General features: G+C 38.3%; 5 protein-coding genes and 1 non-coding gene across 10 annotated transcripts; 3 read left to right on the forward strand and 3 right to left on the reverse strand.

Moving 5' to 3' along the window:
* The first annotated feature begins 6302 nt into the window (after window positions 1–6302).
* SNRPF (small nuclear ribonucleoprotein polypeptide F) lies at window positions 6303–11887 on the forward strand. The gene is made up of 4 exons (XM_026698430.2): window positions 6303–6439; window positions 8345–8470; window positions 9150–9214; window positions 10870–11887. Exons 1-4 carry the CDS (start codon window positions 6437–6439, stop codon window positions 10934–10936), a joined length of 261 nt encoding a protein of 86 aa, XP_026554215.1. The 5' UTR covers window positions 6303–6436; the 3' UTR covers window positions 10937–11887.
* On the reverse strand, window positions 10745–45243 carry CCDC38 (coiled-coil domain containing 38). 3 transcript variants are annotated; one of them, XM_087934615.1, is made up of 16 exons: window positions 45222–45243; window positions 37129–37198; window positions 34461–34546; window positions 33122–33290; window positions 31464–31531; window positions 30002–30165; window positions 28084–28164; window positions 27230–27441; window positions 24718–24831; window positions 22552–22636; window positions 22270–22345; window positions 20767–20918; window positions 19285–19420; window positions 17348–17562; window positions 16133–16226; window positions 10745–11331 (listed from the first exon to the last, which is right to left on the reverse strand). In XM_087934615.1, exons 2-16 carry the CDS (start codon window positions 37172–37174, stop codon window positions 11224–11226), a joined length of 1806 nt encoding a protein of 601 aa, XP_087790741.1. In that variant the 5' UTR covers window positions 37175–37198; window positions 45222–45243; the 3' UTR covers window positions 10745–11223. The 3 variants fall into 3 exon arrangements, with proteins under 3 accessions (XP_087790741.1, XP_026554198.2, XP_087790740.1); XM_026698413.2 differs by lacking the exon at window positions 45222–45243 and adding an exon at window positions 39028–39418; XM_087934614.1 differs by lacking the exon at window positions 45222–45243 and adding an exon at window positions 38981–39379.
* On the forward strand, window positions 41202–52211 carry AMDHD1 (amidohydrolase domain containing 1). Its single transcript, XM_026698406.2, has 9 exons — window positions 41202–41359; window positions 43200–43306; window positions 44970–45034; window positions 46318–46595; window positions 47270–47495; window positions 48745–48869; window positions 50312–50405; window positions 51366–51526; window positions 51815–52211. Exons 1-9 carry the CDS (start codon window positions 41217–41219, stop codon window positions 51918–51920), a joined length of 1305 nt encoding a protein of 434 aa, XP_026554191.1. The 5' UTR covers window positions 41202–41216; the 3' UTR covers window positions 51921–52211.
* Window positions 52212–52625: 414 nt separating this feature from the next.
* On the reverse strand, window positions 52626–77770 carry HAL (histidine ammonia-lyase). Of its 3 annotated transcripts, none has more exons than XM_026698396.2 (20): window positions 76848–77770; window positions 75783–75843; window positions 75579–75615; window positions 75032–75106; window positions 74878–74950; window positions 73619–73685; window positions 73380–73417; window positions 73165–73290; window positions 72078–72217; window positions 71086–71133; window positions 69634–69781; window positions 68671–68766; window positions 66191–66249; window positions 64686–64766; window positions 64010–64075; window positions 63739–63904; window positions 62501–62635; window positions 56676–56784; window positions 56495–56564; window positions 52626–54077 (listed from the first exon to the last, which is right to left on the reverse strand). In XM_026698396.2, the coding sequence occupies exons 1-20, from the start codon at window positions 77092–77094 to the stop codon at window positions 53919–53921; spliced, it is 2001 nt and encodes a 666-aa protein (XP_026554181.1). In that variant the 5' UTR covers window positions 77095–77770; the 3' UTR covers window positions 52626–53918. The 3 variants fall into 3 exon arrangements, 2 of the variants coding, with proteins under 2 accessions (XP_026554181.1, XP_087790738.1); XM_087934612.1 differs by having other exon boundaries at window positions 77537–77708; XR_015743846.1 differs by lacking the exon at window positions 56676–56784 and having other exon boundaries at window positions 76848–77418.
* A 2255-nt stretch (window positions 77771–80025) lies between these two features.
* Window positions 80026–101901, reverse strand: LTA4H (leukotriene A4 hydrolase). Its single transcript, XM_026698384.2, has 19 exons — window positions 101539–101901; window positions 100231–100361; window positions 98265–98385; window positions 96964–97032; window positions 93709–93813; window positions 93513–93565; window positions 92923–92995; window positions 92676–92816; window positions 91946–91969; window positions 91477–91547; window positions 91281–91392; window positions 87498–87642; window positions 87170–87273; window positions 85579–85649; window positions 85047–85101; window positions 84351–84446; window positions 82690–82772; window positions 81344–81448; window positions 80026–80562 (listed from the first exon to the last, which is right to left on the reverse strand). Exons 1-19 carry the CDS (start codon window positions 101788–101790, stop codon window positions 80433–80435), a joined length of 1941 nt encoding a protein of 646 aa, XP_026554169.2. The 5' UTR covers window positions 101791–101901; the 3' UTR covers window positions 80026–80432.
* Window positions 101902–102002: 101 nt separating this feature from the next.
* Window positions 102003–102074, forward strand: TRNAD-GUC (transfer RNA aspartic acid (anticodon GUC)). The gene has a single exon. It is a non-coding gene; the product is annotated as a tRNA-Asp (tRNA).
* Window positions 102075–144179: the final 42105 nt, after the last annotated feature.

The following is a 144179-nucleotide window of genomic DNA, read 5'->3' on the forward strand; positions in this document are numbered from 1 at the left end:
GTAAAAATAGCACCTTGAGGTCAACTAGTAACCAATGCAATTCTCAAAACAAGGGATTATGAGTACATAACCATTACGACTTTGAATCATTTATTGTCAGCTACCCATAGTTTCTCAATATTTATTGAGGGAGGTCGATGAAGAGTGCACTGCAATAATCCAACCTTCAAGTCTATAGCTATAATAAGCATTATTATCTCTATGTAGACATAGTGATAACCATTATATCTGTATCTCTTATACTGTGTATATAATGGTCTCTAACTAGACAAACAGTATGAGTACATAGCATCTGTGGAAAATATTATAATAAAAGAAGAGCTAAAGAAGGGTAGTGATCTACTTTTTCTTGCTTATTGGAATTATATGAAAATGATTAAAATATGTATAAAAAATCCATTAAATTTCTTGTTAAAGCATTGCTCATATAGAGCTTTAAAAATAAGTTAATGAAAGATACACAGATCTTTGGGTTATCACCAATTTGTGATTTTTTTATTTTTTGCTTTTAGCAACAAGAATTAAATGTTGTGACATTCCACTTTGAGTTACACTTTTTACTAAACCTTTAAAGAAGTTAGTGGCAAGGATGACATGCTGAACCAGAAAATGAGCTGGTGACAATTATATGAAAAAATCTTCCATTAGAATCACTATCTTAACTAAAAGTTGAAGATTGGCAAAGGAATTGTTTGGTTATACTTTGAATACTCCTCTGAGAAATAGTAGTGTCAAAATGATGAAAAATACCTGAAAAGATTAAAGTGAGAAGTGGCGTATAGGACTAATGCTTCAATTGTTTCTTTTGAGACAGAGAGTAACATATCCTTTTGTCAGCACATGTTCAATTCTTTTCTCGGTGTGTGTCTGTGTGTGTGTGTGTGTGTGTGTGATTTTATTATATATCTGTGTATGTATATGTATTTGCACACCAGTATGAGCCTAAATCACATGAGAGAAATGTCAAAAATAAATCATTTTCTGTTTGAAACTACCAACTCAGTTTTAAATGATCGTCAGAATGCTTTTTGGTTTCCAGAAACCCATTTGAAAGATTATTCAAATACTCAGAAGCCCACAATGGTCTTTATACAATATTGATTTCAGTAGGACCATGATGTATTTATGTAGCATTGCTTTTTTTCCTTAAAAGGAAAAAAAACAGCATTTGAAACAATATAAGTTTGAAGTTTATGAGACCGTGTTTTGTTTTGCTTTGCTTTGTTTTCATCTTTTGACATAGTGGCTGTGGACGCTTTAGTGTAACAAGCAAATTAAAGTTCACAGTACTTATGCAAGGAAACTGACAGCTTCACACTAACTGCTTGCAATATCATTAGAATTAAGTTTCTTTGATGGATTTTCAAGCTTCGAAGGAACAGGAATGTCCCATTGATATAATTATATCAGGCCAGGCAGAGGCCTTGCTTGTGTAATCCATCTGAGCACAAATAGCACATTATGGTGTTTGCATTATTTCCATGTGAAAGTGGCTACATTTGGCTAAGCCTACGAAGTTATCCTGATTGACACATTTATAAATGGGTCACTTGGAATGTGCATTATAGATTCAAAGAAGAGAGCAATCCACCTGGTATTTAAGAAGGGAGGTCCTGGGAATCTGCCCATCAAAGGAGCCCTTTCCACCTCTATTACCCTTGCCTCCATAGAAACAAAGACAGAAGGTTTTAGAGGAAACACACTGTACTTTACAGATTCTTGTCAGCTGCCTTCATCCTTTCTGTCATATTATACTTTTGTCTGGACAAGCTCAAGTTCCCTCTTTTCAGTCTTATGAAGCAGGGAAGGATCTGTAGATCTATTATTATTCTACTGCTTTGCAGTCAATGCTGTAGAACATGTGACTATCCCTCTTCTTTCAAGACTGTATGCATAACTGCAGATATATATTTAGTTACAACATTTTGGATTGCAGTCTACATTTCTGGATGAATACCTCTTTTTGCAGCTCCTGGGTCAAAAAGGATACTAATAACATTTTGTTGGTATTCCACATTTCACTTAGTGGGATTACAAATTGTGCAAACTTGCTTGGGATGGCACCATTGTCAGTCATGCCACAAGACTGCATTGGAACATGTAATATGCCAGACTACATTCTCTCTTCATATTGATCACCCAGCAAAATACTTAATTCCTTGTATATTTTGTATCCCAGAAATTTCTGAGAGCATCTCTTTTTAAATTATCCCACTAATGTAGGTAATCTACTGTACTTAATATATGCTAATATTATCATCTATAGTCAGAGTCCAATACATCAATTTTGAACTTTTCTTTTTTTAAATGTAGGATTGCTCTACATTTTCACCAGTGCGGTCAATTTTTTTGTGCTTTAAAATCAAGCACGGAATATTAGTCTTAGTTTTGAGGAAAAAATGAATTCTACCACTGACCTATATAGAATAGAATAGAATACTTTATTGGTGCCAAGTGTGATTTGACACACAAGGAATTTGTCTTGGTGTAAATACTCTCAGTATACATAAAGAAAAGATACATTCATTAAGAATCAAGAATCATAACGTACAACACTTAATGTCATAGGGTACAATCAAATTATACTAGGAAACAATCAATATAAATTGTAGGGATACAAGCAACAAAGTTACAGTCATACAATCACAAATGGGAGGGGATAGATGATAAGGAATGATGAGAAGATTAACAGTAATAGTAGTGCACACTTTGTAAGTAGTTGAACAGTGTTGAGGGAATTATTTGTTTTGCAGAGTGATGGCTTTCGGGAAAAACCTGTTCTTGTGTCTAGTTGTTCTGATGTGCAGTGCTCTATAGCGTCGTTTTGAGGAAAGGAGTTGAAACAGTTTAGGTCTGGGATGTGAGGGGTCTGTAAATATTTTCACAGCCCTCTTTTTGACTCGTGCAGTAGGCTGGTGGGTAGTAATTGTTTTTTTCTGCAGTCCTAATTATCCTCTGAAGTCTGTGTCCTGTTGGGTTGCAGAACCAAACCCAACAGTTATAGAGGTGCAGATGATAGACTCAATAATTCCTCTGTAGAACTGTATCAGCAGCTCCTTGGGCAGCTTATCTGTGCAATATCTTTAGTTTATACATTAATACAAAGTGTATTTTGCTATAGCTATTTTTAATATAATCAGAACTTGACTATTTGCAAAATTATAGAGTTTCAGACTTCAATGAACAAATCAAATGTCTTTTTTCATTTGTCTCTGATAGTGTGCTAAACAGTTAACAATTAGAAAGCCCATAATATCATATATATTATACATATTGCTGAAATTGGTTTTATGTTAAAGTTAATGAATATTTTTCTCTAATTTTGATAATAAAGTTTCACCTAGCCAAAAAAGGTGCTACTAAACCTCTTCTGATTATTTGCTTGTTAAAATATCTTAACACTTTTTGAATATCAAAGTGGCTCTGTTACATTTCCATGAATGTTATTGTAGTGTCTTCATACTTTGAATGATACCCATGCCTCAGTTCTTGTTATTTTGCATCCTTATCAGTCATAGTGTATCTGGGGTTTCTACAATATATATGCATGCACTTGTAAGAAGCCCCCCCCCGAATTTAAAATATTATTTTTTCTTAATATCAAAAGAGGCACAATAGAATATTTCTCCAAAGGAGCAATGGAGAAACATGTTCTTAAAGGCAGAAAGCAGCCCCAGTCTTCCTGCATGGGAAAACAGTCTCAAGCAGAAAAGACTGTTCTTTTGGAATGGAGATTTTGTATCCATTCAGGAAGACTGGGCCAATAACACACACAGAAGGCTGGAGCTAATGGGATTAAAATCGACATTCTCCTACCCAAATTCTAAGGACAGGGCATGATCTTTAGGACACAATAGGATTAACCACTACCAGAATAGCAAAAGACACAAGGCTCACTAAATTGCACAACCCTGGAGCATCTCCATCAAGAGATCCATCCACTCATCAATCATTTGGTAAGCCATCCTAAAAACATTGCTGCTGTTACTGAAGATTCTGGAAACCAAATAAACATTATTTCCTTGCAGTCAGCTTCCATTTTATTTCCAGTACCTAACTCCTGGTTTGGAAGCGGACCAACACTTCCTACACATATCAACATTCCGTATAAAATCTATGTAACCTTGGGAATTTGCTTTTGGTTCTACTTGATGGAAGAGATCAGTGATTCACTGTAACCTATAATCTTTAGACACATATTTAGACACATTCCATACACAACCACAAAAAAATCTAGTTTTTCAAAACCCAAATTGCTGCAAATTAATAATGATGCACCATATATTGCTTACATCTTGGGCTAACCAAGTGAGCTAAATTTAGTTTCAGTTGCATCCTGTGATGAAGGAGTTGATATGAGTCTTCTGGAATATTTAAGGGACAAATATTTTCTAGTTTTATTTTTTTTAACCAATGGAAATAAATATCTCATAGAAATTCCATTGAACCTTGATATAGTATCATCATATCCAACCACCCCCAAAGAAGGAATCGGCTATGCAAATGTCTGTTCTTTCTTGCAAGCGTAGTCAAATGGCTTTGGAACATAATGGGATACCACTGAAATTCAGAGTAGTCCCACAGAAGACTTGCTGAGAGAACTGGAGCTGAGCAGAATGTCAACCTTGCCCATTTCACCCCAAAGGTCTTCCTTAGTGCATCTGTTGAAAGTTAGAACCCACCCCTCTCCTAGTAGAATGAAATATTTCAGGAAATGTTAAAAAGGCAGATTATTATACTTCCCTGGATGAGAAAAAGAGAAACATGCTCTTGGAAAGCAGCCCCCACCTTTGTTAATAGGCTCCAGAAATACTGGGCCATCCTGTCTACAAAACAAAAGACCTTCAGCCTTAGGGTGATGGGATTAGTCCTCAATCAAGATCCAAACCAGGACAAAGCTATTAAGCCACAAGAGGAATTGCCCAACACCTTTCAGAATACAAGGTTCTTCATTACATCATCACTCTCCAGGCTCCAACCAAACTTGATTCAGACAAACATTACCCCACATGGCCCCATGGGAGTCTGGCTACAGCCAATAAAATACATTTCTTGCACAGGAACAGGAAGCTCAAAGGCAAGGCCCAAGAGAAGGTATAAATAACCCTTACTCTCCACTCCATGTGGTCAGCTGCCCAGGACCTCAAACCTATGTGTTCCATGTCCATCAATAAACCGTCTTTCCAATCAGCTTCCATGATTCCAGTTTCTTTCTCCCTGCTTCGAACTGAACCAGATGGATATTTCTTCCAACACACCCTAGATTGAACTTTTGAGTAATGATCATCTGGTTACATGGTGATTATATCTAAGGGCTTATTCAAATAGTCACTATGCTGTGCTTCTTTTCTTTTTTGAGCCAGAAGGAAATTGCCGGTATCTTATAAACTGTGCTATCTTTTGGGTTTCTATGCAGCAAGTATGAATACACAATTATATCTTATTATATGAAAACAAAAAAGCTTTTTCTATTATCTCATTTTTTCCTTAATCATCAAAATCACAATTCATCAATTCATATTTTTTCTGTTTCATGCAAAAAGTCCTTAAGGGGTTTCCAGTCTTTATAAATATTGTATAAATACTTTATAAATATTGTCTTTCCTCTAATCAAGGAAGTGAGTCTAACAATCTCTGCAACTTCCATCATCTTTACCAACTACTTCTCTATTGTGGATGATGTTGAACCTTTTCACTTTTGAACCTACATACTATATAAAAACAACATTTATGATATTTTTCAAACTATTCATTAGTCCCGATGCTCGTTTTTGCAGCGGATGACAAAAACTGGAAAACCCTTCCTGCATCTTGTAAGAAATCAAAGCCAATGGCACTCATTAAAGCAGGGGTCTCCAACCTTGGCAACTTTAAGCCTGGAGGACTTCAACTTCCAGAATTCCCCAGCCAGTTCTGGAAGTTGGAGTCCTCCAGGCTTAAAGTTGCCAAGGTTGGAGACCCTGCATTAAAGGCATTCGTATTGCGGCTCTGTTGATACGCTAAACCCAATGGGGTTCGTGTATGCTAATAGTTTGAAACCGCCCAAACAATTGATTTCCATTATGAAGCGTACCGCCTAAGAGGCACTGCGCCCGTTCAACCACCCCGCCGCTCTTTACTATCTCTCCAGTCCCAATCAAACTCAGCTTCTCTAGCCCCGCCCATCTGCCTTGTCTCTGAAAAGCTGCCTATAGGAGAGCGTCTTTGCATCTCGCCTCCTCCTGAATCATAGAGATAGGAAAATGTGTAAGTCTATCAACAGGACGGGGAGTATTATTCCGTTCAGGTGAAAGGTCAACAGGAAAGCTTTGCTCGAGGAAAGAGACTGCGTGTGACGTCACTTCCAGGCCTTTTCTTTTGCAAGTTTGGCGGGCGCACGTGTTGCCCCCCGAATAATTTTTGCAGTCTCAGCCGCCCTTCGCCTGGCCGGGTTGCTATGGTGAGTAAGGGAGGGGAGACAGCGCGATAGGAAGGTCCCGGGTTCCAGGTGATGCATCTGGGAGCGCGGTTTCGAAAGAGACTCTTGGCTGCAGCATTGGCTGGGTGCTGCGGTTAATGTCCCCCCCGTCCCCGTCCCCACGACTTCTCAGGTTAATAGGCGTTTACAGATGCGTTGGGGTAGAGTTCTTATCACTCCCAGCTGAATAGATTCATCAGGCTGGGAAAGACTATTGTTTATTTTATTATTTTATTTTATTTGGTTTGCCAATTGCTTACAAGATAATAGGTATAAGTAAAAACATAGTTATGAATATATGGATACATATAAGAAAAATAAAAGAAACAATAGGACAGGGACGGTAGGCACGGTTATGCCCGCCCCCTACAGACTCTTAGGAAAGGAGTGAGGTCAATAGTAGAAAGTCTAAGGTTAAAGTTCTGGGGGTTTGGGGAAGAAACCAGAGTCAGGTAGAGTATTCCAGACATTGACCACTCTGTTGCTGAAGTCGTATTTCCTGCAATCAAGTTTGGTGTGATTAACCTTGAGTTTGTATCTATTGTGTGCTCTTGTGTTGTTATGGTTGAAGCTGAAGTGTTCATTGACAGGTAGGACATTGCAATGTGTGATTTTATATACCATACTTAGATCACACCGAAGATGGCATAATTCAAGGTTTTCTAGGTCTAGAATTTCAAGTCTGGTGGCATAAGGTATTCTGCAATGAGTAGAGGAGTGGAGAACTCTTCTTGTGAAATATTTCTGGATGCCAATGGACTATATTCTCTTCACAGATTCCTAGTTTTCTGTGGGGTGTGTGAGTGTCTGCGCATCTAGTGGGGGGAAGAATGGGATCTATCCATGGACATTGCTTGCAACTTTTATTTACACTATGTGGGAACATGCATACATACATTTTATTTATTTATTTAGCATATTTATATAGCGACCTGTCTCATGGAAACGTGATTCTGGGCAGTGCACAAACAGTAACAATCTCAAAACAATAGAGCATATAATTAGAATAAAAAAGCAAAACGAAGATTTTTAGGAGGACAACGGTCACTGGACTCATACACTTACCTTGCCTGAAATCCTTGAAGCTGATGAAGAAACTATGCCTGGACTAATGTCATTTGTGTGGAGTGGAGGGTGGGTGGAATTATGTTCCCAAGGCCACAGCAGAAAAGACACGTTGCCTGGATTCCATCAGATGGAACTCCTTTGAAGATGAGACGCACAACATATCCCTCCTGGGTGGTTAAAGATAACATTCCTAGTGTTAGGATGCCTTCTGACATCTATATGGCTTGAATGCTGTGTATGGTTCTTGTCATGGTGTTTGGGGCTTGTTTAGTTATTGTTTAGATAAAGCTTAAAAACCAGTGGACCAGTAGAATAAGGCCAGTTAATGGTGTACCAACTTCGTCATGGTCTGTATGATATATGGTGCTGGAACTGAAGTATGAAGTGAAAGACTTAAGGTAGAGAAAACAACACTTCTTTGTAAAAAAAATTGGCTCTGGGATTCACTAAGATAATGCAACATGTAATTATGCTCATGAGTTTTGTACAACTTTAAATGAGAATTATATATTTTTAAAATGCCCATCACCAATTTGGCTGTTTTCAGAATGATTGCACTGTAATTTTCACAATCCTTAGCACATCTCTGGAAAATGTCCCAAATAATGAGATCATTATTATTAGGTTATAGTGTCATAAGAATAAAAGCTGGCATTTATAGAATTAAAGGTGTATTTTGTCAACAGTTGTTTGAAATGCTATAATCTTTATCTTAAAATTGTAATTGTTAAATCTTAGCAATCAAACTTTAATCAGGATAAGAATCTAACTGTGTGTGTGTGTGTGTGTGTGTGCGTTTTTATTTTATTGTCTATGCAGAGTTTGCCTCTCAATCCAAAGCCATTTCTAAATGGGCTAACTGGGAAGCCAGTAATGGTGAAATTGAAGTGGGGAATGGAATACAAGGGCTATCTTGTATCGGTTGATGGCTACATGAATATGCAGGTAAGTCAAGATGGAAGAAAATATCCATATTATCCAATTGGTGAAAATATAGGGAGATGATACTTCTGTGCTGTACCTGAGCACAGTAAGAGATTAGTTTTGAACAAATAAATTGAGGCATAATCTGTACAAATATAGCATCAAATTATATGAATGCAGAAAAAAAAACAAAATCTAAAGCCCAATTGCTAAGTATAGCAATTTATATTTTATTGAACAGTATTGAATAAAGGATTCATGCTTTGTTGTCTATAATTTTATAGTGCTCATACTGTAAAATGTTATTAAAGTAAATAGATAACATATATTGTATATAGGGAAGGAGAGAAATGTCAGCACTGATCAGGAGGAGCTTTCTGAAATCGGCTGATGTGTTTCCTTTCACTCCATTGACGAAGTCAACCTTTTTTTTTCTCTCCTTGCCACCTGATACCACTGGAGTATCTTGATAACCAAAAGTGCCAGCTGTGTAATGGTTTCTTTTTTAAAAAAAATACCTATGCATATAATAGACTCCTTGTATGATCTCAGAACTCAGTTCATACTTGGGAACCACCAATTTAGAGTATTAAATATTTGAACTTCTATTAAATTTTAAGTATAGAATGTAGAAAATGTTCTAATTAAAAGGAATACATGTAACTCTCCTATTCAGTAATACTCGTTCCTGTTTGTACAGCTTGCCAATACCGAAGAATATATTGATGGTGCATTGTCGGGACATCTTGGTGAAGTTCTGATAAGGTAACTTCTTCATGTAACTGAGTAGGTTAAAATGAAGTATTGTAAAAGTGATTGAAGTGCTGGATGAAGATAGACAAGTTAAAATTCACAGCAGGAAATTTGTTAGAAATTATTGGGCCAATTGATGCATTGCCAGATGTACATTTCACCTATCTTGCCAAATCATTGTGAAAAATCAAACGAGAGGAGCCCTACATGTGATATGCCTTAAACTCTTGGAGTTATAAATCTAACAAATAACCTTTATCAACTAAAGGTCAGGTTATGACCACTGATTCAGCAATTGTTTGCAACCTTCCCTGCTGGCTCCCAACAAGCAAAGTCAATGAGAAAGCTGGCAGGAGGTTGCCAGTCACTCCTATTCTTGCTGCTTTTTCATCTGTGCTCCATAGCACTTTCCGCACCCACCTACATACTTGCCTACACCCACCTGCCTGCACTCTAGCATCTGCCTGCCCAAAGCTTTCACCTGCAACTTTCACCCATTGGCATTTTGCCTGGGACTTACATCTCTTCCCACATTGCAATCAGGTGAGGTCCTCACTTAATCTACACTAGGGCTGTCAAATTCCCAGCCCACGAGTTGGATGCATGGTTTAATGAAGGGAAAAAATATCCTGATATATCCTGTGACGCCATTGTGACCATGTGAGTTTGACACCCCTGATCTAGACGATCCTGAAATTGACAATGGCAACCAGAAGCGTTGGAAATATTTGTAAGCGATGCGATCATGTGATGGTATGCTTTACAACCACATCGCTTAGTGACAGAAATTCCAGTCCCTGTTGCCTCATAACCTGAGGACTACCTGTGTAGTACAAGAAGTCCTTGACTTACAACCATTTATTTAGGGAATATTCAAGGTTACAATGGCACTGAAAAAAAGTGACTTAAAACCATTTTTCACACTTGCAACTGTTGAGCATCCCCACTTGTCACATACACAAAATTCAGATGATTGCAGTATCCCAGGGTCATGTGATTGCCTTTTGCAGCCTTATTTTGAGTAAAGTCAACGGGGAAACCAGATTCACTTAAGAATTGTGTTATAACTTAACTGAAGTCACTCACTTAACTCTGGTAGGAAAGGTTGTAAAATAGGGCAAATCTCACTTAACACATGTCCTGGTTAGCAATGGAAATTTTGGGCTCAATTGTGGTCATCAGTTGACAACTACTTATATCGGAAAAAGTGCATTAATCAAATACCTTAGTGCTTTAATAAAGTTTTGATTTCAAATCGTCTGTTAAGTTGATAAATGCAAGTTAGTTGCATGATTCTCCTTGAACAATCAAAAGAAACTCTCTTCCTCTCCTGAATTTCCTTTGCATCTCCACAATGTGCTCCATCCCCCAAGATTTTAATGACAAATAAAAATGGAAAGCATAAGTTTGGGAAAGCAAAATAGTAGAAAGATCTGTTGCAAAGCCAAAGTTTGCTTATTTCACAATTTCATTCTTTATAAAGCACTGTTTCTTTAATGTATTTGACAATTATAGACAAATGCACTTAAATAATGACACAAATTCAATAAAAACAGTTTTAATATTAAACATAACACCAAATACAGAATTAAATTTGTTTTATAGAAAACAGTCTTTTTAAAATGCATGTGAATTACAGCAAAAATAACTTATCTCTTTATTGCCAGGTGCAACAATGTCCTATACATAAGGGGTGTAGAAGAAGAAGAAGAAGATGGAGAAATGAGAGAATAATGTTGGAAAATCTTGTGTTTTTTAATGTGTAAAATATATATATTCAGTTGTTGCTTTTGAAAAAAATTCATGTTTTTTAACTCTACATTTTGGGGTGCAGAAAAATACATATAGCTGAAAGAAACAGTCAATATGAAGGATGAACCACAAATTAAAAACTGGGATTATTTAGCCTTAATACAAATATTTTAAAGCAAATGGGATCAGATGTATTCCATCACCATTTACTTTATATGACTAGGTGCAAGATATAAAACTAGTACAAAAATACACTTTACAAAAAAACCTCAAGTAAAGTAGTAGTCATCTTCACTTCGTGTAGTTGCATCTGTAGCTTGTTCTGCTTCGTGCTTAGTCATTGGAGGCTGTGAGCGGTACACCAATTTTCTTCCCATCTAAAACAAAGACGAAAAAATAAAGTCCGTATATGCATGGACTTTTAAAATCAGCCTTAGTTTTCCTGTTAAACTTCCCATACATAGTCTTTCACTTATATTTTATACAAATGTGGAAACACTTGAAATGGATGCCTGTAGGTAGATCTAGTTAGAACAAAACACACATTTCAAAGTTGCTTAGCTTGGAGGGGGGATGGGGGGAAGTGAAGGCTTTTTTGTCAGAGAATCCAGTAGTCACATCACTGGACATCTTCCACCACTCTCTTTGAATTTGTCACACCTGACCCTTAATGTACATTTAAATACTTTTGCAGGAGAGTGTTTTGGCAATGTTTGTATAAATACTTTCATTTTTGTGACATTACTGAAAACATTAATTGAAGATAGTCGTGACTAACGTGGCCCCATTAATATGGATATATATCTTAAGGCTAGATGTTGTTAAATATCCTACTTTGATCAAAATTATGGCTGGGATTGCTCTAGAAACTAGGTGTCTGCACATTTTGTTACAGACTTTATGATGAAGAAACTATTAAAAAGTTTTGTTAGACAGTTGTCTATATTTTTATTTTATAATTCCTAATCCTTCAGAATTGAAATCAGAAAAATAATTTAGCTCTGATTTAAATGTGATTTTAATGGATTTTTAAAAAGACAAAAGTCATTAAATCTGTTGTTGAATTCAAAATGCCACCCCAAAATTAGCAGCTGTGATCATTTCTGTGTGAGCAGAGAAAGATGTATAATCTGCCTAATGACCATGTGTTCAGATGGAAGTTCTGAAATTGAATTGAACATGGAATGGCTACAACTGTCAACATGATCCAGGATCTTCCTTTGTCAGGTCTTGGATCACACAGAGACCTGAACTGAAAGTGAGCATATAAGATATAAGACTTAAGGGGGATGCATACAGTATGTGTTGCCCAATTATTTGAATCACCTTTCATACAAAAAACTACAAAACCTCTAAAGATTTGTTCTAAAGTCACAGTTGGTTATGGAAGCTGAATTTCAGGATCTGAAAAGAAGTGTCTTTTTAAGATGGGGCTCACTGCCCTCTAATGGATATGTTTGCAGTTTGCAGTGTGGATTGGTGCTACTTAAGCCCTGCAGCATCTAGACAAGGTCACCCTGTATTGACTTTGGCAATGCATAGTGTATCTCTTCTGGGACAGGTACCTCGTGACACGCAAAACAGTAACGTCCAAGGCTGTATTTTCTTTCATGTTGGGCCACTGGCCATGTTGCATGGTGATGAGAGGATTATAATCCAAAAGTGTGGGTGGAAAAGCTGATCTTTACTGAGAATATTTGCCATGGCTGAATCAAATAGTAATACCCAGATTATTAGGTGCAAAGGGGAGGGGCAAAATAATAAGCTTTCTAAGTAGAAAACTTAAGGCAAATTCCCCCCATTGCAGGCCCTGTTAACTATTGCCTAAGATAATGCTAAAGTTATAGCAAAGTATTAAAGAGGTGCTTCAAAATGCACAATAGTGTGTGCAAATCAGCTGCTTTCAAATTTAAAACTGACATTTTCAGATTTGTACAGCTACTTCAGAAGTTGCTGTTATCTCCATGTACATCTATAGCTGTTTGGCTAAAGTTACTTGCTTGTGGAGACAGCTGGGAGCAGCTTCTGTAATAGTCAAGCAAGCTTTGCAAATAAATGTCTTTGTGCTTTCTGTGGTCTTGTGCATTACGAAGCATCTCCTTTGAATAATTGTTATAACTTTATTAGGCATCGTTCCAAAAATACTAACATGTGGGTGGACAATGTTGCTACATTTGGTAATCCTGTTCTTATAGTGCAGGGGTGTTAAACTGGATTTTTTTGAGGGCTAGATCAGTTGTAGTTCTCTGCGGGCTGGGAAGGGGAAGACGGGGTGGACGCCCCATGCAGCGGTTTGCTGGCCAAAACAGGATGGGGGGGCGCTGCCCCTGTGGCCCCTTTTTGGCCTGGACAGCCTCCTACATTACTTTGCTGGCTAAAACAGGGGCACAACGTTTTATTTTGATTGCTGGGCGCACTGTGGGCCGGTCCTTTGCTATTTCCAGGTTGGCCCGTGGGGCAGATTTAAGCACTTCGCGGGCTGGATCTAGCCCGCAGGCCTTGAATTTGACATCGCTGAAATAGTGCCTCTGTTTAAGCCAATCTTTGTCCAAATCTTATTAAAAAATGTTTTAATAAAATTTTATTTGAGTTTTCACAAAACAAAAGAACAATAGAACATCTTTTTTTTAGCATGGTCCCAGGTTTTCACATCTCCATACAAATATAATCTCAGTTACATATTCATCTTTCATATTCAATTTCATATCTTATCACTACTTTATATATTCTCTTGATTTTTTCTCAAATACTTTCCTCAGGCTTATTTTATAGCTTTCTCATTCGTTTCTAAGTATTTCCTTTTTAAAATTTTCATATCTTCATAATAATTATACTTGTACTTTTATCTGTCCTGTTTACAATGTCATTGCATATTCTTATTTCATCATTTCCCAAAAAATTCCTCATTTCAAACATTACAAAACAAGGTTTCCCCTATAGTTGCCAATTAGAATGTGTCACCTTCATATCTTATAATTAGTTCCCTTTCAAATCCCATTAAACATTCAACTTTTAGATTGTCCCCTTAAAACAGTTATAACATTCAACTCCTAATAACTATATTATAACATATATCCCTTTTCAGTCAGATTCCGCATGGTACTTTCCCCTTAAGTTACCCCCAATACACTTTAAATTTCAAAAAAAGAAAAGACAATAATCTATCTAAATTCATTCTAGAAACTGATCTTGATCTCATTACAATCATTCCCATAATTCATTTCAATTATATTTTATAGGTCATTAAATATAATTAATATACATATTTTCATACCTCTCTTTTCACCTTATAATCTTACAATAATCCTCATGATTCATTTCAATTAGATTCCATATATTAACTAATATATTTCTCATATTTTCCCTTCTTTCACCTTTATTCTGTTTATCTCTATATTTGATTCAATGGTTAGCAAACATTCCATTAATTAACAATATCAGTTTCATCTTCCACTTTAATAATGTATATTTTCCTATTTTCTACATAGTTTATTATTTCTAATATATTTATATTATCCCTTATCACCTTGTAGAATCCTCTCTCTTAATTTTTGTTTTTAACCATTGTGTCTTTTAAACAAACTATTTTCTTATTCTTGTTCATTCCCCATGTTTCTTTATTTCCTGATTATGTTTCTTGTAATTTCTTTTCCCCTTTATTTACCCCCTCTTTTTCTCACTCCAGTTTTTGTCCCCCACCCACTTTAAGGCTTCCTTCTGTAATCCTCCCTTCTGCTTATATTTTGTTTATTTTTTGAACTGTTCTCTTTTCTAATTACCTCTAATCTCCAATTTTTAATTCCCTTCCCCCCCCCTCTTTTCTCTTCAACCCCGATTGCCCCATTTGTTTGTTAAAGATGGCCTCTTCTTTATTCAGCTCTTCTCCCTCTGGAACTCCTTGTTGTTCTTCATATTCTAAAACTGCCATTTCTAGAAATTGTAGAGCAAAGCCAAACAATTCCCCTTTCTCTTGCAGCTTTTCTTTCATATTTTTAAATTCCATTTTCAGATCCAGAAAAAGTTCTGCCATCTTTAAACACTTCTAACCAATACTTTAAAGCAACCAAAGTCTAAAAATTACTTCCCACAGTTAATTTCAATTAGATCCTCTGCCAGTCCAGTGTCCAAAATTTCCAAAATCACCAAATAATCCCAGAACAGTTTCTTCTTACTTCTTTCTTTGTTCCAAAGTTCAATGCTCTACTTTCACTTTCTGGGAGCTCTATTGTAGCAAGATTTCACACTTTGTATTCTTTAAAAATCCTTTGAAAATTCACAATTAATTCCTTTTGCCACCAGGTGGCAATCTATGCTATGTCCAAGTTCTCCCCCCTTTTTTTCCTCAGCTTTTTTCTCTTTAATGGCTTTTACGTTTTAAAAATTCCTTATTTTCCCCTTGACACTTTCAAGTTCAGCTTTAAGTTTGCCTATTTAGTGTCAAGATTGTTTTACGCAAATATCTTCTTCAAGCTTCTCTTTCAAAATTCAAAGCCACTGTCAGCTGTCAGATCTTTTTTCCCCTCTTCTCTGCCGCCACTTTAAAAATCTTTCTTAAAAAAGTTCTTAATAATTTTAATTCCAGGGTACCTTTTATTTAGATGTTACTTCTGCTTAGCCCGGTCACTCAAGCTGTCTGCTTCTTCCCTGCTCCTGCACACTCTTGTCCAGTCTGATCTTCGTCTTCAGGGTGACCATTTTGACCACTGCTACTGCTGTCTTCGGAGATGACAAGCCAAGCCAAGGAGGGGAGATGCGGCTCCCCTCGACCCAGCTGGCGGTCTCCCCTTCATCACCTCTATGGGGTGGCTTTAGCCCCAAATCAAATAGATCGGTGCCCTTTGATGGAGAGCATGAACCGAAACCACAGACAATCACGGATTTCAGTCCGTCACCAAGGAAGTCTAACCAGAAGTATCTTATTAAAAAAAATTGTGACCACGACTAAACTATATTGTGGGATGACTCTGTATATAGGAACATGTGTCTGGCCTTAAAAGGGTAGAAGACATAATTCACAAGCCGTGAATAGGCATAATTAGTTAGATATAGCATAAGATGTTAGTAAAAGTTTTAACTACAAATAGCTAGTTTAGGCTTTGACAAAGTAGCTAGGCAAGCATTTATTCTGCTGTCATCCACCACAATCCAAAAACACATCTCTAAAGCATGACTACCAACCCTTTTCTTTGGTTCTGCAATCGCTCTCTCAAGAGCAAGCTTCAGCCGTTCTTCCTGAATTCTTCTGAGTTCTTTCAATTTGTCTTCATGTATCCTTCAAGAATGGAAAAAGGGAAGACTTTGAAAATGAAAAGGTTATTGTTGGAAGAAAGCTTCCTTTTTTTAATGCTCCCTGATTTTATTTTATTATGTTTAAATCTGAAGAACTCAGCATTATTTCAGTGAAGAAAAAAAACATGTTAGACCTGAGAATGAGAGAGGGTCATAGTGACTTATTGGAAACCTGCGATTGACGCATCCTATCTGTGTAAGAGACTGCACTTCAACCTCTTCTTTCTTGCTCCAGTTAAAAGGAAATCTCAAAGCCTTTTCTTCATGCCTTCTGGATACAGCTCCCATTGGTACCACAAGGTTTCTTTCTAATGAAAAGGGCTTAGCATCTCCTCTTTATACTGTATAATTAGATCAATTATACATCTATTTTGCCCCTAAGAAAGTACTATATTTTTTTCATTTTAGAAGACAAAGCTGAGTATCCTAATGGACAAGAATAATATTTTATAAGAGAAGCCCCCACAAATATTGTCCTACTAAATGGGAAATCATATGCATTATAATGGTGAGAAAGAACTTCCTAATGCCTGCTCTTCTCTTCCCTTTTTTATTACTTCACATAATTTTCCCCCACAGAGTTCCAATGCTATAGGCTGAACATTCTGCATTTTTTAATCCCAGACTATTTTTGCTAATTTGGGAGATATTTTTGGTTTGCATACTCATGTGCTTTTTTATTTCTAAATCATAGTCTAAATACTCTCTGACCTTTAATGCAAGCTCCATATTTGTATTATCACTTATTGTAATGCAACAAATATAATATTCATTGTCACCAATCATGTGCTGAGGTTCTTGGGAACAATATTTCTATCTGTTTATATTCTCCATCACTTGTATAGTACAGCTATTCTCTGTAGTCTAACTGATCTTTTCAGACATATCCATAATTCTGTAGCTGTTCACCCCAATTTTGCTCTTACAATTTTTGTTTTACTGTAAAGGGGCCTTAGGGCATCCAGCAAACAAAAAACATTGATTCTTTCTGAAACTGTCTACCTTTTAAGTCAAAAATTGAACACATGGCTGATCTCAATAAAATGGTGTTGGAATTCAGAGTTAAAATTACGTTAATCGATGAGATATTTTGCAAACTCTTACCTTTGTCGTCTTTCTTTTGCTCTGAGCTTTTCAGTGACTTCAATAATCTCAAGATACTCTTTTGGAAGTATTTCAAACATCTCACAGAGTTCTGAAACTCGCATTTCTATTTTTTTTAGCATTTGGAATGAGGTCATACTGGATACTTCCTGTGTCCCACAGCAAACACTGTATACTTCTGCTACCTTTTTAGTAAGTGAATCCAATATTTTATTCTTATGATGTAAATAAGAAAATTAATATCATTAATAACCCTTAGTCTTGGGAATGGAATATATTTTAATAAATAAGTACATAAACAAATGAGGCAAATTCTGAGGTTACATTAGAAAACATGAATCAAAGCTTATAGTAAAATCTAAAACTAAATACTAGAGGTAAGCAATCCCCAAATTTAGGCTAAGAATTATATAATTCTGAACATTGCTAAAATGGAAGTAAATAATGTATAAGCAAAATGGTATTTGCTTGGTGTGCAAAACCTAACAATACAAAAGTGGTGATGTACACTGTGAAAATTCAAATGGATAAATGTTAACCAATAAATGAAGTTTGGTGGTCAAAGAGGCATAAAACCAATGTGGATGCAAACACAAATGGAAGAACCTAATACACATTGGAAGAAGTTCTGGATGACTTTGGGCCAGTCACTCTCTCTCAGCCCTAGGAATATGAAGGGCAACTGCTTTGGAAAATATTGTAAAGAAAACTGCAGAGACTTATCTATTCAATCATCAGGGCCAAGAATGACTTGAAGGCCCTAAAACAAAAATAAAAAGTTTACTCAGCAGCAGCAAGACTGCATTTCAAGTGGTCCACAAATATAGTAGGGAGATATATTTACTTTTCAGGAATCTGAAAGGTTGCCAATTGGAAAAAGATTAAAGACCTATTCTGTCTCTCCAGAATGTAGGACATGGAATAGACTTATGGAACAGGAAGATAATGCCAGTTGAATGTGTGGGGGTGGGTGGGGGGATAACTGTAAGAGGAATTTGACAGAGTAACAAATTAGGCAAAAAAAGATAGTCTCTTATTTGCTGCATATGTTCAAGTTAGAACATGCTCAAGCTGGATTTTTACACTGAGCAGCATCTACATGTATTCAGATATAGAATCATAGAATGTAAGAGTTGGAAGGGACCTTTGAGATTATCTAGGTCAATTGTAGCTTCTGGCTCTATAGTTCCCTTACTTTAGTTACCTTGTTGTTGGAAAAGGTGCTAATGGTAGAAAAGGTGCAACAAGGAAGGAAAAATGGATAACCAGCAGCAGGGCAGATAGATTCAGTTACAGTGGCAATGAATGCGTGATTGGAAAATCTGAAGAGCCAAATTCGGGACAGATTGTCATGGAGAAAATCTGTGTGGTCATTAAGAATTTACCTTATTCAATGGGATACAATAAATCAATAAACCAAGCATTTAATTGCCACCATTAGATATTATAGTGGTAAAGCCATTATTTCATAATCCATATCAATAAGAAGTTGCTGATGGTCATTTTGGATGCTCTGCAATGTTACTCAGTAACATAAATGTTGCCCACTGGTATACTGACAGGATTGGTTTCCTTTGTCAATGAATCATGAGCCTGATTCAGCCCATCCCCCATTTGAGACAGTGGATACGGTATTCAGAAGTTGGCATCAGAATGCAAGCTCTTTACCATTGCTGCCTTCTGGGAAGTTTTTTTTTTTTTTAATTTTCCAGTCTAACCTAAAACCTTGATATTTCTCCCGTTCAAGAACAAATCAAGCCTGACCCTGCTTAGCTTCTGGGCTTAGGTAAAAGTGACGGGATGTTGGACCTTAGACTCTCAGGGTATTACATACGGATAAGAGATACAAAAATGCATCAGTACAAACTGTTAATTATCTTTTTTAAGGATTGGACAATCTGTATTATGATGAAGATGGTCGATGCATTCAAACTTACCATGGATGCTGGATTATATTCTCCTAAAGAAAACATTTTAGCTTTTAATGCCAGTTCAGCACTTTTTCCATCTTCTTTGAGGCAAGCAGCTATCAGAGCTTCTTTTTTGTCTCTAAGGTGTTTTACCTTTTGTTCCCTATTAAAAGAGAGTATAAAACTTAATAGCTAGACTTTAAATTAGCTTGTCTGTTTTAAATAGCTGAAGTACTCGTCAAGCTTTTAGATTCCAGCATTTTTCAGCAGAGGAAACAACACATTTTTGCTAACACCAAATCGATTTAATCTGAATTTCCTGACTCAGGGATTCCTGGAGATTGTCATAGTGTGATTTGTGGCAGACATGGTCTTGAGTTTGTAGCAGTGTCTTTATAAACTGGCCAATGCTGCAAAATAATTATCCAAATGATTTGCTACTAAGAGCTAAAATCTCTTAATTAGAAAGGACATCTTTTGCTTTAATTAAAAACATCTTTTTGAAAAGATGGTGAAAAAGTATAAAAGAATACATTTGGTAGAATAGCAAATAATGGAATGATCATCAATTGTACTGAAGGGGAGTGGGGAGCTATCCTGTATTGGACAGAGGAAGGCAGCCTCTATAGGAGGCAGGTGTTAGAGGGGCATCTGTGGAAGCTCTGTAGCTTCCTTCCCTGAACCCCATCTTAATTTTTGTCTTATGTGCCATAAAGCCTGCCCTGCGTAGTCTGCTATTCTTAGGAAGGGTAGAAGGTATTGTGTGATTCCCAACACTGCATTAAGATTCAATTGCCAGTCCAACCAACTTCAGCGCATAGGATTGTGATTTGCCTGTTGAGCTAGTTCTGTATTGGCGCGCCACAATCCCAAGATTTAAAGCAACGCATGCCACTTACTTGCAGTTTCACAAGAACTGGCTCATTTGAAAATATGGTTTATTCATCTAAGAATATAATTTCTTAATTATATTTCTTAATTACATTTCCTAATTATATTATTTCCAGATGCAATAATCTTAATTTCATTGGGCAATGTTGTATTCCTAGGTTATTTTTTTGAAGTGAAAAGACTTTTTGTGGAGAGTAGCTTCCATGTAATACAAACATTTTAAAAAGTGATGAGGGAAGCAGTGTGTTCTCTCCCTAAGATTCTCTAACCGAAGTCTAGAATGTTTAGGATAATTCAGTATTCTAATTCTTCATTTTAAAGCCAAAACATGTTTCATTTTTGAGGTATGTCATATCTCTTAGCTTCTCAATTCTTACATTGAATCCTTTTCCCTGTGTTAACTGTTAAAGAGCTGAAACCATCCTATACTTACACCCTGCTTAAAATTAAGCTAATCAGCTTTGCCTGAAATACAACACCATATTGAATTTATCTTCTTTCCCTGGCTAAAATCAGGAGATCTCAATAGGCTTGTTTGGAGCACAAATTGCTATCAGCATGTATGCATGTTCACACTTTGAAAATATATTTTAAAACCCTATTAAATTAATAACTTACATATGCTGCTTGACTATTTTCTCTCTCTGCTGGCTTTCCTCCAATGTGCCACTAATATCTTGAATGTTTTGGAATAATGAAAGATTTTGCTCTTCAAGATATCTGAACATCTGAAGCAACTCTTCTGTGTCTTTAAAATATATTTCTGGCTCCTAATGAAGGAGAGACAGTAGTGCATAATTTCTGGAATGGCACATCTGTTTGCAAATATTTTTTTGAAAAAAATGGAAATAGGGTAAAAGAGGGCATTTGAGGATTATACTCAACTGGCAATAAATTATTAAATATATAATGAGCCTTGGTGGCAGGGTTAGAGTACAGTACTGCAGGCTACTTCTGCTAACTGCCAGCTGCCTGCAATTTGGCAGTTCAAATCTCACCAGGCTCAGGGTTGACTCAGCCTTCCATCCTTCCAAGATGGGTAAAATGAGGACCCAAGTTGTTGGGGGCAATATGCTTACCCCAATATGTAAACCGCTTAGAGAGGGCTGTAAAGCACTGTAAAGTGGTATATAAGTCTAAGTGCTATTGCTGAGTGCTATAAATTAGCAAAAAACAATTAATTTCATTTGTCAATTTATATATTGTGCAGACTGTATGGTTTGCCATGCCACTAATTTTCTGTAAATGTGCTTAAATATGATGGGAACAGGTGACTGATATGCACTGAAATGCTGCATAATGTCCTTCACTGACATAAGGTTTTGTATATTTAGATACCATCATTTGCTGTAGAGAACACAGCAAAATAAGTTCAAGGATTATTTGTCAGGTCCACATGTGAAGTTCCAATTAAATTGATTTATTATTACTCATGCCTATGCATAGAAAGACTCTCAAATATTTGAGAATCTTCCTGCTAGTTGTAAGATCAGGGTCAATGGAATTCAAGAGAGGTTGGACTTAATCCACTTGTGACCATTTAGAGATTCTAAGCTGATTCCTCTTTTAACTCTGCCCTCAGGTTTTGCCATTCCTTCCCTACATTACTGGATTGAATCCACTAAAGACCTATTGGATAAAATATATAAAACAAAATACTTATTTCCTTGTAATCTAAATACTTTGTTAATTATAGAATCAATCAAGCAATCAATCAATTCTTTATTTCATTTATTAAGTAATGTTTTCTGCTTCTTTGATTCCTATAGCACTGAAAATATGTGCAGTGATTCAGATTATGTAGGTGATATCTGAAAGATTGTGGGTATTAAATAGTATCTAGAAGCACACTTCTTTTTCAAAAATAGTTTTATATTATTTTCACAAATGAGTTATTTGTAAAAACATATCCAACACACCTTCCTCCTCCTATTTTCACCACAACAATAAGCCTATGAGATGAATTGAACAGAGAGACAGTGACTGGCCCAAGGTCACCCAGCTGTCAGAATAGGACAATTCTTGGGTAATGAAACAACTGCAAGCAAACAACCAAATTCAGCACCAAGAACCCCACAGTTTCACTCTGATATATGTATATTTTAAAGATAAATGTCTTACTTTCTCACAATTCTGGATATCATCCAAGTTAAAAGTGTCCTCTGAAGATAGAGAGAAGCTGTTTTCACTTAAACCACTGTTATTAAAAGAAAAATTAACTTAGATATAATCTGTGTGTATACCTTGAAGCTTGCCAAGTAAGTGTTTAATGCCAAGCAGGAAGATCATGCTTGGTAAAGTAAAGATCCCACCTGAGGGAAGAGGAGGGGAGGGGAGGGGAGGAAAGTTGGTATGCACAGATGAGCTTGATTTGGTTTTTTCCCCAATTCAGATTGCTATCACCTTTCTGATGATATATATTTATCATCTGTTACTGATTTTGGGTCCACTACTCCTTGTGATGACTTTCTAAAGAACCTGTAGTCTCCTGCAAAAAAGAGAGGAAACATATAATATCATTCTTATTTAGCAACAGGAGTTTATTAGAATTATATCATACATGATGGATACATGAATCTACTATGAAAGGATTGCCCTAAGCAGGAATAGGCAACTGTGGGAGCACATAACTCCCAATTCCACTTTTTAAATTTTTGGTGGCCTCTAGAATACTTGCAGATTGTTGTGCTGTAATAAGGGGCAAACCAGATACATTAAACTCCTGCAAGGATTAAAACTTCTATTTTTACCCCTTAAACTCTCCAGGTGTCTCAATGCAAACTGAGTTCTTGGCCCTTAAACAAAAATGGAAGCATTCTATGTAATAAGTACTCATTGTTCAACTATTATCTTATGCATTTTCATAAAATGAACACAGAAAAAGCAAACATACGTGAGAAAAAAAGTTGAAGAAAAAAGTATATGGAAGCAGCTTTTCATATTCTTCATAGCAGTTTTAAGCACAAGTGTATTTTCTTTCTAAAGTTACATCATATTATGCTTCTTTCTATAATCTATCCCATTTAATCATCAAAACCATGAGTCACAAATTCATTTTTTCATTTTTATGCAAAAAGTCCATAAAAGGTATTCAGTCAGCAATAAATAGAAACATGATTTTACTCTAATCAAAGAAGTTATTTATCCATTTCAGTAAAATCTGTCGACTTCAACCATCCCTCCATAATGAGCAGTGCCAACTCTTTTCATCTCTGTGCATACAGCAATCTCGCTGCTATGATCATATACTGAAATAATTTTTAATGGCTTCTTTCTAATTATTTATCCATTAATCTTAAAAGAAAAAGTTCTGGCTTCAATTGAACGTTGATCTTTAAAATAATCTGTATCAAAGTAGGTATTGGATCCAATTTTTTTTTAGCTTTTTTACATGTTCACCAAGCATGACAAAACATTCTTTCTTCATATTTCCAACATACATTTGAAATGACTTTCTACATTCTAAATAATTTCTCTGGCATTATGTATCAATGATACATCATTTTATAAAAAATATCTTTGAGATCATAACACAATGTAAATTTCAAATCTTTTAAAATACCCCTGCATCTTTCTTCCAGTTTAGCAGCTTTTTTTGTAGTTGCCATGGCGAGAAAGTAAAAGTATGTCAGTTACTATAATGGGAATAAAAGGCACTCTTCTTCTTCTTCTTCTTCTTCTTCTTCTTCTTCTTCTTCTTCTTCTTCTTCTTCTTCTTCTTCTTCTTCTTCTTCTTCTTCTTCTTCTTCTTCTTCTTCTTCTTCTTCTTCTTCTTCTTCTTCTTCTTCTTCTTCTTCTTCTTCTTCTTCTTCTGTCTCAATTGGCTCAGGCTAGTCATAGTCAAATAATCTAGCTGATATTACTCTTGTCTCTTGTTTTGTAAAATTCACCAATTAGTACTGTCCACATACATAAACAATCAATCTTCCCACAGTGGTCCTGTCTGTTAGTCTAACTAGCTTTATTATTTTCAAAGATACTATCATCAAAGAAAAAAATATATTATTTCTTCTATTTTTTAAAATCACTGTCCTCCTTTTCTGTTTGAAACATCCTAATACTGCAATCTTGATCAGCTTTAAATTAAAATCCTTTAAGATAGGTTTTTTTTAATCTTTTTAATTTAAAAAAGAAGACACTGAAATTCTTCAATCTTCCTTACTGTTTGGAATATCTTTCTTAGATGTGAAGTACTTTAATTGTGAAGTGATTTAATTGTGAGGTGAACTTTTTGTCATTCAAATGTCCATAAAATGGCTGTACAGCAATTCAGGGCAAATTGTAAACTCCTTACTTCTCAAGTGGACTCACAATTGACCACAACAAACTAAACTGCATTTTGTTTTGTTTTGTTTGCAAGGAGAATCTCTTCCAGAACACAAGTGGGCAATCTCCTGATTTCTCCTGCTTCTAGAGAAGTTTTTTGTCACCAGAACCAAATCTTGGTTGGCAATTGAACCATTGTGTTGTCTCTGCCTGCAAAGCTGCTTATAGAGATGTCTAATCAGCCATAACATCTCACCCCAAAGCCCAGACTTCTTTCTTTCAAAGGTCTTCCTTATTCCTTACCTTGGTCATTTGAAACTTGTGCCTTTTCCTCAGGGTTGCCTAAGATGACTGAGACTGATTTGTCTACTGTCACTTTCTTGGCTGGCTGCGGCCCTTTATGATGTGCCATTTTGTCTAAGAGTAGTAGCCAAATAACACAAGAGTCATGTATTTTAAAAAGAACAAAACATGAACAAGTCATCAGCTCTATTAATCCTTGCTAAATCCAAACAAGGCTGCCACTGACAGGAAATAGATTCAATCTGCAAACGGTATTAAAGTGTTGTCAAAGTAAATAGTCAAACCATGGGACTGGAGACTGAATTATAATGCAGGAAACCTAGGGAAATCAGTCACACTAAGACTAAGGATGCAGCAAAAGAGAATGCTGATACATTATTTTGTTCATACATCAGGAGAACAATTATGCTCTTAGATTTTTCTTTAACTTAACATAATGCCATTACAAATTATTTCTTTAAATTGTAAAGTTAGCTGTTCAAACATTACTCCAAAGGCATACAATTGGTTAAAACTTCATTTTAAAACACTGAAGCAAATAGACTAAAATCAGCAACCTGGAGAAATACACAAATATTCTAAATATTTAAACAGGATCTTCTGGCTCAGAGCCTGTTTAAAAAAATAGTTATAAATGCTTTCCAAAAGGGCGGAAGGGTAAGAGTCAAAGAGAGGGCAATTATTCTTGATACAGGAGTGACAATTTCACTATATAAATGTTTCACTATAGTTATTTCACCATATAAACATCATTAAGACCTTTAAAAAAGTATATAGTTCATAATGTTCCTGGTGAACTAGTTTTTTTGTTTTTTGTTTTGCATCTTCAATAATTCGGGATATGACAAAATGTATTTATACCAACTAAGTTTTTTCTTTTAGGACATTGTTTCCTCCCTCCATTCCATATCTTGGCATACGTAGATAAAATTTCTATTTAAAAAAAGGCCTCCAAAAGCAATCATGAAGAAACCAATATAATACAGGAGTAATCTGAGAGTGCTGCTTTACTATTCAATAAGAGAATACACAATTTTACTAGACATGGGAATGGCATCCATTAGAATTGTAACTCTCTTGTTGAATTAAGATTTTTCATGAGTGCTCTTTGAATACAATTTTTGTGTCACATTGTACACATTTAATTGTTATACAATCTAACCTAACCTTTACAATAAATTTAGTCTTCTAGGATTTGGTCTTGACAAATTTTGATTCATATAATATTTCCATGATTTCCTCCTCTGGAACCTGCTCAGATAGTGATGCCAGACTGACTAATCCAATAATTTCCTGACTCTTGTAAAGAAGACAGTACTTTTCTTTCTTCAGTTTTTTTTAATACTTCACTTTATTGTGGACCCAGGGTGCTCTCTGAGCATAGTTGTTTTCACACAGTTGTTTTATCACTCAATTAAGTAATATCTACAGTGCCAGGAAGGGGCGGGGGGGGGGTTGCCCTGTTATATACTGTAGCTTATCCTGTCAGTTGATGGGGTTTTCGTTTTTTTTCCTTGGTAGTTCCTTGAAACAAGTGTGATGCTTGTTTATTTGTCTGGGTTGCTAGTTCCTTGATTAGGATATAGTTATTGCTTGATTGTCTGGTGTTAATCCTGTTGTTGATCCTTGCTTATCTGGGAATTGATTGCTGCTGAGGAGGTGTTCTGGAAAAAGGTTTGCTTCTTTTTTACTTTTTTAACCTTTTTTTTACAGCCAGATAAGCAGAGATCCAACACCAAGATTAACACTAGACAAACCATCAATCAATAAACACAAGCTAGCCAAGTATTTATCAAGGAGAAGATCACATCTTCACCAACTGACAGGGCAAGTACTGAGAGGGCAACACTATATGCATTTTTCTTTAGTGACCTGTCTGGGTTCCCTCACTTATGTACCGTACGTTTTTAGTTTTTCTATTTGGTAAATTGATGGTTTGTTTCCAATTGTGGTTTTGGTATCCTGATGAGTCCCCATTCATCTTAATCTCCTTTTGTTAACATGAACACTTCTGGTACATTAAACAAATTGACCAGAACGAATAAAGGGTGGTGATTGGAACTGGATATCCCAGTGCTTTCAGGTACAACAAATGCCCCATGGATCATAATTATTACAAATGAACTAGTCAATATGACGCATGGCTAAATTACATATTTGTTTGTTCCTATTTGCCACCTTCCCTGCAAACCTAAAGCAGGAGATGGGAATATATTAAAAGTATCATAGAGGAAGTATCCTAAATTCCTCCAGTTATTCAAAAACTTTATTCACAGGCAATCTCATATTAATGGAAGTTCAATGCTTCCCTTTCTTTTTTTTTTTTACATACATTAAAACTTCCTGCCTTTATATATTGTCCTTTATATATTTTCAGTTTAGTTTGTTTCAGATGTGTTAACCTTGTATCACTCAAGATTCCTAGTTGGTGTGCTTGCTAGAAGGATTACAGCAGTATTCCCCCACACTGTAATTTAAATGGTCAATGAACCACTGAAAACTGTGTACTTACTCGCTTTATTTTGCAGTATAATGGAGGGTGAGATTAGTTTGGCTTTATCAGCAGCTGGTGGGAAAGAAATAAGGGATTTTGAAGGGCTTTTTTTCCGTTCTTTCTTCCTCTTTGCCATCTGCTGCTCTTGCCACGCTTTGGGAGAAATACTAAACAAAAAGGCTTCATAGGATAAATACAGCTTCAAAAGGTCTTCAGTGTTTGCAATTTCACTGCATATGTCAAAAGAAAACAAGGGACACAAGGCATACAAGATGTTACAGATGTACAGCACCAAGCAGACATTTAAAATATAATTGAAAAAGCTGAGTAGAACATTTCCCCTGAATTACAGTATATGGTTTTATAATCGTTCTTATTAGTACTGGAGCTACTTGTACTATGTCTGGGCAGCAATGTTTTTCAAAATTACTTGAATTTGGGGAAGATTATTTCACCAAGAAACTTTCTGTCCTTTATTATAAACATCTATGAACTTGTTCAGAAATTTAAAAAAGAACACTTGAATATGCTTTATAAAAAGAATAGAAAGTATTAACTTGGGCTTAATAAGAACATCTACTCAATTTTCCATTTATTTTATAGTTCTAAAGCTTTGGGGGTTTTTTGTATCTCAGCTGCCACTTCTCAGTTGTCTATGATATAAATAGTGTACATTTTAAAGATTTTGAGCTGGATCATTTCGTGCCTTTCTGTATGACAGATGTATAAAGACCCTTGTGTAGGTATCTGGTACTTGAAATGCAACTTCATAGAGCAAGAAGATGCTGCATTGTGGAAAAATATACTAAGAATCACATCATCAAGAATCCTTCCCATAAATCTCTCTCATAAAGCAACGAGAAAGAGTTCACCTTTTAAGGGAGAACAGTTCATTCATGGCTATCCTCAGTTCTGTTGTTACTTCCATTTTGTATTTTGCCTCTTGAGTTGCCCTAGAAAAAGGCTGCATGTTATTTTAATACAGAGATGTTCATATTGAAATACAGAGTCAATCTGATGTACTAGCTAAGCCACCAGACTAGAAATTAGGAGACTGTGAGTTCTAGTATCTTAGGTATGAAGCCAGCTGGGTGACCTTGGCCAGTTGCCTCTCTTTGCCTTGGGATGCAAGCATTAGCAAAAACAACCCTCCAAAATCTTGCCAAGAAAAGTGCAGGGACTCAGGCAGTTGCCAGGATCAATAACTTGAAAGTACCCCTTTTCCAAATATTGAAATAGTTATACAGATGTGGTTTATATCTCTTAAATCAAGAAAGAAGGGGTATTTTTGTCTCTTCAAAAGAGATGATAGTTGTATAAACTTTTGGTAATCCAGAAACTTAATGAGAAAATAACTTGAGGATAATTTTAAAGAAAACTTAAAAAAACAAAACAAGCAATGTAATTTTTCATCAGAGTAGGGAGAAAATCCTATGTGACATTCAGCAATTATTGTTATTACTTGAAAATACTGAAAATGAAAAACACAATAAAATTTCCCTTGACGTAAACCCTTTTGTCTAAAGGAAATTGTATGTAGCTGATTCCTAATATCAGCTTCTTCTTATAATAAGAAATTCTTCAGGAATCTTTGGAAACTCCCCATTCCTTTTGGGTGTGATAAGGTAGACAGTGAAATCTCATCTACAGAAACAGTTCCTTCACTTTATTTGTAATAGAATTCTGTTTCTAAAACTCAATTAGTTTATTGTTAGGTCCTTTTAAGTTCTTACCCCTTTAGCTGCTCACAATGAGCAATTATGAAGTATTACATCTGAGATCAAATGGCATAAATTAGAAAGATCCCAAATCTAGTAGGTGGTAGTCACCTAATGGAAGAAATTATTATTATTTTCAAATGTACACGTATGCTGTCACATTACTCTGCAGTTCTTCTAAATACATTAATTTCTTATTCAAACAAGGACTTGAACAAAATTGGTTTAATCATGACACAAGGGCAGCAGAGTCTCTTTTGGGATAACTCAGTGGGTATATGAGTGTGCAAGCCCACTGCAGTTCTGAATTGTAACTAATAGTGGAAATGATTAATGTGGGGGCATCATAAATCCCAGAGTTATCATTGCAGACATGATGATGCTTGGGGTAAAGACAGGTTTGAGATATCTTGGCAGGGTGGTCTGGAATTAATCTAGAGGTGAACAGAAGCTTATTTAAGGAACTGGATTAGGGAAAAGTAAAGACTCCTTATTACAGTTGCCCACGGCATAGAGTACATAGATGCAGTTCAGAAAACAGCTATCTATGGGCCTTTATGTATGTTTTTATTCATATTCTGTAACAGGAAAGTACAGTTGCTGAATGCCTCATGTTTGGCTCCATAAACTCCTGCAAAAGCTGCTGAATTACAATGTTTATGATGTGACATGGGGACATTATTAATGTCCTGAAGGGTAATCATAGAGACATTATTTAATAATATTTATTTTTATTTAATGTAATATAAGCTAAATCAAATCAAACTTGTGCCTGGCCTAACACACTGTTTTTTCTTGGGCATCAATATTTTAGAATGTGACTCCTATGACACCATTCAAAAGCCAAGGATGACCAATTACTTAAAAAACTTCTAAAACCTAAGAAACACATCTAGCAGAGAGAAAAGGAAAGTATTTGGGGGGGAAAGAGAATCCATTTCCTGCAATTTCTCTTTGAGGGCTTTTTACTTGGGAAAACAGAAGAGGGAACCAGACAATGAACTTTTGAAGTCATACTCCAAATGTGGCCACTACAGTCTGCTGTAGAGTTAAAAATAGAATTGTAACTAACAATTTAAGGGCTTCTACAGAACTCCTATCATTTTGTCTGAGAAACTCCTCGAATGAAAGGGTATCGTCTTCTAATTTTGTTTCAGCAATTCTGGCCCTCCTCTCTTCCTTTGCTGCCATCTTCTCCAGCCTTGCCATGGTGCGTTGTTTTACTTTAACAGAGTACTGGCGAAAGAAAACAATAGCAAAATGTTATGTACAAAACATCTTAACGTACAGTAACTTGTCATACCCAAAGCATTCCCATGCACTTCTCTGGCACTGAGCATTTTGAAAAGATCTTGATTAAATATTGCTGTTTTTTTAAAAAAAGACTCAGATATTGATTTAAAATATTGACTTGGATTTCATGTGTATATGTGTGAGAGAGACAAGCCTATATGTTCCTGTCAAGCAAGCCATTGATCACTTTCCCCAAATTACTTTCCTGAATCATTTCTCACGTGTGTCATCTTTCTCCATTTTGAAAATTATGAATACCATTTACTGCTACATGATAGATTCAGAAATGTGAGCTAGCATACAACTCTGTGTGTGTGTTCTATTTTTTAAGTCTATAAAATCTTGAAATTGCATTATTAACTAGCAGCCCATCATATCCTTTTCTTGATTCTGTAACTAATAAAGAGGAATCATTCATTCACAAACCATTTAATGAAATCTTCCTAAAAGTGTCAGGATTCTTTTTCTATTGTCTTTGTATCAGCTGCAATTACATACCAGTAGCTTATTCAAACTACTATAGCTATTCTTAAAGAGCCCCATGATTATTTTTCTGTTTCAGTTCTCCAAATTGGATATTTTCACCACATTTTTTTGGGTAGTCTAGCAAAGTCCACTTTTCCTCATCAGCTGTGACCCACTTCTCCCTCAGCCTAGTGATTATGCCATAGTACAAGAGTTGTGTAAGTCTGTGCACATTTAAGTCTGTGCATGATAAATCTGGTTTCAGGAAGCTTATGCTATAACTGAAACAGGCTGTTTGCTCTGTTTGAGCAAAAAAAATCTCTCACTAGATAAAATAGATTTGTTTAAGGACTGCTCTGTTGCTTAACATCTGGAGCATCTGCTTAACGACTACCACAAAACAGGTTGTAAAATCGGGCCTGATCATTTAAGGACTTTCATGACTTATGACCATAATTCAGAGTTCATTTATGGTCCTAAGTAAAGGACTACCTGTATGAGAAATGCTATACAGATATATATTTCATTTAATTGATTCATGTTAGACACTACCCAAGTCTAACCTAGTTTGATAGTGAAAAATAAAGCCAAATACATTAAAGCAGAATGCAAGAATGATAAAAAAAAGATCCAACTATCTTCAGCCACACACAATTCAACCAACCAACCTAGCCTGAGACCTAGGAGAATAGCTAAATCTTGAAGGTTTTCTAGAATGCCTGCAGAAACATAAACACATATGATACTATTTTTATAAAGTTTATAAAAACAGTTACCTCCAATAGAAATAGCTCCTTCTCTTCACTGATGTAATCTGCTATAGACTGTTTGTCACTTTGACAACCTTTAAAAAAAAATTTTGTGTGATTTTTTTTCTCCTGATCTTCTGCAGCCTATGTTTTAAAATAAAGCTATATTATCAATGACTTAACACAATTAAACTGAAATTTTAAATATTGAAATATTAAGTGTCTGACCACATGTTAAACAAGTTGTATAATGTCAAACCAAAAGAAACTATGCTAAAAATAGAGCCAAAACTAAGAATTCATTTAATTAGTGAGCCAACAGGAGTTTGGCAGAGTAGTTCAAGCAAACTATTCTGTAAAATACCCATTTAGCAGATGACTATGTAGAATATTCCACAAAAGCAAGATTTCTTTTCCTCTTTTGAGATGTGCCATCATATTTCATTGTTCCTTGAAGATAAGAAGAAAACAAATCTACCAGTCAAGACCTGTTTTTTTTTCTTTTTATCTTCAGAATAGATTTCAGAGTGTCCCTGTTGATGTTCCAGTACAGCTGGATGAGGTTTGGGAAATGTGTATGGAACAGAGGTGATATTCAGCAAGTTCTGACCAGTTCTGGAGAACTGGTAGTGGAAATCTTGAGTAGTTTGGAGAAACTGCATATACCACCTCTGACTGAAGATTTTACAGTATCCTTCCCCTGCCACGCCCACCAAGCCACACCCACAGAACCAGTAGTAAAAAAAATTGAATCCCACCACTGGTTTGGAAGATAACTTACACACATTATACAGATAATTTTAAAACAACTTCTTCTCACCCATATGGAATGAGTGAGGGGTGAGAAAAAAAACTCCAGAAAATAGTGACCTCACTCTACTGAGAATAACATGCAGGATCTGAAGGCACCAATCTATGGTAGTAATAAGTTGGAAGGAACTCCCTGTGTTATATGATTCAGGGTTTCCAAAGTCTTTAGATAATTAGAGGCTAGAAAGAACAAACAGGAAAAACTAAAAGTCTTAATGGCATTATAGCTAATCCTCAATTTATGACCATTAATTTAATGTTTATCACAGTGATTCTGCAGTCACATGATCAAAACTGGCAATCGGCATGTATTTTTGAGGATTGCAGTGTCCAGGTGTCATATGATTATCATTCATAATCTTCCAAAGGACCCTGACAAGCAAAGCCAAAGTGGAAAGCTGGAATCCCTGAATGACCTTGGCAAAAAAAAACATTGCAAAATAGGGTGTGACTCACTTAATGACTGCCTAGCTTAATGATGGAACTTGTGGTCATGAGGCAACAAGCAAGGACTACCTGTACTAAATACCTGGTGGAATAAAACTCATGTGTGGAATGCAAGGATTAAAGGGTACCACTTACTCCAAAGAGTAAGCCAGATTAAGTGGGGGGTGGGGTAAGGGTGGCAGTAAATGTAAAAGACGTTCACACGTTTTTTTAGATCCAGATACTGAGGCACAGAAATCCAGTTGAGAGCATTTGGGCAAAAATACCAGAAAGGGAAAACAACAATGATATTATTGTGTATTAAAAACCACTAAACTGATTAGAAAATCCTGACCCAATCAGAGACATCTATGAAAATATCAACTTAATCAAAACCGCAAAAATCACAAAATTCATCAGTGTTCCTGCAGTCTAAAATGTTTACTCACACTTTGCAAAAGCAAGAGCCCAATTCAGAGCAGGAACATCTTTTCCCATTGTTTCTGTTGTTTCTTGTTCAGTGACTTCCTCTAGTTTTCTCAAAGCTTTTCGACACCGGGCTCTTGATGAAATGGTGCTCCTTTCATATGCCTTAACAGTCTGCTTAGTTTTTCTAATCTAAAATTGAAATCCATGTTTATTGTCGAGTTTTTCAAAATGTACAATGCATTTCCTAACCACCTTCCAAAGTCATAATCTTCTCAAGGCTTATGCTGGTCTATGATCATAGTAAAGATTTTATTTTATTTCCAAGGTGGCTTAAAAATTAAACACAATGTTAAAAATAATAAAAACACATCCAAATATAACTCTACCAGTCTTTTTCAAAAAGTCCACGTATTTTGTTATCCCCAACTCTACATGCATGGGAATGGAGAATGATATATCAGGAAATGAGTTTTTAAAGAAAATCTACTTAGGCAAATTTTATTGCTTCTGCAGCAGAGGTGGTATTCAGCAGGTTCTGACCAGTTCTGGAGAACCGGTAGTGGAAATTTTGAGTAGTTCAGAGAACTGGCAAATACCACCTCTGACTGGAGATTTTACAGTATCCTTCCCCTGCCACACCCACCAAGCCACGCCCACAGAACCAGTAGTAAAAAAAAATTGAATCCCACCACTGTTCTGCAGGTTGTTCTCTATTTTTTGAATGTATATTATAGTTCTACGAAATTTGAAAGTAAATTATTGGAATTCCAATTAAATGAGAAACTAAATGGTAGCCAAGAGAATTTCTCTGTGATTCATTTAATGTGTTTTCTTCATGTTCTCAAACTACCGTTGAATCTTCATATTGTTGTTTCCAATTGTTATTTCCAATAATTAACTGAAGAAGAAGAAGGAGCAGAGAAAGAGCAAGATAATAAGAAATTGAGAAGGAGGAGGGGGAGGAAGAGGCAAGAAACTTGATTTAAGGAGCTCTGTTAGCCATAATATATGATACTTTCTTTATTTGGCTCCAGAGAAAGAAGCAGACCTTTCTCTTTTGGTTGTCCAAAATGAATGTTTAAAACATACAGAAAGTTCTGGTTTCTATTTATAATTATTTGTATTATCGTTATTGCTGTCTTATTTTAAATTGTTGATTTTTCATTGTCTAAAATATAACTGCAATTAGTTATTCCACATTAGTAAGAAGCCCTGATGACTTTGGTTTGTCTATGAAACTGCCCTTACCTTTTTTGGAGGTAAAGCAAACTATGATTCAATGGGATATGTGAAACTGATCCAAACAAAGAGGCCAAGAAGGCATTATAGTCAGCAATAGCTGACCAGTCGAATACTTACAATTTCTTTCTCTGTGCATTCAATATCTCTGTAAAGGTAGATTTCAGTGTTCATCCTTTCAAAAGGTGATTTTTGCCTGTATTCTTCTGATGGACAATATTAAAGAAAAATATTTTAGTACACTTGAAAATGTCAGCACTAACAACAGGCAACAGCAGTTTTGTATTACTAGGTTAGAATCTGCAGCAGGTAAACAAACATGTGCTTTTCAAGGACACATCAACCAAGTTATTCCCAACAAGCCATCCATGTTAGTCTGTTGCAGCAAAAACAGCAGAGGGTCTATTTTTCAGCATCTTAAACACCAACAGCTTATACTTATCTGTTGATGTCAACATATTATATTACATATAATATAATATATAATTATATTTTTTATAATAAATAAAAAGTTATCTCATAATATAACAGCACACTTCTTCAGATACCCGCATGTTCTCCGCTCTAGCAGAACTATGAATTTCATACTGTAGAGCAGAAATTACATAACAGTTAATTGTGTTATAGGTCATTTAAAGGTTATGTTACTTGGCATTTAGGGTATAAAGGATGAAGTAGAGTATTAGTTCAGAGCTGTAAGTAGAAAACCTGGGGACCACCTCTGTCTGTTCCCACCTGGGAATTCTCCAGAACCCACCCCAAGACAGTTCCTCTTATTCTGGAGCATAGATATTTTGGAATCCTGTGAAATAGGATTATCATAAAATAAACTTTATGTATTTGCACCTCTCTTAAGTATATAGTTATGTTACTTAAAGAACTACAATTTCCTTAAGAAAGGGAATCAGGAATCATTAGTCCCCCACCCCCCAGATATTGTTGAACAATCATTCTAGGCATCTCTCATCACTGACTACACTGGCCAAGAAAGTTTAGCAGCATCTCCAAGAGAGATCCCCTGGCAGAATGAGATGAGAGGAGTTGTACAATGGCCTCAGTGTTAAAGGGTTTTTGTTCTTGTTTGCCAGCACAATGCATAAGATCATGCAAACAGTGAGAAGTTTTCTCCCTAATTGAAAAAGCTGAGATCAGTCATGTCTGTCTTTTAGTGAAAATACTGAAGGGAACAGATTTCTTAGGTTGTGGAGTATGTTGTTGGTGGATGTTGGACATTGCTGGAGGTGGTATTTGTGCTATGGTGACTGGATATTCTGGGTCAATCAAGGATCTGCAGCTGAGGGACAGAAGGACCTGAAAGGGAGAACGGAAGAGTGGATTGCTGGTGGCAAAGACTTGTGCATTTGGAAAGGCCAGATCAGGTATCAGTGAAGACAGTTTGATAAAAGGGCTGTATACCAAAAAGTTTTTTTTTAAGTTATATTTTCCCTCTTTCTCTTTCCTAACTGTGACTCCATCTAAGAGTATATCAAAATGATGATATGGAATATTTGTGGAATCAGAAAACAAGTGGGACAATTAAGAAGCAATAAAAATCTCTAAAGAGAAATATATGTATATTTCAAAAAGCTGAGGCCTCTATATATACAGGTAAACCTTGAATTACAGTCATGCTGATCATTAAAGGGGTCATCGTGCAACCACAGCTGAATTTTTGACTTTACTGAAGCAGTTGCTAAGTGAATGTGGGGAACATAAAGTCACAGTCATTAAGGGAATCTACTATTTGCAAAAGGGCATTTTTTGCTGAAACTGGAAGTAAATGTTAATTTCTGGCAAAAAAACAAAATGTAGTAAATTGTGGTCATGTGACTGCAGGAAGATGCACAGACCAGTTGTCAAGCACCCAAAATGCAATCATATGATTGGTGGGGAGGAATGTCCCCAGACATTGGAATTTTGAATCCAGATCACAATGAGCCATAGGGGAGAGGTCTGTTGTAACTTCAGACTATCATAAGTCAAGGACTATCTGGGTTAGAAATAAATAGAAACTCTTTTACTTAAAAGCAATAAACATAATTTAGAGAAGAAATTTAGTGCTTTAGTTTTCAAGTGGGCATGGATGCTTGAGATCATAAAGCCTACTTAGGTCTCCAAGACCCCACTGAAGCACCAGGTTTAGAGAACCACAGACTCCTTTCCAGGAATGGGATGCTACCAGTTCAGCCCGGTTCTATAGAACTGGTAGCTCTGAAGAGCAGCAGACACGGAACCAGTTCTCTGTGACGCCCTTTTGGTCGCCTGTTTGGCTCACCTGGGCTCTTGGCTGTACTTTATTTCCTGCTTTTTCAACCTCAATTGCTTTGCACGGCACAGCTGAGGCTGAAAAAGCAGGAAAGAAGAGGATTTTCAAACACTGTGCACCCGTGTGCAGCACTTGTCAGCTGTCCAGGTGGCACAGCTGATGGTTTTTTGCAAATGCTGTACACACACATGCAAAACGCACTCTCACCGAACCGGTAGTAACACCAGTTGAATCCCACCCCTGCTCCTTTCTTTTGCCATAGATGCACCAAGGAGAGATCCATAGAGTATGCAGCTTCTTAACCTACTAATTCAATTCACTCCTGCCATGCAGTTAATTATTTCACTATGCTTTATTTTAGTCTCTATACATAATATATGAAGAGCCTACCAACAATGCATCATTCTTCCCAGATTCCTTCCTTACTATATCTCTTGATATGCATTTTCCAGAATTAAATAGCTTCCCTAATTAGAATTTTATAATTACTAAGATTACATAATTTTAAAATGTTATTATTACCATCTAGTTCCACGAAAGGACTAGGCGTAACACTTGTTGATGCCATTTTCACACAAAATTCTTCTTAGAACTAGCAAAACAGAGAAACACAATAGCAAGAAGGACTTGAATCACATTTTATTCAATCTGCAAGTAAATAATTCAATGCTCTGTAATGATACATTTGGCATCCTGAAAATTAAATGTGTGCTACACGTGTGTGTATGTGTGTCTCACAATCATATTTACAAGAAGAAATGTTGCACCAAAATTAATTTTTGTTTTCCTTTTTTCTGATGGTTGAATGCTTACTGGTGACTTATTAATAGTGTATGTCAAGCTAAAATAGATGGTGGTGACAGTGGAGACAGATTTGACAAAGAAATATAAAAGTATGTGGTTCTACCTGTCTTATTATAGGGAACAAGCTTCAAGCTTGAATAGACTCTATTCTTGTCAACCAGAATTTGGAAGCTAACACTGGTTATTCCTAAATTTTGAAATATATTAGCTCCAATTTTAGAATACATTTTCTCTACAACTGTGACTGGCCTTTAGAAGAGGTATTGCCATGATTTTAGTGAACATATTCTTTTAAATTATCATCACTGTTCTTTTGTTTTGTGCTTTAATGTGTCCAATTTCCATTCTTCTGTTAAATCATGTCCAATTATCTGAGATTGCCTGGAAATGTCTCTGCAGTTTTGTTGCAAAGCCAGTTTGGTGTAGTGATTAAGTTAAGGCATCAGGCTAGAAACTAGGAGATCTTGGGCCACTTACTTACTCTTATCCCTAGGAAGGAGGCAATGGCATACTACTTCTTGCCAGAAAACTACAGAGATTAATTTAAGCAGTTTCCAGGAATTGAATTTAATGGAAGGAGAAAAAAACCATATTTACTATGAGTCTAGTTTTAGAGGTAGTCTTGTCATTCATTCAGTGACCAACCAAAATTAGGATAATATTGCACAAAGAGACATGCTCAAAGCTGCAGCCATTGCAGCATCCACATGGCCACACAATTGTGATTTGGACACTGGGCTTATAATTGTACTTACAATGGTTGCAGTATCCTGTTTGATTGCCATGTCCAACCTTCACTTTCTGCTTCCAAAAACAAAGCCAAGGGGAAACCAGTAGGAATTTGCAAATTGTGATTACATGGCATCACACCAACTGACCACAGGGGTTTTGCCTAATCCATCAGAACTGGAACCGCTGTCACAAATCAGTGAGGTCATGATATATTGTGCTTTATGACTGTTTTGTTAAGCAACAGAGTTCTCAGTCCTAATTACTTACCTCCATTTACTGACGACTATCTGTACTTTAAATTTATTCAATCCTTTTAAGTGGCTAAGCAAAGTGGAAGGTGTAAGACTTGAGGAAGTTCTAGGATTTAATAAAAAGACTAAAAATTGCTTCATCCACAAATCCTCCAAACACAGAATGTCTTTCTCCAAAACTTATTTGACCTATTCCAGCATTTATTTATTTATTTATTTATTTAGGAGCCTCTGTAGTGCAGTGGTTAGAGTTGCAATCCTGCAAGCTACTTCTGCAGCCACCTGCCTACAATTTGGCAGTTCAAATCCCACCAGGCTGAAGGTTGACTCTCAGCCTTCCATCCTTCCCAGGTGGGTAAAATGAGGACCCAAATTGTTGGGGGCAATACGCTGACTCTGTAAACCGTTTCGAGAGGGCGGTAAAGAGGTATATAAGTCTAAGTGCTATTGCTATTTCTGAAGGAAGTTTTTATATTGGGTAAGCAAATACATCGGCCAGACAAGTTAACGTCTGCCCGCCGTCCTAACCCCGAAAAGGCAGGTGGGCACAGCGGAGGGGTGCGACGGCTGCAGCCGCTCCATCTTACCGGCACCTTTGCAGAGCTCGAAAGAGGCCGAAGAGACCCCGGCTCACCTTCCCCAGCGGAGCTTCCTCGGGCGATGACACCCAGCAGCCCCACGCGAGCTACTCAGCCGAGGCACTTGGGCTCGTCGCGATCAGACTGGACTTCCCGCGAGGAGACGGTTGAGCCCGGCTGCTGGGCACGAGGCGAGCATTCCCACGGAACTCTGGCTCGGATGACGGCCGTTCTCAGGCAGCCGCCAGCCACGGGCCCGCCGGGCAGCGGAAGCTGGAGGTCCTTCCCCGGCAGAGAAGCCCTTCGGCGCCCTGGGAGGTCGGGATTCGCCTTGCTTCGCCCATAGACTGGGAGGGCGTCGGATCTCTCCCTCCCTCTCCCTCCCCCTCTCTCCCCTCTCCCATCCCCGCATTCTACTTGGCTCTTGTGGGCGCTTTAATCGGCTCTGGCGGTCTGGACTGCGGGCCCGGGAGCTGACCTATACAGCTCGGCCCTTTCCGCCCGATCTCGACTCCAGCGGACGAAACTGGGCGGAACTCCGCAGTTCAGCTGCCCACTCTTGGCGGCTTCGCCCCCAATTCTTACCGCGTCTGAACTGGGAAAAGAGCTCGTGGCTTGTGTTCAACAAGTCCTTCAATTTCTTAAGTGCAAGGACGTTGCCAGGAAGAAACGGATATTTGTATGTGCCTTTATGAGTAATCGTAGAGTTTGAGATTCCTTCCTTCTTGTGGGGCACTTACTATATGAATGATGATAAAATAGGAGAAGTATTCTATCTATAAAATTCTATTGTATTTTATATGCGACTAGATCCCTTTCTTTCTGTTGCTCTGGCGGGCTTGTGTTCAGATCAGGAAGAATAAAGGTGACTGTCATTAAGTTTCCACAAAATTCGGGCTTTGGGTTTAAAACTGCTACCTTTCAGTATTTGTTCTCGTGGGACGCACACCTCCCCAGAAGTAAACTCAGTTCATCGGAGCCTAAAGAGGGACCAGGGAGTACCTCGGTTCCATTGAACTCTGTGGCAGTTGCTTCCATTGATGCATAAGACTGAACTAATGTTGCTCAAGCACATAGTTTTGAGCGTGCCTTCTAGAGAACAAGGGAGATCGACAATTGAAGTAAAATCGATTTGGAAATAATGGGCATTGCTTTGAGAAAACAATAAAGACGGTGCAATTCTGCAATTCTACCATACTGATTATAGTGCAAGCATTGAGGTCTGAAGTTTATGCCACACATTCCTAAATTACTGGAGTTAATCTTAAAACAAACGGTTAAAACTTTGTGCTAAGAGTTTACCCTCAGATATTTTGGAATTATGAGCAACCACTTAAAATAAAATCCCACAAGTAAAATTCATCACAAGAGAGAAATTGTGATTTTAGTGCTCCAGCTGATGCCACAGAGGTCCTAGTCAGTTATGGCTTGCCATCCAGGCTAACTCGTCAGATTTATCACAGCCCCCTATTTTCTCTTTCTATATGGGAAAAGTGTGTGCCTGTGTGTGCCTGTGAATTCATTTATTAAGCTTCTTTTCCAGAAGTTGTCCCAGGTGGCACCAAAGAGGCACCATTTGCCATTTCAAAACCTCTCCATAGAAGGGGATTCACAGGTTTCCTCCTTGGTTGAGAAGACATCTTTTGTATCCAGAAAAGTTATGTTACTTCTGCGCCTGAGTTGGGTTGGCTTCTCTGTGGCTGGTTTATACAGTTGGGGCATTTATTTCATGTTTCAACCATTTCTCATGGCTCCCCCGCTCCAATTCTAAACAATTCCACTGAGCAGATTCAGTCCATTATGGCCCCTAAATCACAGTTCGTGGTGGCGCTAAGCCGATCGCGACTTGCTTTGCACCTATTCATCAAGTTTTCAGGCAGCCCAGCTTCAAAATGACTCTAGGATAGCTTCACAAAATTTTGTAAAAAAAAAAAAAGCACGAAGACATCCAAAGTGAAATCCTTGTTATCTTTATGTCAACCCAAAAGTTTTGTCACCGCCCTTAATCAGAGGGTGGCAAGAGCCAAGTTTGAGGCAGGCAGAAGCAAGCTGACTGATAGCGCAGGGTCGAGAATAAATCAAGGGCAACGAAGTGCTACGCATTAAGCCGGGCTGCGCCTCGTCGTGCTGAATGCCGCCAGCAAATAAACTCGGCCCTTCCCGAGAGATCCACCCTGACCGAGCAAACTTGCTCTTCGCCCCCTGCGGCCGCTATCCTGCTTTTGGCTCTGCGGAGGACTAGGCGATGGCCGGCGGCGGGGAGTACAAACTGATGCTCGAAGGAGCTCAGCAACTGGTGCTTGTTTGCACCCAAGGCGAGCGGTATCTCTTGGAGGCCGGCATGCAGCAGGTGGCCCTGCGGGAAAACGCCAGCGTGGTGGTCGGCAAGTAAGTGCATCTTCGCCAGAGGCGATGGGTCGTGGCTCTGGGCAGAGCGGCATTCCGAATGGCCGTGGCCAGCTGCCCTGGCCTTTCAGATGGCAGGCGGAGGTGAGAAACGGTTGCCTGAAGCCTAAAACCCCGTGGAGTCTCCCACCTCACTCGCAATAAATCCAACTATTAACAATGTTTGGTTATTGCTTTACTTTATTAACTTTCTTGGAATTAAAGTTTAGGATAGAATAAATTCATTCCAGAAAAGAGAATGGGTAGCTCAGGATTGAGCTGTGGAGTCCTTGGGGGCTCTCTGAGCTTTTATTTTTTATTCATTTATTTATTTGTCAAGCGATTATAAGATAACAGGTATAAGTATAACATAGTTATGAATACGTGAAATGGATACATATAAGAAAAATAAAATAAAAAGAAACAATAGACAGGGACAGTAGGCCCGTTGGTGCGCTTATGCACGCCCCCTACAGACCTCTTAGGAAAGGGGTGAGGTCAATAGTAGACAGTCTAAGGTTAAAGTTTTTGGGGTTTGGGGAAGAAACCACAGAGTCAGATTATTCCAGACATTGGTCGTTTGCTGACAGACGTTTCATTAACACACCTTCAAGCAAACGACCATGCTCAGAAGACCCAGAGCACCCATAGGCATGAATGCCATGGCCTGCATTAACCGTGGAGGTTTGCCATAAAGCATGTTTTATGAAGCCCAACCAGCAGGCTAATCCAGAAGCAAGAAACCCACATAACATTGTGTGTCTATGCAGTCCTACTGTTTCTACTATAAATGAATTTATGAGTGAATTAAGATGTGGCCACATGTGGAGGACTCATTAAAAAGAATGCAACTTACTTCAATCAGTTACCCCATTGATATTGGTAGCTTACTCTCTCCTAATGTGAGAATATATTAATTCTGCTGAAATAGATTGATTGACCAGGGCTACCAGCAAAGAATTTGAGCATCTCTTACTTTTCCTGAAAAAACAAAACAAAAGGGAAAACAAAAGAATAGAATATTTTATTGGCCAAGTGTGATTGGACACACAAAGAATTTGTCTTGGTGTAAATACTCTCAGTATACATAAAAGAAAAAATACATTTGTCAGGAGTCAAGAATCATAAGATACGACACTTAATGATAGTCATAGGGTACAATAAGCAATCAATCATACTAGGAAACAGTCAATATAAATCATAAGGATACTAGGAAGAAGATATGATGGGAGCAGGGGTGGGTTTCTATTGGTTCTGTCCACCTCTGTAGAACCGGTAGCTCTGAAGAGCAGCAGACATAGAACCAACTCTATCTCTGCTGATGTTTTTGCCCACCCGCCCACCTGGGCTCTTACTTGACCTTTATTTCCTGATTTTTTTCAACTTCAGCTGCCATGCGAGGCACAGCTGCAGTTTAAAAAGCAGGAAAAGGGGGCTCCTTGAAAGGCTGCTTCTCTGCACGCAACATGCTGATGACGATTTACAGGCGCACGCGAGCAGCGTGCAGGGAAGCACTTCGTAAATCACCGAACCTTGTAAATGACCAAACTGGTAGTTAAGCCTGTCGGATCCCACCCCTGGATGGGAGGATACAGAGGAGTGAGCAGGAGAACATTTTTTGAGACCTTTTGCAAAAATGAGAAAAAGTAATCTCTCCAGATAAGACTCATTTGTAAGCGAGCCCTGATCTAGGCCCCAGTTTATTCTTCTTTCCATACTGGTGGATCAAAAAAAGGTGCTTAAACCACTCGATGAAAGAAGAGATCTTCAGCACAGAAGAAAGGCATTAAGAAGAAACAGGTAATTCCATGACATATAATCTCAAGTTGTGGTTTGTTTTCAGAGATGGGTGTATAAAGGCAGTTGGTGATACAAGGGCCATTCGTGAGAAATTCTCTGGAGCAACTTTTGACAAAATAATTGATTGTTCGGGAAAGTGCATTTTACCAGGTTGGTATGGATTTAAAGATTTATTGCACCAAGCAGAAATTTATTTGGGGGTGGGGGCAAGCTATATCTCTATCCTTTCCTTTCCCTTGAAATGAAAAGGCCTGGATAAAGGACACGGAACATTCTGAAAGAAAGAGGGTTGTGTCAAATTGGATGTATCTGTTAAGCATGCCAGGACTTTAAATCTACAATATGTAAAATCAGAACCAGAAGCTTCAGTTGGTGCAGAATATGGCAGCAAATGTCAGGTCTTCTATGTCATTCTTGACATAGAAGAATGACACAGATTCTAGAATCTTGAATCCAACCCAAATCCAATTTTTTATTTGCTTACATGATATAGACAGAATCTTGCCAGACTAAACCTATACTATTGGAACCCTAATGGAAATATTCTGGGAGAGTCTAGTGAGTAGTTATCCTAAATCTCTTCCTCTGTTTCCAATCTTGCCCCACTTCTTGGAATATGCTACCTCCTTCCAAGGAAATTGCCTCTTAACTGTAGTCCATCACACCATCTCCCCTTTTATAGACACAACAATCCATCGCATTAGTGATGTTGGTTTTAGGACATGAGATGCCACTGCTTCAGGAGCTATAGTGGTTTGTAGTCTGTTTCCAGGTGCATTTTAAGCATTCATGTCTTGGGACTGGGCTGCTCTTCTCAATTTTTTCCTATTACATTCTATTATTAAAGTTGTTATAATTGCAGCCTTCTCTATCTGGTGTTCCCCAGAGATCTTCAGAGACTGCATTTCTCACAATCCCTCAGCAAGCACCACAAAATCTTTCAGACAGCACACTACAAAACTGTCTGAAAGATCTTAGGCCAGGCTTTTCCCCCCAACTTGACAGAACTGACAGAACTGTTGTCAAGACTGTATGCGGCCCTGAGAGCTCCTTTGTGTTCCTGTAGGTTTACTGGTCAAAGAATGAGTAGCACAAAATCAACCTTCAACTGTATATGTTAAGCAGGCAGCATAAACTTAGATCAAGAAGCTTCAGAACTGAAATAATAGCAAATGAATACATTAAAAATGCCCTGAAAAATATAAAGATTTAATATGGTTTAATATTTCCATCCATAGTTGGATGCCTATTTACAAGGCTAATGCTATAGAAAATTTTGAAACAAAAAAGAAATTATAAACAAACAAACAAATATCCCCAGGCAGGACATAATGGATCCATTGTCCCACAATCCCACTTCTCAGCAGCTACAATTCCGATAAAAGTGATACAGTATTTGGGATAGTTACTATGTCTTAGCCCAGTCTATCTCAAAGTGTTGTGAAGATAAAATTGGAGTGGGAAATTCTCTATATATACCACCCTGAGCCCCTATAGAAAGTTGGGATCTAAATCTAAATGAATAAATAAAATTACAATTACATTCTTCATTAGACAGTAGAAGTTGCATGAATATTCTCAAGAACAAGGGACGATTAATCTCTTTCTAGTCGATTTTCTGCAAAATTACATGCAAACAACAGTTTCTCTTCTTTCTGTTTCATATTCTCAATTTCTAAACATGCAATGTAAGGCATTTGCTAACTGCATGATTCATTATTAAAGTTTGGTAATTCTCTCTTCTGTACTAAGGGCTAACTTCGAAAACTCCAGGATTCATATTTATTTTTATGTTTAATTTATTTCTAATTAGGTCTAGTAGATGCCCACACACATCCTGTATGGGCTGGTGACAGGGTTCATGAATTTGCAATGAAGGTAAGTTACAACATTTAGAGAAGATTTGGTTTTCTTTCTATTATACTCTATGTGTCTGAAGTGCTTTTCTGTTTGCTTTGGAAATGCAGAAGTATTATAACGTTGGGTACAGTCATTGAAATGGGACTACACTGACTTCAAGTCCCTGAGATATGGCAACAACAGAATAATAAATGACTTAACTTACTGATTTTATATGTTTGATAAAAAATATGGTTCTTGCCTCTGAAAGTTCATTATTGTAAGTTCATCAGCATTTTCTAATGTTGCACTTGCAAAGGCTGTTTTAACCCACAAATAAAAATGGTTAAAATTTAAAGACATGTTATGCAATAGTTAGTTTTGCTGCCAAAAGTAAATAAACATCAACTCTATGTTTTTAAGATAAGTTTTGGATCACATGAATAGATATAATAAGTCGAGCTCTGTGGGGCATTTAACATTTTGTTTTGAAATTAGCTATTTTTTATCCCCCAAAAGAATAATCTTTTTACACATCTGCCACAGATGGCATTATTGATTTTAGTTTTAGTTTTTGAAAAAAACTTTCAACTATAAGAGTATATAATTTTTTAAAATTGTCAGGCTCTGATATATCTGTAGAAGTCCATAGTAAGATCTTCTGATTTAAGATGACACCATGCCAAATACCTCTGCAGATCCCTTAAGTTTTTCCTTACTCTCTTTGGCTGCAGAGCTGGGGTTCAACGATGTAAATGTCATATTATCCATGAGGATGCTTAATAAATATAATTTATCTCCAGATTTAATTCTTTGAATTTGATTGTTAGTGCACAGTGCAATTGCTAAGGCTTCTAAAAATAAATTAAATGAGAGAACTGATTTGGCATCCTTGTTTAGTACCTCACAAAATTACAATAAAGTATGATAATTGCTAAGTCTTATTTGCATAGTTATACAAATATAAATCTGATCAATTGAATTAGCAAAATAGGGCCTGAATTTATACATTTTAAGTCTCTGGAAAATTGAATGCCTTAAAAAAGCCAGTGAACATATAGCTGACTCATATTAATCATATAATATCTGATGTTTTCTAAGATACAATATGTTTCTTTTGTGATTGCTGATATTTTGTATTTAATTTATACAAATTAATCTAAATTAAGAAGTAAAATTGGTCTATAGGAGATTATCTTCTACGGATCTGTTCCCAATTTAGGAATTAAAGTTATTTTAGAATCTTTCCAGGAGAGCTTTCCTGATGGAATACTCTGAATTTTGTCCCAGGTACATGTTTCATGGATGATTCTGTTTTTAAGTTGGCAGGTGCTTCCTATATGGATGTTCATCAAGCTGGAGGAGGAATACATTTCACTGTGGAGCAGACTCAGAAAGCTCCAGAAGATAAACTCCTCACAAGTTTCAAAATCCGTCTGTTACGGATGCTCCGAGCAGGCACCACTTTAGTTGAATGTAAAAGTGGATATGGTTTAAATTTGGAAACAGAAATTAAGATGCTCAGGGTCATTGAGCAGGCTAAAAAGGAATTGGACATTGGTATTTCTTCTACCTACTGTGGAGCCCATGCAGTTCCTAAGTAATTATGTGTTGTTTTGTTTCTAAAATCACTTGAAGTAGAGTTGGCCACAATCGACTTTTCAGAATTCTCCACTAAATTTTTGGCCAAATGTATAGCGTGTTGAATTATCTTGACTTTTTAGTTGAAGGAGAAATTATCTGACAATTTCTAAAGTCAGAATTGAGCCATGGTGGCATAGTGGTTATAATGCAGTATTGCAGGCTAACTCTGCCAACTGCCAGCAGTTTGATCCTGACTGGCTTAAGGTTGACTCAGCCTTCCCTGCTTCAGAGGTTGATAAAATGAGGACCCAGATTGTGAGAGAAATATACTGACTCTCTAAACCTCTTAGCGAGGGCTGTAAAACACTGTGAAGCAGTATATATGTCTAAGTGCTATTGCTATTGCTACTACTTATGAAAGTACAATCATTCCTGGAAAAGCACAATAAAAGGAAGGGATTTTTTCATGATGACTTTCTCCCGGAAATAATGGAAAGTGAGAAGCCAGAGAGTAGCAGATTGAGGGGGAGATGATTGTGTACAATGGAAGACAGGACATTGATAATATGGTCACCTTATAATTAAACAATTCTTACTTCATCTATTGATTTTTCGGCATAAAAGAATGAGGAGCATACACTGCTCAATTCAACTGATTTTGCAGATTTGTTTTATTTTTTTCTTTAACAGAGGGAAAAATGCTACAGAAGCTGCTGATGACATTGTCAACACCCATCTTCCTAAACTCAAGGAACTTGATCTTAATGGTGAAATACATGTTGACAATATAGACGTCTTCTGTGAGAAGGGTGTCTTTGATCTGAGTTCTACCAAAAGAATTCTTCAGGCTGGAAAAGCTATAGGGTTACAAATGAACTTCCATGGGGATGAGCTGCATCCAATGAAAAGTGCTGAGGTATGCCTTTCCTAAATGCCTTTGGTTTTTATTCTGTTCTGAGATAAGAGCAAAGACAAATATAGCATGCTAACGTGCAGTACAACATTTTGGCAATAAGTAACAGAGAAATTTAGCAGCAGCATATGAGGTTAATCTTTTAGAAAGCTGAACCTCCTAACCTTTGCTGATCATTTTTCAAACATCGATTTTGCTTATCTTTTCCTTATGATATAAAATTAGAGAATGAACTCTCCTTTTCATCTTTTTCATTGTATTAAAAATATACAGTTTAATAGTTGCTGCATCATACTTTGATAGTTCCAAATATTAATGTTACTATTGTCTGATAATTTATATAATACAATATATTCCAATATAAGCTTCAACTAAACAGTATTTCAAAGGTGCTGATGATATCCCAAATATATTTGATCTATTTAATAAACTAAAGCAAAAAAATAAAGTTATGGATTATAATTTAATATCATCTCTTTCTTCTGGTAGTTATTCTTGTTTTACTTAGGAAAAAATAACTCTCAAGCAAACATTGACATGTAAAAGTTAATTTTGATCATAACATACCATGCCCATATTTAGATATCATGATAAACCACAGTTTTGAACAATGGGAATTTGATTGGTTCTTTCTCCTCTTCCTTATTTTCATCTGACGAAGAGGAATTTAGATATATTTCCATTTTTAAGTGCTATGCCTTCTCTATCAAATAATAAACCATCATATGAGAAATCCTTTCTCAACCCCTTCTGGTTTTCCAGGAAATAGAGGAGGGGCTAGATTCCAGGAGCTGAACTCAGTATATTGCATTAAGCCAGGTTCCTCCAATTATTTTGAGGGAAGGGACACAATTTTGAATTATAGGAAGGAAACCACATTTCATAAAGTAGTAGTCTAAGGACAAATTAGCAAAATATTATTTAACTGGGTTGGCAATTAATTTAATAAATTTCTATTTTTTTATTATTTCCCCCAGGCTCATTAAAAAAACAACATAATATGCTAGCAGCTTTTGGAAGAGTTTTGGGGGTTGCTCTGAAACTTTTGGAATATTATAGACCTCAGTTTCATACTTCATGTTTTCATGTGATATGCAAATGTGACCAGGAAATATCTGAAGCAGTGACTGTTTTAGCTTGCATTTTATAACCTATTGTTGCTTTATATTATTATTGTTTTTAAAACTGGATCTGATTTGCGTATTTTATATTTCATTGATGCTTCTTTGTCACCTTACATTTGGCATTACAGCTTGGAGCTGAACTGGGTGCACAAGCTATAAGTCATCTAGAAGAAATTAGTGATGAAGGAATTGTTGCCATGGCTCAGGCAAAATGTGCAGCTGTGCTATTGCCAACCACTGCCTACATCTTGAGGTAAGTGCAATGCTTTAATCTGGATATTAGGCTTTATATAAATATTTTATATTGGGGAAGGAAGTATAAGGAATATCTCTCATGGATCTCAGTGGACCCTACAACTGAATCAACACACTTAGGGTTAGGGTTAGGGTTAGGGTTACATGTTACATAGCTTCAGTTTCAAATTAAATATTGACTTTGCACAGCTTGGAAGACTACTGAAAACTAAAGCCCAGTTTAGAATATACTTATTTTTCAATTAATATATTTAAAAGATTTGTATGGTCACTCATCTAAGAGCACAACTCTAAGGAGCTCACAATAACAATAAAGGTAAATAATAACATACAAAACAAGAATTCTTTTTTAGAAATATCAACAAATTCAGTGCTCAATAAGGATGAGTTAGCAGGTCTGTATTATCTAAGTTTTCTATAACATGCTTACTCTTATTCTGGTATCTCAGGCAATAAAAAATAGCAATTTTGGAAATTTTTAATATGCTGGTCAAGGCTGAAATAGTGGACTGGTAAAGTCAAAGAGACACGGTGACTCAGTGGACAAGATGCTGAACTTGTCAATCAGAAAGATCAGCAGTTCAGTGGTTCGAATCCCTACTGCCGCATAATGGAGTGAGCTCCCATTACTTGTCCCAGCTCCTGCCAACCTAGCAGTTTGAAAGCATGCAAAAATGCAAGTAGAAATATAGGGACCACTTTGATGGGAAGGTAATAGCATTCTGTGTGCTTTCACCGTTTAGTCATGCCAGCCACATGACCACAGAGATGTCTTCGGACAGTGCTGGCTCTTCAACTTTGTAATGGAGATGTGCACCTCTCCCTAGAGCCGGAAACAACTAGCACATATGTGCGAGGGGAACCTTTACCTTAAAGTCAGCTATTTGTCCCATATGAACAAGAATGTCCATGTGAATGAAATACTCACACACTGGCTCAAAAAGAGGACCCGAGATTCAGGGGAGTTCCATGCTTACTAACCATGACCATATAAAGTCTGATGGTCCTGTGGAGATGATGGAGATAAGAATTCCATTGCTTCCATTGAGAGTGTCAACTAAGCTCTGCTGAATTGTTCTTTATGTCGCCTGGAAGTCTCTGTGTGTATACTGTATATGCTCTTATTTTTGGCAGTCTTTATATTTTGAATTGGAATCTACACTCATATGTGAGACTTAAATGAATCTTACTTCCAAGCACCCATGCACGGGAGTGAATTATAAATCATTTTTTAATTTTCTAGTTCTGGTGTTTCTAATTAAAACTTTGTTAAGGATTAAGATATATTCATAATGTAATGTTACTATCCTGAATCTCTTATTATCCCCATTACAGAAAAAAAATCATTTTGTAATGTTAGAACATTTGAAATTATATATGGAGAATGATCTAATGCATTTAATTTTGTTTTTTCAATACTTCTTTTTCTTTTTCTTTTAGATTGAAACAGCCTCAAGCTAGAAAAATGTTGAAAGAGGGAGTGATCGTGGCTCTTGGCAGTGATTTTAATCCAAATGCTTACTGTTGTTCTATGGTATGCTCCCATACTGGTGGTTATTGGAACCATAATGATTGTTCATTCACTGTTCCTTTTATTCCTATAGCCTCAGATTGTAGATATAAAAATACTGTGTTTCATTTTTTTATACTGTTGATCTACAAATTTAATTCTTGGGATTTAAATACTGATAGTATAGCCCCACAAAGAAAGCAGTTTTCCACAAAATTTTCCAGGAAGAAAATGCTTTTGAACACTTGAAATTCATATAGATAAACCTCAGTTTCTCAAGTGTAATGCATGGGTCATATAGAGATCATTATTCTCTCTTTTGTAGTTTCTGGATCTCCCAAGGTAATATTGGCAAAGTGTGGTTTTAAACCATTAAGTAATGGCAGTGCAACTTTGGAAAGCTGCCCATCCACAAAATATAAACAGTTCCCAAACTACCATCTCACACACCCCACTTCACCCCCAAAAATACTAAGAAATGGCTGAAATTGTCATTCCTGTCCCTTCTGCTGACATTATTCCACCCTGGTCAGGTTCTCTGAGGCACTGAGCTACCAAAAAAGTAATTAATAAAGCAGAATGGGATTATCTGCTCTAGTGGTGGGATTCAATTTTTTTTTACTACCAGCTCTGTGGGCGTGGCTTGGTGGGCATGGCAGGGGAAGGATACTGTAAAATCCCCAGTCAGAGGTGGCATTTGCCGGTTCTCTGAACTACTCAAAATTTCTGCTACCGGTTCTCCAGAACTGGTCATAACCTGCTGAATACCACCTCTAATATGTTCCCTTTTGAGTCTTCCAGCCCACCCATTGTATGAATCAGAATGCCTAATGCCATAAAATAGTTTAATAGTTTAAAATGCTTGATATTGCTTATGGTTTGAATCATGCCATAGCAAACTGAGCTTGGAAGCTTTCAGAAGTGACTGATGTAAATGTTGATCTATTTAGTAAATTCTGACAGCACTTTTGGTTTTTTTCATAGCCGATGGTCATGCATTTAGCCTGTGTAAACATGAAGATGTCCATGAAGGAAGCCTTAGCTGCTGCCACCATTAATGCTGCTTATGCTCTTGGGAGATCTCACACCCACGGGTCCATTGAAAAAGGCAAACAAGGAGATTTCATTATCATTAACTCTCCCAGGTAAGAGTGTAAAGTATTCATTAATGTTGACATTATTGGAAATTAGTTAGATTACACTATCTAGGAAAGTATTATAAGTAATAATGCTATTACTAATAATAAAAGTTGAAAATTCCTTTGAGTTACTCTTGGTTCATAGTGATCCCCTAGCTATTCATGCCTTCCTTTAAATAGGAAGGCACTTAACCATACCATTCTGTGTTTGTTTATCTTTTTTGATCATATATAGACTATGTAGTATTTCTTATTCTGTTCTCTGCATAAAATATGATTATCTACTTCTTTCAGGTGGGAACATTTAATCTATCAATTTGGCGGCCATCAGGAATTGATTGAATATGTAATTATTAAAGGAAACATTGTTTACAAAAACGACAGCATTCTGCAATACTAGGTATATTTTATACCACAGTTGCCAGAATTCCAAAGTGCACACAGAACAGTAGGATCTCACAATTATGTAAAACTGAATGTTATACTTGTTTACTGTACACAAGTCCAGAATTTAATTGATTTTCATTGCTATTTTTAATGAAAACAAGGGCTTGTTTCATTTTTAATGTTCCTTTTTCTCAGCAAATTATGAAATAAACATGTATAGGTCTTCTATCTTCTCTGTTTCTTTCAATTCCAGTTTATCAGTAATTGGAGTAAGAATACAATAAAGAAGATTCAAATAACTGCCCATTTGCTATCTTGTCTTCATGAAGAAGTTGATTTGTATTTCTTTTGACTCTTATTATTTAATGGGAAGAACTGAAGAGCATTTTATAATGTAGCATGGGAGGGTTATATACACACATATGGAAATTTTGTGTATGGGATTTTTTGGTGTGGTAATCCACAGGAATCCAATTTCATAGCAATTGCATGTTCTGAGGCATGGAATCAATCATAACTGGTAATTTAACCCATCTGGTAATTGAACCCAGGAGAGCTATAAATGTTTTTCTGTTTGGATTAGAACATTGTCTTGATGTGGCTTCATATTTTCTGATTTCTACCACAATCCCCAGCTTTGCTTCACACTCCTAGTTTCGAGGTTAGAATAGAATAGAATAGAATAGAATAGAATAGAATAGAATAGAATAGAATAGAATAGAATAGAATAGAATTCTTTATTGGCCAAGTGTGATTGGATACACAAGGAATTTGTCTTGTTGTAAATACTCTCAGCATACATAAAAGAAAAGAAACATTTGTTAAGAATCAAGAATCATAACGTATAACACCTAATTATAGTCATAGGGTACAATCAGCAATCAAGTTCACTCAGTAGCTGCGTATCCAGACAGCTAGCTAGATATCATTCATTCCAGTCCATAGGATGACACAATCTAAGACAGCATGCATTGTTTTGTCTATGTAACCAGTCTACACCTTAGTCATGAGGCCAACATGTGGTGCTGTCCTACCCACCTTATTGTGGGTCAGCTTTAGGTGCAGTGATTAACAGATTTCCCAATCAGTAATTAACAAAGCCAATTCTGATTTTCCACTTGTAGGCTGAGACTGGGTGTGGAAGCAAGATGAACAGACAGCTACCACAGTAGCATGTCAGAAATATTGTGCTTTGCAATTATCCTGCAGTAATAGTCTCTTTCAACACCATTAGAGAGCGTGATAAGCTAGAACCTGTAGCAGCACCAAAGATCTACAGAAAGAGACTAAGTTCAGGTTACTTCCTCACTCAGTTAGTGTTATTGCTGCTACTTCTCTCTTAAAGTCATGTCAGTCTAGCACAGGGGTGTCAAACTCAAGTCCCATCGGGCGGATCCAGCCCAAGGGGTGCTTAGATCTGGCCCCCAAGGCCGCCTTGGAAACAGCAAAGGACTGGTCTGTGGTGCCTTTGCAAGTGAAGTTGAGGCTTGGGAGGGCCACTTGTGGTCCTCCTGGCCTCCGTTTTCAGCTGTAACAGCCTCCTGCAGCCCTCTGCCAGTGAAAATGCAGCCCCCTGAGCTCTGTTTTTGCTGGCAGAGGGCTAGCAAAACAAACTAAAAACAAAACATATGAATTTAGTATTCATTTTTGAAAAGATTTAAGCCTTAACTTCTGTAAAAATTGTAACATTAATTATGTTTATTTTAATATACTCAAACAGTTTATTCATATTAATTTTGGCTTGACATTGATTTTATTAACTTTGCCATGAAGTGTAATTTCTGCACAGGATTACATTCCAGTCCCATCTCCATTAATTTTGTAATAAATTAAATCTATATATTCTCTTTTAAATTTGTGAAATAGTAAAATTATTTCAGCAACTTTTCTATCAGTATTTTTGGTTTTGAAAATTACCGCCCCCACAATACCCTTTAGAATAAACTACAAAAACTTTACAATTCATTAAACAATCCAGCATATGAAATACTGAGATTCAGTTCTGGTAGTTTCACAGTTCATCCTGCTCTTCAGAATCACTGTGGTGATGGTGGTGATAAGAAGCACTTTTACTGGCTGATAGAGAAAATGCAGTTGGGGAAATGGGTCTGGATTCTGGAATATGTTCTCTTCTGTATTTCTCAATGTATGGTTTGGCTACTTCCCAAACCTAGGAGTAGAAAATTAAAAAACAAACTAGTTAGAAGAAAAGGCCAAGTCTGATCCTGAAACTCAGCAAGATATTGGAACATATGTCAATATAACTAATAAACAGGAGGCACGCTAAAATTAGGAACAGGCAGCTGATGTCCTATATGTCTTTTGCCCTACAGGTGTCTGCTACGGGCTATAAAGCTAAGACTCGTGGGGTCTGAAGTTCAGACTATTTAGAAGGCAATTTTTAAATCATCCACCCATCCATCCATCTATCCATCCATCCATTCTGATTTTATTAATGTAACTGATTGAAGTCAGTTTGCCCATATCACCAAGGCAAGATAAAAAAATCCTCCCAATTATTTTAATTCTGAAATTTTGTATCTCTGCCTAATACCCTCTTTAGTAACAGGAGAAGAAATGCTTCCTTTTCTGCCCACATTTTACAGCTTCCATTTTTGCATTACCTAGTTTGAATATTTGTTTTTATTGGCTTGCTAATTATTTTCTGACAATTATTTCTGATTTTGTTTTGTTTCCTGACATTAATTAGCTGGCCTGGAAAACTTTTCACAATGCAAAACAGACAAATACACTGCTCAAAAAAAATAAAGGGAACACAAAAATAAGATCTGAATGAATGAAATATTCTTATTAAATACTTTGTTCATTACATAATTGAATGTTGTGCTGACAACATAATCACACAAAAATTATCAATGGAAATCAAATTTAGCAACCCATGGAGATCTGGATTTGGAGTTACACTCAAAATTAAAGTGGAAAAAAACACTACAGGCTGATTCAACTTTGATGTAATGTCCTTAAGATAAGTCAAAATGAGGCTCAGTAGTGTGTGCGGCCTCCACGTGCCTGTATGACCTCCCTACAACGCCTGGGCATGCTCCTGATAAGGTGGTGGTGGATCTCCTCCTACACCTGGACTAAAGCATCCCCCAATGCCTGGACAGTCTGTGGTGCAATGTGGATGGAGCGAGGTAGATGGAGCAAGACATGATGTCCCAGATGTGCTCAATTGGATTCAGGTCTGGGGAACGGGGTGGGCCAGTCCATAGCATCAATGCCTTCGTCTTGCAGGAACTGCTGACACACTCCAGCCACATGAGGTCTAGCATTGTCTTGCATTAGGAGGAACCCAGGGCCAACCGCACTAGCATATGGTCTCACAAGGGGCCTGAGGATCTCATCTCGGTACCTAAATGGCAGTCAGGCTACCTCTGGCGAGCACATGGAGGGCTGTGTGGCCCCCTAAAGAAATGCCACTCCACACCATTACTGACCCACTGCCAAACCGGTCATGCTGGAGGATGTTGCAGGCAGCAGAACATTCTCCACGGCGTCTCCAGCCCCTGTCACATCTGTCACATGTGTTCAGTGTGAACCTGCTTTCATCTTGAAGAGCACAGGGTGCCAGTGGCAAATTTGCCAATCTTGGCGTTCTCTGGAAAATGCCAAACGTCCTGCACGGTGTTGGGCTGTAAGCTCAACCCCCACCTGTAGACCTCGGGCCCTCATACCACCCTCATGGAGTCTGTTTCTGACCATATGAGCAGCCATATGCACATTTGTGGCCCGCTGGAGGTCATTTTGCAGGGTTCTGGCAGTGTTCCTCCTGTCCCTCCTTGCACAAAGGCAGAGGCTGCGGTCCTGATGCTGGGTTGTTGCCCTCCTACGGCCTCCTCCACATCTCCTGATGTACTGGCCTGTCTCCTGGTAGCGCCTCCATGCTCTGGACACTACGCTGACAGACACAGCAAACCTTCTTGCCACAGCTCGCATTGAAGTGCCATCCTGGATGAGCTGCACTACCTGAGCCACTTGTGTGGGTTGTAGACTCCGTCTCATGCTACCACTACAGTGAAAGCACTACCAGCATTCAAAAGTGACCAAACCATCAGCCAGAAAGCATAGGAACTGAGAAGTGGTCTGTGGTCACTGCCTGCAGAACCACTCCTTTATTGGGAATGTCTTGCTAACTGCCTATGCTTTCCACTTGTTGTCCATTCCATTTGCACAACAGCATGTGAAATTGATTGTCAATCAGTGTTGCTACCTAAGTGGATAGTTTGATTTCACAGAAGTGTGATTTACTTGGAGTTACATTGTGTTGTTTAAGTGTTCCCTTTATTTTTTTGAGCAGTGTATATTTGAAATAAATATGCTATTATCTTTTCACAGTAGCTGCTACAACCCTAATTCAGCCTTGCTTCTGCTGACTGGAAATTCTGAGAGGTATAGTCCTAACACATCTGAAGAGTATCGTTAAATATTTAACATTTTGTTGTTAAATTGTTGTTAAATATTTAAATATTTTTCACAGAGCACTGAATACTAAATCTTGTAAGGAATTATGAACAATTGCTAGACACACAAAGTTACATGCATCAGTGCAACATAACAACAACTTACCTTCTGATCCACAAGCAATCGATGAGTTGCTTCGATGTCTGGGGCCATAAAACGATCTTTTATCCAAGGCCTGAAAAAAGTCAAATTAAAAACCTAAATTTAGTCCTGTTAGTATGGTTTTGTTAATATTTGACCAACGTTCCCTGAAGCTATAATCCATAGGAATCATTGTTTGATATACCTGACAACAGACCGCACAAGGTCATAGACTTTCTCCAATGGGGTTGTACTCCTGAGGGGGCGTAGAAACTCAATGCCCTGACATGCTGCAAGCAGTTCTATAGCCAGCACTAGTAAATACAAGCAATAGGAAAATAATTGGTTAGCTGAAAAGAGTTCAAGGTATAACACTCAACATTTGGAATCACAGAATCCAGTTGGCACTTTGAGGATGTGATCGAGAGTGGAATTCTGAAGAAATTAAACAATTTTTTTTCATTTACTTTACTTTACTTAACTTACTTTACTTTACTTTACTTTACTTTATTGTCATTGCACCTTGTACAACAAAATCAAACACCATCTTCAGTGCACATCATGACCATGACCATGAAAATAAACACAAACACATATCCTTCACCCTCCACACATTGAACCAAAAACCCCTGACACTGCACCAACACTGCACTATACAGCAGAATTCAAAAGAGCTGCTGCCCTGGGATAGAAGCTGTTTTTCAGTCTATTTCTCCTTGTTTTTATTATTCTGTACCACCTGCCAGATGGTAATAGTTCAGAAAAAGGGTTCCCAGGATGAGATGGATCTTTGAGAATGTTTTGAACTTTCTTAAGGCATTGGGAGCTATAAAGCTCTTTCAAAGAGGGGAGAGGGCAACCAATGATCTTCTGAGCAATGATATTAACCCTCTGGAGTGCTGTCCTATCTGCCACTGTGCAATTGGCCAACCATACAGAGGTGCAGTCTGTTAAGATACTCTCTATGGTACAGCAGTAGAAGGTCACCAGCAGTTTTTCATTCAGTTGTTGTTTTTTCAGAAGTCTCAGGTAGTATAATCTCTGCTGGGCCCTTTTGACCAGGGCTGCAATATGAGCATCCCAGGTCAGGTCCTCTTTTATGGTAACACCCAGAAACTTAAAACTGGCCACTTGCTCCACTCAGTCTCCATTGATAAGCAAGGGCTGGATGTCTGATCTGTTCCTTCTATAATCCACTATAAGCTCCTTGGTCTTATTGGTGTTGAGGACCAAGTTATTGTCTCCACACCACAAAAGTAATTGGTTCACCTCATCTCGATAGGCAGACTCATTCCCCCCTCTCCCGGAGATGAGTCCCACCACTGTTGTATCATCTGCAAATTTAGCAATAGTATTACTAGTGTGAGTGGGAATGCAGTCATGCATATAAAGAGTATAATGTAAGGGACTTAACAGGCAACCCTGTGGTGTACCAGAGTTAAGAATAAGGGCTGAAGAGGTATGATTACCTAATCTGACCCCCTGTGAGCAGCCAGACAGGAAATCCATAATCCAAAGGCAGGTTGAATTAGAAAGTCCAAGGTCCAGAAGTTTAGACACTAGTCTATGTGGAAGAATTCTGTTAAACGCAGAACTAAAATCCACAAAAAGCATCCTCACATAACCCTCCCCACCCCCACTGTTCTAGATGAGGCAGAGCAGTGTGAAGAGTGATGGCTATAGCGCAATGATGGCGAACCTTTTTGGCACTGAGTGCGCAAACCGGACTGTGCATGCATGTGCGCATGCCAGAGCACCAGAAACAGAAAGTCCAGTTGTCTGGTGTTTTGGGGGCATTTTGGGGGCTGCTTTCAGGCCATTTGGGGGGCCATTTTCAGATGGTGATTTGGGCTGCTTTCAGGTTGTTTTTTGGGCCATTTTCAGGCTGTTTTCTGGCGCTCCACCACCTGCGAAGACCAGCTGGCCAGTGTGCACATGTACACCAGAAACCAGAAGAGTAGCTAGCGATGACATGTGTGCCCACAGAAAGGACTCTGCGTGTCACCTCTGGCACGTGTGCCATAGGTTCGCCATCATGCTATAGCGTCCTCTGTAGATCTATTTTTCTATATGCAAACCGGTGTTTATCAAATGTATGAGGAAGACCAGAAATGATGTGATGGCAGACCAATTTCTCAAAGCACTTCTCTTCTGATTCAAACCCTTTTCCAATAAAAAAAACAATAGCCAAAGGGAACAGAAACCTTTTTATGAGTCTTATGAATCCCTGGTTTAAAGGCTGCTACAAACTAATTAACTTTGATAAGCATAAACCTCACCAAAACTGTGCGAGACTGCCAAGAATCACAGATAAGTAATATTTCACAACACAAGAGTCTTCAAATACCAACTAAGATACTGCAATGTCCACAACGCTGGAGTTTCAAAAAGTTTTTGCTTCCTACAAAGAACATCTGATTCACAACTGGCTTTTGTCTTCTTGAAGGAGGGGCATTACCTTCCAGCCTTACACCTGACTCGCCTGTGCTGCTGCAGCTGTTCTTTCCTATGAGCAGCTCTGTGCGTACACGCACTTGGCACAGGCTCCTCCGAAACCTCCTCATTGCTGCTGCCAGCCTCACAATCTCTGAAGGCAGCAGTCCACTCCCTAATGGTCCTGGCCCCTCATCTGAGTCCTCACTCTCCTCGGTCATCCGCACCTGCTGCCGGCTAACCAGAACAACTTCATGATGATAGGAGGGAGTGCTACTGGTCTGTAATCGTTGAGGTTATTGATAGGGAACTTCTTTGGCAGCAGAACAATGGTGGAAGCCTTCAAACAAGATGGAATAGTGGACTGGGATAAAGACTGATTGAAGATCCTGGTAAAGACTCCAGCCAACTGATCAGCACGGTCTTTAAGCACTTGGCCAGAGATACCGTCAGGACCGGCAGCCTTTCTAGGGTCCACAGCCCTCAAAATGCTCCTCACTTTCTGTTCCTCCACAATGAGGTGGGGGCTACAATTGGCTGGTGGTTGTATTTTATCTATCTCTGATTTCTCCATTTCAAAGTGAGCAAAGAAATGATTCAGTTCCTCTGCTAATGAAGCATCCCCCTCAGCAGGGATGACATTGGTCGGTTGATGGTTTGTAATTTGTTGAATCCCTTGCCATATCTGCCTCATGTTATTGCTATAAAAATTATCCTCTTATAATCAGTCTTGTCCTTTCAAATACCTTTCTTCAGATTAGCTCTGGCAACACTGTATCTTGCCCCATCACCGGACCTAAAGGCCTTGGTCTTGTCACACAAGAGGTGCTGGACTTCCTTGGTCATCCCGGGTTTCTGATTAGGATAGATCCTAATACGTTTATCCACAGTGATATTATCTGTGCAGTGTTTGATATAACACAGAACAGTTGCAGTGTGCTCCTCTAGGTCAGGGTGATAAAAGATGTCCAATTTGTGTTCTCAAAACAATGCTGAAGTTGTTGGGAAGCATCTTCTGGCCAAAATTTCACTGTCTTTATTATAGGCAGAATCCATCTCCTAAGAGGGATGTACGCTGGTACTAAAAGCAGTGACATATGGTCTGATTGTCCCAAATGTGGTAATTGTATAACCTTATAGCCATATTTGATGTTGGAATATACTTTGTCCAATATGTTTGCTCCTCTAGTAGCACACTTAACAAGCTGATAGTATTTAGGGAGCACTGCTTTTAAATCAGCTTGATTAAAATCCCCCGCTATGATATGCACAGCATCAGGATACTTATGCTGCTGATTACTAACAATGTTATACAAGAATCCCAAAGCTATGGTAGTACTGGCATCAAGTGGGAGATAGACTGCTGTAATCAAAACCACGCTGAATTCCCGTGGAAGATATATGGTCTACATTTAAGAGTCATATACTCCAGATCCATGGAGCAGTGGCTGTTTACAGTCTTTGTATTGATCCACCAGCTTTTGTTCACATAAAGGCTGAAACCTCCCCCTTTGATTTTGCCAGAATCTCTACTCCTGTCCTGCCAGTGAGCTATGTAGCCTTCCAGCTCAACAACTGCATCTGGAATGAGTGAATGAAGCCAAGTTTCTTTGATTAGCAAAACACAGCAGTTCTTGATGAATTTAGTCTTTGCAATCTGTAACTTTAATTCATCCATTTTGTTAGTCAGAGATCTTGCACTGGTAAGAAATATACTTGGAATTGAAGGCTTGTGTGGAAACTTACTGAGCCAAAAGAAAATCTCAGCATGACATCTTCTCTTCCTCTTCCTGTTCCTCTTTCTCCGCCTCTTCTTCCTTCCTCCAGGGATAGTGATCCATGGCTCTCCCAGGGTCCTAGCAGCCTCCTTCGGTATTTTATGAGAATGTATAAAATCATCCGTAATAGCCTTTTGACATTTCAATCCAATTTGTAACAAGGCTTGCTGACTATAGATGCTCCTTGCCCCACAGGATTCAATCAAGGAAAGGATCCAAAACACACAGAGACTCATACACACTATACACTTGCCAATAAATGCAAGAGGTTAATCTGTAGGTTAAATATTAAGGGGAAAATAAAAGTCAAATTAGGACAATGTATTTATTAGGCAATTCAAGACCACAATTAACATGCATTGTACAAACATTAGGCAAACCTATAAACAACAAATAAACAATGAGGGCAAACACCATAGTCATAATATTGGTAAATGATGTAATCATGAAACATACTCTTTATTATGGTCGTAAACAGCATACAATGATTCAATAATATCCAATCCATTAAGAATACATGTGCATCAAGCTATTCATGGCAAAATAAGATACGTACAGAATAATAATAATAAAAAGGGTAGGGCAACTTTTTCACTTGAGCTACCTTAGCCTCTAATGAAGTATACAATGACAATCTATCCAAGATCAGCAACTAAAAACGTATTTTTGGTTTGATACATTTCACAATCTTAGGACTGCTTAAAATATATTTCAAAGCACTGAGCTGTCTGAAGGAGCCTAAACATACCCCTCATAATAGTTCTGTACTTTAAAAAGTCTTGCTATGTCACTTAGATGATAAACTCTTCATCTATCCTCAAGCTCATTAGAGATGTTAAAGAATTTAGCCACAGATGCTGCTGGAAACAAAGGCTAGTTTTGAATTCCAGCAGATTCATGGCAAAATGGATGCCAGCACGAACAAAGTCTCACTGATATTCATGCTTCCAAACCTGACTCACTGTTGAAAATGTATGAAGTTATCAGGAATCTTTGCTTTTTCTTCAGCAAAAAACCCCACCTCCCCATAGTCACAGCAGATGTGGCCTCACCTCAGGGACTGATTCTCTTTTATAGTATTCTCTGAAGCAGTTCTAAGAAAAGCCTGCTGTGGACTATGATAGGCAGATCTTTGACTTTTGTGCATACATATACATACATAAAATGCTACATATATCATAAAAATAACAAAAGAAATTAAAACAACTAATAAGTAAAGGAAAAGGAGAGGAAGAAAACTTAAAAGTGACAAAGAAAATCATTTTTTTCAGACAATATTTGCTACTTTACTCTTGTAGCAGCAAAGCAAAATTTGGCTACCTTATGAGTAATAGTGATCTTATGATCTGCTAGAACAGGGGTGTCAAATTCGTGGGCCATGGGCCAGATGTGTCATGCGCTGATGCCCATACCCGATTTAACGAAGGAGACAAAAGTCGAGATACATCACGTGATGATAACATGACGCCACAACTTTGATACCCCTGTGTTAGACGATAGGAGACATACCAATGATATTGGGGGGAGGCCAAGAGCCAGATGGTCTTACACATTTTCAAAGGAAGTAAATTCTCTGTAGATTTTAAAAAGACCAATCCATTTGTGTCTGGATGGCTGATTAAAAACAAGCCCTGTCAAGCAAGGAGCAAGAGGAATCAAACTGATTCACTCATTCAACTATTCGTATCCCTAACATTGCTACTGCCGGTCTTGGAATCCTGCTTTTGTTCAGCCTCACAGGAATCTAACACACAAATGTACCTCATGAAGCCTTACAGTGCCCTGTGTCTTTCTAGGAGGCTGCTACTGAGCACTTTACCTTGTTCCACATGCTCAATGACTTTAAGCGCTTTCCTTGCAGCCCATCCTCCCATGGATACATGGTCCTCTGTCGCAGCACTGGTTGAAAGAGAGTCCACAGAAGAAGGGTGGCACAAAGCTTTATTCTCTGAAACTGCAAAAGCCCAGAAGAAATAAATGCTGGCCTCAAAAGCGAATAATAATGGAAATAGCATCCCAATGTAAAGAACAGTCAGCCATGAAAAATCTTTGTAATAGTGTTGTATTCAAAACCTCAGGCCCTGGTCAAATTCTAATTTCAATGTATCCTTTAAAGCCGAACGCCTACTTAACTATCTACATGTAACTGTTTACAGATTCAAAATTTAAAAAAATGAAAAATATGAAAGATACATAAATTGGAAAATTGTTTCAGTTATAATATTTTGCTACACTTCCTTTGGCAGAAATAATGGCTTCCAAATGTTTCCTGTAGGTACCTAAAACCTTTCTGCTTCTGCTTTCAGAATGTTTTAATACTCTTCTCAGAACTCTTCTAGCTTAGACATGTTGTCAGAGACATGTCTCCTGGTATGCTTGAATTCTTCTTACAGATGTCAATAATGTTCATCTAGATATTGTGCAGGCAGTGGTTGGATTCAAATAGTTTAACAACTGGTTCTCTGACCTAAAGATGTCTTCCAACAACCAGTTCACCAAACTACTCAGAAAGTTAACAACCGGTTCTCCCAAACTGGTGCGAACTGGCTGAATCCCACCACTGTGTGCTGGCCTTCCATAAAATTTGTATTTTTTTTTCTTTGCTAACTGTCATAGTTGATTGGGAGGTAAACTTCAGATTGTTGTCTTGATGAAATAGCCCAACTGTGGTGGGATATTAGCTTCTATGATATTTCTATATAACTGAGTGCATTTTTTCATCTACCTACCCAAAATTTCCTATGCTTAGGAAGGCTGAAACGAAAACTCAGTGCTATAATATTATTTACACACACACACACGCCAGATTATTATTTATCCTAAGAAGATATTGGATATAGGGAATTGTAGTATCAATATACAGAAGTATTGGCATAATGCCAGATTGTAATTGATAACCCTATATACAACAAGTCATGCACAAGAATAAAACTGTTGTGTATGCAATGCAGTACTATCATAAAACAGACAGGACATACTGTTATTAATACTCCCAATTTCAAGTGAGAAGTTCATATTTTCCCAAGTCCTTAAATTACTGTGAGCCCAAGTACTCACCCAAGGCAGCTGCTGTGCAGTGTGCAATCATGAAGCCAGAATTTAGTCCTCCTTCTGTAACCAAAAACGGTGGTAATTCACTGAGTGATGGGTTACAGAGTCGTTCAATTCTCCTTTCACTAATTGCAGCAAGTTCATGAACACCAATTGCAAGGTAGTCTAAAGCCTGCAAATTAAATAGTTTTAGACATAGGAATTTTAGCCTTCTCCACCCCTCGCCAATTCCAATGTTAGCAAATACATGTTAGAGAAAGAAATTTTAGACACCTACCTTGGCTGGATATTCACCATGGAAATTTCCTCCAGAAATTGTCTCCTTCCGGTCAGCAAAAACCATCTTTACAAAAAACATTAAGAATTAACATGACAGGTTTAAAAATTATTCCTTTGATCAGATTAAATTCCACATTTTAAATTATATTAATTTATTTACTTATTTCATGATACAGGTGGGACTTAGCAAGTCATTTTAAAGTAATTTGAATGAGAGGTAAGCACCTACCCTTTTGAGGCATAGAAAAAATATGATAAAGTCAATAGGCTTGAATGTTTTTTGCATAAATATAGAATTGAAGATTGGTTGCTAAATATAGTAAGAGAGCTATAATAATGGAACTAAAAATAAAGGGGCATAAATGGAATATTTACTAAATGGTTCAGTTCTGAGCAAGAAGTCAGACCAGGGTACATGATGTTGCCTTAAATGTTTAATGCATTAATGTAGAAAGATAGTGGATACTATGTAGCTTCTTGTGAGGAATAAATCATTTATCTATCTATTGTCTATCTATATTGATCATCGCTCTATCTAATCTAATCTAACCTAACCCAACTTAATCTAATAATATATCTTGTATCATCTATCTGTCTCACAACCTAAGTTCACTTCTTGTAATAGAACTCCTAAAGGGAAAAAATCAATTTATTTTTAAAGGAAATAAAGATACCGGATTGTCAGTTGCACTATTGATCTCTGTGGTAATTATGTTCTTTACAAAGGCAATTGTGTCATTCACAACACCATGAACCTATAAGAAAAAGACAGGTGTTAGTTATTTTTGGTAAACAATTATTCATTTTAGAGTTAACCTTCCCAACCTGTCACCATCTGTATGTATTGAACCATAACTTTCTACATTCTCAGCCAATATAAGCAGATGCTTCAGTTTAAAAAGTCTGTTAAAACAAGTCCACCCTTTCCATCTTTATTGATCAAACAGAACATTAGTTTCATAATAATGCATGATATTTTGTAGACAACAAAAAGTATGTAACGTATATTTACAGCATACTTTACAGGGTTTAAGTCAGATTGATGTTTGGTTGGATCACAAGTGTGGGTAGAACATACAAAGTTAAGGAAAAGTAGATATTGTGTTGACTCAAAAAATAATAAATAAAGCCTGCAAAATATCTCTAGTAAGTTTCCTGTGCAATATGCTACATGCGTTTAATAAGTTTAATTATAACTACAGTGCATGCAGCAATGCTTAACTTGTTGTAAATAATCTATTCACATGTGACACTTTTTCACTATTGTTAAATTATTCTCTAGAACAGGGGTGTCAAACTCATGGCATCACAGTGTTGTCACATGATGTATCGGGATTTTTTTCCCCTTCGCTAAACTGGGCATGGGCAGGGCCAGCACGTGATGCATCCAGCCTGCAGGCTGCAAGTGACACCCCTGCTCTAGAATTATTCAACTAATTGTTGAATTATTATTTGAAATGATAGTGCCATATAAATTCTATTTCTGTAACAAAGATAATCTCTGATTAGATTTTTTTTTTCATATAGTATAATCTCTTTGAAGTCAATCTCAGCTCTTGGTGACTTTAATAAAGATGTCCATAAAATGTTGGCAACAATAGGAAATGGTTTATTACTGTCTTCTTCCAGGCTGTTTTTTGCAAGTACCATACTAAAGCCCTGATATTCAGGATAGGATCTACATACTATGCTATATCCCATCAGAATTACCTCTGAAGTTCAGACAAGATTGCCTAGATACTATATTTTGCTCAGACTGTGAATGTTTAGAGGCCCACATGCTGAAGTAAGTCTCTTTCAAGTAAAGATTGAGTGAAATTTTCCTGAGAACAATTAGAAAATTATCTCCTTCACCTAAGAAGTCGTTTTCTGAAATTAGCCTGCAGGCCTGGTATTTCCTGTTGATTTCCAATCCATGTGCTTCCCTGTCTAACCTTGCTTAATCTTTCTGACTTCAGTCAAAGTTGACTGCATGCTGCCACTTAGCTACATGCAGATGGTTCTACTTATTAACAAGTGCCATTCTTAAGTATAATTGTTGAAATTAATATTTTCTGTTAATGTCATCAGTTTTACTTGTGAATTGCAGTTGCTTATAAAACTAACTTTGGTTAACTTGGAAAGTATATTAAGATCCTGACTACATACTGTATATCTGAAGGAATTTCTGAAGTTTTACCTGAGGGCAACAACGTAATGTGTATGCATCTTGCACTCTATCACAAAATCTATGCGATTCTGTCAAAGAAACAAAGCAATTATTATTTAGAATATCTGCATTAATATTTTGGTGAAATCTTCACACTGCTGTATTAAAATATGGAATATGCATTGAAATATTTTGTAAATGAGTTATGTGGCAACTGTTTCCACCTCTGTAACTCTGGATTCACATAGCAACACTTACAAATATACTGAACTTTAGTGATTTGGCTTTACTTCAATTCCATGTTCCTGGTCTTTTTTGTACCTTGTTTTTAATTGGAGATGCGGCCACTAATCTATATTCAGTCCTTGGTCTCTAAGTTCTTGATTTGTTTTTAATACTCCTTGGGGATCTAAAACTTCATAATATATAGCCATCTTTCCAATTTCTAGGGTATTGGGGTGTATCAATGCCTCCATGGCGGATACCCATCCTGGAATTTTTATATAATGTTTGTTTTTTATTTCCCCCCATATTCACATTAATGAATCTCTAATTATATGTCTTTCAAAGTAAGCTTGGGTCTTACTTCCTGGATTTCACATGAAGGCATGCCACTCTGGCTGTAAATCATGCCCCTCTAAAGTTAAGATTCTTTTATTTCTTAGATTTTCCCAATCTTTAATCCACATTAAACCTGCTGCTTTGTAAAATGTTTCCCAGGCAGGGAGTCCAAATCCACCTCTGCTTTTATTATCCTGCAATGCACTTAATTTTATCCTTGCTCTTTTACCTGCCCAAATGAATTTTGTAGTCATTTTATTTCAATCCAAACATTTTTTATCCAATTTTACCAGAATTGTTTGAAAGAAGAAAACTAATCTTGGTAAAATATTCATTTTAATAGCCGTGACCCTCCGTCGCAGAGATAGCTGTATTTTCTCCCATTTTTCTAAGTCTTTCTTTATTTGCTGTACTAAATTTATATAATTATCTTCTTTTGCTTATTGTTGAGCATCTGGCTATAAGCCAGATGCCCACATATTTAACTTTCTTTGCAATTTGTAGACCTGTTTCTTCCACTAATTTCTTTTTCTGGTTATCTGTTAATTTTTTTGTTATCACTTTGTTAATTCAACTACTTCCCCAAATTTCTCTATCTCCTTCATTAGCTTTGGTCCTGATTCTGTTGGTTCTTCTGTGAAAAATACAAGGTTGTCTGCAAATGCTTGGGCCTTATATTCTTCTTTTTAAATTTTTAACCCTTTTATTTCCGGATTAGATCTAATTCTTATCAAAAAGATTTCTAAAGTTAGGATAAAGAGCAGAGGTGAAAGAGGACATCCCTTTCCTTATTTCAAATGAATTTGTAGATTCCCCATTATTTATTATACGAGCTTTCTGAACTGAGCAAATTGACCCTATCATTTTTCCAAATCTGCCTCTGAATTTCATATCTTTTATCTGCTGGATCATAAATTGCCAATTTACCTTATCAAAAGCCTCTTGGGCATGCTGATAGTATTTAGCGCAGCCTGTTTCTCTGGATGGGCCTCATAGTACTCCAGTGCATTGATTACTGTTCTTGTTTGTGTTTTTTATTTGTCTTATTGGTAAAAAGCCATTTTGGTCCTAATGTATTCTACTATTCAATATTTTTTTCATTCTTTCTGCCATAATATTCATAAAAATTTTGTAATCTATGTTTAATAAAGAGATTTGTCTATATATATTTTTATCTATGTGGTATCTGTGCCTTCCTTCAATATCAGGGCAATGTAAGCTTCTCTCCATGATTCTGATAGCCTTACTTCCATTAATACCTCATTGCAAACTTCCAAAAGTATCAGATCAATTGCTTCTTCTAAACTTTTATAGACTTCCTCTGGTAATCCATCCATTCCTGGTGTTTTATTATTTTTTTTGTTTTTGGATTGCCTGTCTATTGTGGTATCCCTATTTAACATTACCCTTTCTTCCACTATTAGTACTGCCATAGTCTCCCCTTTTAGATAGTGATTTATTTTCTCATCCCTAATTTTCTCTTGCTTATAGAGCTCTTTGAAGAACTCTTGTGCAATCCCTTTTTTCCTTTCCATATTATATTGTATTTTCCCTTCTTTATCCTGTAATTGCTGAATCGTTCTTTTTTTCTCTTTCCTTTCTTAATCTATAAGCAAGCCACCTCCCCGGCTTATTGGCATGTTCAAAGTGGTTTTGTTTTGCAAATTTTAAAGCTCTTAAATTCTTTTCCTGTTCTAATATATTTAATTTATGTTTGGCTAATTGCTCATTTCCCAGTTTGTTTTGTAGTTGGGTTTCCAAATCTTTAATCTCATCCTGTAATGTATTGTATACACACATATAGAATATTTAGAATTCTACAACTACCGTAAATAGTAGTCATGACTCAAAATATTACTTTAAATTAAGCAGAAATGTCATTTTCAGATTTTTTTAAAAAGATTGTACTACTTGTAAAATTTATATATCAACCCCCAATGATTACTCACCTGCTATTTCAGAAGGATGATGATCAGAGTCTAAAAGGGATCTGAATCGAAAAGCTACCTCAATCTGCCCTTGATGTGGTCGCAGTGCATGAATATCTGATTTAAAGTAAGGATAAAGAGGTAAAATATTTTCAGAAAATAAATGAGGGAGGATTGAGGTTTTACCAAATTCACTTTATGGGCCTTTAAAAATTGAGAAAAACATGAAGATATGGAAAGAAAATGTGCCTGTGCAAGGCCACCCAGGGCTTCTCCTGGGACCCCTGAGGCACCTCTTTCTTTGTTTAATGACCCATGGGTTATTATTTAATGACTGCATCAGGGAAAGCAGGAATGGGGGAAGGTAATATGGCAAACATGTGGACAATTCCCTTAATGGCTGTCACATCTTCTAACCATAATGGGTAGCCTCCATTATGGTTGTGTGCCAAGAACTACCTGTATAGCAAGAATATCAATGGATCTCAAGTTATGATTTATACAACAAAAAAGGATATTTAGAATTTAGTGGATTTCACTGCATTTATATAGATAAGGAATGTCAAAACAATATTTTTGGAGGTGTAATAAGGATAATGCATCTTTAAAACAGATGTTTTTACAATGCCCTATACTTACCAAGTTTTGGGAGAAAATAATGGATTACGTTAACATGATTGTATGACAAAAAGCTAAAATTGTCAGAGGAGTTGTATATATATGCCACAAATATATGCCACAAATTTGCAAATTAATGCATATGTTTTATATAAAATCTGTAATACTGTTGTTCATTGCTTGGTGGCAAGCTCAGGTGACTTACAGATGGGGCCAAAAGTATGTTTTAGAATTGCTGAGGGATTTTCTGGAAAATGTCTCTGGATAAAGAACATGTGGAAAATAATGAAGTAGCAAATTACTACAGAGGGAGAGAAAGGTCAGTATACAAACAGATAGTCTATACTATGCTTTAAAAATACCAACCCGTATCAAAGGCTTTTGTTGTGCCCTTGAGAACTTCCAGTGTGAGGGCAGCCACAATATCAGCTTGTCTAGCAATTGCACTGGCCCTTTCAACTGCTTCGCATCCCAGAGAAGTTATCATTTGTGTTCCATTGATAAGAGCCAGACCCTTCAAAGAAACATCAAGGGTTATATTCTGCAGAGGTGGTATTCAGCAGGTTCTGACCAGTTCTGAAGAACCGGTAGCAGAAATTTTGACTAGTTTGGAGAACTGGCAAATACCATCTCTGACAGGAGATTTTACAGTATCTTTACCCTGCCACGCTCACTAAGCCATACCCATAGAACCAGTAGTAAAAAAAATTGAATTCCACCACTGATATTCTGTTAGTTTTTCTGTTCAAAGACATGTGTATGCAGGGGAGGGATTGTACTGGTTCGGACCGATTCCTGCGAATCCCTTGTTCCAATGATCAGCTGGCTCAGAACTGGTTTGCTGCGACGAGCATGTGGGCTCGCCCGCCCGCCCTTGCTCTTTCCTCTGCTTTATTTCCTTTGTTTAGAGCACAGCTGATTTGCACAGCAGAGCGGTTTGCCACTCTTCAGCTTTTGGAGTCACAGAGGCTGCAGTTGAAGGTTAAGTATGGGCTTTTTAAAAATGCGGAGCACGCGTGCGGAGCACATGTTTGGCATGAACATGCACCATCACAAAACTGGTTGTTTTACCAGTGGAATCCCACCCCTGTGTGTATGACCTTCTCATATTTTCCTGACTCAAACAACACAAAATGTTTTCTCTCATGCTTCAATCATGCTTCAAGGCAATCTCAGGAAACAGCCTGGGTGGGGAAAGAAGCAACTTAACTCCTTTGTTCCAACATTTGTTCAACTTGAAATTACTTTTCTGGCAGTCATATCTCATGGTTGGCTACAATTTACCTTCCTAGCAGTCCTGTCATCTATAAAACTCCATGAAGACATGAAGCTTCAGTCTGAATCTCTTGAGTGTTGCACATATAGTTAATTTACTATTTAAATTTAAGATCTCTTTTCTGTAAGTGTCTATGCAGAGAAGCAGTAAATGCAAAACACTCAAATGTATTCCATTCAACTACACAAGGAAAACTTTCACTATATAAAGCAGAGTTCAATTAATCCTGCGCTGAGTACTCACCTGCATTTTAGCCACAGCTAAATAAGAATATGTAAAAGAAACTTATGTTGATCTTGGGTATAGGAAAGGTATGAAATAGCTAAAAGGGAAGGAAAAGATTGCATAATCCTAAAAAAGAAGGAAAGTGGGAGAAAGAAACTGTTTCCCTATGCTCAAGTCAACATTACATTTTTCTCTTCAGAATATACAGACCTCTTTGATTCACTAAAACAATCCAGTGCTGCATTATGTATATATATATAATAAATTATCTGCCAATCAAAACTGTGGTACTAGGAAACAAACATGTATTTTATTACCTCCTTTGGCTTCAAAGTAATTGGTTTGAGTCCATGAGCTTCCAGCACCTATAAGGCAATACCAAGAATGCTTATTAAGTGAGAAAAGCTTTTCAATTGAATTGAAGTTTTCAGAATTCTACATCCAAATATTTTGAAATATCTAACAGCTGTGTATTCTAGAACAAAAATAAGGAAGTAGCCTTAACTTTGCATTCAAGTTTTAGTTTTGATTGAACTGTTGTTTTGAATTTCCAGATTTTTCTGTTTCCTTTTATTGAACTTATTTTTTTACTGTACGTCACTATTTAACATATTTGTACTGTAAGAAATGGAAGGTTGCCCACGCCAGCGCCAATGTTTTTCTTCAAACTGCCTTAATTTAGTGAACTGCTTCTCCTCAGGCAGTAGGTAGCTTCTAATTGCGTTTCTTTCAACACAAACACACACTTTCCCAGGACCAGGACCCCCGGAATGTTAGTGGTTTCAGTTATATAGAGGCTTTTATTCATATTCTAGCAATCTAGAGTACAGGTAGTCCTTGACTTATGACATAATCAGAACCAGAATTTTGATTTAAATTGTTGTGTTTAAAAGTTAGGCACCACAGGACTCTAATTTTGGACCATTTTATGGCAGTTGTTAAGAGAACCATGAAGTTGTTAGTGAATTCATTTTCCTAAGTTGATATTTTTTGCTGGAAACTGGCAAAAATGTCAGAAATCAGGAAAAAATTGCAAATTACATCACTGTGCAATCAATGGATCAACCAGTCATAAATGTGAGCATGTTGCCAAGCACCCAAAATGCAATCATAGAAGAGGGGCACAATATTTTACAACAGATCTTTTTTTTAAAGAAGATATAGAATCGGGAGATCTTTTTTTTTTTTTTTACATTTTAAGACCTTACTGCAAAAGTTTGAAAATAGCCTTCTTCCCTTTTAATGGATGTTTTAATGGACCTTCCCATCATCACATGTATCCATTTACATTAGAAAGTATCTCTCTTACATATTTTGCATCAGCCCATCCACTCTTTGGGGACCACATCTTTCCTTCGCCAATGAGTCCCAGGGCAAGATGAGAAAGAGGCGCTAAGTCTCCACTGGCCCCAACAGTCCCTTGCTCTGGAATGTAGGGCAGGCAGGATGCTATGGAGGAAAATTACTTTGGTTAGGGCTTCTCTTTGTTTGAGATACAGCATTTTGTCTCCTCATCTTTAGCAGAGCCTTTTAATGATAGTGTCCACTGAGCAGGAAGGCAAACCAAAATCACCCTGTTGCCTCTCAGCAGGGACAATAGAATCAGCTTTCACTATTCACTATCACTATCCTAGGTTACAGGGGTGTCCACCATACATGGTGAAATAAGTCAAGATGGCAACACACATTAAAAAGAACTAGTGGAACTTTGATCATAGCCACCATCTCAACTTTTTAAATCTGGCTGTGCAATCAACCCCACCCAAGTTCCCCAAAGTACTTCAAGTGCTACAATTTCTTGTCTTCCTCACAATTCATCAGTAAACCCAATAAAAATTTAATTGTTACTTAGGTGAGGGGAACATGTTTACATGCATTTTTCAGGTGGCAGATGGAAAGGAGGGAAGGCTTCTTGTTTTTTAAAGTGTGCTGAAAATGAGATCCTTGTCAAAGCCATAATGACTAAATATATAATAATTGCTGTTATTGCTGTCAGCAAAAGATACTAAATGCCACTACATCATGATGATCTTGCCTGGCTGGGAAATGAAACTTCTGCTAGAAAACAGCCAAGTTCCAACAAATAAACAATTGAACCCTGTGTTCCATATATTCTCTACTTGAAAGATGTGGCTACCACTATATTAGAGCATTACGGGTTATAAATGATATTGATGTTGGCAAACATGGCTCAATTCCAGCATTCTATCATTTTATTCAAAATGCAATCCACTACTTTAAATGCACAGAGAAGAGAGAAAGATTGTGCTCCCTTTTTCATAAGAGATTCTTCACTTGTTAGTAAAAAAACTTTACTTTCTTCCAAAGGATAACAATTGTATTTGAAATACTGAAGTCTAGAGGAAAAATATTAGGAGAACACTTATCATGTTTACCATTGAATGCTTCAATGACTTGCTGAAGAGTTTCTAATGAAAGTCCGCTGTATCCTTTGGCTAGCACATTTATCCTCAGAGCTAAGAGCATACGGCATCTCTCTGGAATCAAAGGCTTCCCAACTCCTGAAATGAACATGCTTATTTCAAGATTAACAGAACAAAAATTATTGTAAAAATGACTATAAAATAATTAGAAATGAATCCTCCATTACCTGCAGAATGTGACCGGATTAAGTTCACTTGTAGCTCCCTCAGGGAGAAAAGAGTGGAAAATAGTTCAATTCAAACTATATAATGAAATTAAATTTAATGCAAAAAAAATAAAGAAAAACTATGGAAATTATTTCACTGAATTAAAAATAGTTTTGGCTCAGGCTGACCATTTAGAAATTACCTATATTTTCTACAAATTTCCTTTTAGAGAATTCAGAAAGAAATAAAAGTGACATACTGTAGTTTACTGTTTGGAATAACAGTCCGTGCAAACTTCCCAAAGCCTGTTGTGATTCCATAGACAACTGAAAGAAACAGATACATTATATTTGTTATTATTTTGTTTCAAGAAAGAGACTTTGATATGTTTACTGCGATCACTGTTCAGGTAGGACTGTATAGGGCTCTGTAATCCAGGGCCATCTCAAAGTATCGCTTAGAAAATGTTATGTGATAGTTGCAGCAATAAAGACATAGACAGTGGGTGGGCATGTCACTATAATCAGTATTGTTCATTGCAGCAACCTCATTGCTTTCTTCCTCTCAAAATGCTTTATAACCAGGGCAGTTTCCTTGGGCATGTGCATAATTATCTGCTGTAGTTCCTTTGGCTGCAGTTGTCAGGATTCCGGCAGTTACCCCCCCATTTAAATCATGGGTCTCAAGCTAAACTTCCAAAACTTCAAAAGGATTTATAGGGAGTTAAAATGTCCAGCACTGCCTGGATATAGCCGACTCTAAGATACATAATTCATTGTCACCCTTGACCCTGGTTTTCCCCACCCCCTGGGTGTATCGTAATTCATATTCTCCAATGGGACACATCCATAGCCAAGAGTAATCAATCATGCTCTCCAGTTAGAATTTTGTGTGGTACAAACTTCAGTCACCTAGCTACTTTCTTTAAAAACTATTTATGGAATGCACTTTTGGTTTCCAAGCTGCTGCACTGCTTCCCTTCCCTTTCTGTTGGAAACTCCAAAAAGACCATAGAAATATTTTATGAGTTGACAGTAATCCTGAATCATGCAGCTCACATAATAGTATATCTCAGAAGATATCACATGAAGATGAAACATCATCTTCATGCTACCTTTTTCATACCGGCGGGTTATTGTATTGATAGTCATGGGGGCGCTTTCCCCACTTTTTAACTTTCATTCTATCCCAATGACTGCAACATAGCTGATGAGTCTTAATACCTTTTTATTATTTTAAATTAAGAATATGTTTTCTCTTTTTCTACAGAAAGCAGTGTTTCTTCCCAACTGAATGCATTTGGCATTAGGGCAGCAGATACAAACTCAGTTCTATTTCTATTACCACATTGCTATGATTTGGGTGTGTAATAGGTTCATTATGCTTGTTTCAGAACAAGATTGGCAAGAGGATTTTGTTTGCTCTCAAGTTCTAGGAATACAACATAAGAAGCAGAAGAAGAGAAATATTGGTCTGTGCTCCCAGAAAATCATTCTATAAAATGAAAACAATGGTTACCTCTTTGTTCACTTATAATACTGTCAATAACATCTCTGGATTTTTGGACTCTAATTTCAGCTTCAGGAGTAAGCTGGAAAAAAAAGTTCTTACTTATTTTGTGTTTTAATTATGGATAAAGGGCAAAAACATCAAACTCTCTCCAAATATTTACCTTGATTTTATATAGCCCCTTTCCTAAATTGACCAAATCTTCTGTTGTCAAACTATTTCCATCTAAATAAAGATACTGAATGAAACAACTGTGTCAGAGAAAATAACATGACATCAATAATGACAACCAACTGTAATCTGTGGGGTTATTGCTGATGCTTGTGCATAATCAAAGGCTTTGAAGTGGAATCATCAGAGTTTCTCTTTCATTTTTACTTCTTTAATTTTTATATTGTTCTTCCTTCTGGAGGACCACACAACAGTTTATAAGAAAAAAATAAAAATAATCTTAATAATATTATTTGCATATTTATCATCTAAATTATAATGTAAAAGAAGAATAAACAAGGATTGGGAGAGAATAGGAAACAAACACATTTGGATTTATATTCCAAGTTATGGAGCCTGTATTATGGAGCAGACTTTAATTTCAGTTCCACTAGTGTATGGTAATGGCAATTCTGGTTGCGGTGCTATTAATTTGATCACATGTGGACATGAAATTGCTGAAGGCTGCTAACTCTTCCTAAGTCACCATTCCTCCATACCTGTTCCGATTCTCTATATCTGTCTCTGTATCTATATCTGAAATAACATATAAGGAAAATAAACATGATAAACTGGTAGATTATACATTTAAGAATATTTTGGAACATTTATTTTACTTTTGTTCATTTAAACTTCTTTTTAGGCTACTGTTATCAGCAAGGGAAAGAATACAATTATGCACTAAATTATTTTTCAAAGGATACAAATAAACACCTCCTGGCTGAGATGGAGTAAAATCTGGGGACATTACATCTCCTTGTATCACTGAGGGGAAAGGGAAATTAATCGCATGAATACATAGATTTTCTTCATTTCTATGTCCAAATAAGTCATGTCTTGGTTACCTTTCTTTGATAAGAAAAATACCCTGCATATTCAGAATCAAGCACACTAAATCCACTGGGAATTGTGTGACATATAAATGTAAACCATCTTTGTCATCTTCATTATCATCTTTGTCATCATCATCATCATTTTATTGAATCATTCAAACTTTATTATGACATTTCCCTTTATCTCTTTATGCTTTCTTTTTTCCTAATTCCCTTATTTATTTAAAAGATTTGTATGGCCATCCATCTTAAAGTACCACTCTGAGCAGCTTGCAACAACAAATACAAATATAAATTAAAAAAAAAACAGTAAAAAAACCCAGCCAATTCACAATCTTCCATCTCTACCCCAAAAGAACCTGGGAGAAGTCAGCTCTCTATGCTATTATTTGCACATACATTCTCCATTTTGGTGAGGATTATGGAAATAGCAGTCTAATTTATATTGTTAACAATAATTACAGAAGGCCAACATGAAGCATAAGCCTAGAAACCAAATCCCTGTATCAGAAGATTGATTGTCAAAAGCTTGATAGTGGATAGGGAGGAATGATAAAGGACAAACAGCATAGAGACAATTGCTTTTCAGCCGTTGAAATCTGGGATGTTTGCAGTTGAAATCTGGGATGTTATGATGAATGTGACATCAAAGACAGCAGTTTAGATCTAATATAGTTTCTTTCAGTTTGTTAATAAGGAAAATACATGGTTTGTAAAACTTCTTCTAACAATGCTTTTAAGATAGTTGAAAGTAACTGTGACTAATTCATTGTACATTTAAAGCTAAACATGTTCCTGATGTTGGTTTCTCTGGAGACCAGCTTATTATTATTTCCTGTCATCTTTTCCTTTGGGACCATTTCAATTCATGAAATGTATCATTTCCCTTTGATGTACACAAGATATTTTCAGACCCGTAATATGCAGTTTGCTCACCAACTTCCACAAACTCATTGTCCTCTAGGACATCCTCCAAGGCATCATCATGGTCCAGCAATCCAAGTCCTTTGCAGCATCGTACAAAGAATGTTACTTCTTCCACTGAAGCAAATCCTCCATTGTCAGGCTTGTTTTTGATGTAACGCCTCAGAGCTTCTTTTCCCAGCCATCGCACTGTGCTTGTCCCAGTTTGACAAGGGACAGTGAGCCATTCCCCTCGGACATGCACCGTGTATTTTGGCATACCTGTCTTCAGTTCAGGATTGTCCTGTTACTAGAAAGCTTCAGTTTAAGGCTGAGCACTTCTCTGATCTACATTCTGCAGCCCAAGCCACCTGACTGGCTTTTACTGTCCCAATCAGAAGATCAAAAAGCCACCCACCCACCTGGAGGTTCCTGGGCTCTGCAAATAAATCAGGATATGTACATAACCAAGTATCTGATGAAAAACACAGAGCAAAGCAAGTCTTTGTAAATTAAATAAGCACAATAAAATATTTGAATTAACTCTGTAGCCTGTTTTGTTTCATTTTTGTTCTTGAAAGAACTGCTTCCTAAACTTGGAATCAAGTGATTCCAAACATTTGACTGAGATAAGAGTTATCTGAATTTAACCTTTTCCCTTTTGATCTTTGATCTATTAATTAAAATATCCCACACAAATTATTTTTTTACCATGTACCCACCTTCAAAAGTTTTACTTGCTTGAATAGCTAATGCTGGCAATGTCTCCAGATGTATTCAAGCTCTGCAACAATACTTGCTACAAAAATATGTCTGATATTAAGTATGTCAAAGGAAAGTACATAAGTTATTTAATTGACCGAGCACTTCCTTTTTTGTTGTGCGAAGAACCCTAAGTTTTTAGACCCTGGCATTTACCATTAAAAACAAATTGGGTTCAGAGTTGCTTTGAACTCTGATTGCACCTAGCAGAGCAAACATTACTCAACTCAATCATATTTCTGTGTACTACAAAATAACATTCTTTTGGTGTGTTGATAAAAAGAAGTAATAATGTGAACTCCTGGCTTGATCTTCCATCTCTTCTACCAGGGATATACGAACCTTTAACCCTAACTGGAATTGAAGAATATTATCTCCCATCTAGGCACTTTAATTTTTTATTTTTCATGTCAATTGTAACTGCAGAACCTAATAAAAATGTACGGATTTACAATCATGAGCCAATAGTTTTCTATAAATAAGTCTGCCTTCCCAAATTCACTATCCAACTCCATTCTAGATGAAGCCATTCAGAAATGAGCTTAGAGTTAGGAGGACATTTTCCTTCAAGTAAGTTGTAATTTTCTTTATGGGCAAATTTTGAAATAAAAGATTACTCTAATGATAAAATCAGTATTGATCACAAGGTAACCAGGGTAAAGCAACAACCTTTAGACTTCAGCCCAAACAGAAGTCATATGTATAGTAGACCTATTAGTATTAATCATTAATCCAAATGTTAATACACATTTAAGTAATATCTGTTACAGATTTCTCTGGTGTATTATTTTACATTGAAATGCAGCTCAGATTAGAAGCAAAAAACCATACAATAAAGATGGCTATGGGGAAATAACACGGAAGTACAATTCTTTATACATGCAATAGTCTTCTGGGTTTATTTGGAAGTAGCATGGGAGGACTCTCTACTAATTTCCTTTTAGCTCTGTTTTCTCTAAAACATCTTCTTCCCTCATTGCAGGCAATAACTCCCTTTTTGTCTAGGCAAAAAAAATATTCAGCATATTTCTAAAAAAAACACCAACTAATCACCTTCCATAAATAATATGGAGAAACAAAAAAGGATGACAGCTATAAATCTTTAGCTATCTATAAAATTAAAATATGGTTGTAAAAATATTTTAAAACATTAGGGAATTGTGGCTGCATCTCGAGATCACAACAGACCAATTATTATGGTCACACAACATATATAGGGACAATGTCTCCTATCATTTCTATTCAATCTAAACAGATCTAGCAGAGGGCATGCTCTGAGCCCCTTCCAGTGGTGGGATTCAAAAATGTTTACTACTGGTTCTGTCGGTGTGGCTTGGTGGGCGTGGCCAGGGAGCGTGGCAGGGGAAGGATACTCTAAAATCTTCTTTCCCACTTCACTCCAGAGAAAGGATAGTGCAAAAACCCATTCCCTCCTCACCCCACTAACCTGCTTTCCACTTCCGTTCTCCTGTGCAGGGCAACAAAAGACCCAGCTGATCAGCTGGGACTCAGGAGGCAGAGAAAAGATGGGGGCGGGGCCAGTCAGAGGTAGTATTTGCCGGTTCTTTGAATTATCAAAACTTCCACTATCAGTTCTCAAGAACCGGTCAGAACCTGATGAATACCTCTGGCCCCTTCTGTGAAAACCATGGTATCTTGTTAAGACCCTGCAGTTATGGCTTTCCAACAGTACAGGTAGTACTCAATTTACAACCACAATTGACCCCAAAATTTCTGTTGTTAAGTGAGACATTTAAGTGAGTTTTGCCTCATTATACGACCTCTCTTGCCACAGTTGTTAAAAGAATCATTACAGTTGTTAAATTAGTAACAAGGCTGTTAATTGAATCTGGCTTCCCCGTGACTTTGCTTCTCAGAAGGTCACAAAAGGTGATGACAAGACCCTAGGACACTGCAACCATCAAAAATATGAACTAGTTGTCAAGCATCTGAATTTTGATCATGTGACTGTGGGAATGCTTCAACAGTTAAGTGTGAAGAACGGTCGTAAGTCACTTTTTTAATGCTGTTGTAACTTCAGTCACTAAACAGTTGCCAGCTGAGGCCTACCTGTAGTACCTGCCCTACAGAACAGCATCCCTCTGAAGATTCAGATGCCCCTGACATTGTTAGCCTTTCGCAAGGCACTGAAGCCTAGCTGTTCCCCCAGGTGTCTGAGTTAGGTGGTTAGATGAGCTCTACTGCATTTCTAAATGAATGAAGTAGTTATTTTATCTTGGGTGCCAGGAGTTATATGGCATGGGTTTTGTGTTTTAATCCTTGTATGTCACCCAGAGCCACCATAGCAAACCACCATACCACATAAATCTTATACATAAAAATAAAAGTTAATTGTTTCTGCCTTTATATTTTAAAGACAAAGATTTGACTCATGAATCAGACATGAAAGCTATACCAACATTGTTACAGAAAGAATAAAAAACAGAGATTGTTTTATCTGTCCATTGTTTATTTCACTTTTCTGATGAAATCAATGATTACATTAAGTATATCAACATAAAAAGAGATTGCAGGTAAAACTCAAAAAGCTACAGTTAATACACATTTTCAATAAAGCCCACTAATACCTGTATTTGTTGTGGTAAAAGTATAACTACTGTAGCAAAATGTAGAAAAATATAGGGGTTTCCCCCCAGTTTTGTAGAACACGTATGTAGCACAAGGGCAAAGCTCTAGAAAATGTAGAAAGAGCTTCTTTGTTCCAGGTTCAGAACACAAGGTAAAGTAAGAAAGCAAATGAGATCTACCATGATTTTATTTGTATTTTTTGGCAAGAGAGTGGAAAAGAATACCAAAATTCTCTCATACAAGGTCAGCACCATGAACTCTGAAGAATTAAGCTATTTGTCCCTCCAGGCCTAGATCTTTGGATACCAACATTGCAGTCACTGGATGCATAGAATCTTTGTGCTGCTGGAAGGCACTGATGGTTTGGTCACGTGATTTTTCGAATTTATAGAGATCCCTGTAAAAAATTCCACATTAACAAAAAAAATGTTTTAGTACTTTTGTTTTCATTATCAGTACAGTGTTCACATATGGTAATAAAAACTGTAGTCCGAACTAAGAAGGATTATATAGTTTATCTCCTCTATTCAGATTATATCTGGAGTTTTGAGGAAAGTGCTGCATGATAAATAGGAGTAGGTTTACATGAACCTGTGTTAGAACTTACTTAGTTAATTTCTGCCTTTTACATTATTTATGTAAAATATGTATATACCACCTGCTATTTTAAAAATCCCAAAGTGGAGTGATAGATAAAACAAGTTTTTAGGTAATCTAATCATCCAATATTTAATAGACTGCTTGCTTCAATCAAATGTGATCAACAGCATAATGTTCATTAATCTCCAGTAATGAATTATTTTAAAAAGCCAAAATCTCACAGCCAAATTTAACAATATTTAAGTTCTCCTATGTGATCTTATAATAACTGCTATTCTTTAGAATTTATTAATGATTTTAAGTTTTAAAATGACATTATAAAACAGCATTGCCAACTTCATAAAAAAAAGGTTAACAACTCTTGCTCCTTCAACATCCAGGTTGTGAAATTTTTATTGTTTGGTATGTAAAAAGAAATAGACTAAACAGAAGCTACTACAAATTCCACATTAAGATGGTTAATAAGGGAGTTGTATATTTGCATTATAATTCTGATACTGGTGGTTTTGAAAAAATCAAAAATGATGTTTAGGTCAATGATTAAGAAAATGGCTAAAACATTTTGACATTTTTCTTACTTGAATAACGGGCGAACAAATTTCATGCGACCTTGTTCAGTAGCCATCTTTAGAGCTAGAGGGATGACATCTTCCCACTTGGCTTGAATGCAGAGGCGGAGCCACCTGAAAGGTAGCGGGATGAAGTTAATTTCCCTTTTTATTGTATTCATTTATTTATATTACTATAAACTACTTAATTTTTAAACAATTATATAAAAATCCTTTATATATATAATAATAATCCAGTTTCTAGAATATGCTGTTCCTAAACTGAAGTACTTTGCAAAGTATAGTTACTCATATAATTTATATTTTTTCAGATATCAAGTTATTATAAAAATTTAATTGGCACAAAAGAAAAGCTTTCAAAATGATAATTTGCCCCTATCAGTAGGGTTTAGAAGAAGCACATAGCATGCAAGATGCACAAGCTGTCTTTGGCAAGATATCCCTTGCATCGACATATTTTTAAAGTTTTTATCCCCTAAAGTTTATTGCACACTGGACATATGCTTTCAACTTCTCTTTAGGTTTTCTTAAAAACAAAACAAAACAAACAAACGTCAATTTGCTTTATTCTACAACAAGCATCAAATCAATCTATTGATAGTGAGACTGTTTTTCAGTGCTTCATAAATAACTAAATCAATCTGCAAAACTCCTGCATATAACATATACACAATGAATAATCACACTGACAATTCAAAATTTAGAATTTTAAAAACTGGCAGCACCCCCTGCACATTAGGTAATTTTAAGGATAATTTCAATGTAACATTCTTGGCTTAACAAATATAGGTGAATGACTATCAGACCCATAGATCATTCCCCTCCCCTTTCCTCCCATTTGGGATGTTTATTCTTATCTCTTTAAATCCCAAGACCAAAATAGGAAATTGTGGCTGAATGTCAATTGATAAATAGCTTTAAAATTTGAATTGAAGAGGCTGGAAACAAAGCACGAAAGTCAGTGCATGAGGATGAAACAAAGAAAAAAATATATAGTCCTGATATAATAATGGCTTATTTAGCCAAAAGCTTAATAGTCTAAGAATGTTTGTTGGCATCAAATTAAATAGATTAAGTCTGCAAGTTCCTAATTAAGCAACTGGTTTGGCCAGATATAATTCATCATTTAAAGGAGCCTAAGAACAAAACAAAACAAAAGTATCATCTTTCACCTTCTTCAAACTTCCCAGGTGTGATGCTCTCATTCTTGAACAGCTGCTTACTTCAATATATTTGTTTCCATGTGTAATTTCTGATCTCCATCATGAGAGATTTAGGTGTACATACAATAGGACTAAGTAGAAAAACTTGATTTGCAACCATTTCAATGTATTGTTTCTATATTTGCAACGAACCTGAATTTGATTTCGGAATTGTTTGTTGCATTGAAGTTATAGATTTCCTGCATTCGCCTCACATGGCTCACTGGAAGAGGATTCTATTAATTTTGAAATGGAGTGTGTGAGAGAGAGAGAGAGAGAAAAAGAAGGACAGACAAGGAGGAAAAGGAAATGGGGAAAAAACCGCAATGATATATCTTTAGTTCTAAGTAACAATGTCAGTTTCTAAGCAATGTTTCTGGAAATTCACTCATTCTATTGTAGAAAAGTGCAGTTCAGAGCAGATAATAATAATAATAATCATATACAACTTCATTGCGCCTTTGGTCTATATTCATTAAATAGAAGTAAGAAAGTTGAGTAACCAATTCCTAGCATTGTTTCTTTTGGCATCCAATCTATTTCTAAGGCAAGACCCTCAGCTTTGCTTGTTCTGTTAGTTACCTAGCATACCCAGAGCCTTTCTAAACCAACCTCTACTATATTTAAAAAATAGTTGGTTAATTTGTAATGTAAATCCTTGCTTTTTGCTTACACAAATAAGGAAGAAGGAAACATATGGACCATTTGAACACAAGGTTTGCCCAAGTTAATTATTCCCCATGTTTCTGAATGAAAGAATATCACATTGAACTTATCTTTTCCCACAATTTATACATTTGCACAATAAAAAAAAAAACACAGTGCAACTCCATGTTGTGTGCCAGTTGCACCTGTTCCTGAACCAGAGGCTGTATTCACTCATGCCTTGGTCATCACTTCAATGGGTTACCATATTGTATTACATATGGGGTTGCCCTGGAAGAGCACCCAGAATTTGCAGCTGATATAGAATGTATTCACGTGGCTAGTCCCCCGATAGAGCATTTTACTCCTCAGCTACGTGAGCAGCATTGGTTCTGAGTTCAATTTAAGGTGCTGGTTATGACCTATAAAGACCTACACTGGCTTTGACCTTCCTACTCTTTAGGAAGGCCCTGAAGATATGAACTATGTTGAGCTGAGGTAGAATGAATTCTGTTGATCATAATTTCCTGTTTTTTTAAAAAAAATTGATTGTGGATAATTTGCTTGTATATAGATAATCCTCAACTTACGACTACAATTGAGCAAATGTATGTTGCTAAGTGAGAAATTTGTTAATCTATTTGATGACTTTTCTCACCTCATTTGTTAAATGAATCACTGCAGTTCTTAAATTAGTAATATGGTTGTTAAGTGAATCTGGCTTCCCCACTGCCTTTGCTTGTCAGAGTCAGAAGGTTGCAAAAGGAGATCACATAACTCTGGTACACTGCAACCGTCATAAATGTGAGTTAGCTGTCAAGCATTTGAACGTAAATCATGTGACCATGGGGATGCTGCAACACTCATAAGTGTGAAAAATTGTCATGTCACTTTTTAAAATGCCATTGTAACTTTAAACGATCACTAAATGAACTTGTTGTAAGTCGAGGACCACCTGTATTAGTTTTTATTTTTTTACCTGTTGTGACTTTTCCCAGAATCATTTAGACAAGATGGGTAGCCAAACAATTTGTAAACATTCAATTTTCCAAGCTAATGAAATACTGTCTAAACCAGGTTCATGCCATTTTCCTTGAAAAAAATCCTTCTTTTCAATGTCTGGCTAAACACATATATGTTTGAATGACAAAGGGCTGGCAACCACTTACCTCCAACATCAGGAGTGCAAGGAACTCAATCACTTGGTGAGAAGACATATCATTTATATCAGCTGAGCTGAAAGAACCAAGATCACTTTCAGTGGCCTAAAGGAAACCAAATTGGGAAGAAATGTGAAGTCCACAAGGGCAGGAATGTACAAAGGAACTCCTAGTTTCTAAAATGCCAGGATCCACATTCAGAAGGATTTCATTTACCAAACCTCACTTTGGTAAATAAGGATCAAACACCAAGGACTTCAGTTTTTTTTAAAGACAAGAAATATTTTTGCCTTACATACTTATAGTTATAAAGGTAACAAATATCTTCAAAGACAAGATTAGAATATACTTCCTACTGAATGTGTAACTTATTCCAATTGCATAAAAAAAATTAAAGCCTTGCTTCCACATAATTATGAACAACTTTATATCATAGCATTACAGCAAGTACCTATTTCTATTGACTAAATTTATGCAATGTCTCTCACACTCATACTATCATACAATAAAAAATATATGAAGAAATAATGTTCAAAACAGTCTAAAACAGCAGCTGATGAAACAGTATTTCAATATAAAGGCAAGTTGTCAATGACCTTGCATTAAATTCTATACTGTGAAAGTGGAAGTCAAAGTAAAGTGGTACACTTAAATAACACTTGACAAACATATAAAATGTTCTGTGATTAGAAGTCATTAACTCACTTTGATCCATCTTTGGCTCAAGGCAACACAAGCATTTGACAATGTAGTATCATATCTGATGATGGGAAAAAACAGGATTTGTTTACAAATGTAAAAGTATGTGTGTGCATGTTCATCTGCATGAAATTACATGTTTATTTTTGACACGTCTAATGCTCTACATGCATTGTAGCAGATTATGTAATATAAAGAACTTTGCTTACAGATATGTAGAATTTTAAGAAGAATAATTCAAAAACATTTTATAGCTATTTGGTAATATTGAATAATATTGGTAATATTGATTTTAATAAATGTGTTATTTTTATAGAAAACTATTCTATATGTAGATTTGGATCATCTAAAAATGTGTACCATATTCATCTAGCAATCAACTAAATGCTCATTTCAACATAATAAATAAAAGATCCAGAACAGATAATGTAGATTTAAATAAACAAACATCTTTATTGAAAAATAGCTTTAAAAATACAACTAAAAGCTCTGCCTGTAAATAAGGAGATGGGGAAAACTACTGGAGGAAAATTCTTACTCAGGTTTTACTGGTGGCATGCCAGGAGTATGCATCCATGCATTCCAGTCAACTTTGTTAAGAACATTAACCTAGAAAAAAATGACATCCTATTAACCAAAATGTGGGCAGTGAACCAAAATTACTTTTAAAGTCATATCAATTTCTTACGATGTAACATACCCCAGTTTTTTTTTAAAGTCACCAAAACAAACTAAATGCAGTTGAATATGTTGAATAGATTTCACACATAATGAATAGAATACAATTTATTCATTAACAACTAAAGCATTGGTTGACTTTGCTGGATGCATGCAGGCATAAATATTTAAATAAGATGTTTTCTATACATGTAAACATATATCTTCAAAAGTAGTATTATTCTGACCTCCAGCTATATAATCCTGAATAGCATGTAAATTTAAATTACTGTGCCAATTATATCTCCATGCTGGAATCCTCATAATGACATATTTTGCTTCAACATATTCATCAGGTAATTTGAGCAACTTTGAAGGAATTAGTCTTTGTTGTATTTTTGGACTGCAATTTTCTTGAAGTGCCAGCTGCCAACATAACTTTATTCGTTTAGTGCTTTTCTACCTGTCCAGATATTACCAAAGTTCCTTTTATTAAATAGTGCAAGGATAAACAATTTGCTGCATCTCAGATACTAAGTGATGTTGTGAATTGCATTTCAACAATCTCTGGAGGATCACAGGCAATCTATCCACTAAAGGAATGTGGGAAAATATAGATCATATTTTCCCACATTCCTTCAATATGACCTATAGGTCCTAGGATTATCTGTTTTAATCAATTCATTACGTATATTTATACTCATGTCTGTAACTTTTAAGTGGGTGAAATGGGGCATCTTTAGATAAACCTTTTATCAAAGGTATCTCAAATGAAATCCAGGAATCCAAAGGAATGCAGTTTGGAAAAGTTATGGCAGCTTCAGCACTATGAGGCTGCTGCAGTAACGTAATCCTCATTTTCAATATTCTATGACAGTTTCCCAGCCACACTCACTACTTCACCTGCAACAAGCATTTACCTGCCTTCTTGGGAGAGGGTGGGAGGAAAGAGGATGTTTTCTGTTGATCAGTTCGGGTAAGAAAGAAAGGGGGGGGGGTAGGAAGGAAGGATGGAAGAAAGGAGCAGAGAAGTAGGAAGATGGACGGTGGGAGGGATTTCCAATGCCCTTTATTAGTTTTTCATGAGAAAACTCAACAGGAAAGCTGGCAGGAAGTCGTAAGTTACTCCTGCTCCCACTGTTTTTTGTTTTGTTTGTGTTTTTTTACCCAACCATGGTCATTCCATTTCTCTGTTTAGGTAAGTAAGGAAATCTCTTGGGAAGAATATCTGAATGGATCATAGATTAAACTGTAGTTGAGTTTAAAAGATTAACAATTCACTCAAGTGGCTGCTAGGTGAAAAGGAATAATAGTCACTGTTTCAGATGGGCAGCTCTACAAATTGGATAAATAAAAAAAAAGCAAACTAGTTTGTTGAAAGGACTGTGTATACAACAATTTGATTTCATATCATTCCATTCTTTTAGTTTAAATTGTAAGTAAAATCTTGAATTATAAGAATAGCAACTAACCTTATCCTTGAAATAGGAGTAGAGGAAATTTTTCCAGTCTTCAGTCACTATACTCTTGTATGCAAACTGTTGGATGTATGCTCTCAAGAAGCCAATGAAGACATCTGTGAGAGTATGACATATATTAATCAATAGCAGAATGTCTAAGTCAGGGGTGTCAAACTCACAATGTCACGGCGGCATCATGAGATGTATCGGGACTTTTTCCCCCTTTGTTAACCAGGGCGTGGGAGGGGTCAGCACATGACACATCCGGCTCAGAAGCCGGGAGTTTGACAGCCCTGGTCTAGGTTAAAGAAGGTCACGTAATTTTAAAATAAATTAATACCTGGTCCACCAAGTAGCTGCTCCAGATGAAGCAATAAAGCAAAGCCTTTTTCATATGGAACAAAAGAATATGCAACATCAGGGTTTACCTCCTTCAGACTAGGGATCAGATTAGTTACTTCATTTGTGCTTCCAAGGTTATTAATCTAGAAAACAGTTATGAAAACAAAGAAGATTTTCTTAGCAGCGCCTCTGCTCTGCAAGCAGTTACTTTGTGTGATTAGCCCTTGAGCCATATCAAAGTGCAAGCAGCTTTGACTACCTGTACACTTTTGGGTACAATTCTTTTTTGAAAAAAGTATATTTATTCTGTTCTATCAAAGAAGATAAAATACAAAACAGAAAAAGAAGCAAACAAAACAAAACAAAAATGTCCAGCACTAACAACAAAGAAAGAAGACTGGTGTACAAAGGAGAAAAGGAGACCCAAATATCAAATACATTTGGGTACAATTCAAGGTGCTGGTAATGCCCAATAGAGTCCCACATGATACAGGCCTGAAATATTTGAGGTACTGCTTCTTCCCGTTTACATCTACCCATCCCATCAGATCTTCCAAGAAAACCATGCTATGGGTCCCATCTACCAAGGAATATCAATCTGATGGGACCCAGGAAGAGAGCTTCTGTGCCTGTGATTCAGTTTGATGTAGTGGTAAAAACACTGGCCTAGAAACCAGGAGACTATGAGTTCCAGTCTCATTATAGGTATGAAAGCTGGCTGTGGGATCCTGGACCAGTCCCACTCTCTAAGTCCAATCCACCTCACAGGGTTGTTGTGGGCAAAACAGGAGAAGGAAGGAGTATTATTTAGACAAGCCTGAACACTCTGCAGCAACCCGGAACAGCGAAAAAAAAAAAGGAAATAAAGCATTTATACAACATATTCCAACAAAATGGAAATCCACCCAACTTTATCAAAAAGTCCCTGACCACTCAACCTAATAAAGCATAACCAACACAAACCCTAAAAAGAATTACACTGCCATACATCAAGAATATCTCAGAAACCACCATCAGACCACATGGAATCAGGATAGCACACGTGTCAACTAAAGCCCTTTAAAGCATCCTAAGCAAACCAAAAGACCCAACAACCCCAGAGAAAAAAACAACAGGAATCATCTACAACATACAATGTAACAATCACTGCAACAACCACTATGTAGTACAAATAGGCAAAAGACTGGCAGAAAGCATCCATGAACACCAATTAGCAATCAGAAGACATGATGAAAGTTCTTTAATTTCACAACATATAGACAGATGTGATCATAGTGTCAATTGGGAGAATGTGACCATCCTAAGACCAATCCAAGCCCCAAAACACCAAAGAATTTCTAGAAGGCTGGCACTGGCAAATCAGCCATCAATAGACAAATAAACATTATAGATTGTTCAAAAGGGACAATCAACCAGCCCAAAAGGGAACAAAAAGACCCAAACACCTCTCCACCCACAATCAGCACCCAGATCAGCATAGATTAACTCCAAGGTTAACATCAGACCAACAATCAAAGAAGCCCACATCAAACAGCCCAAACAAAGAATCCCTAAGACCACCCCCACCAACACTGACAGGCAAGCCACCAGAATATAAACTGACAGCAAACTGCACTCTTTACTAGTACTGATGATGTTACATAGTTGGGTGATGGAATATCTGCAAGAAAACAAGCAAGCTCAAGAGTGTAATTTTAACCCTGAGCTACAAATATTCTCCTTTATTAAGGAATATTATGTAATATTTGCTGCCCTGAGTTACTTATAAAGTACGAAAGACAGGATAAAAAAAATATCTAATAAATAAATAAATAATTTCCCAGGGCTGGTCTTTATTCTTTTGGCATCTAGAAAGGCTCTGAAGTGTGCTACCACATTTAAGGGACCAGTAGAAATGGTAAGCCTCTTCAATGGTTTTGCTGAATCAGATGTATTGCTTGCATTTACCTACTGATTGTGATGGTTTTGTGTCTGAATTTCTGACAGTAGTTTTTAATATAGTTGTATGCTGTTTTTATTTGCACTTTTATTGTTCTTGTTATTGTTTTTAATTGTTGTGAGCTGTCTAGAGTTGCATATGTGAAATGAGCAACTATAAAAATTGAATAGTCTATCCATCAATCAGGTTCTTTCCTGGCTCCTGAAGCTTTGGGCACTGTTATGTCTACCCTGCCCACATCTAGATCAGACATAAGCAATTTTTAAAGAGAGAGGGAACTTGTATGAGCTCAAAACGTTTTAACTAAAATGATTTTAGATTTTGTTCCACAAAATATACTTCCTTTTTATTGCATTGACGTCTGGCTCATTTCCGCAATACAAGTCAAAATAATACTGGCTGCTATCTAAAAAACTTCAAAAAATGTAAGAAAATTTTGAAAGCTTTCCTGCCTAACATAAGAAAATTTACATACTGTCTCCAAAATCTGACTTTTGTTCCTTAAACTGCCACTTTGAAAGTGCATTTCAGTAGCAAGATATGAGAACATACCTTCAACAATACTCGTATAATGGAACTTCCAAATGAAATAAAATGTTTGATTATTAGTTTTTTCTGAATTAAGTTCCACAGATCTTCATTTTGTTTAAATATTCTGTTTGATAAAGAATTTTTCAACTTATAGACTTATGCTGCCACTTTGTGGATTTATTTAATGCAATCTATGTATTTCCTTCTCACTTTGAGTATCGAAAATGCTAAGGAGGGAGCAATAAAGGAAACATTTTCCAAAAATTAAATGCTGGTTTAGGGAGAGGCAGTATAGTTATGTTTCTTGAAATCAGATGCACTTACTTTAATGCTTAAAAAATATCTATTTGACACTTAAAATGTCTTTATTTAATACAAGTAGTCCTTGATTTATGACCACAATTGAGCCCAAAATTTGTGTTGCTAAGTGAGATGTTTGTTAAGTGAGTTTTGCTCCCTTTTACGACCTTTCTTGCCACAGCTGTTAAGTGAATCACTGCAGTCATTACATTAGGGATACGGTTGTTACGTGAACTGACTTCCCCATTGACTTTGCTTGTCAGAAGGTTGCAAAAGGTGATTCCCAGGCTCCCAGGACAATGCAACTATCAAAAATATGAGTTCACTGTGAAGCATTTGCATTTTGATCACGTGACCATAGGGATGCTACAACGGTCACGTGAAAAATGGTCATGTTACTTTTTCCAATGGTATCGTAAGTTTGAACAGTCACTAAATGAACTACTGTAAATCAGGGACTACCAGTTCAGTTCAACGCATTTTAATACAAAAAAATGCCATTATTTAATCAGGCAACATTTTAATTTTTTAGCCATAAAAAGTGTCCAGGACACTGCAAATAAACACAGCACATCTTTCCCACACTTTAAAGCAGCTTTTCTCAAATCATGTGGCTGCCTGGTACACAATCCCAGGAAAGGATACAACTGCTTTCAGTATTATAAACAAGTGCTATGGCTGGAGTTCCTGAAGATCACCTCTGGAATTCTGCATGTTTCTATTTATTACTATGCTTATTATCTTCATATTACCTGGAAGATTTGGATGACTCAGGACTGTGGGCCTTTCATAAGGTGCTAAAGACTTGTTCTTCTTCCACAGGTACCAGGCTAGATGTTCCTGGTGTTGTGTTGATACATGTATTGAATTCCCCCTGGATGCTTGGGGAGTTTAAACTGGTTTTAGGTGGATTTGCATTATTTGTTCTATTATTTGTTATCTATCCAGGCTCATGTGTCAAGGGAGTAATATTATACATTTAAATATTCCATAAACCAATAATGCACTTACTGTGTTTTGTAATTCTCGCCAGCCTCCTAGAGCCTGGAAGTGCCTGAATTGTTCTCCAAACAGCCGACCACCAATTCTGCGTTCTAGATAAACAGTATGCCCCTCATTTAGCCTAGAATATGAAACAGATAAATGAGTAATTTTCGATAGACCCTTAAACAAGCAACAATTCTTCAAAGATTTCGATTTCACCTACCAAAAGTGTTCCCAAGTCTTGTTTGTTACCAAATTCCCTGTCCAGCTATGAGAAATTTCATGTGCAATAACCTGAAATGTATAAAAATGTATTGTGGCTTCTTTAACTCAAAGAGACAACAAATAGGAGCAAAATCATGTTCTGTTTTACTAGTTAATGTCTGCAGCACCAAGTACAGAAATTACATGAAAGAGAATGCCATCAACTGTATGTAGCCAAAAGAAGACTAATGTTTTTCCAATGCTCATATAATCTCCTAAATCTCTTAAAATGTGCTTCAGTTGTAAATTTCTGTATCAAATTCTATAGAATAAACCTTTACCATTTTTCTTATTAATATGTATTGAATAATTTTAAACTAAATAGGTAATAATATTATCCGAAGCTATTTATGAAGTTTTGAGCAACCCATTTGCATTTCATAGCATAGTGTATCCTCATAAATCAGTAAATTTAGATTTATACTTACATTGGATAATGATCTGTCACCAGCCTGCACAAACAAAATAATTTAATTAAAACTCTAAACTCATACCAGACAAATAAGTTTTACAATATTATGGTCTATAATTTGGACAAAAAAAATATTTTACAGGTAGTCCTCGACTTACATCAGTTCATTTAGTGACTGTTAAAAATTAGAACAGCACTGAAAAAAGTGACTTAGGACCATTTTTCACATTTATAATCATTGCAGAATCCCCATGACACATGATCAAAATTCAGACACTTGGCAACTGACTCATATTTATGATGGTTGCAATGACTAGGGGTCACATGACAGCAAAGTCAATGGGGAAGCCTGGTTCATTTTACAACCATGCTACTAACTTAACAATTGCAGTGGTTCACCTAACTGTGGCAAGAAAAAAATATAAAATTGGGCAAAACTCACTTAACAAATGTCTCACTTAGCAACATAAATTTGGGAGTTAATTTTGGTACCTATATAAAGACATATCAAAGACAAGACAATTTCGCAAATGAAATGGGGTCAAAGTGATTCAATATTTTGTTCTAGGAAGGGGTCCCCAAACTTGGCAACTTTAAGACTTGTGGACTTCAACTCCCAAAATTCATCAGCCAGCATAGCATAGCTGGCTGAGGAATTCTGGGAGTTAAAGTCCACAAGTCTTAAAGTTGCCAAGTTTGGAGACCTCTTTTCTAAGAGATGGAATCCATAATAAAGTCAAACTTACTAATAAAGTAGGAGTAACAAAAGTGAGGCAGGGATTCTCCATACCACCATATGGAAATGATGGGGGCAATACCAACAAATCATATTGACCCCAGACATAAGGACCTGCCAGATCTTCTGCTATTTTCAGCATGGCTTCAGCCTGAAACAAGAGTGAGCAAACCAGTGTTTAATTTTTAACATAAGTATACAGAAGACAAATAAATATACCAGCAAATATGGCTATTATCATTATGCAAGTAACTCACCTCACCAAATTCATAAGCTGATTTGTCCACCAGTTCCTTTTCAGCCCACACCAAAGTTCTAGGGCCAATCACTCTGCAGAACAACATTCAATTAGATAAATGAAGAATACTGTTTGGATTTCATTACTATGCAAGACAGTATTAGTTAAATTGTATTAACTAGAGCAAATGAGTTGCAGGGAATAACACTGAAATGCAACAGTTGCTAGGTAATTGTTTCAGTTATTTTTGTTCCTAATTCTGTTTCTTGACTAATCTTCCACTCATATACTGATCACCACAGAAAGAACAGGTATATGCCTCACTTTCTCCTTCACCTCTTGCCCTTAGGCATGTGGATGCCTCTTACCAGCTGACAGAACTGCCATTTGCAATGAGAAAATGAAATCTGATTCCTCCCAATCAGCTGACCATGTGGCTGGTACCTGGTAGGTACAGGTTCATTGCCTGAGATGTGTCCAGTTGAGAAATCAGACAGGCTTTTGCCAGTGATCCAGAGTCACAAACAGCTACTGAGGATGTAGGATGCTTAAATCTCCCCCCCCCACCTCCCCACCCACTTAAGCAGCATTCAACTATATTATCCTCACCTGCTTTCCAAGGCACCAACTACTAAAGCAACCAGATAACTGGGTATTGGAACCTAACACAGAGGAAGAAGGAAGTAAGTTCTTGGGAAATAAAACCATAATTACCACAGACCTCTATGTTTGACAGTTTAAATTTAGAAGGCTGCTTGCTGAAGAAAACTCATTCAAATACAATATGTCATGTGAATACTCTTACATTTTGAATAAAACGGAATATCTTCCTAGATGGGTCTTCTGGATCAAGCAAGTCTCCATCTCTCTTGGCACTCATAAGAGCCACCAGCTCACTTGGAACAGATATCTAATTAAACACAAAACACACCTGAAATTTATATACAATATGATAACACTTTTCCTTTAATTAAAATGCTAATTTTGCAACAGTGCAAGTCAGAAATTTCTGTTATGTGTTACGTATACGCTCGCATCTCCTTCCAGATGCTCCCCTCTACATCTTGCTGTTTTCAGCTTTGATTCTATTGTACTACATCATCAACAGCTCATTGAAGCTAAATTAGATATAAACATGTACCTCAATTATATAAGCTTATAGTAAATGTTTCATTATCTAGCATTTAACAAGAAAACTAAGTGCACAATTTTAATTCAAATAAATTATTTTAAGTGTAACCATTACAAAAAAGAGCTATTCAAGCAGACAAATCCTTTAAAAATGTATCATCCATGCATTTAGCATATACAAATGAAGGCTTGAAATATGGATATGTCTTTTATACAAGGGTAAGTCTTGGCCAATTGTAGTTCCCTCATACACTAAAACCTACAGTGTAGGTTAGGGGTAGAATGTCTTGCCAAATGGGTAGAAATACGGCCATTTTAGCAAAAGTAGCAAGAAACAGTGGAGTTGCAATTACAGAGAATGCTGGGGAAAACAAATTATCTGTACCTATAGTAGCCTGGTTTCAAATGGGATTGTCTGTCTGTCTGCTTATTATTTGTGAATGACCTCAGAAAGGATTTAGAGGAACAAACAAAATGACTGTCATCTTTCAGGATTTCTCAATGGCTTTCAATGATGTTAACCACAGTATTCTCTGAACTGTTTCAAGGTCTGAGAGTTGGTATTATGCAACAGTAGTTCTGCTTTCTATTTGAAAGATCTTTCAGTCAACGGTGGTATGGGGAGAAGGTTGGGTCCTTCAATCCATCTGTTATATCCAGGGCTTGTTTCACCTATATCAGTACTGTCAAACTCTGCCTCATGGACTGGATGTATCACACACTGGCCATGCCCACGCCCAGTTTAGCGAAGGGGGGAAAAAGTCCTGATACGTCACGTGACGCCACTGTGACAATATGAGTTTGACATCCCTGACCTATTCTATTTAACATCTACACAAATATGCTAGGAGAGGTCAACTATAATTTGAGATGCACTATTATCAATATGCTGATGATATCCAGTTGTACTATCCCCTTTGATCTAGAGGAAAATGTAGTAGACGTCCTTATGCATGAAGGCTGCTAGGGTCAGGATAGAGAAAAACAGTTTCAAATTCAACTCAGGCAAGCAAAGTGATGACTAATTCAGAAATCTGCTAATTATAGGACTATACCATTTATGATTCCCAGGTGCACAATCTAGGGATCCTTTTTGACTAGAATCAGGAGAGGCCTTTGATCAGCTTCGGCTAGTACTCCAGATGTGACAATATATGGAACAGGATACTCATCTAAGTATCATATCTAAGGTAGGATTAGAACTCACAATCTCCCAGTTTCTAGCTTGATAACCACTATACCAAATAGGCTTTTATTTTCTTATTAGACTACTGTAATTTGCTCATTATGGGTTGCCTTTGAAGACCACCTGGAAACTTCAGTTAGTTCAGCAGCTTGTGTGCTTATTGGACAATCCCAGTATTGCTTTGCACTGGTTGCAATGATTTTCTTTGTGCTATTCAAGTGCTAATTGCTATCTATAAACCTTGGGGTCTGGCAAATGTTAATACACGATAACAGACATTTTTTAAAAAAATTCTTTGATCAGAATGAGCAAACATGACAATATGTAATACTAGGCCTTCAACCGTTAGAGAGCTGAATAATTTAAGTGGCTTTTGAGTTGTTGCTATAAAGATTTGTTGACTTTTGGACATATTTATGTATAACTTTTATTACTTGTCAAACAACTATAAGAAATTACTTTTCTTCTTTTGTCATTTTTTATTAATATCAGCCCATTTAAAATAATTTCCCTACTCATCTCTCGGGAAAACCCATATGCTCAAAAAACATTCATGCAAAATGTAAACAATACTGCATCTAGTTATGTTCCGTTTATTTTTCTTTAAAACTCACTTTTCAGACTTGGGTAAATTACCTAAAATTGGGTAGAAGTGATTTTTCTTTGGGTATGCTATATGAACCCATCAGCTAATTACAACAGGGATATTTAAATCAGGACTTTCTGATAAGCAATTTTGATAAGAAAGGAAAAAGTTTGATATGCATCACTTAAAGCTTAGCTCTTTAAAGCTATAGAACACTGGAAATTTCTAACTCCAGTTAACGGGTAGGACCAGCATATCACAGATTTTCATAAAGGTACTTCTTTATGTAATTTGCAATGCAGCAAACAGGATGATTTGAGTAATATCTATATATTGAAAATTATCTGCTAATCTCAGTACTTTTATGTGGAAAGGTAATGACATCATTTTGGAGGCATTTATTTAATGCTCCTTCAGCACTTTTTACTTCCCTCCGAGAAATCAGCCACAACTTTTTTTTAAATGTTTGTGGTTGATTTGTTCATTGTGCAAACCAAAATACTGTCTTCTGACAAACTTGAGTCTAAATCAGTCTTTCTCAATCTCAGTATCTTTAAGACCTGGGGACTTTAGCTCCCAGAATTTCTCCAGTCAGCATTTTAACATGGGTGAAATGGGTCTTTAAGATCTTAAAGTTGCCAAGATTGAGAAACATTGGTCTTAACCATATAAGTAATGTACACCAAAGTAACTATCCAGACTTTACAAACAGAAGGTCAACATTTGGTACCTGGCAAGACTAACAGAGACCATTTGAATATTTTCACTGTTTAACTATTTCTTTCCTCAAGTAAGTCTCTCTGGCAGAATCTATGCACTTTTGAAACATATCCTATACTAATTCCGTTGGGCCAACCTAGTACAAAAGGAAGGCATTTCGGCAACATGAAGTACTTACTTATTAGAGTCTTGGGGAATAATTTAATAAAGATGCTTCAGAGTATGCAGGAATATGAATGTAGCATCCATTTGCAAGTCTTTAAAATTATCAAAGCCCCATCTTTACCCAGGATCATACAGCTGATCTCTGCAGCTGCCATGTGATCCAGGGAAAAGATCTGGATGCTTCAAAGAGTCACAGACAGTTTCACAACAGTTTGCTCTCCAAAGCACTCTTTCAGCACTGACCCTGAAGCACTGAACTGTCTAGTACTTACCTCCGCATAATATGTTAACTTCACAGAGGGGGTATCTTGGCAGGGGAGAAGAGCTCTGCAATGAATAGCCTAGTGAAGAGACAAGGGCACTGATTAGTTCTTATATAGATAGTGCAGCAAACCACTAAGAGTATGGCTAATATACAGGCAGTCTTTGGGTTACAACTATTCATTCAGCGACTGTTCAAAGTTACAACAGTGCCGAATGAATATTTACAAGTCCTTGCAGTTCCAGTTGTCATGGCATCCTTGCTATCACATGACAATGTACAAAATTCTCTGCTGACTTCCCACAAGCAAAGTCAATGGGGAAGATGGCAGGAAATTGGAAGTCACAATCATATATAAAGCGTTGCTTATTGTCAGCAACCAGAACTACAAAGTTTATAGATTAAAAAAAGCAAGATAGTCATATTAGTGTATCATATAGTTTACAAACCTTTGAATGTTTTCATTAGATAATTAACAATTATACATAGGTCTAACAATATAAAACTTTATTGTGTTATTATACTTTATAGCTTATTTTTTCTGTATTTTTTGATAATGTATACATTTTCGTGTTTTGTTCCTTTTGCTTTATTTCTGTTATTTTAAAAAATTATATCTATACAAAATAAAAAAAGGACTACTGGAACTACCATGAATGGTATGGTCACATGACTTTGCACTTTACAATTGCATAGCTTAGCAATGGAAAATCTGGTTCTCATTGCCACTGTAACTTGAGAACTACCTGTAAAATGTTTATTCTATACTACAATGCAGCATAGTATCCAATTCTTGCATAATCATATCCAGTCACAAGTTCATTCAGGCTCAAATAACTCAATTATACATCTACACTTTATTGCGTCTCATTCAGTAGACTCCTTTCTAAACTTTATGTTCTTAGGCAATCTGAAATTTGGCAGGCACATGGGAAGTAGCTCAGTAAGATTACAAAAATGCATGCCATACATTTGTACGTACCTGAGTTATAAGCAGAGTCTCAAAAATGACTGTGCTGTGAAGTGTCCAATCCGAAGTTGTACAGTATATATACAAATCAGAACGTGTAAATTTATAATTTAAGATGTGTGTAAAACCCTATAATTCATCTAAGTATGTTAAACCAAGCATTAAACTCTGAATGAGAACCAAGCATGTCTTTACCCACAATGGCACGTCTCCTGTATATTAGGATGTATTAACAACATACTATATGCACGTTTAGGAAGTAAGGCATTCTCAGACTTTTATCAGGCAGTAAGATCAGTAGCACTTACTTATGAGACATGTCGCTAAAGCAACCTACTCACCTGACACTGACTAAAAAGAAATGGATGTCTTTTCCCTGATGTCTGCTCTGGAGTAAACCACTGAAGTGCTGAAGACCTTGGAGAGGTTTCAAAAGAGATCTCCACAATCACATCTTGGCCCCTGCAGATATTTGAATATTTAGACATGGAATATCACATAGACTTTCCTAAACCATCCCTCAAACCTCAACTGTAACAAAGATGAATACCTGCTGAAAGACCTTAGTAGTTTGTGGTCCACCCACAAAGCAAGAGAGTAAGAAAACTTTATATGCACAATAGAACATGGGAAAAAATTAAGTTACCAACTGGAAAAATAAAATAAAAAAACAAAACCATGCAGTATCTTAATGGAAGCAGTTGTCTATTACATTTTTAAAACAAATCAAAATAATTTTATAATGTGCTGCTCAACAATTATAATCAGTTGCTGAGTCCTATTCGCCTGAAAAGAAGCAAACAACAAAAGGAACCTATCGAATACCAAGATTAATCTTATATCATGAGACCCCAAAGAAATTCTCAGAACAGGTATCAAAAATATTTTAATGGTTATTGACAAAGAGAATGTGAGCAATATTTCTTCTGAATATGTGGGCAAAGAGCCACAATGTACTTGTTCGAGTCTGCCCACATATAACTTGCTAAGAGTTCAACTTACTCTTATGTATTATTCTTATAATGCACACCTACAATGTTGATTTTTTAAAATTCGTAGCACTTTTTTGATTAAAGAAGACAACATGCTCCATAAATCACCAGATTGACAGATACTGAGGACTCTAGTCTTTCTACGGTATGTTTTAATTAGCTGCAATACACTTTCTGTATTGGTGTCTTTGGTGTCCAAAACCTCTTAAATAAATCTGAGTTACAATAACAAATAAATGTTCTAACAATAATGACAATATTCTGGAAGTGGAAATGAACCACCCCCTCTCTGGTAGCACAGCTTAATTCTGGCATGATGTGTCAAGTTTCTGTAGAGGGTGTGGTTGAAAATTTTTGACATCCCATTCTTCTGCAGCAGGATCACCAAGAAGGACAAACAAGAATAATTAACAAATGGGTGGTGTTGAGAAAACAAGTATCCCTGATTTTAAAATTGGAAGATAAAACTTGTGGAAATGAATTTGTCCAGCAGTGCATTCCTCCTGATATTACTCATCCTGCTGCTGATTTTTGAGGTTTTTCCTCCATTACTTTCTGTTTTAGAAGTAGGGAACCAGACCAATTTTCAGAGAGCAGTCTTCTAAGTTCTTTTGCCTCCCAATCTACAATTTTCAAGTGGATTGCTTTACCAAAAGTTTTATAGATTTGTCTTTTCTTTCTCTACTTTTCAAAATATTTTAAAACGTTATTTCTGGAAACTTGGGTTTTTATTTATGTTATATTTGCTGCCTATCTCACTGTAAGGCTACCCTAGACTGCTTTTTTTGAATGAAGAACATTTTGTCCCTAATAAAAGATCAAAAGTAAAGTCTTTGGAAAGATGTGCTAGATTGCAAAACAAAAAGAGAGGATTGTGCAAGAGAAAGCCAAAAATGTTTTGAAGATTTTAATAATTATAAAATTATATAACATACAATATTGTGCCCCACCTAATGGTATAGTACTAGAATTATTTTTTGCTCCACCTTTATTATTTCTATAAATAACTCAAGGTAGCAAACCTATGTAATTCACCCTCCTTCTATTTTCCCCATAGCAACCATGCTGGGAGGTTGGTTTGGCTGAAAGTATTTTGAAAGTTCATAGTCACCCAGCTAGCTTTTATGCCTAAGACATGACTAGAGCTCGCAGTCTTCTGGTTTCTAGCCTGGTGCCACAAGACCATAAGCCAAAATTGGCTCTCAGCATTTATAATGCTACAGTATCATTTATTCAACAAGGGCAGGGTCATATATAAATAAGGGCACAAGTCCTAAGATCAAGCTAACTATGATATGAAGATAAAAATGCATACTTCCTCAAGTGGAATGGCAATGTGATTTCAAGTGGTGCTCCTTTGAAGCTGTGTTGTTGTCCAAGAACAAACTGAGCCACTTGATTGTTAACAATCACTTTCTGTATTGTTAGGTCTTTGGTGTCCAAAACCTGTTAAATAAACGTGAGTTACCATAACAAATAAATGTTCTGACAATAATGAAAATATTCTGGAAGTGATAATTAAAACACTTAATATTTTACTTATTATTAAAATTCTCCAAAAGGATCAAATGCATGTAATGTTAGGTCTGCTCAAGTCGTAAAACTGATATAAGCTTTCTTTATAAGGCTGCTTAATAGTGGTGGGATTCAAAAATTTTTACTACCGGTTCTGTGGGCGTGGCTTGGTGGACGTGGCAGGGGAAGGATACTGTAAAATCTCCAGAGGTGGTATTTGCCAGTTCTCTGAACTACACAAAATTTCCGCTACTGGTTCTCCAGAACTGGTCAAAACTTGCTGAATACCACCTCTGCTACAGTACATAACCATTCCTACTCTCTGGCCCATTTTCTCCTTTTTTATATAAAAAGAGGATAAAACATTTAGCTAGTGAAATGTGCATTTTGTGCTGTGTTTCTTTCACAAACTGTCACGCAAGACCTCAGTCTGTTCCAAGAAAAATGGAGAGAAATTTTGTTTTCAGCTTAGAAGCAGAGTTGGTCAAAGACCTGCCTGGAAGTTTATTCCCCACAGCAAGACCATCCCACATTCCTCCATGAAGAACTATACTTTGACCTAGCAGAAAGCCCTGGAAGGATTATGCTTTTGCAACATCTGCTATCAGGGAGATAAAAAGCAACTTCCAAGAAGACTTAACATTATATTAGTGCTAGCTCAGCACATTCATGCATTAAATTTTACATTACCCTTTCATGATATTGTGTGTGAGCCACCATGCATGGTCATCCCTCCACACACATCCTTTAAACGTACTGCTCTACGTTTACACCGTAAGTCGTAGGGACACCACGTCCCCACATGTAAGGAAATCGTTATTTTAATTCAACTGCTTAAAATAGAAGCTAAAGAAAACCTTACACCCAATCGCTCCAATGCATGCATACTTAAGGAGCAAGCTCTCTATCAGCAATCGCTCAAAGACAGCTTCCTGGCCCATCAAGAAGAGAATTAAGTCCGGGGTGGGGGGCGGATTGGGGTCGTCCTTTATTTCTTCTTCACTCGACCCCGAATTCCCGGGCAATTCTGAACGCTGAAGCCCAACGCAGCGCGAGAGAACCTCCCCCCTCCCCAATTCGAAGCCCCCCACGGAAGGAGCGGCGTTACCAGGGAACTCAAGTTGTCCCTTTCCGACCGCACGGTGAGGGCCGCGGTGCCCCTCAGCGATCGGTTCTCGAAGTCCACGCGGCAGCTCAAGTAGAGATGGTGAGTGCGGCAGGCATCTGGAGCAGCGAAGGAACTCGGGTCCCCCTCAGCCATGGCTGCAGCACACAGTTTCACATTGGGCGGCTCAGGGCGACGCTCGCTATGTAATGAACTCCTAAGACCCGCCTTGTGGGCTGAGGGTCCCCTCCTCATTGTGGGTGGGCTCAAGGAGGACGCTGGGAGTTATAGTTCTTCACGAGGTCCAGCGTTCATGCAACTAATGGGAAACAGACTGCTACTCCCATGATGCACGACAGCCAAGTAGCTTCTGGATATCGATCAAGCAACCTATTAACCTATTACCAGTCCGAAACTTTCAAGGAAAGCAATTTAAGTGGACAGAAAACGACCCTTTCACCAGTACTTCCTCGTTAGTATAGTGGTAAGTATCCCCGCCTGTCACGCGGGAGACCGGGGTTCGATTCCCCGACGGGGAGATGCAGCTTTTTTTTCCACCGTGTATTTCTTCCAAATCTTAATAGAAACCGAGATAGATCTTCATATGCAAATGATATGTGTTTTCCAGTTTACAGCAACAGCCAGTAATTTAGTATCTTTCAATATTGTGTATTTCTTCCAAATCTTAATAAAAACCGAGATAGATTTTCAGATACAAATGATGTGTATTTTCCAGTTCCCAGCAACAGCCAGTAGGCTGTCTAACTTACTATCTTTCAGTGTTGATGTTAATAAGCCTACAAATAGTATCTGATGCTATTCTTGCAAGGACCACTTCGTCTTTAAGCCAGCCAATTAAAAGTTTAAAGAGGAGTACCATCGATATCGTTTTAGTTGTTGCTTAAAAATAATATAAGGAACTTACTGGGACTGTTTTAAGCTTGGAAATACATTTATAAACACTGAAATCTGACCGTGGACTAGATTTCAGACTTGAATACAAAATGTCTTTGCTGAAAGTTTTCCCCTTTGTCTGCTATGTTCTGTCTTGCTTTCCAGTATATCATTTAACCTCTTTGAAGTCAAGAAGCCGAGGTGCAGTCGGCCAAACATTAGCAATTGCTGGTGCTGCTACTTACTATACTTACATCATAGACCAGTGTTTCTCAATCTTGGCAGCTGGAAGATAGGATACATTGCTTTATTGGCCACGTGTGATTGAAGACACAAGGAATTTGTCTCTCGTGCATAAACTCTCCGTGTACATACAAACAACAGAGCGATAAGTCGTAGATCATAAGATACAAACAACTGATAAATCATAATACACCAATAGGAGAAGGTAGTAGGAAAGAAGAAGTGAGAAAGATGAGAAGATAAGATGAGAAAGATGACAAGAACAATTAACCAGTGGAACACCTTGCCTTCAGAAGTTGTGGGTGCTTCATCACTGGAGGTTTTTAAGAGGAGGCTGGACAGCCACCTTTCTGAAATGGTATAAGCTTGAGCAAGGGGTCACTAGAAGACCTCCAGGGTCCCTTCCAGTTCTATTCTGAATTAGTAATTTGGTGAGATTATTAATATTTTATAAAAAAAAAAGGAAAGGTGGTTAGAAATGAAACATAAGCTTTTGTGCTTGTGTTTATTCATGGACAGAAAACCTTAAAATGCAGTGTTCACTGCTTTGTGACTTATTTATTTGTTTAACTTATATGGCACCCGTCTTGCTTAGAGGCAACTCTAGGTGGTTACAGCAAATAAAACCAGCAGAATAAAACATTAAAATAATAAATATGAATATTAAAATTATCTTAAGAATCAACAAAGATGGAGAGGAAGGGAGCAAGATGCATACTGAGAGGAGTTGGGGTCTTACCTCAGTCTATTAACTGTTTCTAGTATGCTACCTCCATCTTGGCCCCAGGACAATATGTTAATCTTATATTTTTATACAATCCTCAGGTTATCTACCCACTCCACTAGATTTATTAGGTGGAACTCAGGAATTGTTCCTTGGTAGTGGTCCTTATCTTATGGAATGATCTTCCTCTTGGCATAGAGTTGGCCCCAATTCTGCTTGTCTTTAAAAAGACTGTCAAGACCTGAGTTTCCCCCCAGCCTTTAGGTCTGCTGGAGCCCAGATTAAATGACAGTTATTGCTGTTTGAATCTCAATTTGATTTTTTTAATTTCTTACAAGTTTATGCATTGTGGTTTTGTATTATTTTTGTTAGGATTTTTTTGATTTTTTTAACAACTACATAGAGTCATCTTGGTTGAGTTGGACAGCCATATAAATATCCTAAATCAATAAATAATTCCAGTTCTAAATCAATTCCTGAGCAGTCATTCTTTTTAAGTAGTAAGGAATGTTTTATACTCATCTGATTTAATAATTCTTTCTTCAGTATATTGAACTACCCTAAAGGAATAGAACTTGTCTTTATATTAGAATACACCTTAGTTTACTATAGGATGCAAGATATACGTAAAGGGTACCAGCCTTGATATATAATGAATAATGAGAAAGTCAATTAATACTAAAAACAAATCAAAGCATTTTTATTGGCTATAGAAGGTCTTTCAGTTGTGCTACCCAGGTTATTCTTTGGAATATCGTAGAAATATGAGAATCCCAGAGCATCTTATTGTCTTCATTGAAAACCCATATACAAGGCAGAAAGCCGCAGTCTAAACAGAACATGACAAAACAGCCTGGCTCCAAGACAGCAAAGGAATGAGACAAAGCATTATACTCTTTATTTATTTATTTAATCTAGATGCTGAATATATATTGAATTGTAAGAAGGTAAGTATAATTTTAAAATTACAGGAAGAAACTCCAATACATTTTGCTGCGTTGATGACACTATTCTCATAGTTGAAAATGATCTCTGGGTCCTAATAATGAAAGTCAAGCACCAGTTAAAACATGGAAATATGATTTATTATAAAGAAGGCCAAACTCATGGCAACAAGTCCAGCAACCAGCCTTTGAAATGACATTGAATATATTACAGTAGTGGGTAGCCTTTTAGAATCAATTATCAACAGTAAAGTAACAATTAGCCAAGAAATACATCATAGACTGCTGTGATATGCCTATACCTACAAAGATCAGAACCATGCAGGCAATAGTTTTCTCTATGCTATGTTATAGAAGTGAAAGTTGGACTTTAAAGCATAGAAATGTGCATATATTGTATAATTTTCACGGAATGTGTGGGAAATCATTTCATTATCATCACTGCCTACTACTAATGCTGTCATAAAAATGCCCATCCACTGAGTATATTTTTTGGGAAGAATTCAGAAGTGGCAGCATAAGAATTATACCTCTTGTGCTTTGTCTTCAGATCTATGTGTTCAGATCTTCAGAAGTTGTCCCTTAGGATTCTTGACTCTTGACGAATGTATCTTTTCTTTTATGTATACTGAGAGCATGCACCAAGACAAATTCCTTGTGTGTTCAATCACACTTGGCCAATAAAGAATTCTATTCTATTCTATTCTATTCTATTCTATTCTATTCTATTCTATTCTATTCTATTCTATCTACTTGCTAGAACATGTGCATTAACACTGGCACCAAAGGAACAAAGGAACCTGAATGGAACAATTTATTTAAATGTTGTTTAAATTGCCAGACAGAGCAATGCCTACTTGTTAACATGCCTGGGGAAGAAGTGCAGTGACAGGCCAATTAAACTAAAAATCAGAGCCAACATTCTTATGAAATCATATATGGATTACAGAAAGAGCCTGCCAAGCTATAGCAGGTGAGACACATTAAATTAAATATAATCTATTATGAGATTTTGCTGCTCATTAAAATGTGTTTGAATGTCTTTTCCACAAAATGCTTGCAACTACATTTAGTTAGAAACAATACATTATGCATGCAAAACACCCAAGAATATTCTACCACTGAGATAACTTGATTGGCAAAACATTCTAATGTCTCTTTTTGGGTAACATAAATTGGCTCCTGAAATGGAAGAGTTTGCTCACTTTTTAATGTCAGCAATGAATACTATTTTAAGGTACATTGTAAATATTTAAAATCTAAAACATTACCCTAAAATGTTCTTTAAAGCCAAACAGAACTCACAGCTGAATATCACCAGGAAATATTCAGACTAAAACACTGCCTCTTCTGCCTTTATTATGAATTTAAGTTCAACAAGGCTGCCTCTGAATTTCAGTACCAACCTAATGCCACACCCAAAGGAGAGGGAAATGTTCAGCAAATGCTCCTCATGCACTGAGTGTGATGGGCAAAGTTGTGTTACCTTTTCTAGTTGCATAACTGACCCACATTAGCATGGATCTTCCTTACTTAATATAGTATTAGGGTAGTGGAGATCTTTTCTCTGATGATGGTGAAAGCTAACACAGGCATCATAGGAAGGAGTATTACTAACTCAGTTGTGGCCAATAACATTTTCAGGCACAGCATCTCAAAATAGCAACTAATTTGGAATAACTTGAAAGGGCAATGTTAAGTTTGAGCAATGAGAGGCTGAACCAGAGCATGAGTGCAACAGTACTTTATTTTACAAATAAAGGGCTGACCGTGCTTGCCAAGCCTGGAACTGGCTCGCAGCAATCAGCAGCCAGTTGGACCCCGCAGCCTGCTTTTATAGCTGGCTGCTGGGGAGAACTGACCAATGGGAATGGGGGAATAACGCCCACACAAAGTGAGTGGACCTGAGTGAGAACTCCTTGAGTCCTCAGGACATAACACCCCTTCCCCCAGATGCAACACGCATAGTCCTTGAGGTAGATGGGGGTTTGTGTTGGCGCCCGGAGCGGCGCAACTCGGGAACATTGTCTGACTGTTCGGTATCAGTCTGTGATGGTTGAGCTGGCATAGTGTCGCCAACACTCTCTCTGGACTGGGCATCCTCGGAAACCACGGGTTGGTTTCTGGAGTCAAACTCTCGTGGGTTGGATCCGGTTGTTCAACTCTCTGGGCGCTGTTGTCCGAGTTTGGGCTGACCGGAACGACGCTGGCGCAGACTGGTCACTGGGTGCGGTGTGGCTGGGTGGCGGATGGGACGGTTCCCCTCGACTGGAGACTCTGGATTCTTGTTTGCGAGGTTGCTGAGGCGCCTTCTGAGTTGGTCTATGTGTCTCCTCCAGACGCGACCATCCTCCAGCCTGACTCTATATGATCTCGGCCCGGTGATCGGCGATGACCTCGCCCGGAATCCAAAGTGGGTCCCCAGCGAAATTCCTTGTAATATCGGCTCCTGTAACATAAAATGTCTAACCCCAAGTGGAAGCGAGGGAGAGTCAGGGCAGTATTGTGGGTGCAGTCTATCTAATACAGTTCTCAGGCGCCGGCCCATCAGAAGTTCCGCTGGGGACTTATTGGTGACTGCACAGGGGTTGAGTGCTGGCTCATCAGGAACCGTGAGAGTTTGTGGTGCCAGTCATCTCTGCCAAACCTAGCGAGGGCCTCTTTGGTGGTCCTGACGGCCCTTTCAGCCAACCCATTACTCGCAGGGTGAAATGGGGCTGTGAAAATGTGGCGAATGCCTAGGTTGGCTGCAAAACGGCTGAATTCTACTGATGCGAACTGTGGGCCATTATCGGAGACCAAGGAGTCGGGTAGTCCATGTGTAACGAACAGGCGCGTTAACACGTTGGTGATTGCTAGTGTGGTGGTCGTGGATAGCTGCGCCACGTCTATCCACTTGGAATAAGCGTCCACGACCACTAGGAACATCTTTCCATGCACGGGCCGGCCAGATCGATATGGATTCTAGACCAAGGCGCTGGCGCTCTCCCATCTGGTAGGGGTGGCGATGGGGGAGCAGGACGGGATTCCTGGCAATGCTGCAGGAACTTACCCAATTGGCAATGTCCTCGTCTAGACCCGGCCACCACACGTAGCTGCGTGCCAACGCCTTCATTCTCACAATGCCGGGGTGTCCTCGTGCAACGCTTCCAGGACTCGGCAGTGCAGCGAGGTCGGGATGACCACCGAGTGCCCCACAGTAGACAACCCTGCAAACTGGACAGCTCCTGCATGCGAGTCTTAAAGGGTGCGAATTTGTTATCAACATTGCCTCCCGGCCACCCCCTCCTCACCCAGTCGAGCACCTGGGCGGCGTTTGGTCTGCCTTGGTTTTGGCGGCGATGTCAAGGGCGGTGATGGGCAGGTCCAACTGGGTGATTTCAAAAATGGCATTGACAGGAGCTGGGTCTTCAGCCGGAGCGGGTAAGGGGCAGCGACTGAGTGCGTCAGCGTGGGATAGAGTTTTGCCCGGGTGGTGGATAAGTTTGTATGAGTAGGCCGCTAGGAAAAGCGTCCACCTTGTCATCCGAGGGGAGAGGACTTGAGGTGTCTGTTTGTCGCCGGCCAGTAGGCCCAGGAGGGGCTTATGGTCGGTGACCAGTTCGAAGAAGTGGCCAAAAAGGAATTCGTGAAACTTTTCACGGCTGCAACAGCTGCTAGGGCTTCCTTGTCTATTTGGCTGTAATTTCGCTCCGTGGCCGAGAGCGTCCTGGAGAAAAAGGCGATGGGGGCCTCGGCGCCATTGGCGAGTCGGTGACTAAGGACCGCCCAATTCCAAAAGGGGATGCGTCTGCTGCCAGTACTAAAGGAAGGTTGGGGTAATTGGATGAGCACTGCTTCTGGCGTAAGTAGTGATTTGGCGTTAAACGCCTGGTCTTCTTTGTGCCCCCCAGTGCCACGGTGACTTTTTGTCTAGTAATCTGTGTAGGGGTTCGGCTACTGAGGCTTTATGGGGCAAAAGGATGCATAAAAGTTTAGGAGTCCCAAGAAAGCTTGTAGCTCCGTTTTGGAGGTCGGTGTGGGAGCTTCGTGGATCGCCTGACCTTGGACTCCAGGGGTGAATGCCAGAGGCGTCAATTTTATAACCCAGAAAGTCCACCTGTCTAGTGGCAATGGCGCATTTTTCTTTTTTTAACTTGAGGCCATGCTGTCTGAACCTCTCTAACACTGCTCGCACTCTCTGGAAGAGTTGGGGTCTGTCCCTGGCCGAGACCAAGATGTCGTAAGTAGGGTACTACACCAGGGAGGCCCTGTAAAATCCGCTCCATGAGGGATTGAAAAATACCCGGGCAACACTTACGCCAAATTGGAGACGCTTGCATCGGAAGGCACCCTGTGAGTGACGATGGTCTGAAGTTCGCTGTTTGGTTATCAACAGGGAACTGTTGATACGCTTGAGACATGTCCAATTTAGCAAAAATACTGCCCGGTTCGAATGTGTGCAATAAGTGCTGAATGACGGGCACGGGGTAGGCGCTAACTTGTAAATATTTATTGATTGTTGTCTTGTAGTCCGAGCAAATTCTCAGGCTACCATCTTTTTTGAGGGGTGTGACAATGGGCGTCTCCCACTTGGCGAAATCTGTTGGCTCAATGACCCCTTGTTTTAGTAGTTTATCCAATTCAGCGTCTAGTTTTGGTCGAATAGCAAATGGAACTCTACGTGGTTTTAATCTGATTGGGACTGCCTGGGGGTGAACGAGATGGGGGTTCCATTATAACACCCCAGCTCCTCGCTGAACACATCTGCATAGTCAGCGAATAAGGAGTCAGTGTCTGAGGTTGAGACAGCATGGACTCCTGTTAACCCTAGGCCGAGGTGGGGAAACCAATCGAGCCCCAATAAGGTGGGTAGATTGCCGTTAACTACCACTAGAGGTAGGTGGCCTTTAAAAGCTCTAAAACTGACAAAGAACTTGCCTCTGCCGATCACGGGAATGGCCTTCCCTGGTAGTCCTTCAGACCGAACTGGCATCTCTGAAGCCGGGTAGTAGATAGGCTGGGGTGGAGTCTCTTGAGGGTGTTCACGAGATTATTGAGAGCGCTGACCCTGTGTCAACCTCCATGTGGCACGGTTTACCTTCTAGGGAAACGGAGAGAGAAATTTTACTAACAGAGTGGCAAGTACGCCTGGCAAGGCGGTGCGTGCGACAGTTTAATACTTGCCTCTGTGGTCCCGAGTGCGAGGACGGGGTCTTTGTGCAGCGCTTTGGGGGCTTGGCAGACTCTCGCAATGTGCCCCCTCTTATGGCAGTTGTTGCAAACGGCTCCTTTAAACTTGCAGGTGGCCCTTTGATGTGATCCCCCACAGGCTAGGCACAGGGTGATGTGCTTGGGTGGACGGTGTATTCTTGTTTGGCCCCCTACCTGCGACCGTCTGTCATTGGTGAGGCGATGGACATCGTTCTCATCATTGTGGCCTTCCTCCGCTTCCACCTCTTCGGAATGGACTGGGAACGCTGCTAGCTTGGCGCTTGGGCCCTGAATTTCGGTGGCTGAGTTCGTTGCTAGCTCGGCTGCTAGGGCCTCCTCTACACGCTTTGCGAGGTTGAGGTCTTTTTAGCTAGCAGTCGCCTCTGTAGGTTGAGATCCTTGACCCCACAAACCAATTGATCGAGGAGCATGTCCTCCAGGTATGTTCCAAACCCGCAGTGCAGGGCTGCTGTTCTGAGGGCGGCCATATATTGGTTGATGGTCTCCTTACTTGATTGTTTCCTCATTCGGAACGTGAACCTCCTGGCAATTTGTGAAGGCCTGGGAGCGTAGTGGTTTGTGAGGATCTCAAGCAACTCGGACCACGGAACGCTTTTTAATTCTCTCGGTGCCACGAGTGCTGCAGCGGTATCGTAAACGGTGGCTCCGCAGTAGATTAGGAAATAGGATTTTTCCGATGCTCTCCCGCATCCGACAGGCCGACCGCATCGATGTAATGATTGAAACGGTTCTTATACGATTCCCACTTCTCTTCGTCTGGTTTAAACGCCGGGAATACTGGATTGGAACTCATGGTGCTGGAACGGCTGGGCTACCTGCGGGAGAAATCTCTCTGGGACTACGAACGCTCGTGAGTTACTAGTGATATCAGCTCTGGAGAGGTTTTTTGCTACCCTCTCTTTCTCTCTCTCTGGGTTACCACGTTGGCTGCTAGCCGTTGGAGGTGTCTTGATTCGCGCCAAAAGTGGGCGTTAGTGACTCTCTACAGCGCTGTGCTGTGATTCCTACTGGCTCGAAATTCAAATGACACCCGTTTGAATTTCGTACAAATGCTGAGCGGCTGCGGCTCGCAGCGCTTCACTTTCCCCGTAGCGAGGCTAACAAGCGGCTACAGACGCTTCTAACTATTTGACTCAGACCGCTTTCTCTGGCTGCGGATCTGCGTTTGCTCTTTTTGATCGCTCGTTTTGCTAGCTGACCGCTCTCTCTGGCTGCGGATCAGCGTTTTCCCTTGTTGCCAGCCGATCGCTCTCTCTGGGCTGTAGATCGGTGGCTGGTGACTCAGCGGTTGCAAGGTGCTTCTGGTAGCCATCCCACCCTCGTCGCCAGTGTTAAGTTTGAGCAATGAGAGGCTGAACCAGAGCATGAGTGCAACAGTACTTTATTTTACAAATAAAGGGCTGACCGTGCTTGCCAAGCCTGGAACTGGCTCGCAGCAATCAGCAGCCAGTTGGACCCGCAGCCTGCTTTTATAGCTGGCTGCTGGGGGAGAACTGACCAATGGGAATGGGGGAATAACGCCCACACAAAGTGAGTGGACCTGAGTGAGAACTCCTTGAGTCCTCAGGACATAACAGGCAAAATAGTATTTTTGCTGTATGTTTATAATGTTGGTATTTTTAATGTATTTTAATGTATTCTTGCCGTCAAGAAAATACTCTTGTGAGATTTTCTGCTTCAGCCTCACCCTTAACAGAAGAGAAGTGCCATTTGGTTTTCTCCTTCATATAGAACGGGGGTCACCAATATTTTGGACTTCAGGGATCACCAAACTCATAATTTTAAATCCCATGAACCACTAATATGAATTTTGACTGACGGTGGCTTGCTGACGTTTCCCCAGGGTCTCTGCAGAAAGTAGCAGAGACCCTGGGAAAATCCCCAAAAAAGTCTGCAGGAAAATTCCCCATCCCATTTTCCTACTGATTGATCATTCTTTATTTGAGATCACAGGATACCATCTCCAGCTCTGCTCTTGGGGAGAGAGAGAGAGACTTTTGGCTCTGTGCAAGGAAAGCAGCAGAAGTCTTTCTTTCTCTCCCCCAAACTCTGCCAGAAATGACTCTTTGCTGGCGCAACCTCTTGGAGCAGGATGCCTTGCAGGGTCCCAAAGACTCATTTCTGGCAGAGTTTGGGGAAGATAAAGAAAGACTTTTGCTGCTTTCCTTGCATGCAGCCAAAAGCAGAAGAAGAAAGAAGCGGAAAGAAGCAGCCCAGTGGCCAGGCCAGGCACGTGGGGTGCGTGTGGCAAGTTCCTCCCCTCCGCCCTTTCCCTCCTCCCCTCACTACCTCATGTTGTTCGCAATGCAAGTGATGCAAGCCTTCTGTTTCCATGGGCCATGTGGGTGGAACAGCCTTGTGTTCCCACGCAGCCTGGATTAATTGCTTTGGAGGGTGCTTTGGGGGTGACATTTCTCTACGGACCACCAAAATTGTCTCACAGACCACCAGTGGTCCCTGGTCCACTGGTTGGTGACCATGGATATAGATTTAAAAATTTTTAAAAATACCAAGACATTTGTTATAGTATTTTTTTCCCTTCTGGAGGGTGATTTGTCATATTGTATTTTTTTTATCTGTGTAAGATACCAAGCATCTTTTTGATTGCAGTGGCACAGAAATAGGTCTAATTAATTAATTATTTAAAATTAGCTATATTTCAGGAGAGATTAAAAAGTGAAGGGGGAATTCAATACCACAATCATGCGCTTTCTTTACAATTTTCCTCAAAACATCTGGCAGAATTAATATAAGTTGGTACATTTTCTTGACCTCCTCAAGCTGAATTGCTGATCTTTCCATTTTCAGTTAAATATAGTTTGGCATTTTGTTCTACTTTGGTTAACAATGCTGCCATTAGTTTAAAAAAGTATTAAAAAAAATAGAAACAAGCTTCCGTTCTTATGATCACAACAGAATGAAAAAAATGACTAGAAACATTCCCTGAATGGTCACCATTTAGTTGCTGTTGAAAACGTATTCTTTTGGATGTATGCGTATATCTAATATGTATATCTAATAGATATTATTTATGTATGTTCTCTTTTTATTGGTTTGTTTATATTTTCTTTTATGTATACTAAAACTAACATAAAAAGAAAAAAGTGGAATTGGTAAGCATGCCAATTGCTTAGGCACGTTCACATAACATTTATGCCAAGTTTAGTGTTATGTGCAAAATACTGTATTTCCCCATGTATAAGCCACCCCTTTTTTCCAAAATTTTCAAGCCCAAAATGTAGGGGGGTGGCATATACAAAGCAGGTACACTTTTTATACGTGAAAAATGCATAAAATAATAAAGTAGGAATAAACTGGTTTTCCAGCAGTATGCTATACTTTTTTGTAAAAATTGTACGTGATGATACGATTACGAGTGCGAGTACGCGATAGAAATGCATACGCTAGGCATCGGCCTGAATGCTTCGTTCCTACTCTCGTTCCGATGCGTAGATTGCTAGCGTCGCCCGCACCGCTTTCGGCGTCATGACCGAAGTTGTAGATCTAGACGTCGAATTTTGTTTCTTTGTAAATTTTCTTTCTTCATAACTTGTTTCTCTAATAAAATATTTTTTTCAAAACTTCACAGTCCAAAAATTGGGGGGGTGGCTTATACAAAGGGGGTGCTTATACATGGGGAAATACGGTAATAACCTAGATAATTCCTACAGTCAATAGAAGTTTGCATTTGAAATTATATTATTTTCTAACCTCAGGAAAGTATAAGAATGTGTTTTTTTTAATGGAGAATACGGTGTAGTTGTTGCTGGAAAAAAAATCTGGATATGAAATCCTGCTGCTTTACTGTAAGCATAGCAGGCTTTATCATATCAAAACAAGACAAATACTTGGGACAAGAGTAGCAGTCCTATAGCTATTCCTTCTGTGTTCCCCATTCTTTTCTTTGGAAAGACAATGCTCTGTGCAGCAATAAACCAAAGCAACTAGATTTAACTTTGTCGTTTGTATCCTTATGATTTATATTGACTGTTTTATACTATGATTTGATTGCTTATTGTACCCTATGACTATTATTAAGTGCTGTACCTTATGATTCTTGACTCTTGACAAATGTATCTTTTCTTTTATATACACTGAGGGCGTTAGCACCAAGACAAATTCCTTGTGTGCCCAATCACACTTGGACAATAAAGAATTCTATTCTATTCTATGTATATACTGCTTTACAGTGCCTTACAGCCCTCTCTAAGTGGTTTACAGAGTCAGCATATTGCCCCCTACAATCTGGGTCCTCATTTTACCCACCTTGGAAGGCTGGAAGGCTGAGTCAACTTTGAGCCTGGTGAGATTTGAGCTGCCAGATTGCAGGCAGCCAGCAGGCAGTAGAAGTAGCCTGCAGTACTGCATTCTAACCACTGTGTCACCATGGCTCATAATAAAATACAGATTTTATTGTAGCAGTTGATTAAAATGAAGTTTCACAACAAAATTGCACTTTGGAAAGTTTTAATACAAAGTCTGCACAGTGACTAATGAATCAGTGAAAGGAAATACCATCATTTTAATTTCTTCCACTGCACTTTTTTCATGAAATAGGCAAACATTTAAGTATAAAAATGACATAATAATTTGCAAATCAGAAAACAATTATCACTCAGATGCCATAGTTCTTCAATTATTATGATGCAGTTCTAAATTCAATACATGTATACCCTAATATTTGCATTAGATAAAGCTGTTTTTAAAAATAAAGGAAAGAGTTTACCATGGAGCATTTTGGCCCGTTTCTCTTAAACTACCTTGCAGCCCTTTGGAATGGTGGATGTCATGTTCTGTCATTAATGCTAAAATTAAGTAAAATACAGGACCAGTTTGTTTCAGAATAACTTAATTCTTCCTTTCAGAAAGCAAAATGTTTTGAATGGATCTCACCTGCAAAATCATCCAAGTATCAAGTCAAAAGATGCTAATCTAGCTCCTGTGCACACCTGCCTCATATTTTAAAGTTGTTTATTTGTTCTAAGAAATACTATTTGATGTACAGCTATTAAAATTAAAAGTGCTATTGATGGCTTGGCCTTGAAAAGCATCCCACAGTGAATCACAAAAGATAGCATTTACATAGAGTCATGCAAATCCTAACTGCAAAAATTTTGATAATCTAATGATGGGCAGTGAAGAGATATGTGTTAAGTCTAATTCTTTGCTGCCATCCAAAGGTCCTCCTAATTGTTGCTTCCAACTGGTTTTATAGATTGTTATGCATGGCAGCAAATTGAGCTGAGCTTTTGAGTTCAGAATAAGATCTCTGTGAGCACAGATTCAAATCTGAAGCTCTATCACTAATCTGAGGTCTTTTTCAAGTCCCATAATGATTTTAAACATTGGAGAACAAATGTACGTATCCTAAATGTAAATTTATGATTATAATTTATTGGAAGTAATCCTTTTGAAGAATTTGAAATCAGGGAAATTCTAATAAGAGTGTGATTGTTTATGTTCTTTTGTAAATCTATAATTTGAACTTCACATGTATGCTTGTTTAGAGAGGCATGTGTGTGCATGGACAGGCACCCCACCCTAAGGAAGCTATTACAGAAATTCTGTGCAAATGTGCTTCCTCTTCCTTTTACTGCCTAACTTTAAGGTCAGAGGATCTGGAAAATCTTCCTCTACCCATTGATTTGATCTGATGATTGCAATTGTGGCAGCTGTTCCTGTTGCCCCCACCTCTATTCCACTTCCTTTCTCCACCTTTTCCTCTCCTATTCAACTATTAACTCCTTAAATACTGCAGACTGATTCTACTGTTCTACTTGTATGGGAGGAAAGAGGGAACATGTAGAAAAAAGAATGCTTTATTAATGAAATCATTTCTCCTGTTCTGAATGTCTTACAAATAAAGTTATGGTTGACTCCCACTCCCATAATTTCAAAATATGTTGTTTGGCACTGTGGAAGCTAATGTCCAATACATTTAATGGTATAATTGTAACTTTGTTAACTTGAATAGAGATTATTCCACTGTGCTCCCACATTTTCTGATCTATATGGCACATTTTTAGTATATATGTGAAATGAAGAAAGTTTTACTTTATTGCTGCTCCTGTGAAGTGTAAATGTTTACAAAGAAGCAGTGATTAAAATGAACTGAAGACTATTCCCAGCACACTCACTTTTTCATGTTAAAATTTATTTTGCGGAGGTAGAATTCTTAATACAACATAGCATTAAATAATTACTTATTAGGAATGGAAAAAAAACCCCAGGAAATGGTCGCAATTAGAACTGCTTTCAAATGGGTACTTTTGCTTAGATGGAAATCACTGTTCCCCCCCACCAACCAAAAGTTGCCAATGAATGTGTAAAAATTTCTAGAGTTGTACAAACCAAGCCCATGTGCACACAGAACTCTCCGTTTCCCTCACTTAGCTGCAATATGGAGGATGAAGGCAGCGGAGGAACGGAGCAAGAAAACCAGTGTAGTACAAGACCAGCAGCTAAATCAGAGAGAAACAGAAGAGGGAGCTATGACCACATCTGTCTAAAGGGAAGTGAGGCCAAGGGTTAATGCATACCAAACCAAGACAATACAGTTCAAACTAACCCTCCATGTTCTAATCCTAGGACACTTATATTTTCCTTTTCAAAACCAGAACTAAATAAATCTTTGATGCTGCTCTGCTTCTGGATTGCTTGTATTCTGCAAATATGAAATATGTAGGAATTGCTAAAATACTCAAGGTATTATGTAAGATATTTTCCCCATTTTGCCATCACGTTTTTTTTGTCTAAATTAGATATTTATCATAGTTTGTGTGGAATATGTGCCACACCACCATTCTGTAATGATTGTGTTATACTTTGAATTATTCCACAGTACCACAAACTTTATTCTGAATGCAAAGAGCACATCTTTGGGGATATGAGAGTTGATGTTATTAATCAGAACAGAAGCCAAGTGACCAGCAATAGCAATGGAACCAATGAAGCTACAGAAAAAGCAAACAATTTATCAGATGCCTTTGCCCTCACCTTACACTGAAGAATCAATATCTTAAGAACTTTACTTAATTTGATTGATGTATATGCTTTATATAGCTGCCAATCTCACACAAGTGACTGTGCAGCTTCCAAGGATTAAAACACAGAAAACTCAGTACAATGCTCAAAAGTAAACAATAACCTCATTCATTGAGCAAACACATCAGTGTCAACAGAAGTTGTCTAACCACCTGACCCAAATGCCCGAGGAAACAGTAGGTCTTTAGTGCCTTATAAAAGCTAAAACAAGAGTATATATTTCTAAACATAAGAGAGTGGAAGTTGTAGTATGGGCTTCTGTGGATTTTTTTAGGTTGTAGGTTGTTATGTCCCTGGAACTTGCAAGAGTTCCCACCCAGGTCCGCTCACGCTGTGGGGGCGTTTGCTGTCCCTCATTGGCTGGTTTCCCCCAGCAGCCGGCTATAAAAGCAGGCTGCGGGGTTCAACCAGTCGCTGATCGCTGCGAGCCAGTTCCAGGCTTGGCAAGCACGTTCAGTCCTTTATTATCCTAATAAAGTATTGTTGCATCCATGCCCTGGTTCAGCCTCTCATTGCTCAACTACAACACTGGCGACGAGGGTGGGATGGCTACCAGAGGCAAACCGCAACAGCTGAATCACTAACCCGCTGATCCGCAGCCGCGCAGTCAGAGAGCTCGGTCGGCAGACAAGCGAAAGTGAGAAGCGTCTGTAGCCGCTTTTGGTAGCAAGCTACAGGGAAAGTGTAGCGCTGCGAGCCGCAGCCGCTCAAAACAAAGGGCGCGAAATTCAAACGGCTGTCGTTTGAATTTCTTTACAGAACACAGCGCGGTGCTGTGTTTCTTTTGAAATCACTGACGCCTACGCAGGCGCCAAATTCAAAGCGCTGCCAAACAGCCGTTGCCGCTTACCGCGTGTAAACCCAGAGAGAGAACGGGAGGCGCGGAGCCTCCCCAGAGCTGTAATCACTTGCCTGCCTAGGCACAAGAGTTTTTTTTCTTTCCTCCATTGTTGTCCCAGAGAGATTCCATAGCAGTTAGCCACTAGATTCTCAACATGAACTCCAACCCAGCCTTCCCATCGTTCAAGCCGGATGAGGAGAAATGGGAGTCATACAAGAATCGTTTTAACCACTACATCGACGCCATTGGGCTGGCTGATGCAGGGGAGCACCGAAAAAAATCATATTTCCTGATCTACTGTGGAGCCATTGTCTTTGATACTGCCACAGAACTCGTGGCTCCACGTGAGTTAAAAAACGTCCCCTGGACAGAACTGTTAGAAATCCTTACTAACCACTATTCTCCTAGACCCTCACAGATTGCCAGGCGGTTCACCTTCCGTATGAGGAAGCAATCAGACAAAGAGACTATCAACCAGTACATGGCTGCCCTCAGGACTGCAGCACTCCATTGTGGGTTTGGGAGCTACCTGGATGACATGCTCCTCGATCAGCTAGTCTGCGGGGTCAAGGATCTTCACCTCCAAAGGCGCCTACTCGCTAGGAAGGACCTCAACCTCGCTCAAGCCGTCGAGGAAGCCCTGGCAGCGGAGCTGGCAGCACACTCAGCCACCGAGATCCAAGGTCCTGTTTCCAAACAAATTGCAGTTTCCGTCCACTCTGAAGAGGTGGTCATCGAGGAGGACCCCAGTGATGCGGCCGACATCCACCGCCTCGCCCACACCAGACACCCGCAGGTAGGAGCCAAGCAAGAAAGCATCAGTCCACCCAAGCACATCACCCTGTGCCTATCCTGTGGTGGATCTCACCTGAGGGCCACCTGCAAATTCAAGGGAGCCACCTGCAACAATTGCCACAAAAAGGGGCACATCGCCAGAGTCTGTCAAGCCGCTCACAACTCGGCACAAAGGGTCCCTTCCTTTTCACATTCTGGACCCCAAAGGCAAGTATTGAACTGTCGCACTCGCCACCATGCTAAGCACGCTTGCCATGCCATTAGTAAAATCTCTCTCTCCGTTTTATTAGAAGGTAAACCTTGTCGCATGGAGGTTGACACGGGGTCAGCGCTCTCAATTATCTCTTGGAGCACCCTCAAGAAACTACAGCCCAGTCTATCCAGAAACCGGCTCCAGAAGTGCCAGCTTAGCCTGAAGGACTACCAGGGGAAGGACATTCCTGTAATCGGCAGAGGCAAGTTTCTTGTTAATTTTAAAACTTTCAAAGGCCACCTACCTCTAGTGGTAGTTAGCGGCAACCTCCCTGTTGGGTATATGGATACACCAACCAGGTTTGGGTTGAATAAATATGTAAACCCAGGATTAAGTGTCTTGTAGCTTTAAGCACAAGAAACTGCAATGTCATTGTGGGTGCGGTTGCAAGCAGTAATAAAGGTAGGAAGGGAAACGTAATAGACCCGGCTTCTGGATGCACCTGGTTCTGTTCCTGGTCTGCTGCCTGCTGTGCTGGAACGTCTATCTGCTTGCTTTTGGAGGCTACTGTGCCAGATACCATTTCAACTGAACACAAGGACTGTTTGCTTGGTGAGCTGTGGATTCAGCGTTGTCTTTGAGAGAAAGGTATCGGGAGGAGAAGATTTACAAGCAGATAAGGACATTGTATTTACTGTTAATGGACTTGATAACTGGATGGATATACTGGATAATGATATATGGACTGAATGACACTTCTTAATCTCTGTGTGTATTAAATAACTATTTTAAAACTACAAACTGTGTTTTTGTCTCCAGTGTGTGTATACTCTTGGGCCCACTCTCTCTCTCATTTGCCTGCCTGGCTTGACTGCTGCTGCATACTCTGCTTGGGGGTTTATCCCCAATCACTAACACTCCCTACACTCTTGGGGCTTGATTGGTTCCCCCACCTCGGCCTAGGGTTAACAGGAGTCCATGCTGTCTCAACCTCTGACACTGACTCCTTATTCGCTGACTACTCAGACGTATTCAGCAATGAGCTGCGGTGTTATAACGGTACCCCTATCTCATTCTCAGTCGACCCCCAAGCAGTCCCAATCCGGTTGAAACCTCGTAGAGTTCCATTCGCTATCCGGCCTAAATTGGATGCGGAACTGGATAAATTATTAAAACAAGGGGTCATTGAGCCAATAGATTTCGCCAAATGGGAGATGCCCATTGTCACACCCCTCAAAAAAGACGGTAGCCTGAGAATTTGTTCAGACTACAAAACCACAATTAACCGTTTTTTACAAGTTAGTGCTTACCCAGTACCCATCATTCAACATTTATTGCACACTTTTGAACCTGGCAACATTTTTGCCAAATTGGACATGTCACAAGCGTATCAACAGTTCCCTGTTGACAATCAAACAGCCGAACTTCAAACCATTGTCACCCACAGGGGTGCTTTCCGGTGCAAGCGTCTCCAATTTGGCGTAAGTGTTGCTCCAGGCATTTTCCAATCCCTCATGGAGCGGATATTGCAGGGCCTCCCTGGTGTAGTACCCTACTTCGACGACATTTTGGTCTCGGCCAGGGACAGACCCCAACTCTTCCAGAGAGTTCGAGCAGTGCTAGAGAGGTTCAGACAGCATGGCCTCAAGTTAAAAAGGGAAAAATGTGCCATTGCCACTAGACAGGTGGACTTTCTGGGTTATAAAATTGACGCCTCAGGCATTCACCCCCTGGAGTCCAAGGTTAAGGCAATTCACGAGGCACCCACACCAACCTCCAAAGCAGAACTGCAGGCCTTTTTGGGATTATTGAATTTTTACGCATCATTCCTGCCCCCCAAAAAACATCAGTGGCAGAACCCCTGCACAGACTTTTGGATAAAAAATCATCTTGGCACTGGGGACACAAGGAAGACACCGCTTTTCGCGCAGTCAAGTCACTACTTACTTCAGATGCAGTCCTTATTCAATTTGACCCTAACCTTCCATTAGTACTGGCAGCTGACGCATCCCCTTTTGCAATTGGGGCAGTGTTAAGCCACAGGCTCCCCAATGGCTCCGAGGCCCCCATCGCCTTCTTTTCCAGGACGCTCTCTGCAACAGAGTGCAATTACAGTCAAATCGATAAGGAAGCTTTAGCAGCTGTCGCAGCAGTGAAGAAATTTCATGAATTTCTTTTTGGCCACTTTTTCGAGCTAGTCACGGATCACAAGCCTCTCCTGGGTCTCCTAGCAGGAGACAAACAGACTCCCCAAGTGCTGTCTCCCAGGATGACGAGGTGGACCCTTTTCCTAGCAGCGTACTCGTATAAACTCATACACCGTCCAGGAAAAACATTATCCCACGCAGACGCCCTCAGCCGCTGCCCCCTGCCTGCTCCAGCTGAAGACCCTGCCCCGGTCCACGCTATCTTCGAGGTCACCCAGCTTGACCTTCCCATCACTGCCCTTGACATCACCTCCAAATCCAAGGCAGACAAAACGATCGCCCAGGTACTGGACTGGGTGGGGAGGGGGTGGCCGGGAAATAACATTGAAACCAAATTCACGCCTTTTAAGACCCGTCAACAGGAGTTATCGACCTTGCAGGGCTGTTTGCTGTGGGGCACCCGAGTGGTCATCCCGACCTCACTTCGCACCCGAGTCTTGGAGGCATTACACGAGGGCCACCCTGGCATCGTCAGGATGAAGGCGTTGGCACGCAGCTACGTCTGGTGGCCAGGCCTCGACGATGACATCATCAGATGGGTAAGCTCTTGCCATCCCTGCCAAGAATCCCGACCATCCCCTCCAATCGCCTCCCCCACAAAGTGGGAAAGCGCCAGCGCACCTTGGTCCAGGATTCACATTGACTTGGCGGGCCCGATTCATGGCAAAATGTTCTTGGTGGTCGTGGATTCTTACTCAAAGTGGATTGATGTGGCCCAACTATCCACGACCACCACACAAGCAGTTACTAAGGTGTTGACCCGCCTGTTCGTAACACACGGGTTACCAGACTCTATTGTTTCCGACAATGGCCCCCAGTTTGCCTCAGCCGAGTTCAGTCATTTCGCCGCTAACCTGGGCATCCGCCACATCTTCACGGCTCCCTTTCATCCTGCCAGCAATGGTTTGGCAGAGAGAGCCGTTAGGACCACTAAAGAAGCATTAGCAAGGTTCAGCAAGGAAGACTGGCACCACAGACTCTCCCGTTTCTTGCTGAGCCAGCACTCAACCCCGTGCACAGTCACCAATAAATCACCGGCTGAACTCCTGATGGGTAGACGCCTGCGAACAGTGCTGGACAGGCTTCACCCTAATTACTGCCCTGACTCTCCCCTCGCTTCAACGTCGGGGGTTAGACATTTTGTCTTACAGGAACCTGTGTTCGCGAGGAACTACGCTGGAGACCCCTTGTGGATCCCAGGAGAGGTCATGGCCATCACTGGCCCCAGGTCGTACCGAGTCAGACTGGAGGATGGCCGCATCTGGAAAAGGCACCTGGACCAGCTACGGAGGCGCCACGGTACCTACGCCAACGTTGACGCTTGGGCGCAGATCAGTCCAAGGCCGATGCATCAACCACACATCAACACCAGCACCGGTGACCCGCCACCACCTCCAGCCGAGCCGGGGAGTCTGGACATGGACCGTGACCGTCTGATGACCGACCAACCCGAATCAGCAGACGAAGACGCATCTCCATCGACCAGCTCTACGACTCCCGAACCAACGCAGACCGATGAGCAAGTTCGCGATTCCCCACCGGTCCAACCTTCCGCTACAGACTCTGAGTTACTTGACAACCCACCTGAATTGCGCCGTTCAGGGCGCCAGCACAGACCACCCGCTTATTTAAATGACTATGCGTGTTCGCATCTGGGGGGAAGGGGTGTTATGTCCCTGGAACTTACAAGAGTTCCCACCCAGGTCCGCTCACGCTGCGGGGGCGTTTGCTGTCCCTCATTGGCTGGTTTCCCCCAGCAGCCGGCTATAAAAGCAGGCTGCGGGGTTCAACCAGTCGCTGATCGCTGCGAGCCAGTTCCAGGCTTGGCAAGCACGTTCAGTCCTTTATTATCCTAATAAAGTATTGTTGCATCCATGCCCTGGTTCAGCCTCTCATTGCTCAACTACAACATAGGTGATGAGAAATATGTTGGTTTCTTGGAAGCTTTGGAGCCTACCTGCCTGATGCATCTTGGTACAGCTGGATTGCTAAGAGTTGGATCCTGAATAGTGTTGAAAGAAACATCCATCTGGGTTCAGTTCCAAGTGGGGAGAAAGACACTAGAAACATGGAGGCTATTTGGAAAGATAGTTTAATGGTGGACAGGACCACATGGTTTTTAGGTCCTGGGCAATCAAGCACATGAGTAAGAGAGAGAGAGATTTATACCCTCTCGGGCTTTGAACTTGCTTCCTGTTCCTGTGAAAGAAATGTATTCTGATTGGTTGTCAGACTCCCGTGGGACCATGCAGAGGTAACTTTGTAGGTTGTCTTGAGTCCCAGGCTTGGTTGAATCTTGGTTGAATTCCTATTATGGCTTAATGGCTTTGTCCTAGTTTGGATCTGAATAAGGGCTAATCCTATCACCCTGGAGCTGAAGGCCTTTTGTCTTGTAGATAGGATGGCTCAGTCTTTCTGGGGCTATTCACAAAGGTTGGGGCTGCTTTCCAAAAGCATCTCTTTTTCTCTTCCAGGGAGGTATAATATTCTGCCTTCTTAAATATTTCCTAATATATTTTGTTTTTCTAGGGGAAGGGTGGGTGCTAACTTTCTAGAGTAGGATGACCTGGACTGTAGGACTCAGACTCAGCTGTAAAGGAAGAGCTGTGTGTATTCTCAGTCCCACAAATTACCATAGGCAACGTGAGCTGTACACAGAGCGCTTGACACAATGGGGTGAGACACAATGCTTGGCAATGGTACTGGAAGCCTTGGCGGCAGTAGTATTGCCAAAGGGAGCACTTTGCCTGGTGGTAGTGGCTGGACTTTAGGAAGCCACTCCAGATGCAGGAGCAGTGGCACTCATTTGTCTGACAACAGTGCCATACAATTTCATGTATTTAACATTGCTTTATGGTGGTGCTTAGCTGAATTATGCAGAGGAAAGGCACTGGTGCTTTTTGTGATCTCTTCAGTGGAGGGCTTAGTAAGATTTAGAAGATGGGGAGTATGAACTGGGGTGGCTAAATCAAGGTTTAGCAGCAGCAGAAGATTCCTTTCTGGAGCCATCTTATTGTCTTCATCTTCTGGTGTGCAAAAGGGATAGCATGGCAATCATGTTGTGGTTGGTCTTTGCTGTCAAGATTTCACCATCTGATGGACCAATGGCTATATATAGTTGGGGGTTGCGGATAGTGAGTGGCCTTCCCAATGCAAGGGACTGATTCCTTTTTTTGGGTGAGAGCAGATGGATGGGGGCAGGAGTGGGCCTATGTGTTGTATGGAGGGCAATCCCTAGCCAGTCAGGTTGGAGTTGCTGAGGAGTGATGGCAGATGGATGAGTTGGTAAAGGTAACCGTTCCTTGGTCCTGAGAGGAAGTGCTAAAGTGCCATGGACTCAGATACCACTACCACCCTATGTGCCTAATGGTGAGATGTAGAAATATCCTTTTGGAGGTCTGGGTTGGGGGAAATTGGGGTCTAAGAGGTGGCTTGGTGTGGGTCACTACATACTGGTGTGACAAGTAAGGGGATATATGGTGGGAAACAGAGAGGCTGCCCTCAGGGAATGCAATCTTGGTGTTTTATATGGGGTCACATTTCATCTCTGGATTCAGCCCCATTTCCTGGTCAGCCAATTTATAAGATATTTTTGTTACTTTTTTAAAGTTAGTAAGCCACTCTATGAAAGAGATACTGCTTCTTTCAAAATAAATTGAAATCGTGCCTTCATTCCATCCAAAAGCAACTTACCATCTATCAGTGATTGTGGTTTACAGATTCTTTAAAAAAAACCTCAAATATTCATCTTGTTTGTCTGTCTAGTGCTTCTAGGCAGTAGATATTGCTCCTGTCCTACCCACAGAATAAGTGCTTCTAACATTAGCAAAGACCAATATGAGCCAAACAAAGATGTCTATATAATTATATCTTTACATGCAGTACCATTTATTCCAGGAACTAAGTCCTGTTTGGTTGTTTTAAGGGAGCTAGAACTCATGAACTCTTAGAACAAATACTTTAAAAGTGCTTCTCTCGACATGACCGTTATGCAAGATATTGTTCCATAAAAATCTTGCTGTGTTTCAGTTCATGGACAGGAGAATTTAGGAAGCATAAAGACATAACAAAAGTGTTACTATACTTAGATAAAATCTCTGGTGGGTTCTGAATAAGGGGAAATTGGTTTTAATAAGGTAAAATCTACCAGCTTGCTTGGTTAAAAATATGCAAATATTTATATAATTATTTATATAAATACTTTTATATAGTATATAAATATTATTTACTGTACATAAGCATATAAATGCTGTTTGGTTAGAAAATACATAAGAGTTTATATAAATAATACTTATCCTTTTATAAATAATAACATTTATTCATATATAAATATTTGTAAATATTTACAGTTTCAGCTTTCATTTATCCAGCATGGGCGGTTTCACTTCTTTTTAAAAATTTATATTTTAATCAATAACTACAAAAATTCATTTTAAAATTTATTTTTGTTATTTATGTTATGTGGCTCTTTGTATTGAAATGCAGCATTCTGACAATTAAAACAGTATATGAATCACAATTTTTACCTTAATGTATAGCATAGCCAGATGTTCAGACTTGATTTGGCATTTTTCTCCACCTATTGAGTCCTTCCCAAGAACCTAGGATAGACAGATGTGGATGTTTTATGGTGTTAGAAGTATTGTTGCAGGATGTAAGCTGTTCTGAGTAAAGCTGTCTTTTGCAATTGACTGATAGTGAATTTGTCAATGCCAATGGTGTTCATTATTATTATTTATAAAATTTCTATGCTGCTCATGTCCACTTATAAGGTGACTGGGTGATGGTGTATGAATTTAATACTATTTAATACCTGCATTATTAATTAATTAGGTTTCTTATAAAAAAACACAGTTATGTTGATAGACTATTTCCCACTTATTTCCTTATGGTATTTAGACATGACATAAAGCTCATGTCTTTCCTTGCTCCTCTTTAACATCTAAATGAAACCGTGAGGCGAGGCAATCTGTCAGCCTGGGATTAACTATCATCAGTATGCTGGTGGTACTTAATCACACATTTCTGCCCTGGGTTATCAGAATCCAAAAATCTTTGCACAATTGTAAATGGTTGGCATTTTCATTAACAATGCATTTCACTTTCAACGCTGCATTCTCTCTTTTTCTCCGCACTGACCTCTTTTTCTGGGTAGAACATAGAAGTAGTGATGAGGCTATAGTTGGCTCCAAGTTCTCATTTTCCTCCTAACTTGTATATTTCCTTACCTGTCTTACCATCACTGGAGGTTTTCAAGAAGAGATTGGACAGCCATTTGTCAGAATAGTACCGAGTCTCCTGCCTGAGCAGGGGGTTGGACTAGAAGACCTCCAAAGTCCCCAACAACTCTGTTATTCTGTTATGCATCTTCATGGGAGACAATCAGTTTCAATATGACCAGCATATAATCCTTCATTAAAAGTGGTATTTCTACAAATGTATTTTTATGTGATATTTTAAATAACTAACTAGGGATTGTGTACCCTTACCTTTCATCACAAATGAAACTTCCAGATTTTAGAATGATCAGAGACATCTCCTGTTGCAGACTGAGGCAAAACTGAAAATGACACTGATCTCCCAATACCAAGTGGATTGTATCAACAGGCCAATCAAATGTTTTGGCTCTTGAACAGATGTCAGAGGCCCTCCTTCTCTTTATTGGAGATTAAAGACACAGTGAGGGTAAGATAAATATTTATCCATTTGCTGTTCTGTCATAACTCAATACATGGATGGGCTGTTAACTAAAAATGCCAGGACTTCTCATCAGACCCTCAGAATGATGACTGTTCTGCAATCTCCTATGAGGTGAAAGTGTCTGGAGCACATGTGGGCAATCTCTTATCTTCTCCTTTATCCAGAGGAGTCCTGTGGGATCAAATTTGCTCCTGGTCTGTTGGTCACAGCAGCATCTCCAGTCTTTCAGAGATATGTAGTTTACCATTTTCCAGATCCAAAGATTACCTATCACCCATTTCTACAGGACTTGAGACTTACTCATTTTGTCTAACTTTTATTTATTTTGCATATAATTTTTAGTCTGTATTTGTGTGCTTGGTTTAACTGATGAATTCTGTTGGAATGTAAAAAATGAACTTTGGCTACAGTGTGCTCCTCACATTTTTTGAAGTCTACCTTTCAAAATGCCAGAAGGCTTCATTACTTAAAATATGGATGACCGGTGCAGTTTTCTTCATTTTGCTGTCTTTTGTTTCCTATCTCCCTTTTTGTTCACTGGCTGAAGATGTGGCTTATTCCTGTATTATTCTCTATATTTTATATTTTTTGTTCAACTAAATGGCAGGGCCTAACTATCTTTGAAGTAATTTAGAAAAGTTAAGTAGAATTAGTATGGTGGTGGCTCTGAACAGGAGCAATGTAGCAGTGCTGAACAAGCAACAACTTCCCCAAATGTCATTCCCACGGGAGTCATGAGTCTTAGCATTCTGTAAGTTAATCCATTTGAGTTACATTGACTGAATAATTGTTGCCATATGCTTTCTGATTTCACCCAACTGTAGGTTACAAACAAACAAACAAGGGGATTTTAGTAGTATATAGATTCAGGTTCAAATTCAGGTTCAATGATTTGTAACCAAATCTGAAAATGCAAACCCCAAAAGAAATCGAAATGGAGATAGAATGGGGTGCTAGACAGATCTTTCTACAAATCTTAAGGAAATCCTATGAAATAGAACAACATACATGTAGTACAGCAGGATTATTACAGAAGGCAATATGAACGAATAAACCAAGACGTCTGTCCAATATAGAATAGAATAGGGATGGGTGAAATCAGCAAGAAACAGGTAACTGAATAAGGAGGTAAATGGGGAACATTCTTATTTACCTGCATGTACAGTAAGTGTTTAGGCACCCTTGATCAAATTTTATTTCAATTAGTCTCTAAGTAATAAAAAATGTCATGTACTTATGGTGCAAAGTTAAACAAGATGTTGTTTTATACTTTGGAATGAATACCTTCTAGTTAGGTACAACTGTTTACAGTTTAAATTTTTTAAAAAAACAACTAGTAAATATGCCAAGAGCAGAAAGTGGGCACTTTTCTAGCTGATTCTGTGTTATTTGTTATTTTTAACTATAAAGTAGAGTCTTTATGGAGGTTGGTGGCTTTTAAAATTTGATTAATATATAAACAAACAAATATAATAATCTAACATAGGTTAAAAAGACAGGCTGAAAAGTTTTTTTTAACGAAGTGCTATAGACAGATGATACAAAATTTAAATTGTTCCACATTAACTACTACGAGACTTTTGAGGAAAAAGAGATATAGCATTTAGAGCAGGGGTCCCCGACTCCCGGTTCATGGACCAGCATTGTGGCATGCCAGAAAATAGTCTGTGCAAACAAGCAAAGCCTCATCCAGGGGATACAGGCAGCACATGAAACCATGCCCCCTCCAGTCCATGGAAAAACCTCTCTCCACAGAACTGGTCCCTGGTGTCCAAAAGGTTGGGGGCTGCTGATTTAAAGAAAGGAACACTTTGCCAATTGATCAGGAGCTATGGGTAAAATAGCACATGTGCTTACTTCTTTATTGTCAAAGTTACCACAAATGGAGATAAATTTTATTATACCTTTATATTCCCAAGCTCAGGTTGCACTAATACTTTTTACCTTATTATACTTTTAATTTATTTGTCTTGCATTTTAACCTTATTTTTTATCTCATCAGTCTTATTTTACTAATAGTTCAAGTGTGTAGTGCATACAAGGAGATTTAAGAATATTTCTGAACTAAAAAAGTTCTGAAAGAAAGAGTGGGAAAAATTCCAAACAGAAAACAAGGAAGAAAGACATATAGGTAGTTCCAGGAATCATTTAGAAGCTATTATTTCTGCCAAAGGAGGTACTACAAAATAATACCTGAAAATTGTCCAAACCTCTGAACCTGCCATATTCTTTACTTTTTATTATATAAACACATATGCACATATTTTAAAAACATATAATAATGTACATATTTATATAGTCAAATTAAATACAGTAAAATAATAGTCAAATTTGCAACAAGATGTCATGTTTTTCTTTGTACCATGTAGAGTTGTATCAATTTCTGTTGATTTGGGGATTCACTGAAATAAGTTGACCAAGAGTGTTTAAACTTTTGTATGCAACTGGGTGTGATTGCAGAATTAAACATTTACCCAAGAAAAATTCAATATTTAACAATTAAAATTAGTTTAGAGGGAATGACGTGCTGCCTTAGAAATTTTAGCCAAGCTGTTTTGGGAGGACAATATTGTTCCATTCCCTTCCATTCATTATCCTTGAACAGATCACATCAAGGGACACTAAAATTGTTAGGTTTAACTCTAACTCGTACAATTAAATCTAAAATATATCCAATTTATTGTAGCCTTTATAACTGATGAAAAAAGAAGTTGTAGAACAGCACACATTTGTTTTAATATGGCCATAAAAGTTCATGTCCATCAAATTGTTAGGTTTCTTCCTGGTCTGGAATTTCTATAATTGTACTAAAGATTCAGAAGAGATTGTGTTAATTAGGAATACAAATAAATTTCAGAGGTGGGCGACAGCCTGTTCAACTAGTTAAAAATAGAAGACAAAGCATAGTGTACATTTGACACCATTTTTAAAAAACTTGCTGGTTGCATATAAATGTATATGTGTATGTCTTCTGATGAAGTTTCATACATGTATAGAAATAATTTAACATTTCATTGCTTAATCTAGCAAGGAAACATGCTATCTGTTTCATTTAAAAAGTTAGTTTTACATACTAATATTATCAAAAATCATTTCTATGAAATTTGATTAGCAGAAACTATTTTACACATGGTCACTAATTAATTCTTGAAATCAGTGTAAATGTTATAATAGATAAGCAACTTGGGATATTTTTGCTGTTGTAAAATTATGTATTATATGAAGCAATATTTTTGTGACCCTTGGTCACCTTTTATATTATCTGCTATTAGAACACAGCAGTACATTTTTTTATCATAAAATAGAAATAGTGGTAGTATAGCAACTGTAGTGTTGTGTCATCATTAGGAGTTGAATACTGGCTGTACAGGAAAAAAAACTATGGAAAAAGGTTGGGAGTGACAGTGGTAGTGTTGAAATTCCATGTGTTTAATTTATGTTTTAGATGTAGACTGCAGAATATGGATCAGTGTTACATTCCATGTTCTGTAGTATGACTGAATGTAATCATGAGCAGCCTATTGTATTGAAATGTCACTGAGCCTTGTGCTTTTGCACATAGACCTGTTACCTTCAAGCAAGAACCCAGGAAATTCTGAACTGATTTTTCACGTGTTAATAGTAACTGTAATTGTGGATTTGGAATAGTAAAATTGCTAATAATCTGCTTCACTGTGATTTCTATTGGGATAGATTGCTGTTAGTGTTAAGTATAACCAAATATGGCCATGGAGTGGAGCTGGCTAGCAGACTCCATGCATTGGCCCAGCCACTGGTGGGAGAAATAAACTCCTGTCAGTGGCTGAAGCTTTGGACAGTGCTGGCTACAAAAGCTGGCGCCTGCTGTTGCTGAGCAGCTTTTGCTTAATAGACATAATAAAAGAGTTTTACCAGCTCCTGCCACATCCTGCCTCTTATTCCCGTGGACCCACTTAACAATGGTGACGAGGGTGGGATACTGAGCTGTGGAGACAACAAAGGACACCTCGTGGGAATTCAGATGCCATTTTACTGGCCACCGCAATGATTGCAACCCCGCCGACCAACATGGCACACCGCCCGATGTTGATCGCTACGACCCGGCAAAGGATAAATGGTCCTCATACATGGGCCGATTTGATCTGCACTTGGCAGTCAACAGACTCCAAGCAGCCCCCGATGCAAAGAAAAAAGCCTTATTCCTGACCTACTGCGACTCTGAGATCTACAAAATGGCAGATGCCCTCGTATTGGACAACCTGCAAAGCGTATCCTGGGACAAACTCCAATGGACACTCAAGGGACATTATTCCCCCTGTCCCTCCTACCCGGTGAGCCGACATGAATTTTACATGCAGAGCCAGAGATAGAAAAGAACTGCAGGTTTCCAGACACCAAAGGGATGATCTGAGACCGAATCGTCCTGGGAATGAGGGACCAAACGCTAAAAAAGAAACTCTTGGCCCCAGGAGGACACCTCATTCAAGGAAGCCATCGATGAGGCACGAGCCGCAGAGTCCTCTGACAACTCGGCAGTGCGGATCAAGGGAATGGGGATGGTCCATGCAACCAAGGTTGATCACCACCCTGACCAAAGCGACTCCGCCTCCGAAGCAAGTGAAGACGACGATGGAGAAGTGCACAAGGTAAAGTCCAGTAAGCCAGATGGGAAACAAGGAAATAGACAGTGCAGGAGTTGCGGAGGAAATCACCACCACTTGGCATGCCGTTTCAAAGACATTATCTGCCGATGATGTGAGCGCAGAAGCCACATTGCAGAAGTATGCCGAGCCAGCCAACCAACCAATAAGCAAGGCAGGCGGGCATCATCACCAACGAGTCAACATGGCCACCAAGGGGGAGAGTGGAAGACACCTGGCAGGAAATTCAAAGGGAGAGATTACACCAGAGAAGAAGAAGCACACTTCACCTTCATTGGCTATGCCCAGACCCAGGTGAGACACACTGATGCCTATGAGGCCAACAAAATAATGGCAAGCCCTGCAAGATGGAAGTAGACTCGGGGTCCTACATATCCATGATCTCGTGGGACACCCTCAAAAGACTACAACCCAAACTGTGGCGTGACCAATTGGAACCACAGACTCTTATATTAAAGGACTACCAGGGCTGCTGCATACCTGTCCTGGACAGGAAGACAGCCCATATACAATACAGCCTGTTGGGTATATGGATACACCAACCAGGTTTGGGTTGAATAAATATGTAAACCTAGGATTAAGTGTCTATGTAGCTTTAAGCAAGAAACTGCAATGTCATTGTGGGTGTGGTTGCAGGCAGTAATATAGGTAGGAAGGAAAACGTAATAGCCCCGGCTTCTGGATGCACCTGGTTCTGTTCCTGGTCTGCTGCCTGCTGTGTTGGAACGTCTATCTGCTTACTTTTGGAGGCTACTGTGCCAGATACCATTTCAACTGAACACAAGGACTGTTTGCTTGGTGAGCTGTGGATTCAGCGTTTGTCTTTGAGAGAAAGGTATCGGGAGGAGAAGATTTACAAGCAGATAAAGACATTGTATTTACTGTTAAAGGACTAGATAACTGGATGGATATACTGGATAATGACATATGGACTGAATGACACTTCTTAATCTCTGTGTGAATTAAATAACTATTTTAAAACCACAAACAGTGTTTTTGTCTCCAGTGTGTGTATACTCTTGGGCCCACTCTCTCTCTCATTTGCCTGCCTGGCTTGACTGCTGCTGCATGCTCTGCTTGGGGGTTTATCCCCAAACACTAACATTGGTTATGGGCCCAGCAGTGTGCACAGTCTAGCTAACCAGGATATACCAGTGAGAGTTTGGGTCAAGAGTTACACATTACTGTAAAGACAAACTGTTTGTTGAATAGTTATTTTTCTGCAGAGCAATGGCACAAGTAAATTTGCCAAGTCTGTCCATGATATCCAGATTAGATGGAACAAACTATGTTTCATGGTCTATGAAATGTAGTTTACTGCTACGAAGAGAAGGTTTGTGGGACATAATTACAAACCCACCAGATGTATCTAACTTAAATCCTAACGATGAAGAGGATTATAAACTGATACAGGATTATGAACGAAAGAATGAACAGGCTTTGTGCATCATAGGTCTCACCCTGTCTGACCAGCAACTCATTCATATCCGTGGAGTGGAAAATGCTGCAGACTGCTGGGATAATCTTAAAAGGATTTATGTTCGAGACAGTGTAGGAGCTCATATCAATCTTACACGGAAGCTGTTTAGAACACATCTTGAGATAAATGGCGACATGTTAACTCATTTAAACTGTATGAAAAGCATTTTTTAAGAATTGCAAGAAAAAGAGCTTATATTTAATGAGTTGCAACAAGTATACATCATACTGTCTTCATTGGATCGAAGCTATGATGATTTTGTGACTGCATTAGAGGTGTTGCCAAAAGACAGTTTATCAGTAACTGAGATTACCGGCAGGCTATTAGAAGAAGCCAGAAGAAGATTTGAACGTGACCAGCTGAGAGAAGATAAGCCTAATAAGGAAGAGAAATTATCTTCAAAGCTGGAAAGAAACCAGCTGTGTAGAGTAAAGCACCCGGAAGAAGAGAATTTATCTTCGACGGCATACACAATTAAAAAGTGTTTTAATTGTGGAGGCAGAGGACATTTGGCAAGATTCTGCAGAAAAGAAAAAAGCCAGAATGTAAAGAAGCCAAGGAAATCCTTTGAACTGGCCATGTTTGGCAACTGTGATATGAAGAATGATTTATGGGTGGTGGACAGTGGTGCATCCCACTGCATCACGAGAGATAAGACAAAGTTTATAAAAATGTCTACAAGCTCTCAACGTATATCACTCGCAAATGGTTGGCACCTCAAGGCCAAGGGTGAAGGTATTGCTTATTGTCCATGTTTAAACCAGAATATAAAAATGTTATATGTACCACAGTTAAAGATGAACTTACTTTCTGTAAGAGTATTAGATAAACTAGGTTATGTAATTACATTTAAGAATAATAAGTGCATACTGGAAAGGGATAACAAAAAGGTAACTGCAGCTTTAAATGGAGCATTGTATGTCTTACATGATAGTAAGAAAGGGGAGGCACAGACTGTATTTAACAATACCAAGCCTCATGATGAATGTATCCATTTATTGCATAGGCGTTTGGGGCATGTAAATTTTAAAATGCTAAAACGTACAGTAGAGTTATCTGAAGGTATAAGGTTAAAATCCTGTGATAAGTATTTGCGTTGTAATGTCTGTTGTGAAGATAAGAGTAAAATATTGCCTGCAAATAGGCTAAATGGTTTTAAAACTAAAGAACCTTTAGAAGTAGTATTTGCAGACATTATAGGTCCAAAGAAACCCAGCATGGGGGGTGCTCGATATATACTGAGCATTATGGACCATTACTCTAGATATGGGTTTTGCTACTTAATGAAAAGCAAAACTGAAACATATCAACATTTCTTCAACTGGTTAAAGTTTGCTGAAAGAAAGACTAAACGGCAACTGATAACCCTGGTGACAGATAATGGTACGGAATTTGTTAATAGCAAATTCCAGAATAGATTAAAAGCAGCTGGTATAGAGCATAAGAAATCTGCACCATACAGACCACAGCACAATGCATATATTGAGAGAAGAGGCCAAACACTACAGGCAATGGTTAGAACAATGTTAACTGATTCTGGATTACCTGATACTTTGTGGGGGGAGGCTGCAATGTGTGCTAATCATTTATTGAACAACGTGGTTAACTCAACTACTGGTGAAATACCATTCACCATGTGGCATGGCAGGAAGCCTCATCTGAGTTACCTGCACACATTTGGTGCACCAGCATGGGTGCATATCCCTACACAACTCAGGCGTAAAGGGCAACATAGAGCTAAACAATTATTCTTCGTTGGTTATCAAGCTAACCATAGGGCATATAGATTTTGGGAGAAAGGCACATCTAAGGTGTTATGTAGTGCCAATGCCCAATTTCTAGAGCACATAGGATGGGATAAGTTAGAGCAGGATAGCAATAACGAGGTGATTATTGAATCCTATAGAAATCCCATTAAGTATCCCTGTAACTTTAAAAATAATGTAAAGGAAGAAGTACAGGAAGAAGTACAGCCCCTAGAGGAAGAAATAGCTGAGGATGAGGAACAGGTAGTAACTCAACCAAGCCCAGTAATACCCAGAAGGACTACACGTATATCTAGACCGCCTGATAGATACCAGGTTAATACAGTGTGCCAGGAAAATAGAATCCCAAACACTGTGGATGAGATTAAAAGATATCCTTCTAAAGAGAAAGAAAATTGGTATGCAGCAATAAATAAAGAATTGAAGTCTCTGAAGGATATGAAAGTGTATGAGAACGTGAGATTACCTAGTAATGAAAAACCCATTGGATGCAAATGAATTTTTAAAATAAAAACAGATAAGGATGGAAACACAATCCATAAGGCAAGGTTAGTAGCCCAAGGCTTTAGACAAAGTGCAAAAGACTATGATGAAGTATTTGCACCTAGTCTGAAAGCAGCAACTTTAAGGGCAGCATTAGTGTGGGCAGCAAGCAAGCAATATATAGTTAACCATTTAGATGTGGAAACTGCTTACTTGCATGCTCCACTAAGACATACTGTTTATATGAAAAGGCCTAATGGATTTAAAGGAGACAATAATAATGATTGTTGGTTATTAAAGAAGAGCCTTTATGGTCTTACACAATCGGGCTATGAATGGAACCAGTATATTGTGAAGGAACTGAACAATATAGGGTTTAAAGCTGGTTTAGCCGACCCATGTCTATTTAAGAGAGAAAAGAATGGGAAAATATCATTATTATTGTTGTTTACTGATGATATTGCTCTGATAACTAAGACTAATGATGAAGCAAATGAAATAATTGCATCATTAGCCAAGAAAGTAAAAATCAAGCAATTAGGGGAGATAAAGAGATATCTAGAATTGAATATACTGAGAACTCAGAAAGGTTTTAGGATATCTCAGGAAGATAAGATATCTAAATTGCTAATAGATTATAAGATGGAACTTTGTAAGCCTGCAAAGACTCCAATGAGTCAGGATATTTGCAAAATGGATACTCAAAGTCCCAAATGTGATAAGACATTATATCAATCCTTGATTGGCAGCTTATCATATATTAGCAATTGGTCAAGGCCAGATATTGTTTTTAGTATTAATCAGCTGGCACGACACAATAATGATCCGCTTCAATGTCACTGGATAGCATTGAAAAGAATCCTAAGATATCTGAAAGGTACATTACACCATGCACTGTATTTAGAACCAGAAGGTGATCTCATATTGAGTGCTTATGCAGATGCTAGTTTTGCAGCAGAAAGAGATACTAGAAAGTCGACTTCAGGAACAGCCATAATGCTGGGTAAGACATTAATAGGCTGGAAGTCAATAAGGCAACAGCATATAAGTTTGTCTACTATGGAGGCAGAATTCTCCTGTTTATCTTTATTGTGTACTGAGTTGATTATGTACAAACAAATGTTGAAGGATATGGGTATGACTGTACATTACCCTATAGTTGTACATGAAGATAATCAGGCAGCAATTCAAATGGCCACTAATATTGCAGTTAAAGCGAGAAGTAAACATACAGATTTGAGGTATCTTAATGTAAGACAATCTGTACAGAGTAAATTGATACAGCTGGAGAACTGCATGTCGGAGGACAATGTAGCTGATCATTTTACTAAAGCCCAAGGTGCTATTAAGCATCTAGAGAGTTGTGAAAAATATGGGTTTAGAATGTAAAGGCATTACATATTTATATCACCCAAAAGGGGAGAATGTTGGGTATATGGATACACCAACCAGGTTTGGGTTGAATAAATATGTAAACCTAGGATTAAGTGTCTATGTAGCTTTAAGCAGAAACTGCAATGTCATTGTGGAGTGCGGTTGCAGGCAGTAATATAGGTAGGAAGGAAAGCGTAATAGCCCGGCTTCTGGATGCACCTGGTTCTGTTCCTGGTCTGCTGCCTGCTGTGTTGGGCGCGTCTATCTGCTTACTTTTGGAGGCTACTGTGCCAGATACCATTTCAACTGAACACAAGGACTGTTTGCTTGGTGAGCTGTGGATTCAGCGTTTGTCTTTGAGAGAAAGGTATCGGGAGGAGAAGATTTACAAGCAGATAAAGACATTGTATTTACTGTTAAAGGACTAGATAACTGGATGGATATACTGGATAATGACATATGGACTGAATGACACTTCTTAATCTCTGTGTGAATTAAATAACTATTTTAAAACCACAAACAGTGTTTTTGTCTCCAGTGTGTGTATACTCTTGGGCCCACTCTCTCTCTCATTTGCCTGCCTGGCTTGACTGCTGCTGCATGCTCTGCTTGGGGGTTTATCCCCAAACACTAACACAGCCGTTTTCAGGGAAACCTGCCACTCACCATAGTAGACCGGAACCTGCCAAGCCTACTAGGAAGAGCCGCTCCAGATCCACATCACCAGCGTTCACGCAGCAGAGACCACCACCCTGTTCCCCACAGCAGACATCACAGAACTGCAATGGGAATTCAATGACGTCTTCGACAACAAACTGGGCAAGTACACAGGGACCCCAATATTATTTAATTTAGACCCCAAAATAGCCCCTGTCCCGACTCAAACCACGGCGAGTCCCATTTGCTCTCCAGCCCAAAGTCGAGGAATAATTAGATAAGTTAATTGCCCAAGGTGTCCTCGAGCTGGTTGACCATGCCAAATGGGAGACCCCAATCATCATCCCAGTTAAACCAGATGGGTCAGTCAGAATTTGTTCTGACTACAAGACGACCCTGAATAAAGCCCTCCAGCAAAGTGCCTATCCCATGCCAGTTGTGCAGCACCTCCTGCACTCCCTGGGCTGAGGAACTATATTCGCCAAGTTAGATCTGGCCCAGGCCTATCAGCAACTGCACATTGACAAGGCAACCACTGAAGTGCAGACAATTGTCACCCACCGAGGTGCTTTTAAATGCAAGCGGTTGCAGTTCGGAGTAAGCATTGCCCCCAGCCTGTTCCAGAGAATTATGGAAAGGCTATTGCACAACATCCTAGGGGTAATAACATATTTTGATGATGTGATCATATCGGCCAAAAACAGAGAACAACTGATAGAGTGACTAAGGGCTGTACTGGGGAGGTTCCAAGAAGCTGGACTGAAATTAAAAGGGGAATAAGTGCCACCTAGCCATCCCCCAAGTGGAATTTTTGGGCTTCCTGATAGACGCATCCAGCATCTGACCCACAAACGGAAAGCTGAAGGCAATATGGGAAGCCCCCACCCCATAAAATAAAGCGGAACTGCAAGCCTTCCTGGGGTTACTCAATTTCTATAATGTTTTTTTACCACAGAAGGTGACCATTGCAGAACCACTCCACAGACTGCTAGATAAAACAACCAACTGGACCTGGGGGCAACGTGAGGCTGACACTTTCAAAAAGATAAAAAACATTCTAACATCCAGCAGTGTTCTCATGCAGCACAGTGAGACACTACCATTCATACTCACATGCAACGCCTCTCCCTATGGAATTGGAGCAGTCCTCAGTTACCAACTGCCCAACGGGACAGAAGCCCCTATAGCATATTACTCAAAGATACTGTCTAAAACCCAAAGAAACTATAGCCAAATCAACAAGGAAGTGCTTGCCATAGTCGCAAGAGTCACGCGCTTCCACGAATACCTTTATGGAAGACCATTCGACTTGACCACAAACCTTTGCTGGGCATCTTTTCCAGAGATAGACCCACACCAAGCATCCTATCACCAGGATGTTAAGATGGACTGTGTTCCTGGGAGAAGATAAAAAAACAATGTTATTTGAAAATTCCAGTTTGGTTATTGACGATAGAAGCATTTTCTTATCCTATAATTTATAAGAAGGAACAAACAGTTAGATATGGGGAATTACTAGATGAAAAGGGTGAACTTAAATCGATACAAAATTTAGAGGAACAAGGTATAAAGATGAATTGGTTTTCATATGTGCAAATACACTCAAGGTATGATGAAGATTCCAAAACAGAGGGATTTTATGATAAACAGACTGATTTAGATAAGATTTTGACAGGTACTGATGAAAAGGTGATTAAAAAACTATATGGTTACTTATTGGGAATTAAGCTAGAGGAAGAACAAGTTAAAGAAACTATGATTGCTTGGGGGAGGAATTTTGGATATGGGATTCATTTAGAGAAATGGCAGAAATTATGGTCGCAAAATTATAAAATGACAATATCTACAGCTTATAAAGAAAATTTGTATAAGATGTTTTACAGGTGGCATTTCCCCCCAACAAGGATAGCAAGAATGTTTAAGAACAAATCGGAAAAATGTTGGACAGGTGTCATCAGACACCTGGTTCATATTACCATATGTGGTGGACTTGTGAGGACGCTAGAAAATACTGGACTAAAATCCGCATGTGGTTGGAAAAAATGACAAAGAAACATATAGATTTGAAACCGGAGCTTTTCTTATTGGGAATCCTACCAGATGTATACAGTAAAGATTTGAAATATTTGATTGTAAATGTTCTAACTGTGGCTAGGATTGTATTTGCAAAAAATTGGAAAAATGAGAAAATTCCATTGCAGGAAGAAATTATTAAGAAAATATTGGAATGTGCTGAGATGAGTAGATTGACATTTGAAATTAGAGAGCAAGAAGATAAACAATTTTATACAATTTGGGACCTTTTCTATCAATGGTTGGACGATGAAATACAAAAATAGAATATTTAGAATGTTAGGTAATAAGGAATATTATTGACTTTTTTTCTTTTCTTTTTGCTATTTGAGATTACATTTATAAAGTGTTTTTTTTTAGGATAGAATTGGTATGATTATATGATTTGTTATAGAATAAATTATTTAAATTATAGTTATCTCATAAGGCATGAATGAATAAAAGTATAGTCAAATGATTTTTTTTTAATAATGATATGAGGATATATAAGTTTGGATTGATAATAAGAGTTATTATGTAATATAATTGTAATTGAGACTACGAAATGAATGCACAAAACTGATGAACCAACTGACACACTGTTTGTATATAAGTATGGAAGAGAGCTGATGCTTTTATGTTTTGTTTGTTTTGTTTGTTTGTTAAAAAACTAATAAAATTGTTTTCAAAAAAAAAAACAACCTGTGTTCCTGGCTGCATACAGCTATTGCCTAATCTACAGGCCAGGAAAAGACATCTCCCACACTGATGCCCTGAGCCGCTGTTCTCTTCTAGACCTAGCCGAAGGCCCAGCACTGTCCGCCACAGTACTACTAGTGGGGGAGCTACAGCACGGACTGATGATGTCTGCAGAGATTGCGAGACTCACAGCCCGCGACAAAACAATGGTGCAGATGTCAAACTGGGTGTGGAGGGAATGGCCGGAAGCAATAGAAGGGGATGAATTCAAACCATATAAAAACAGACAGGCTGAGCTGTCAGTTCTTAAGGGCTGCATACTTTGCGGGGGGAAGAGAGTAGTCATTCTGCCCCCACTAAGGAATAGAATACTGACACTGCTACACGAGGGCTACCTCGGGATAGTCCGAATGAAAGCCCTGGCCAGAAGCTATGTGTGGTGGCCAGGACTGGACAAGGAGATAGAAACCTGGGTCACCACCTGCACCCCCTGCCAAGAAACCAGACCAGCCCCTCCATCAGCAAACCCCAGAAAATGGGAGACACCCACAGCTCCATGGGCCAGAGTACATGTCAACTTTGCCGGGCCCTTCCAAGGGCAAACCTTCCTCATAGTTGTCGACATGTACTCTAAATGATTGGAAGTAATACTAATAAAGTCCACCACATCAGAGGCCACCATAAGAACCCTCCAACGACTATTCTCCACCCACGGGCTGCCGGACACTCTTGTCTCTGACAATGGGCTGCAGTTCATGTCGCAGCCATTTGAAGTATTCCTGGCCAGACTCAGAATCAGGCACGCACTGTCCACATCTGCACATCCAGTGACAAATGGACAAGCAGAGAGAATGGTCTGAACAACCAAGGAAACGCTCAAGCGAATGGGCTGAGGGGACTGGCAAGAAAGGATTGACAAAATGCTTTTGGCCCAACACTTCACACCCCATGCAACAACACACTGCAGCTCTGCAGAACTATTGATGGGCCGAAGACTATGATCAACACTTGACAGAGTCCACCCCCACTACAGTACCAAGACTCCCATAGATTCCATGGGAAAATGCAGGCATTTCACCATAGGGGACATGGTCTATGCTCACAATTATACAGGGAGACCGAGGGGGTCACAGGGGTTACAGGGCCCCAATCGTATCAGGTAGAAGCTGAAGAAGGGAGACTGTGGGACACATTGACCAGATCAGAGGCCGGGTCCCTAGCATAGATAACTCGCCAGAAACCTGACACAGTCCAGCAGAATGGTCCCTGACTGAGACCCTACCCACAGAACTCAACAAGAGAACTGACTGCCTAGCCTCAAACCCGGACAGGACACGGGAACACTTATCTTTTGAAGAGGAGGTCCCGCGGTGTACGTCCTAGGCTTCAGGCTCAACGGTCCCTGCCGTGCCACAAGATGACTTTGAGACGGTTCCACAGGTAGGGACTGGAGCAACAGTGGACCCATCCATTTGGGCCGCTGCCCCAGGAACAAGTGAGGTGCACAGGTCCAGTCATACCCCTCGAAGCCCCATCTACCTACGTGACTATGTAATGTACGCAAGTGCTGATTAGAGGAACACTAACTAGGAGGGGAGGGGTGTTAAGTATTACCAAATATGGCCATAGAGTGGAGTTGGCTAGCACACTCCACTCATTGGCCCAGACACTGGTGGGAGAAATAAAGTCCCATCAGTGGCTGAAGCTTTGGACAGCGCCGGCTACAAAAGCCGGCGCCTGCCGTGGCTGAGCAGCTTTTGCTTAATAGACATAAGAAAAGAGTTTTACCTGCTCCTGCCGTGTCCTGCCTCTTATTCCCGCAGACCCACTTAACAGTTAGCTCCCCTGATAAAATCATTTTCTGATTAACAGAATAATTTGTGCCCATTATTTTTTGTCAGTTCTTAAAAAAATTCTTAATATAGCTAAATTTTACAAAATTGCTTGTGGAATTAAGTAGGAACTAGTTAATTTAGCCTTGATTATTTTAGTAAGCAATTTATACATTCAAATTTAAGTTGTCAAATATTATAAATGTCAATTGGTGTGATGAGTATTTGTTTTCTGTTTTCTCTCTTTTCTTCCTGATTTTACAAGTTGATGTATTTTGTTCTTTCTTATATATTATCTGCTGTGGTATAGAATAACTATTTATTGCTTTAGGTAACTTTAAATCATCTGTTTTCCTGGACAGATAATACTAATGAAAAGAAAATAAGTCAAAATCACATTTAACCAACTACATCTTCACCATCTGTTTGTGTTTTCAAGTTGGAAAGTTTCAAAGAACTGGGACAACCTCAACTGGAATTATACAGCACACCAAGCCAGAAAGTGGTTTGTTTTCTTGGCTGTTGTACACAGTGAAAATTCAGATTATTATGTTTTTTAAATCATGATTCATGGTTTGACTTCATAAAAACTCAAGCTTTTATGGCTTATTGAATATACTGTAGTATGGTTAAAGATTCATGGCTTGATATGTTTCTGTTAAGTGTCAACCATAAAAAATATTCTGGTCTTTTTCAAGTTACTCCAAATATGCCTCCATTCGAAATATTGTTGAATCAGTATGAAATTGATCCAGTCCTATAAAATTTACCTATCTAAATACATTATGGAGAGCATTTGAAGATCACTGGGATATCTAGTATCAGATCCCATTTCTTTGCATTGCCAGTCCTTCTGCTTAACATCCAGTTTGCATAAGAGTTCTGAAGAATTTTTTTTCGCTATTAAGCAGGTTAGTTGATTCTAACAAGAAGTTACCTTGTTGTCACTTGTATAATAGACTATGACAACTGCTCTTTACATTCTGTACATATGCTTAAGTGACAACTTGACAAAAATGATGTTCAGCTTCTCCTGTGTATGCCTTTGGGTAGCATGCTGATATGATGTTTATGCTGGTCTTTGACCATAATAAATATTTATTTGATTTGATGTTAAAAATTTGAAACTTATTTATGATTCTTTGATTCATGGGCCATTGCTAAAATTATTATTTCATTTTGACAGAAAGACTCTGCTTGATGATATGGGTAGACCTTCTCACTGTGAGCTTCTTTTGTATTAAGATAAAATAAATATTTTTCTCGGTGATCAAAGTTTAATGTATCACTTAAATCATTATTTTGTCATATATTTATATTGTTCTGCATTTATTTTTTGTTTTGATATAATTTAAGCTCTATTTCTGATTTCTTAATGTTCTGTAAATTGAAAGAAGTGGAAAAAAATTAAAAAGAGCGTAAGTCATTATAATGTGAAATTTTGAGTCAATGTGCAAGGAATGAATCTGCATCAGCTAGGCACTTAAAAGATATGTCTTTTTCTGCATTAGAAATAGTTTATGGATTTTGTATTGTGCAGAGTTGTGCTATTTTGAGTCATAAGATGAAAAAGAGAACAACTTGGAAACTGAGCCAACAGTTACCTTAAGTACTGGTTGCAATTAGGAGGAATACTATCTCTGTTTTATATGTTAGGTGTAGCATTCAAACTGTAATTGTATTGTTATGATTCCTAATTCTGGTTGCTCTTTTCCATGTGCAGAGAGTACAAGTTATATTTGGAAATGTCATACCTGAATAAATATTACTGAGTTGGGAGAGAAAAAGGAGATGTGATTGTCGAAAATTTCAGCCTGTGATAAATCTATACAGTATTGCTTTGCTGTTGGACAGATAAATCCCACTCTTTCAGTTAATTCACTCAACCAATGAAAAATAACTGTTCACTATTTTTCTTGGTCTTTTTCATGATAAAGCCTTAGAATGCAAATCACTTTGAAACAGATTTAGACTATATTTCTGTGAGAAAATTTTATTATGAAATAATGAACACTTTGCTTCCAAATACATTTAACTGCAAAGATTTATAAATTCAGAAATGTACAGAGAAAAACTAATGAACGAATATTTTGATAGGAACATTCCTAACAATTCTACAAGGAAAAGGATATCCTTGCAGGAAGGAGAAAGGTGGAGTTCTGCCTATGCTGCATTTTTTCAAGAATTGTACAGTCTTTTGTAGGACACAGGAAGAGGATACGGAAGTTTCTACAGGAAGAAAGAGAAAAGTTCAAACATAAATAGTAGCCAAAAATTAGCAGCAGGTCATTAGATTTCCTTTTGCTTGAGTATTTCAATATACTTTATTTATAAACTTAGCATGTTAAAATGCATTTGTTAAATGTGTTAAAGAAATACACTTGTAAATAATGTTTATAATTGCATATGCCAGATTATAGTGCCTACTGTGGATTCTACTGTCAGCTGCAAAAAATATAAGGAGATTTTTTAAAAAATAAAATTGTGACCATTGGTTTCTCTTTTTGTAAGTAGTGCTGGAGGATTACAGTATATTCCTGTGCTTGTGTGTCTCAGCTAGGAGTACACAGTAGTAATAATAATCAATCCATTTATCAGTGTTCCTAATATGGTATGTCACTAGATATAAAAAGGTTTGCCACTGCTAAATCTTGGGCTTTTCAGATTACTAAATCCTGGATGATACTTAAGACTTGCAGCAATGCAATGAAGTACATATCTATTAATTGCCACTAATTTCCTGGAACCATGTTTTTCAAAGTGTGGTTCTCAATAAAATGTTTCCCTAGAAGAACCTGGTCACAAAAGAGCTGAAATCTTCATAATAAAAAAGAACTATTTGAATTGTTTTATTCTGTTTCT

Source organism: Pseudonaja textilis, chromosome 5, assembly GCF_049901715.1.
Source record: "Pseudonaja textilis isolate UNSWEBS1 chromosome 5, rPseTex1.2, whole genome shotgun sequence".
In the NCBI taxonomy this organism is placed as follows: Eukaryota; Metazoa; Chordata; class Lepidosauria; order Squamata; family Elapidae; genus Pseudonaja; species Pseudonaja textilis.

What these genes read in the sequence shown, in the direction of transcription:
- HAL (XM_026698396.2), bottom strand. Translation starts at nt 77,094, where the DNA reads ATGCCAAAATACACGGTGCATGTCCGAGGGGAATGGCTCACTGTCCCT. An exon ending in CAATGAGTTTGTGGAAGTTG is followed by an intron (nt 75,844 to 76,847) that starts GTGAGCAAACTG and finishes CTTTCCCCTCAG; the next exon opens with TGATACAAGGAGATGTAATG. An exon ending in TCATCCTTCTGAAATAGCAG is followed by an intron (nt 66,250 to 68,670) that starts GTGAGTAATCAT and finishes TTTCTTTGACAG; the next exon opens with AATCGCATAGATTTTGTGAT.
- AMDHD1 (XM_026698406.2), top strand. Translation starts at nt 41,217, where the DNA reads ATGGCCGGCGGCGGGGAGTACAAACTGATGCTCGAAGGAGCTCAGCAA. An exon ending in TTCATGAATTTGCAATGAAG is followed by an intron (nt 45,035 to 46,317) that starts GTAAGTTACAAC and finishes TCTGTTTTTAAG; the next exon opens with TTGGCAGGTGCTTCCTATAT. An exon ending in ACCACTGCCTACATCTTGAG is followed by an intron (nt 48,870 to 50,311) that starts GTAAGTGCAATG and finishes TTTTTCTTTTAG; the next exon opens with ATTGAAACAGCCTCAAGCTA.
- LTA4H (XM_026698384.2), bottom strand. Translation starts at nt 101,790, where the DNA reads ATGAGGAGGGGACCCTCAGCCCACAAGGCGGGTCTTAGGAGTTCATTA. An exon ending in TATTCCGTTTTATTCAAAAT is followed by an intron (nt 93,566 to 93,708) that starts GTAAGAGTATTC and finishes CCTCTGTGTTAG; the next exon opens with GTTCCAATACCCAGTTATCT. An exon ending in TTGTTACTCCTACTTTATTA is followed by an intron (nt 91,970 to 92,675) that starts GTAAGTTTGACT and finishes TTGTTTGTGCAG; the next exon opens with GCTGGTGACAGATCATTATC.
- SNRPF (XM_026698430.2), top strand. An exon ending in ATGGCTACATGAATATGCAG is followed by an intron (nt 8,471 to 9,149) that starts GTAAGTCAAGAT and finishes CTGTTTGTACAG; the next exon opens with CTTGCCAATACCGAAGAATA. An exon ending in CTTGGTGAAGTTCTGATAAG is followed by an intron (nt 9,215 to 10,869) that starts GTAACTTCTTCA and finishes CTTTATTGCCAG; the next exon opens with GTGCAACAATGTCCTATACA.
- CCDC38 (XM_087934615.1), bottom strand. Translation starts at nt 37,174, where the DNA reads ATGGCATCAACAAGTGTTACGCCTAGTCCTTTCGTGGAACTAGATG. An exon ending in AGGAGCTATTTCTATTGGAG is followed by an intron (nt 30,166 to 31,463) that starts GTAACTGTTTTT and finishes TTCTTTCGCCAG; the next exon opens with TACTCTGTTAAAGTAAAACA. An exon ending in GCAAAAGAAAGACGACAAAG is followed by an intron (nt 16,227 to 17,347) that starts GTAAGAGTTTGC and finishes CCATTCTTGAAG; the next exon opens with GATACATGAAGACAAATTGA.